Source organism: Cyprinodon tularosa, unplaced genomic scaffold, assembly GCF_016077235.1.
Source record: "Cyprinodon tularosa strain WSP-4 unplaced genomic scaffold, ASM1607723v1 ctg387, whole genome shotgun sequence".
Lineage (NCBI taxonomy): Eukaryota > Metazoa > Chordata > Actinopteri > Cyprinodontiformes > Cyprinodontidae > Cyprinodon > Cyprinodon tularosa.
The window spans coordinates 6,219-150,397 of NW_024039104.1; the positions used below are offsets into that span (position 1 = coordinate 6,219).

The 144,179-nt window shown below is 36.7% G+C and overlaps 4 protein-coding genes and 3 non-coding genes across 8 annotated transcripts; 1 reads left to right on the forward strand and 6 right to left on the reverse strand.

Annotated features, from left to right (window-relative positions):
• Nucleotides 1-3,177: 3,177 nt before the first annotated feature.
• nrsn1 (neurensin 1) lies at nt 3,178-14,143 on the forward strand. The gene is made up of 6 exons (XM_038297421.1): nt 3,178-3,290; nt 7,366-7,477; nt 7,689-7,781; nt 7,918-8,036; nt 10,476-10,663; nt 10,766-14,143. The coding sequence occupies exons 2-6, from the start codon at nt 7,379-7,381 to the stop codon at nt 10,867-10,869; spliced, it is 603 nt and encodes a 200-aa protein (XP_038153349.1). The 5' UTR covers nt 3,178-3,290; nt 7,366-7,378; the 3' UTR covers nt 10,870-14,143.
• Nucleotides 14,144-21,071: 6,928 nt separating this feature from the next.
• Nucleotides 21,072-64,946, reverse strand: LOC119791323 (doublecortin domain-containing protein 2-like). The gene is made up of 9 exons (XM_038297366.1): nt 64,278-64,946; nt 59,421-59,475; nt 53,358-53,428; nt 53,077-53,211; nt 52,666-52,815; nt 52,136-52,190; nt 51,695-51,878; nt 22,781-22,848; nt 21,072-22,561 (listed from the first exon to the last, which is right to left on the reverse strand). Exons 1-9 carry the CDS (start codon nt 64,562-64,564, stop codon nt 21,536-21,538), a joined length of 2,031 nt encoding a protein of 676 aa, XP_038153294.1. The 5' UTR covers nt 64,565-64,946; the 3' UTR covers nt 21,072-21,535.
• On the reverse strand, nt 32,156-32,237 carry trnas-gcu. The gene has a single exon. It is a non-coding gene; the product is annotated as a tRNA-Ser (tRNA).
• On the reverse strand, nt 33,926-34,007 carry trnas-gcu. Its single transcript has one exon. It is a non-coding gene; the product is annotated as a tRNA-Ser (tRNA).
• trnas-gcu lies at nt 35,693-35,776 on the reverse strand. Its single transcript has one exon. It is a non-coding gene; the product is annotated as a tRNA-Ser (tRNA).
• Nucleotides 64,947-70,709: 5,763 nt separating the features above from the next.
• slc6a3 (solute carrier family 6 member 3) lies at nt 70,710-95,669 on the reverse strand. 2 transcript variants are annotated; one of them, XM_038297365.1, is made up of 17 exons: nt 95,591-95,654; nt 95,342-95,445; nt 94,486-94,605; nt 93,863-94,067; nt 92,131-92,262; nt 88,914-89,130; nt 84,340-84,478; nt 83,972-84,106; nt 81,173-81,276; nt 80,466-80,590; nt 79,297-79,409; nt 78,198-78,326; nt 77,866-77,965; nt 74,157-74,257; nt 73,842-74,009; nt 73,672-73,743; nt 73,444-73,513 (listed from the first exon to the last, which is right to left on the reverse strand). In XM_038297365.1, exons 3-17 carry the CDS (start codon nt 94,537-94,539, stop codon nt 73,490-73,492), a joined length of 1,818 nt encoding a protein of 605 aa, XP_038153293.1. In that variant the 5' UTR covers nt 94,540-94,605; nt 95,342-95,445; nt 95,591-95,654; the 3' UTR covers nt 73,444-73,489. The 2 variants fall into 2 exon arrangements, with proteins under 2 accessions (XP_038153291.1, XP_038153293.1); XM_038297363.1 differs by having other exon boundaries at nt 70,710-73,513; nt 95,342-95,669.
• A 9,692-nt stretch (nt 95,670-105,361) lies between these two features.
• On the reverse strand, nt 105,362-131,211 carry LOC119791334 (lysophosphatidylcholine acyltransferase 1). Its single transcript, XM_038297382.1, has 14 exons — nt 130,749-131,211; nt 120,042-120,181; nt 116,871-117,085; nt 113,526-113,638; nt 113,162-113,222; nt 111,959-112,017; nt 111,667-111,701; nt 109,496-109,550; nt 109,297-109,379; nt 108,886-109,011; nt 107,949-108,102; nt 107,763-107,861; nt 106,814-106,955; nt 105,362-106,687 (listed from the first exon to the last, which is right to left on the reverse strand). The coding sequence occupies exons 1-14, from the start codon at nt 130,869-130,871 to the stop codon at nt 106,455-106,457; spliced, it is 1,638 nt and encodes a 545-aa protein (XP_038153310.1). The 5' UTR covers nt 130,872-131,211; the 3' UTR covers nt 105,362-106,454.
• Nucleotides 131,212-144,179: the final 12,968 nt, after the last annotated feature.

Sequence of the window (144,179 nt, forward strand, 5' to 3'; positions counted from 1 at the left end):
TAAGGAAATGTGTGTTTTGTGAGCTACAGTTTGTATGTGTAAGGATGCAGAAGTGAAACATAACCTGTAAACTGCTGTCAATCTATGCATCTATTTGCAAATCTGATTCTGATGACGTCAGTGCCTCACCAGCTATGAACCTCACCGCACGTCACTGGTAAGAACCACTGTGCTAGTGTTGTTCAACATCAATGCAGTATTGGACACTACTCTGTTCTATTACAGACTTTGGAAAACTGGGTTGTCCTTTTTGGTACAGCACATGACTGGTTTAAATGCAACAGTACGTCAAGGACAGGGACTTTTTTTTTCCGCAGTTAGTAACTTTTCATTAGAGACCACAAAATCACATGTCCCAAGAGTTCATCTTGGGGTAACATTCTATCTACTTGCTACCTCTAGTTCAGATTATAACACACAATTAGATAAGTTACTCTAACTATGGAGAGAACACACAGCTTTATATTAAAATGTCAACAGGTCACTGAGAACCCATTCATGCATTTTATAGCTGCACTGAAGAATTTGGCGCATGGTACTGCAAAACTTCCTCCAGCTAAATTAAAAATAAACCTCATGTATTAATTTTTGGATCAAAGAGGAAGAGATTAAGAGTCAGCACACTGCTACACTTACTTAATTAAGAAAGTGCTCATCTGGTCATAAATCTGAATATTCCCATTGACCGAACGAAATTTTCACAAGCACAGACAATAACAATATTAGCTTTCCATCACTTGGAAAACATCTCTCTGGATTAAAGGCCTCATTTTTGAGGAGGATCTCAAAAACCAATTCAGGCATTTATCCTTGGTCCAAGTTATACCTGAAATGGGGGATTTACAGGTCCACCAAGAAAGTTAATTAGACAACTCCAGGTGATCCAGAATGTTGCTTGCCGTATTCTCACTAAAACTATGAATGTAGTTCTATCCTTACAATGGCTGTTTGAATCTTTGAGAAAAGACGTTACCCCTGTTAGTATATAAACCACTGAATGGCTTTGCATATGTTACATGAGTTAAGTTGTTCTTTATAAACCAGCTGCCTAGAGGACTCTGGTGCTGTGGCTTAAGTCTATTCTGTGTATTAAGAACCAGATCCACGACATTGAGAAACAGCATTAGGTTTTTATTATCTACTTATCTGGAACAAACTCTGAAAAGATTATAATATTGCTGAAACCCTAATTTCATTTTAGATCAAGGTTAAAACCCTACAGTTGAATCAAAGGCAACTCCAGTTGACTTAACTGTGACATTTCAAACCAGTGTACATTTCTCTGTGTATTTTTGTTTTCTTAAGTTCTTTTCACATGCAGCACGTTTATTTTTATTTTTTTACAATATGTAGTACACTGAGGAATATAAATAACTGCCAAACATAAGAAAACAAACAAAAGGAGGCCTATAGAGCACACCTCAATGTAAGCCACATGTTTACACCCTTTTTTTTTTTTTTTTTTTTTACTAGAAACACCTGTCCCCTACCAAACCCTATAGGGGGAGTTCTACATATCACCCCTAGAGTAGGTCGAAGAAGATTGTTAGGTCCCGTTAGCTTGTTGACTCGCAGCAGTAAGAACTTAAATTATGGGTCTTCATCAGATCTTTACTTCAGTTCTTCATGTGTTGTTGCCTGCATGGTCGAATTCGTTCTCCATTTGTTCTCCATCATGTCCGCTGCTAGCATGTGCTTGTGCTAAATGAAAATTAGCCCCTTCTTATTTGATTTTCAACTTTGACTTTCACCCCCTGGTGGGTAGGAGAAAATTCACAAAAAGCCTAGTTCTGCTAGATCACTAGCCTGGGTGCCATTCCAAACTTAGTCCCGCCCACAACGTTTCAGGTCGGGAAGTTCAGTCTGGCATTGCTCAGTAGTAGCGCGAGTATGCTCGCACAATATCTGGCGGGCCAATCAAATTGTCAGGGCGGGCTTTATACGATGATGGACAGATGATCAACAGTAACATAATCAATCACGTGACCAAAGCGCGCATTGGTGACAACAGCAATGGCTGCCGCTGGAGAGTTTAGGTGAGTAGATTCTGCTATTAGGTCTGTTCTCGAAGATATTGACAGCAAATTAATTTTAAAAGAGGAACAGAGAAACGCGATCAAGGCTCATCTTCTAATTCTAGGCCTGCACGCTTTGATTTTTGTTGACAACAACTATGCCTCGCTTAACATACGTCACGCACTCCGTTGCTCTTATTGGTTGTAGGTCTATCCAATTAAGTGCAGAGGCATTTTTTTTTCTGGTTCGTTCGAAACACGCCCCATAATCACAGCTCTATGGAGCAGTATCAGACTCATATTCTGACTAGAATTGAGTAGGACTACGTCAGGCTACTAGATCACACCCCTGACCTACTAGATGAGAACTATATGTAAATCATTGTTAAAGCAAAACTGGAAGTAAAAGCAAATATATATATATTTGCTTCTGTGGCAGCTCATAAAATCATATTGATTTAGTATTATTTATTCAGTAGAGGAAACACTGGCCCCTGTTCGCCCTGCAGAGAACCGCTCATGGTGACTTGCTCTCATTAGTGATATCTGCAAAATAAGTTTGCTTTGTCAAAACTCTTTTTAGAGTTTCTGGTGAAGATTCTCAGTCATCCAGGTCATAGTCATTCCGTAAAAGTTTAAAAAACAATCCACTGGACTTGGTTTCCAAGGTTTGAAGACATTTGGCTTCCCGTCTTTTTAGAGTTATCTGGATTGTTACCTAGTCAAAACTGAATCATATATATGTGTGACTGAAATTTTTCCTTGTCAAAATGAGGTTATAGATATTTAAGATGGCAATTCTATCTATCTATCTACCTATCTATCTATCTATCTATCTATCTATCTATCTATCTATCTATCTATCTATCTATCTATCTATCTATCTATCTATCATCTATCTATCATCTATCTATCTATCTATCTATCTATCTATCTATCTATCTATCTATCTATCTATCTATCTATCTATCTATCTATCTATCTATCTATCTATCTATCTATCTATCTATCTATCTATCTATCTATCTATCTATCATCCAGACCTTCATTCACAAAAGCAATTCGTCTCTGCTTGTTCTCCCAATCCTCCCGCCTATTTATAATCAATGATGAATCATTTGTTGTCATGGGGGTCACGCCTGCGCAGAAGACAGCGTGAAAATCTGAATCATCGACGGAAAGTAAGAAGGGAGGGGGTGGGGGTTAACTGTAGAGTGATGGGACACGGCAGAGGAAACAGCAGCCAGCGATCACTCTCCGCGCTGGTAATGAAAGGTAAATAATTGTGTTATTATTTTTTCGTTTGATTTGGTGTGCATGACGCTGAACACGTTGAGTTGTTGTTGTTGTTGTTTTTTTAAGAAGTCAAAAGACGCTCTCTGCTGTGTGCCGAGCAGACATCATAACAAATCGTCACACACATCTGGATGTGGCTTTAGTTGTGTTAAATGCAAAGCAAGTGTTACTTCAGATTTTGTTAAGGCTGTGTTTGATTAACGCGATCTAAAGTTGCAAGGGTTTTCTGGTGTCGGTATAACTAAAACTTAGGTCATGAAGATCTGACAAACGGTACTTAAGTTCCCCCTACACGAGAGGACGTACTTTGATGCAAAGTTCGCCTTTTATTAGTGTAGTTTAAAATAACGTGCTGTGTGTCTGTCTGCCTGCTTCTCCTCTGCGGGAGAGACGCAGGCATGTCTGCTTTCAGCGTCACACATTACGTCTGTATGTTTTCCTGCTGTGCTGAGGGCTGTTCGGTGATAATGGCGTTCAGCACCACAGACAGCTCCAGTTTATGTTGTACACAGCTTGACCAGGGCAGGGCTACAATGACAGCTTGGAACAGGCGCCTCTATGTGCCACATTGCTGCTTTCTTTTTTTGTGTGTTTTCATCGCTTATTATTTTGTTGGTCAGGTTGAACTTGAAAAGATATTCAATCTGGTTTTGCTGTTATCTATTTATCTGTTTATGTATATATCATTAGGGTATTCATCTACAGCTCTTAGTATGTTCTGTGCCTCAACCTCTAGAGAAGGAAACGTTTGAAATAACGAAAACAACTTTCTCTTGACAGTCTTCACAACCCTATAGTTTTGTTTAAAATTTGTAAAGATTAATAAAATAAATTTACTCATAAATGATGCTACATTTCATGGAATCAAGAATTAGGGATCATGAGTGTCATTATAATGTCATAAGGAAATATTGTTGCTTGGAATACAATATGTAGGACACTGAGGAATATAAAAAACTGCTAAACATTTGAACTTTAATGCTGTAGATACCGTTTCTCTCATGTGCTGTTGTTGCTAAATGCTTAGAGATTTTTACAGGGAAAGATTTTCTTGAGGGTCAAGTCATACTTTGGACGGTGGAGACTGATTTTTTTTTTTCATTCACAACAAGACTAAACACATTTTGTTTTTACTTCATATTTTGTGGTTCAAGAGGTACACCATCCAACAATTCAAGACAGCATTTTATTTCCTAATAAAGTTTTAATATTTAAGAATATCATCTTTTGAAAATTACATTTAGAATGTAATGATAGTTATAACACAACCAATACCATGCAGGAAAATATTTTTCTAGTAATATATTTATGCAACAACTCTGTCACCTAAGACAAAATAATAAAACGATTTTAAGGCGCACATCTTTTTTATTTGTTTGCAGTATCAACCTGTAACAAAATTTGGAACACCTTCCCAATGCAAAGGGCATCTGCAACAAATGTCCCAGTCACCTCAACTGACTCCAGTAGATGTGGAGAAGTGGCTCTGATCCTGTCCACGATGACAAAGCTCTTCCCCCATCTCTAAGGGAGTGCCCTGCCACCCTATGTAGAAAGCTAATTTAAGCCACTTTTATTTGAAATCCAAATTTCATGAGCACAGGTATGACCATCGTTGTTGCCAGGAAAATCGTTAGCTTTGCCTTTTCGCTCAGCTCTCTTCATCACAGCAGACTGGTGCAGCATCCGCATTAGAGCTGCAGCCTGAGCTATCCACCCTTCAATCTCTTGCTTCATTCCCATCTTACTCAGGACCCCTAGATACTTAAATTCCTTCATGTTGAGGCAGGCACTTTCTTCCAACCTGAGGGGGGCATCCACCATTTTCAGGTTGAGATCCATGGCTTCAGACTTGAAGGAACTGATTCTCACCCTTGCTGCGTGGCACTGCTTACATCACATGCTATGGGTCTTGCCAGGAGGAAGCTAGCCAAACCACAACAACTGGAAAAAACGGGGATGAAATCCGCTGGTTACCAAAATTTGATTCCTCCGTCTCTATGATACACCTAGAAATCTTGCTAAGACTGGTGATAGAGAGTGGACCTGTCAGAATCCAACATGTACTGGAATAAGTCTGACTTAATGCTGGCAGAGCAAAAAAAAAAAAACTCTTGCTCGGCTTCTTCAGTACCGGGTGGGTCGCAATAAAGGGTCCCTGACGCTGTACTGCTGGAACACCCCCACAGGGCACCACAAGGGACACAGTTAAATACTCTTTCTAGGTCCACCACATACATAGGGACCAGTCGGGCTTGCTCACATGAAATCTTAAGCACATCAAAGAGGGTGTAGAGCTGGTCCAGTGTTCAACAGCAAGGATAAAAACCCCACCTGTAAGTCATGAAGCCAAGATTAAACAAGAAGTCTGACTCTTCTACAGCACCCTGGCATATATATTCTCAAGGAGGGAGATAAGTGTGATCCCTCATGGTTGGAAAACACCCTCATGTCCCCCTTGTTATGCAAGGAAACCGCCATCTCAGTCTGCCAGTGAATAGGGCATTGTCCCTGACCTAGAAATTATGTTGAAGAAGCATGTTGGCCATGACAGCTCAACAGCATCCAGAGACCTAAGGTACTCAAGGTGGAGCAAACCGCCACCATAACATGGTGGAGAGGTTCTAGTGCTACGGTATGTTGTTAGTTGCTTAAATGCCCCTAGTAGGGTCTCCCAAGGCAAATAGGCCATGGGTGACAGGTCAGACAAAAAGACAGTACACAAAGCCTCTTATGCTGTCCATAAAAATTATGGTGGCAGATAACAGACATCACTGAAGCCAGGCCTGGGGTTGGGGTTTGTTGGCAAGCACTTGGTGGTCAGGTTCCAATGCAAGGCCTTTCCTCAGTGGGCCAACCACCTGCATGAGTCAGAGCTGGAAGGCTTGATGACCTAATCCATGGATTTAAACTATTCTTTTTTCTTAATTAGGTTAAAAAGCAACAATTATTGATCTTAAAAAGCACTGAATGCTACTAAACCTTTACATGTATATTTTTAAGTGTTTAATTGTTCTAATTTTTCAATTTTTTTTTTCCATTTTGGCTTTTTTTGGTTAAAATGATGGGTATAGTTGTATAGAATTTTGTACACCATACAAATCACATTAAAATGTCTACATTTGAAGCCTTGAAAAGGGGTCTATTTTCTTTTCACCATTACCATAGTAGCTTTAAATCCAGCAAAAATTGAAGGTATGACATCATAATCCAGACTAAAGCATGTCCCCAAAGAGCTTATTATTATTATTTTTTAATTAAACTCAAGTTAAGTAACAGAATAATTGTGTTGATGAGCTAAATATACTTTTTAGGGATTTATTGAACAAAGGAATGTTGTAATATTTGTCTGCTAATTAATTATCAGAGCCGATAAAGTCAAAACTGGCTCATTTTCAGCACTTTTTTAATAATGATGGGGCAGAACTTTTTTTTTTGCTTCTGTTACGACAGGGTACATAAGAAGAGCAAAATTTTGTACTCATACAGACAAACACATCAGCACACATGTTTTATCCCACTATCTTTACAGGGATTTTCCTTTGACTTCCATTCATTCATTTAAATTGCCCAGACCTTTATCCTTACCCTAACCTTTACCAACTCATTGCCCTAAACCAAACCCCAACCCAAGAAGAAAATATTTCCTGTGGGGACCAGTTGATTGGTACGATAGGAACTCACACATACAGTCCATGTTTTTCAGGCAGGTAAAAATAATAACAGTGTTACATTTTTGTTCTTGAGATTCAATTGAATAATAAGGTTATTCTGTGTGTGCATTTGAAGCATTACTAAATGTTAATGTCAAGATGCCTCTGCTTGTTTTATGATACCACTGCATGCATTGTAAATTGCAGTGTACTGAGGCAAAAATGCCTCCAGTCTGTATTACATAACTTGACAGCATGTATGCTTATGTGTATGTTCATGTATGGCTGAGATCTAGATGATCTGTCTTCACACTGTGGGGGTGTGTGTGCATGTGTGTTGGTTGGGGGGGGTCCAGGAAGCACAGGTTTCATACCATGTCTGTCTATCTACATTCTTGCAGACTAGTGTGAAGGATGACTTCACGCTCTGAGACCTGTGAGTCAGAATACAGGGAACAGGCCCAATCCGGTGGGAGCTACCAACAGTATGGAGTCCGGTCATACCTCCATCAGGTAATAGAACAGAAAATTATGTACATAGAAAACATACACTTAAGAAATTCTAACCTGATATAAACAGTTCTTCTTAACTCAAAGGTGATTCAGAGCAAGAATAATCTATATGTGATATCAGCTTCTGTGTATATTTTTTGACACAGTAGCATGAAAATAATTGAAAAAAGGAAACAGAACTGAAAAATAACATCTCTTTGCTTCCTTACAGTTCTATGAGGAGTGCACAGGTTCTATCTGGGATCGTGATGAAGATTTTCAGATTCAGAGATCGCCAAACAGGTGGAGCTCTTTACTCTGGAAGGTGAGGTTAACTTGTAGCTCTAACAAACATGTTTGAGGTTGTGTAATTTAAATAACTTCAAACTTCAACTGTTCTTGATAAAAGCAAACTTTTTGATAATGTATCACTTACCACTGCCTTTTCTCCCTCCACTCAGGTCTGTCTCACGTTTGGTACATTGATCCTCATTACAGGCCTTGTTGTTGTTCTTGTGGGTTATGCAACACCAACTAAGACTGAAGCATTTGGTGAAGATGATCTCCTCTTTGTTGACAGGTATAAATAAGTGTCTAGCAGCCGAACACTAAGCTTTCAGAAACGTTTTGCTCAGAGATCCAAATCTAATTGATAGATAAACTCCAAAGGGACTGATATTGACAAACTTCATTTAATTAGGCACATACTTCAGAGCAAAAGCAATGCTTATTTCTTTCAGTGTTTACATGCTACCCTAAAAAGCTTTTATTTTGTCCCCCTGAACCTTCCATAGTAAATGCCCAGATCAAGTAACAATAAACAACTTTATGTTTATACTGATGCTATATAAATTAAGCTTCAGGACCAAATACATTTCAAACTTTTTTTAACTCTCTTTTGTTTATTCAATTTTCTTTTCTGTGGTACGTTTTTAGGAGACCTTGTTTTACTTAATCATATAGGCAATGTGCAAAACATTAACAGTAATAACAGTAAACTAAAAAAATAAACAAAAAATTATTTAAAAGGTTTGACTGTTTTTTTACTGGAACCTAAAATTCTAACCCCAACAAAAGTAGTCTATGTATTGATAATTGAAATATGCACAAATTTATTTTTTTTAAACCAAAAAAATACATTCTTAAAACTGTATGCCAGTGCATCAAATGGCCTGCAGTAGTTCTATGAGTATTTTTTACCAGATAGTGATGGTTAGGGTTATTTTCTATGTATTTGTTTTTTATTGATCATTTCTTAAGGACTTTTTCTGCATATACAGCTGTTCAAACTCCTCAGTAAATGTGCATTTTGCTCAATTGTGGATTTTCTGTATAGGGAGAGCTTTGTGAAGGTATTATGCTGAGATTTGTGTTCTTTATTCCTGTTTTTATATGCCTTGGAAAATACATTTGTCTCAAGTGTGTCTCTTTTGGCCTTCAAGTTAGTCTTTTTTTTTAGACCTACACTATATTGCCAAAAATAATTATCTCACCTGCCTTGATTAACAAATGAGCTTGTCAGTGACATCAAATTTCTAATCTAATGGTTTTTATTATGTCGTTGCTCCACCAAATGCTGCTAGAATGCTTCAGCTCTTCTTGTACAGTAAGACTGTCCACAAGCTTTAGGATTGTGTTTATGGGAATTTTTTACTATTCTTTATGAAGACTCTTTGTGAGGTCACACACTGATGTTCGACTAGAAGGCAACGCTCTTAGTCTCCGTTCTAATTCATCCTAAAGGTATTCTATCTGGTTGAGATCAGGGCTCTCTGCAGGCCAGTCAAATTCATACACACCAGACTATGCTGTCCATGTCTTTATGGACCTTGCTTTGTGCACTGGTTCATAGTCATGTTGGGAAAGAAGGAATATGCTCTAAACTGTTTCCACAAATTGGTTGCATGGAATTGTCCTAAATGTCTTGGTATGCTGAAGCATTCAATTCCTTTCACTAGAATTAAGCGGCCAAGCCCAGCCCCTGTAAAACAACACCACACCATAACCCTCTACCAAATGTTACATTTTGCACAATGCAGTCAGACAAGTGCTGTTCTCCTGGCAACAGCCAAACCCATCCAATTTCCATATGTGAAGCGCAATTCGTCACTCCAGAGAATGTATTCTCACTGCTCATCCAGTGGTAGAATGCTTTACACAACTGCATCCAACAGCTTTGCATTGCACTTGTATTGCTTGGATATAGCTGCTTCACAAAATAAGGCCATTCCATGGAGCTCTCTGTGCACAGATATTGAGCTAATCTGAAGGCCACGTGAAGTTTGGAGATGTGTAATATTGTTATCTGCACAAAGTTGCCGACCTCTTCACACTATGCACTTCCGCATCCACTACCCCAGTTTACGTGGCTAACCACTACATGGCTGAGTTGCTGAGTTACATTTTCTTAAGATACAGTTGATTGTGGAATATTAAGGGGAGAGGCAATTTCCCAACTGGATTTGGGGCACAGGTGACATCCTATCACAGTTCCATGCTGGAATTCTCTTAACTACAGAGAGGACCTATTCTTCCAAAAATGTTCGTAACAACACTCTTCATTCCTAGCCGTTTGATTTTATACACCTGTGGCCTTCGGAACACCTAATTGCAAATGTTTGGATGGGTGAGCAAATACTTCTGGCAATATAATGTAGCTAAGAGAGAGACGTCCCTTTTCAATACTGTAAATTTTAATCATAGATATTATGGCAGAATGCTAAATAGAGCTCAGGTCTCTTCTGGTCAGGCAGTTGAGCCCCAGCTTACTTTGCCCTGAAAGTAAAGTGTGAGCTTTGCTCAGATGAACTTGCCATTAGGTTTGGATAGTGTAGATTTTGAAAATCCCCGTCATAACTAAGCTTAATTATTTTTCCATTTAACTGAATAAAGTCTGTTTTGTATTTCTGTTTGGTGTTCAATTTTGATCTTTTTTCTACATTCATTGTTTTAAATGTGCAAAGATTAAGAGAAGTGCATTATAACAGGACATTAACAATACAAATTTGTTTTGGAACAGCCATGCTGTTAGTTTCAACCGTGCACTGGATGTTTGCAAGCTGACTGGTGCGGTGCTGTTCTGTGTGGGTGGCACCTCCATGACTGTGGGTCTTCTGTTGTCTGCCTTCGCAAAAAGCTACTCCAAAGAGGAACTTTACCTGCAGCAAAAGTTTAAGGAGCGATTAGCTGATCTACATGCAACAGTTGGTAAGCTGGCCCATGAAGGGATTGATGAATGTGAATCTTTCAAGGCAAAATTGTCTGTTTCATGGAAAAAATATTAACTAGCAGGGACTGTTATTGTCACAGGTTCATCAATAATGAGAGCACCAACTCCTGGGGAAGGAAAGGTGCCTGTAACACTCTCCAAAGTTCAGAACATACAACCTGCAACCACAAAGGGGAAGACCTGATCAACACCAGAATACAGAAAGAAAAAGCTAATAGACTTAAGACTTATTGGTGTGCAGAATGTGTATGAGTGAGTGCACATGTGTGTAATCATCTTTTCAAGCAAATTATCTTTTGAAATGGTCAGCGTTCATGACTGTGGTTCTTTCTTAATCAGTACTTGCATTTTTTACATTATAGTCAACTATAAATTCAGAATTCTCCCAAAGGTGCACAAGTGTAATAAATAGTCATACAAGCAATTTTATTTAAAACACACAGACATAAACTACTATCCATGCACATTTTGATTGTTTTATACATGCAAATTCAATTCCATGAGCTTTCCAATTTGTCACAAGCATGAGTGCATGCTCCTTCTCTGTGCTTGGGGCTTACTTTCCACACGCCTGTACCCTTTCTCATATTTGCCTGTGGACCTGTTTCTGTGCGCTCATGTCAACTCCTGTTACAATTTACTTTAGAGTGGAACTAACCTAAAATAAATTGCCTGTGATTGGCTACTTTTCAGGGAACTCTCCCTCTTTATACATGACTGTTTTCTTTAGGCTATTATCTATTCTTTTAAAGAGGAAGAAATTAATTAAGTAGTCACCATAGTCACATAGTCACAGCCATGTGACTGCTGTGTTTTGACAGCAGTAGCCATATGCTCTAAAATGATTAATGTTAAACATGGCAATTCATATGAGCTAAGCTAACCTTAGCTTTACTGTTTATAATGAGGAAACTAAGACTCGAATGAACTCTTTTTTTCAGTCATTTCCATTGTTAACAATTTTTCATCTATTGTTTCGCATTTTTTATTTTATAGCCAACATTCTTTTTTTAAATAAAATTTTCAGTTGATGACGGAGATGGCTGATGGATTTGAAGTCTCCTGAAGACAAGAGTTATTAATAAAGATGTTTTGTTAGCATCACTAGCCACAACCAGGAAAAAAAAAATACTGTCTTAAAAGACGTGATTTCCTGAAACATAGCCAATCAGAAGCAGTTTACTTTCACAAGTTGGTTTCACCCTGGAATTGACAAAGTTGACATGATCAAGAACAAAAACAGGTTGTCCTGCGGGTAGAAGAGAATCTACAGGCGCATAAAAAGCAAGATAGCGCAGAAAAGGTGCATTAACTCATGGTTGCGACATATTTTAATCTGATGGTACTGAATTTGCATGCATAAAATATTCAAAATGCATCTAGAGTGTAGTTTACATTCATGTCTTTAAAATAGAAACAGAATCAGAATCAAGTTTATTGCCAAGTAGGATTGCTCTTACAAGGAATTTGTCTTGGTCTTTATGATGCAGACAAATTAGATATATATACAGAATACAGAATCGATAGCTATATACAATATAAAACTTGCAATACGCTATATACAATATATAGTATAGCTATATATTATATACACAATAGACTGTGCTTTAATATTACGCAGGAGGTCTGAAGATACTACGTTGGTGTTGCTTGTTGGTAAAACTGTATGATTATTAATTATGATTATGCATTTTAGGCAAAATTCTGACTTCATGGTCATATTTTGACAGTTATCCCAGCTAAATAAATAAACAGTTACATCAGCTAAGTAAAGTATGTTGTATTATTTAAACTATAGTGACAAATTCTCACAAAGTAATGGCAATGTTACACAGAATATTAAGCACAAAATTATCTTATCAAATCTTCATCCTGTCAAAAGCTGGTTTTTAATCACATTTTATGAAATGGGAGAGGCTGTTTATGAGAAAGGGGGTCTGAAAGAAGCTCGATCAATTCAGTTCAACCAATTCCATTGGCAGTGAAAGGTACATTTTAAATATGGGAATAAGTGTGATATTGTGTTATATCACGAGTGCTTCTTTATGGTGCTCTTTGTCAACAAACCAGAGATTTGACATTTTATACCCTTGAGAAAGAAGCAAAATCTTATTTGGCACAAAGACACACTGGAAGAAAATTCATAGGAAGAACATTGACATTTTCTTCTGGCTTATTACTCCTCTAACCTCGTTTCTTCAATTAACCTTCAGGCAGGATCAATAGACTAAGCTTAGACACAAAGAAATAATCTATATTGCACAAGAGAATATGACAAAAAAAGACTGGCTTGACAAAGAAGAGGAAGAAAAAAAGAACCATATTATCTCATCCATCTACTTCTCTTTTGGTCGTCATTTCAAATGTAACCATAAAGAATCACATGCCCCCATGAAAGTCATAGCTCATTTTATACCATCCTGCATACAAATCTTGCTAGCTGCTGTTTACCATCTGTTCTTGTTTGTAAAAATGAAAACAAAACAAGGGTTTGCTGGAAGAGGAACACAACAGGCAGGTTACATAACAGGCGCATAGTTGATGAGGTAAGCTTGCTAATGAGAAGCAACATTGCATTTGACTGTGATAATGGATGAACTGCTGTGATTCAGATATGCTCAATGATGGCTTTACTTATAAAATTTAAAATTACATTTATACCCAGCCAAACACATGATATGCAATACTACTCAAGTAATTAAACATATAATCAGAAATTCTTTTTTTTGTATGCTATAATTGAGATTCAAAGTTGGGAGAATTTTTGTCTTTATTTGGTTATTTATGTTAATTGTCCATGCTTGTTGCACAGATGGTGCAGACCACATTTTTACATCTAGGTCTTTTGTTAGTGTAAATATGCTGCCAAATTGTTATCCTCCTTCTTTAAGTTGTTTCAATATTTGATGCCTTTACCCTTTTCATTTTGTCTCTAGAGTTATAGAATAAATGACCAATAGGACAAATTTTTGCTCCACGCCTCATCAGAACAATGTTAGAACAACCTGTCATGCTCATTTACTTTAAGGTATTATGGCCGTTAAATGATAAATTGCTTTCCTTGTCTCATCAATATTGTCAAAATATCTATTTTTATGAAACTTAACATGGAGAGGAGAACTTGAGCTGTTAAAAAAATGTATTTATAAACTTTCCCAGTGTGATCTCACTCTCAAGAACTGATCAGTAAATGTACTGATTATGAACTGATTTGCTGTTTTATGTTAATTTAACATTTTAAAACCAGAAGATGTGTTATTATCTTTATTTTTATTCTGAAATGTTATTTCGTTTATTTACCTTTAAATAGAAACATCCATACAAATGTAAGAGTCACTACCCCAGTCAATAATAAAAATGACACCTACTGGATTCAAACAAGGTACATCACTGTTTGTACTGTACAGTATGCTTACATTTCAAAATACACAATAAAATTACATTCTGCCCCTCAAAAAGGTGTGCAATTTGTATCTGCAAGTACATTTATAAATACACTCACCGGCCACTTTATTAGGTACCCCATGCTAGTAACGGGTTGGACCCCCTTTTGCCTTCAGAACTGCCTCAATTTTTCGTGGCATAGATTCAACAAGGTGCTGGAAGCATTCCTCAGGGAGTTTGGTCCATATTGACATGATGGCATCACACACTTGCCGCAGATTTGTCGGCTGCACATCCATGATGCGAATCTCCCGTTCCACCACATCCCAAAGATGCTCTATTGGATTGAGATCTGGTGACTGTGGAGGCCATTTGAGTACAGTGAACTCATTGTCATGTTCAAGAAACCAGTCTGAGATGATTCCAGCTTTATGACATTGCGCATTATCCTGCTGAAAGTAGCCATCAGAAGTTGGGTACATTGTGATCATAAAGGGATGGACATGGTCAGCAACAATACTCAGGTAGGCTGTGGCATTGCAATGATGCTCAATTGGTACCAAGGGGCCCAAAGAGTGCCAAGAAAATATTCCCCACACCATGACACCAGCACCAGCCTGAACCATTGATACAAGGCAGGATGGATCCATGCTTTCATGTTGTAGACGCCAAATTCTGACCCTACCATCCGAATGTCGCAGCAGAAATCAAGACTCATCAGACCAGGCAATGTTTTTCCAATCTTCTATTGTCCAATTTCGATGAGCTTGTGCAAATTGTAGCCTCAGTTTCGTGTTCTTAGCTGAAAGGAGTGGCACCCGGTGTGGTCTTCTGCTGCTGTAGCCCATCTGCCTCAAAGTTCGATGTACTGTGCGTTCAGAGATGCTCTTCTGCCCACCTTGGTTGTAACGGGTGGTTATTTGAGTCACTGTTGCCCTTCTATCAGCTCGAACCAGTCTGGCCATTCTCCTCTGACCTCTGGCATCAACAAGGCATTTCCGCCCACAGAACTGCCGCTCACTGGATGTTTTTTTCTTTTTCGGACCATTCTCTGTAAACCCTAGTGATGGTTGTGCGTGAAAATCCCAGTAGATCAGCAGTTTCTGAAATACTCAGACCAGCCCTTCTGGCACCAACAATCATGCCACGTTCAAAGTCACTCAAATCACCTTTCTTCCCCATACTGATGCTCGGTTTGAACTGCAGGAGATTGTCTTGACCATGTCTACATGCCTAAATGCACTGAGTTGCCGCCATGTGATTGGCTGCTTAGAAATTAAGTGTTAACGAGCAGTTGGACAGGTGTACCTAATAAAGTGGCCGGTGAGTGTATATGTCACTAAATTTAAAAAACTTCAGAAAAGTTGATTTATGTCATGAAGTTCAGTAAAGTATATATGTGAAATAAATTAATTATACACAGGGTGATATCGGTCACATATTTCTTTTAGTTTTTAAGATGTGTACTAGTTTTTGCAAACCTAAAATCCAATTTCTCATGGATATTTGAAGATTACCTAACACCAATAAAAAATAATTAAAACAGAAACCTTTGTGAACACTTTCATATGCAGTAGTGCTGATTTGACTTTATTATTGACTCCCTACAATAGAAGGGTACAGTAAGTCGCAAATATTAGGTACATTCTAATGTTTTTGGACATTGGCAAACAATGTCACACAGATACATCGAGTACATGGTCTATGATTATCACAATCCTGGCTTTTAGCCTCGTTTGACAAAAAAGAAAAAAGACATTTAAAGTGTACTGCTTAGGCAAAGGAGCTTTGAAGCACAGTATTCCACTTCCTTACCTTAAAGCGAAGAGTTTCCACAGCCGGTGATGATTACAAAATTAGTGTAGCTGTTTAACAGAACAGAAAATCTTAGATTGCTTCATATTTTCCATTTTTAGATGTGTCAGTTTTATTTCTTAAGAAGGACTTGGCGGTAGCTGAGACTGTCAAGTGTAACAATACCTGGTTGATGACCATAGCATGTGTTTGCTCGATGACCTGGCCTAAACTACTACCTACCAAATTTGAGAGAAAGATAAAAGAAACCAGATCCCACATTCAGTAAAGCTGAACAGATTAATAATAACAAATTGTGCTTTCTAAGGACCCAGGCAAAGCTACAGCTTGACTGTCTCAATGCCATATTTTAAAGATGTTTGAATTTACAGAAAAAGGAGTTTCAAACAGAGTCCTCAGTACATACACTGTAAAGGGCTGTTTTTCAATGCTATAATCATAAAAAAATTACCAAGATTAACTTAAAAGATATACATATTTTTTGATAATTAATCACTTTAATATCAAGGCAATATCAAGTTCAACTTGGAATTTATTAAATATATATAAGTAAATATATATTTTAACTTCCTTAGATGCATACTGGGTCAGTCACTAGATTTTACCAACGAAAATAAATACAAATTCAGATGCAGTTTTATGACTATCTTTAATGAATTTTTATTCCCTTTATTAGTATTATCATTATGTGAAATACCTGGTGGAGAGAGAAAGAAATAGAATAAATATAATGCATTTATCGGTGAATATGACCCCCAACTAAAGAGACCTAAGAAGAGCAGATATGCCTACCATAGCTTATTGTATGTGTGGGAGGACAAAACTGCATAGGAAACACAAACTCATTAAAGCTGATATTTATTTGGCATCATAAAAAAAGGAAAGCAAGAAAATCACAAATAATGCACAAGTGAAAGTAAAAAGGAGAGAGATGCTGATTGGATCATTTCCTTGTAGCCTCCATTTGAATTTAATTTTTATAAAAAAAATGTACAACCCCTTGCAATCAAGTCCTTAGATGTTTGACAAAGACAGAACACTATGTAAAAAACAACAACAAAAAAACCCGTTAAAACTCATTGAGGCTAAGGTCAAACAATCAAATGATATTGTGTACTGCATTTATCAACTAGTTAATGTTAACAATAACACATTTTATCAGAGCTTAACTAAGTAAATATGATTTTATTCCTTTTAATCCGCAAACCATAAATCCTCTTATAAAAGTGCACTGATTGTTTAAGCTACAGTCAATTATTTCATACTCTTGAATAGAATGTATTCAATGCAATTAAACCAAAGAGAAAACAGAAACACATTCTTATGAAAAAGTGTTGAGTTTAGTTAAGGATTTTGTACTAAATATGAAAGTTTAATGGAAGTAGTTTCTTAACAGGCGGCTTGTTGAGCAGAAAAACTTTTTCTTTTAGTTTTTCGGCTACATAAATAAATAAATATACAGTCTACTGTTTAAACTGCTTCATATTTAATGAACGATGACAACTAAAGAAACTTTGAACTATTTAAACAGTATAAGATCCTGATTTTTACAAGGCATATTTTTGTTTAAACAAAACAAAATTATATTGATTGTTCCTTTGACCTTTAGTACATCTTTCCTTGAACGTACAACACTACTATAAAGGATTAGAACACTAAACATGGAGTTTACATTTAGTATACACTATGTTACCACACACTGACAGAAAGACAGTGTCAGACACTGTGTAGTACAGAAGCCTTAATGTTGCCTTGAAGGCTCAGTACTTTTTGGTCAATGGATGGCAGGGGGTCTGAAAGGATCGCCCCTGCTGAGCATGACCCAATGCTTAACTTTATCAAAAAGAGAGATTGAAAGGGGCATAGTCATGTACCATGGCTATAAAAATCCCAAAATAAAAAGCTAAAGACATACACTGCAAAAACAATCCAGAAATAAGTAAAAAATGGCTTAAATTAAGTATATTTAGCCTTAATTTGAGCAGGTAAATAAGATGATTTGCCAATGGAATGAGTATTTTCACTCTTAAAATAAGATAGTTAGATAATATTTACTTGAAATAAGACGATAAAATAGTTTTTTCTTATTTTAAAAGGAAATTGTCTTGTTCCATTGGCAAAGTGTCTTACTTACCTCCTCAAATCAAGGAAAAACACACTTATTTTAAGAAAAAATAACTTATTGAGATTTCTATTTTTTGCAGTGGAATTCCTCCTCAAATAAAACATTGCCTGTACTGACTTTTTGAACCTTAAAAATTATTTTTTTTTACATTGTTGTGCACCATCTGCCAGCTGTTTGGAAAACTAAATTTTGAAACTTGGTTAATGGGGAAGATTGTACACATAACATGCCATACGTGTTTTTTTTCCATAGGAACAGTATTACTATAGTATTAGTAGATTGTGTACTCACATATCCATCAGCAGCTTTAGCTTGCACCTCAACAAACACAAATATTCATTTGTATTGGTAGTACTACCCATATCTATTCCCTGTTGCAATGTACTTTTCGTGCTTTTCACAGTTGATCTTGGACTCTATTTCTGTCTTCTTTTTTTTTTTTTTTCAGGTTCATTGCTTCTCCGATAAATAAAAACCATCTATTGCTTTTCCGTATTTCCTTATCATACCTCCTGTAACATGGTCTTGTTAGGCTAAATATCTGTAAAAGTGCTTTGTTTATGAAGAATTAAGGCAAAAACAATGTATTCAACAGAAATCAAATATGATTAGTTAACTGGATACCTTAGTTGAATAGGAAGAACTTTGTATACAACTATAGATTGAGATACTAATGTAGTCATTTTTAAGGTCATAGGCAAAAGAAGCAAAGAACCCAAACTTGTCGTGTTTAGGTTTTCAGACTCTGAATAGGAGCAATCACGGAGGCAATGATCTGTTAAAGGTTTTATTGAAGGTTTGTGGTAGTACAGAGAGGAGTCCGGCAGGCAGGGTAGTCAGGATACGGCTGGAAGAGGTTAGGTGACAGGTGAGCAACCGTTCGGTGCTGGTGGAAGAGTGAGGGATGTATGAGACTCACAGAGAGGACGGCTTGGCGTCTGTTTGGGAGGATGGTGTCCAGTGGTCCAGCCTATTGGTGCAGGTCCGGTTGGCGAGATCGGATGGTGGTGTCTGAGGGTGGACTGGCAGGTGCGCTCAGGCAGGAGGGCGTCTTAAGGTTCTGAGACCAGAAGCCTCACAGGTTCCTAGTGGGTGACTGAGTGGTTTCAGGGCTTGGGATCCTGGGTTCTAGGAGAAGGGAGCAGAGAGGACAGGGTTAGATTCTGGCAAAGCTTAGGTTCTAGGCTTGGTTCAGGATCAGTTGTACCAACGCTGAAGCATTAACGAACTGACGCCCTCCTCCTGGTTCCAGCTCCTTAAAAAGGGTGGAAATCAGCTGATGAGGAGCACCTGCCCGTCCAGCCCTGCAGAGAGAGAATAAAGGAAAAACAAAACCCCAGCCTGCACCCAGGACTGGGAGCATGACAGCACTACAATTGCACACAGTGACCCTGTGGGTATGAAATGGACTGAAAAGAGGGCACCTGATGGAAATGGGAGCTTTTTACATATTGACAGCAAGTTAAATGCCTAAAAGGAGCGATGCGTAGCTGGGATTAAAGCTGTATTTTTTACTGCCCGGCATGTAATTACTTTTTAATGAGCGAGGTATATTTGCTTTTAAATGTACTGTTAGTTTGATTAAAATATGCTTCAAGAAATGGAGAAAACTATTATATTAAGAGTCTTCATCTCCCTGAACCCTCCCAACATTCAAGGGTGTTTCTCATAGCTTTCATTACATCTAGCAGAATTAACATCAATCAGGCAGAGTGCTGAACCGAGTCCTATTAACACGCCCACACAGGCATACACAGTCACAGCAACACACAAAAACACGTACACTAACAGTCAGTGGCCTTGGGAAGTGATAAGATTGAATTGATGGTGACTCCAGAAATAGCATTGTGAGCATCATCACCTCCACCAGTTGGGTCTTATAACTCACACCCGCTCCCACCTCCGCCTGCTCAGCTTCTCTGTGTGTCTTTTTCCTTTCCCTGTCCGCTTATTCCTCACCCTCATTTTCACACACAATATCCTCTTGTCTCTTGGGACGGTGACTCAGAGACACACTGACTGCATAAATCTCAATTTGAACAGCTGAAGGAATAAGAGGGCGGCGAGGCTGAGAGAAATCCAATTAGATCATACTTTACATTAGAGTACTTTTTCGAGACATTTTTAAGGGCATGATGTAACTTTCTTTTATGGTAAAAAATGTTGAATGAAATAGGCAGTTGGAGAGTTTTTACTCACATGCCAAGTGACCTGAAACACACCTAATTGGTGATTAATGTCTGTATGTGTCTGTTGAGGTTATGTTGAGGACATGTAGGTTTTTTTTTAAAGAGGTCTTTTAGTTTCAATACAGTTTCCATTTCTTTCAACGGCAGTTTTCCCTCACTTTTTGTTGAAACCATTATTTCTTTGTTACATTAAATAGCCACCTAAAATAGTTTTGTGACGACAAGATATTGTAATGAAGCTACTTAGGAGGCTATTGCTGTTGCTTATTACAAGAAAGGTTAGCAAAGTAATTGAATCAATTTTAACACTAATAGGAGAACAAAGCAAGAATACAAGTTTACATATTTGGACTTGTCTTTTCCTTTTGAACCTTTTCATCAAATAAAAATTTCTTGGGTTCACTTTTAAATATCTGGTGTGCCCTAAGTATGATTTTTAAACCTTTAGTAAAAATTACTTTTAGAGGCACCATAATTTATTCTACTTTTTGTCTAGTCAGTTTGTAGAAGATTATCTTCACACCATCTACACATTTACTAATCTTATATCAAGATAATTTATGTATCAAATAAGATTTAAAAACCAAATCATAGACAAAGATAATAAAAATGAATTAATTCTTTAAAATCCTATTCATTCTTCGCATTAAATTCTTAACAGTTTAAAAACACCAGCCAATGTTTTTAAACTTAAAAATGCAAGAAAACAAAAATAAACTCTAAGAATGCATTAAATGGCTGTTAAAATTCTATGACCTGGCATGAACGAAAATCATTGCCCCAAATCTCACAAAAGAACTTCAATGATCAAGCAGTCAACCTGCTAAAATAAAACCAATCCAGTAATAAAAAAATGGAAATTTGTGTTTTTTATTTATTTATGAAGTTTATTTTTTCTGTAAGTGGAAAGCCATAATAATGAAAAAATACATAAATGAACATATGCATTTCACATTTCACATACAGCCTTAATACAAGATGTCAAACCAGACTGACTGTTTAAATTCATATGAGAGTTAATGAGGTGTAAATTCACTACAATGTTACCATCATCATCCTTATTATCATCATATTCATCAAATCTATATTTTCTACAGATTGGTTAATGAGATATGAAAGCACCTTAAGAGTTAAAAGGGATATTTAATATTAGAATTAATATGACTATAGCTTTTATTGGTTATAAACTTGTGTGTATAACTTAGTCAAAGGCTTTGAAAGACTCCTTAAATTACAAGCTATCTTTTTTTTGGAAAAACTAAGAAAACCTTAAAACATAGTTCTTTAATTTTCAGTCTTGTTGATTTTGAAGGGGCAACAAAAGCTTTTTTTGGTCTTTATTTGTCTTTAGCAGCATCCTCTTCTTTCTCTCTTCTTTTTGTTTCATCTTCAAAACTAGCTGAACTGTTTGTTTCCTGTTTTGCTTGAATTTCCACCTTTTCATTATCTACATTCACCACTTCATTAATCTTTTCTTCTTTTCCTGGTTTGTTGGGAGCCTCATCTTTAGCTTTTATCAGATTGTCCTCCTGGTTACTGTCCCTGCTGCTGCTAGTAATTCCGCTCCCTTCTCTTTTATCCGACTGAGTCTCACCAGGGATGTTCCTGTTTTCTGCCTCTTTTTGTCCCTCCCCAGTGTCTGCATCATTACTGTGGTCATTGGTGCTTTCCTCCCCATTACCACCAGCTTTCTCTTGCTTATCTTCATCTATATTAGTGTCTTGCTCTTTCTCAGCCTCAGAGGATGTAGTTAGACCTTCCTTTTGCTCTTTATTGTCCTGGGTCATATCACCAGCAGCACTACTAGTAGATCCTTGCTCCTCGCTATTAACCTCATTCTTACTCTCTTCGCTGACCTCCTCCTTCGCTTTTTTATTTCCCTCCACCTTCTCCTCATTTACTGTAGAACATTCACTTTCTTTGTCATCATTTGTTTCATTAGATGCCTTCTTTTCATCTACTTTTTCACCATTTTGCTCATCGGTTGCTTTCTCATCTACTTCTTCATTTTGCTCACTAGTTGCCTTATCATTTACCTTTTCACCATTTTGCTCATCAGTTGGTTTATCATCTACTTTTTCACCATTTTTCTCATCAGGTGGTTTCTCATCTAATATTTCAGCATTTTGCTCATCAGATGCCTTATTCTCTTCTACCTTTTCACCCTTTTGCACATCAGCTGCCTTCTCTTCAGTATTTTCATCATTTTGAACAGCTTCCTTCTTCCCCTCTTCTTCTTTTACAGCAGTTGTACTTTGGACCTCCTCCTTTTCATCTTTGCATGTGGACATATCTGTCTCAGAACAAGGATTCTCCTTGGTCTTTTCACTGTCCTCCAGTGAAGTCATCTCACCAACAGAATTCTTTAACACAGCAAAACAAGAATAACAAATGTCATTAGCACTCACAGCAGGAATCACAATATAAAATTACACTTTCAAAGGCATTGAAAGCACACGCATTAAAAATCAATGCTCAATATTTAATTATTTTCTTTTTAATGTAATAAACATAATTAGTCCATTTCTTTGCAAAAAGTGTTGTTGATTAGAATTTTCCCCTACAGCTGTGCAGGTTCATACCTCGTTGGCTCCCTGATCTTGGGAGGTTTTAGCCTCTGTGTTTTCACGGTCAGCCTGTCCTGCGTCATCTGGAGCGAGAGAGACAAAACATGCATGAGGCCAACTGTGCAGAAAGCTGAGTATACCTTGCCAGTACTGGGTTGGACACCTTTCCACCTTTAGAACTCACTCATGTTGTTCAAGTCAAATTGTGAAGGAAACACCACGCTAAGATTTTAGTCCACGTTAACATCAAAAACACACCATCAGTTCAATTCTGTTTATTTATATAGTGCCAATTTACAGCATATGTCATCTCAAGGCACTTTACAGACACAATTCAACCAGATCATACAATCAAATTGATTAGAAGTTGTCTATCTAACCTTTACTTTTTATTCTAAATATATTGGCCTCATATTTTTTAATATATGCATTTTGTTTCATCCCATTGAGAGACTGGTTTATTAGTATTGCATATTTCAACAACAAGACAACTTATGTGCTTTACTTAACAAAAACATGGGAAAATAAAGCAGTAAAAACATGTTTAATGCTTCAGTTAACAGTTTAAATTGAAAAGAACATTAGACAAAAAATGTCTGCAGTCAATAGATTGTAGCCACAAAGGAGGTACTGGTACAGTGCTAGAGGATGGGGAGATATTCTGTGCTATGTAAATCTATTTATCAACATCTATATTTATTTGAAAATAAGAATGGTACTTGAGAGGGGATGGGGGAAAGTGGACAATCCTCTATTTGTCACAACAAGGAATTTTTTCCCTCCCTTTATTTAATAAAACATAACCGGGCACAAAGCATAGTTTTAAGGTCACTCACAAACTGCAGTCCGCTTTTTTGAAAATGCAGCAACCAAACCGGCTTGCATGTCTTTACACCTGCGCAGTAATATTTGTAGATCACCTACTGTACAAGATGCCCCCTTATTTCACGGTCCATAAGAAAATTGCACTTGCAATTTAGTGCTCTTTATTTAGAATAATCTAAATAAAGGGTTTAAGTTTTATGGGGTTCCTTTAAATGGTGCGACTCTTGTTTGATTTTAATACAAAGTATATTTCCTTTTCATTACATTGATTAAAAAAGGTTTTTTCTAGGATTGTTCATATTTTTTGGCCAGTTAAATGCTGTTATGGTGCACAGATATCACGTTATTAAACATCTCGTTTACTTAATTGTTTAATTAGTTTAAACATAATAATCAGAACTGCATAAATACATTGCAATTGAGTCGACTCATCACAAAAAAATACAATAGATTAGATCAAAGTGCTTATGAAATTCTTAATACCTTTCATTAATCAATTAACTCATTATGTAATTCCTTATTTCATATTAAATATTCTATATTTGTACGTTTGCATCTAAAGTTCTGATAACTGGAAAGTCGTGTAATTTCATCAAAACTTTAGATAATAAAAAGTAACTGCATATTATTTTCACCTGGAAACTAGAAGGTTGCTTTGTTGGGAGAAGTAACAAATAACTATAACTAGTTACTTTTTCAAGTAAAAAGCACAACACTGGAGGTGAGCATGAAAACCTCTGGAAGATGTCTTATTGCCTGGTCATAGTGAAGAAGCTATTTAGCTGTGGAAACACAAAGTGGGGGAGTTTAATATTAGGATCAAATCATGTGCTACTACAGGCCCTTTTTCCCCAAAGAAAGCTGATATAAAAAGCAACAAGCAGGATATGGGGCTTAGTTAATGCAAACATTTACTGTAGGCTTTTAAATTATTCTCTGAATTCTGCACCTTAAACTTAGACCTATAAGATCGGGTGATATTTTTTCCTGTCTATAATCATCTAATTAGACTACAGACAGACTACAACACGCCCCCTGCCCCGGTGGATGAAGTTGATGCTGACTTCCTAAACGGACTAAATAACTTCTTTGGGAGGTTTGAGGCACTAAATCGCACTCCAGCAGTGAAGGCTGTCCCACATCAGGAAGAGGAGGTTCTCTGCCTTGACACAGCCGACGTGTGGAAGACTCTGAGGAGGGTCAACCCGCGGAAGGCCCCAGGTCCCGACAACATACCTGGGCGGGTGCTCAAGGAGTGTGCAGGTCAGCTAGCTGGTGTCCTCACGGACATTTTTAACACCTCGCTGGAGCAAGCCACAGTGCCAGCATGCTTCAAGTCTGCCTCCATCATCCCAGTGCCAAAGAAACCTCAAGTCACCTGCTACAACGACTACCGGCCCGTCGCACTGACTCCCATCATGATGAAGTGCTTTGAAAGGCTGGTAAAGGAACACATCGTCTCCAGTCTCCCCCCAACACTCGACCCGTTCCAGTTTGCCTACCGGCGAAACCGCTCCACTGAGGACGCCATCTCCTCTGCTCTTCACCTGAGCCTGGCCCACCTGGAGGAGAAGAACACCCACGTGCGGATGCTGTTCCTGGACTTCAGTTCAGCGTTTAACACCATCATCCCACAGCACCTGGTGGGAAAGCTGGAACATCTGGGCTTCAACACACCCCTTCGAAACTGGCTGCTGGACTTCCTCACCAACAGACCTCAGTCAGTCCGGGTCGGTCAGAACACCTCTGATGTCATCACCCTCAGCACGGGCTCCCCTCAGGGCTGCGTCCTGAGCCCCCTGCTGTTCACCCTGATGACATATGACTGCGTCCCCAGGTTCACCACCAATCACATCGTGAAGTTTGCGGACGACACCACGGTGGTGGGCCTCATCAGGGACGACAACGACCGGGACTACAGAGAGGAGGTGGAGCAGCTGGTGGACTGGTGCAGTGAAAACAGTCTGATCCTGAACGTGGAGAAGACGAAGGAGATCATCGTTGACTTCAGGAAAAACCGCCCCCACCATGCTCCACTGCTCATCAACAGCTCAGCTGTGGAGGTGGTCAGCAGCACAAAGTTCCTGGGGGTGCACATCACGGACAACCTCACCTGGACTGTAAACACTTCATCTCTAGTGAAGAGGGCACAGAAGGCTTGTACTTTCTGCGGAGGATGAGGAGAGCCCGCCTGCCCCCGCCCATCCTCACAACCTTCTACAGAAGCACCATAGAGAGCGTTCTGACCAGCTGTCTCTCTCTGTGGTGTGGAGGCTGCAGAGCTTCTGACTGGAAGAATGTGAGGAGGGTGGTGAGGACAGCGGAAGGAATCATTGGGGCTCCTCTTCCCTCCATTAAGGACATTTCATCACAGCGCTGTGTGTCCCGAGCCCGTAATATCATCAAAGACCCCTCACACCCCCACCATGGACTGTTCTCCCTGCTGCCCTCTGGAAAGAGGTTCCGCAGCATCCGCTGCAGATCCACCAGGTTGTGCAACAGCTTCTTCCCCACTGCCATCAGACTGTTGAACCTTTGATCCACAATCCGAACTCTGCACCTATTGCACATTATCGGGCATCAAATGCTGCTGAACTTTTAACTTTTAGCCCTTTAAATTGTTCATCTCATTGTATTTTTCAATAACGCATTTTTTGCACAAATGCCATTTTGCACTGAACCACTGCAACTTGCACACTGTCTCTTATCCTCTGCACTGTTCACACTTTGACCACTGCTGCACTTTTTGTATTTTTCTATAACTCGTGCCATTTGAAATATCAATGCAACGTTCATAAGCTGTATGTAACGCAATTTCGTTCTGTATGCACCCTGTGCATACAAAATGACAAATAAAGAAGTCTAAGTCTAAGTCTAAGTCTAATATTTTTGAACCCCTATGAAATGTAGCCTCAGTTTCATGTTTTTAGATCAGACAGTCAGGGACCGACAACCATTCTGTTTTAAAGAACAATTTCCCTTTATATTCATTATACTCTGGGCTCAGTTTGAACTTTGGTAAGATTTTTTCACCATATCTAGTTGGCTAATTGCACTGAATGCATTAGGCTGTTGAAATTGTTTTTAATACAAAATGTGTAAGAATAATAATAGAAGAGGTATGCCTAATAGAGCTACTGGTAAATAAGAAAAAAAAAATGTTTTCAACCTACTGAATATACAGCTCATATAATGATTGCTCCACCATAATACAAGATTTTAAAGCCTTTAACTGATCTTTAATAATGTTGCAAACAAAATGATTGGCACCATAAGAGTAAACTGCATAATTGAATTCTCTGAAATAAATAGCTTGTACAAATCAATACCAAGTTTAAACAATATTAAAGCAGTTTAACTAAGCACTCCAGTTGTTTAAAAAACAAGCCTATTATTTTGTTTAATTCTAAACTTGTTATTTTTATGCTCTATGCTTGGTATTTCTAAACCAGAGAAGTACATTTCCCAAGTTTCCAAAATTAATTACTTTCAGGCATCCATAAAATTCGTAAACAAGAGAGCTTTTGTTTACTCTCCAGCGAGATAATTGTAGTTACACTTACCATGCCTTTATTTATCAAATGTGCTTTTGGGCTTGAGTAAACACAGCACTAGGCTGACACCGTGTGGTCAATCAAATAAATGCATTTTGTTGAGTTAAACCAGTGGTTCTCAAACTTTTTCTGTCATTCCCCACTTTGGACAAGGGGGAATTTTCAAGCCCCGCCTGTCCCCATCGCCCCAACACAATGCTAATGAAATATTCAACAATCTTAAAATGTTCCAATTTTATTGAAGTAACAAGTAGTATCTAAATACAAATCTACATCAAATAACAGCAAGCTCAAAAATAAAGAAAATAAAAATGCAGCTGTGTCAAAATTTGTATCAAGCTCAAAGATAGAAAAAATTAAAGTGCCACTCTGCAATCTGTTAATAAAAGAAAAGAAGTGAAATCCATCTGGCAAGACAGGTCTATTTATCCCTGCATTAGTGGCTGCAATGAGCCTGTTTTGCATTGCAGTTTCTCAAAACGGGGTTGCAGGCTTGATACTGCCACTCTCAAGTCATGCTCAATGTTCTGCTGAGATCTGTATTTTGTTTTCATTGAAGCAGCAGCTGAAAAGCCCATCTCACAGAGATATGATGTGGCAAAGGGAAGAAGAATGCACACAGCTCTCTGCCCGATGAGTGGATACTCGCTCTCCACTCCTAACCAGAAACATGAACATGTGGCTGTGTGAATCAAACGCCGTTATTTATTTAAGATAAAATATTTCAAATTCAGTTATTTATGATCAACCTGCGCCGTCAATCCCGGCGCATGTGCGCTTTATTTGCAGTCTGGACGCAAAAGTTAAACATGCTGTGTCTCTGCTCTGACTGCAGCGCTGATAGGGACTCCTGCAATAGCTGGGGAGAACGGGGTTGGGACGGGGGAGGCGCCCCACGGCAGCACCTGCCGCTGGAGGACAAGAAAAGGAACGATACGTGCTTTCACGTAAGAGTCTCCAAAAGGCGCTAGATTTGTTTTTTTGAAAAAGAGTCGCTGGAGGGGTCTGAAATATAGCGACAAAGTCGCTGAGTTGGCAACACTGGGGCGCGAAAGTTTATTCTGTTACAAATAATATGCCGACGTCACGTCAATCATTATTTTGGCACTTCAGTTCCAGGTGAAATGTTTCTCATATCTAATGTTCTTTTAATTAGACTGCATGTAGGCTAGTAATGATTACTTTGTGGGTTTGATTGGTCTAAAAAGCGGCAACATACAGCTATAAGGACAGTTTGCTCTCACACATTCTACATTTATAGTCACACACACACACACACACACACCGGAACTTGGCGCGCCCCACCTGTCACGTCTCAATTCCCCACCAGTGGGTCGCGCCACACACTTTGAGAACCGCGGAGTTAAACTAACTACAAATACACATCCAGTAACCCAGTTAGCAAATATTCAACAAGCTTGTTTAGCAATTGAACTCTAACAGTTGATTAAAACATGGCACGGTATTAAAAACTATGTTGCATTAGGTGTTATGTTTTTGAACTGCAGTAATATAATGTGAGGAGGATGTTTTAAAAAAATAAGGAGAAAAATGTTACAATGTGGACTAAAATCTTTCATTTAAATGAAGAGCTTGTTTAGCTGCTGAACACTCATTTCTATTAAACCAATCAGCCCAGGAAAGTAGGTTTGCTGAAGTGCAAAATTAATATATTGCTTTTTTGCTTGCATGTGATCATGCACATCAAAGGCTTTGGAATTGTTACTGTTGATTATTATAGGACAGACACAACTCTATGCTCTGATAAACAACATAATTTGTGCCCAAACACAGGATGAGATTGAACTTTCCAAACGGAAACGAGCTGGGAAAAAAAGCAGAAGAGAGTAATTAATGCCTTTAATATTAGTTTTCCTTTCTACACAAAGCCGTTAAGGAAGAAAAATGACTCGAGTAGAGATAAGTAGAGTTTATGGAGACATTTAATACATTTAAAATGCAAAACTGATTGAAGTTTAGCCGTGGTGGGAGATGAAACGTTATGGTAATAGTAGTGGATCTCTTTAAGAATATTTTATGTAAATCACTTGCATTTATTAGGAGTGGGGGTCAGAGAACTGAGAATAAAGCTTATAGCAGAGGATGAGTTACTCCAACTCCAAACAATTTAGTGTAATTTGAGGAGGAAGACGCTTAAGCTCATGAAAATGCTGAATCACAATGAAAACAAAATTTAAAAACATCCACTGCTCCTTCTTGATTAAATCTGTGTCTGACTTCAGGTGCTGCAAATATTGGAATCTCGTTTTATGTATGAGTGTGGATGATAATGTATGTGCAACTTTTTGATTATTTCATAGTCATGAAAACATGCATATATTCATTTTCACACAGCTGACACAGAATAGATGACACCCACAATTCAGGTTTATAGTCACTGCATCCATCAGTGTGACATAAAACAAGGGTGCAGCTGTGTGGGTGTAATTACAAGTACAAATGACTCTTACAGTCATTATCCTAGAGGTTAAAACTGTAAATGTGTGGTGCTTTGGAAGAATTGTAACAGACCATAACAAGAAGAACAAGAGACCTGAAGAAAGAAGGACAGTAATTGTTTTAAGACACAAAGATTGCTACTTTTTTACTGCCCGAATATTTTTTTCTATGTATCCATGTGTTCGGAGTTATCGCTCCGGCCACATGGGTGATTCAAGAAAGAAAAGAAACACATAAAAAAATGGCATAAATAAAACTAATTCATACAAAAAGGAAAGAAGAAATCCCGCTCAAAACTAGACCGGCAGGCCAGGTTTGCTCTTTGTAATCTCATATCATACATATGCATCACCATTTCAACCATAGGCTGTATGGAGCTAAAAGTCTCAAAATCAAAAGATATACATGTGATTTACACATGCTAATAACAAGAGCCAAACATGCACAAGACCAGGTGTAGACATGCATTGGAGGATTCACACATGTCCAGGATGATTCAAACATGCAAAATATGTTTACACATGTACAAGACAAGATTCACATATGCACTTCCACTGCATGCATAAATATATCTTGATCAACAATTCAATTAATTTGACTGACTTGACTCAGTATAACTTTTATTTTTTTAAACAGGGAATGATTTGCAACTTGTAACGTTGTCAGGGTGAGTTGACACTAACACTTTTTTTTTTTTAAGGAAGTATAAATGATCTTTAATAATTAAAACAATGATGTTTTGTTTATGTGTAGGAATTTACATAATTGTCCATTATGAGAAACATCTGGTTTACGGAAACTGGGGGGGAGGGGAGATTATTTAAGTGTTGATTTTTGACGGTGTGGGGTATAGGTAATGCTGGCAGCGCGTGTCAGGCCAGGTGGTGAACGGTGCTCCTCCAGATGAGAGAGACAATTGGTGTAAAATGGGGAAAACAGACAGATCATCTCATCCCCGAGATTCTTAGTAAAAAAGTTGAAGTTTGGTTGTGGCTGGTGATGACAGATGAGCCGATTGCCCCGCACTGCCAGGAGGAGGAAAGACGCCGGTGAGACCTATTTTTAATTTGACTGCTGCAGCAGATTTTATAAAGGGCACCAACGATTTTTATTTTGAACTTTTTCTTGTTTTGTGCAGGACACTGACTGAATACGCGGAGCTATGAGAGTTCTTTTTTGGACGCCTTTTTTTAAATATTTTTTTGAGGGGGAGCGCAATTTTTGAGAGACACTTGTTCTTTTCAGGATTTGGACAATACGGGATTAATTTGATCGGGTGGTTTTGGACTTAACACTAGAAATGCCAGTGATACGAGAATTTTCGTCAGCCTCCAGTCCCCCCAACGATACTTCACAACTCATTAATCCCTTAATGATTTCAGCGGAGCCACCAGCGCAGCGATCAGACGATAACTGATCTGTACAATGAAAATAGCTGCATGAGCTGGAACACTTTAGAAAGCAAGAATATTTATACAACAATGAGCATGATCTGCCCTATTTATTACGGGGCAAATACAACTCAGGCGAACTCTCTCTCCTCCACTGAAGCCATGCAGACAGCATCATGAAACTGCAGTAAAGTTGGCAATATATATTCACAGATTCGGCTTTTCCGGATTAATAACTCATTAGAGGATCATTTATTCTACACAACAGACACCTCTCCGCAACCACAGCAAGGCAGACAGTGAGCTACGACCGTAGTTTCCTCAAAATGAGTCTCCTATTGCGCTGGGAGAACTACTTTGGACCCTATGAATAGCTCGCTCCTCCGCAAAGCTTTGGAACCGTCTGCGAGTTAAAAATTAATCAGAGAGAAATATTCAAAAGCATCCCCAGGGAGAGGTGGATTATTATCACATTTATTGGAGGAATTTCCAAATACTTAATGACAAATGGCACCTCTATTCTATTATTAGAATATGTAAAAAATGAGCAATGACTACACTATAGATCACTGTAGTGTCTCCAAACTTGTAGGATACACAGATAACATACACAGATACACAAAGTGAAAGAAATGACGAATCAAGATTTTATATCTACTCTGTAGGTTTCTTGATAATGATATGTGTTTCTCTACACCCAGCTGCCCGTTGATCATTTACTGGATTTGAAGGCTACCCCTGTTACAGGAAGCATTATCTATGCCTGCATTATTTTGATAATGCACGTGTGCATAGCACAATGGATCCAAACACAGGAATGAGTGTTCCAAACCATGTCAGGAGACATAATCTAGAAAGAAATTGGGGGTGTAGTGGTGAATGTGTGTGTTTGAAATAATTAATAGAGAGCACTCTGGCTGTCCTAATTTGAAGTCTATATCTACTGGTAAAAAAGAAATCCGTGTTTGAATGAGCTCAACTACAATCTCGCAAGAAGTCATTGTAAAGAAAGGAGATAATACCGTATTTACTCACATTCTAATAACGTTACATCCTTAGAGGAGAGACCTAAAGCAAGATACAGTTATATGTTGATCAAGTTAGCATTTCTGTGAGAAACAACAGTTTGAGGTCAAACGTAATGAAGCATTGTAGCCTCTCGATGAGGATGGGACTCGAACCCACGCGTGCATAGCACAATGGATTAGCAGTCCATCGCCTTAACCTCTCGGCCACCTCATCTTCAACTGCTGATGAGACTTCAAAGAGATTCGATCGACCGTTTACAGATAACTGGATTTATCTCGCGATGTTCAACGTCTATGACAAGAAATCGTTCTGACAGGACACTCGTGGCTGAAGCATGAGGGGAATTAGCTCAAATGGTAGAGCGCTTGCTTAGCGTGCAAGAGGCAGCGGGATCGACGCCTGCATTCTCCATTCAATGTCTTTTCAAGTCACACAATAATTATAGCGAAGGCTTTCAATGGGTTTCACCTGCAAAGTCAGCACTCTGTCTTTCTTTGTGCTCATTTCCATTATAGAGAGCTCAAAGTGAAAGAAATGACAAATCAAGACTTTATTTCTACTCTGTCAGTGTCTTGATAATGATATGTGTTTCTAACAACATATCTACATCGAGCTGCCCGTTGATCATTTACTGGATACAAAGGCTTCCCCTGTGACAGGAAGCAATATCTATGCCTGCATTATTTTGATAATCACGATCTGTATTATTACAAAAAGCCATATGATGGGTCATCTTGACTGACTATACCAATGACGCTTATTGGTTTCTTCTAACCAAGAATAGATTAAGTGTTTCATAGCTCATACAGAAAACGACGTTAAGTTCTATGTCGGTCGTACACCAACTAATGACTCAGCTGGTCGACTTTAATTATATGAAAGACTTTGTAAGAGCTTTAGGTAATCAAGGACTGGGGTGCCATTAATGTCTCTCTCTCTTTGCATGCATGCTTTTTATTAAGTCATTTTTACCTTTGAAACACAAAATCCACAAAAAAAATGTATCATAAGACAATGCTAATCACGTAAAACAGTACTGTGACAAACCCCAAAGAGCAGTTTCTTTCAAACTGATTAAATACATTGACATGCAATTAGAAAAATGACTATGATGCAACTATATTCTGATTTTTAAATTAAATGGCTGATGGCTCAAGTGCAGTTCACTTTCTAAAAAAAATTGAAAGAAAAAATTAAATCCAGCCCATGTTTTCTCAGTCACCACTCCAATCCAGGTAATTAAATCCATATAAACAACATAGCAAGAAATGCCGCTGAGCCCTTTAACAATTAATCAACAGAGAATAACCCACCAAACTGCACAGGGGCATAACACAACCTGAACTTGGCGTCACACAGAACTCAGTCCAGAGTAAAAAAACTACAGAGGCAAAATGTGATGGGACTCAATGCTGGAGCCCACAAGATACTGGACCTCTACTTTGATCTACGCAGAATGCATCCTACTCAAAAGCCCATGAGCTATCGTAAGAAGATCTTTCTTTCCAATATCAAGCTGAATTGTAACACTTGCTAATGGGGTGTTCCAAACACAGGAATGAGTGTTCCAAACCATGTCAGGAGACATAATCTAGAAAGAAATTGGGGGTGTAGTGGTGAATGTGTGTGTTTGAAATAATTAATAGAGAGCACTCTGGCTGTCCTAATTTGAAGTCTATATCTACTGGTAAAAAAGAAATCCGTGTTTGAATGAGCTCAACTACAATCTCGCAAGAAGTCATTGTAAAGAAAGGAGATAATACCGTATTTACTCACATTCTAATAACGTTACATCCTTAGAGGAGAGACCTAAAGCAAGATACAGTTATATGTTGATCAAGTTAGCATTTCTGTGAGAAACAACAGTTTGAGGTCAAACGTAATGAAGCATTGTAGCCTCTCGATGAGGATGGGACTCGAACCCACGCGTGCATAGCACAATGGATTAGCAGTCCATCGCCTTAACCTCTCGGCCACCTCATCTTCAACTGCTGATGAGACTTCAAAGAGATTCGATCGACCGTTTACAGATAACTGGATTTATCTCGCGATGTTCAACGTCTATGACAAGAAATCGTTCTGACAGGACACTCGTGGCTGAAGCATGAGGGGAATTAGCTCAAATGGTAGAGCGCTTGCTTAGCGTGCAAGAGGCAGCGGGATCGACGCCTGCATTCTCCATTCAATGTCTTTTCAAGTCACACAATAATTATAGCGAAGGCTTTCAATGGGTTTCACCTGCAAAGTCAGCACTCTGTCTTTCTTTGTGCTCATTTCCATTATAGAGAGCTCAAAGTGAAAGAAATGACAAATCAAGACTTTATTTCTACTCTGTCAGTGTCTTGATAATGATATGTGTTTCTAACAACATATCTACATCGAGCTGCCCGTTGATCATTTACTGGATACAAAGGCTTCCCCTGTGACAGGAAGCAATATCTATGCCTGCATTATTTTGATAATCACGATCTGTATTATTACAAAAAGCCATATGATGGGTCATCTTGACTGACTATACCAATGACGCTTATTGGTTTCTTCTAACCAAGAATAGATTAAGTGTTTCATAGCTCATACAGCAAACGACGTTAAGTTCTATGTCGGTCGTACACCAACTAATGACTCAGCTGGTCGACTTTAATTATATGAAAGACTTTGTAAGAGCTTTAGGTAATCAAGGACTGGGGTGCCATTAATGTCTCTCTCTCTTTGCATGCATGCCTTTTTTAAGTCATTTTTACCTTTGAAACACAAAATCCACAAAAAAAATGTATCATAAGACAATGCTAATCACGTAAAACAGTACTGTGACAAACCCCAAAGAGCAGTTTCTTTCAAACTGATTAAATACATTGACATGCAATTAGAAAAATGACTATGATGCAACTATATTCTGATTTTTAAATTAAATGGCTGATGGCTCAAGTGCAGTTCACTTTCTAAAAAAAATTGAAAGAAAAAATTAAATCCAGCCCATGTTTTCTCAGTCACCACTCCAATCCAGGTAATTAAATCCATATAAACAACATAGCAAGAAATGCCGCTGAGCCCTTTAACAATTAATCAACAGAGAATAACCCACCAAACTGCACAGGGGCATAACACAACCTGAACTTGGCGTCACACAGAACTCAGTCCAGAGTAAAAAAACTACAGAGGCAAAATGTGATGGGACTCAATGCTGGAGCCCACAAGATACTGGACCTCTACTTTGATCTACGCAGAATGCATCCTACTCAAAAGCCCATGAGCTATCGTAAGAAGATCTTTCTTTCCAATATCAAGCTGAATTGTAACACTTGCTAATGGGGTGTTCCAAACACAGGAATGAGTGTTCCAAACCATGTCAGGAGACATAATCTAGAAAGAAATTGGGGGTGTAGTGGTGAATGTGTGTGTTTGAAATAATTAATAGAGAGCACTCTGGCTGTCCTAATTTGAAGTCTATATCTACTGGTAAAAAAGAAATCCGTGTTTGAATGAGCTCAACTACAATCTCGCAAGAAGTCATTGTAAAGAAAGGAGATAATACCGTATTTACTCACATTCTAATAACGTTACATCCTTAGAGGAGAGACCTAAAGCAAGATACAGTTACATGTTGATCAAGTTAGCATTTCTGTGAGAAACAACAGTTTGAGGTCAAACGTAATGAAGCATTGTAGCCTCTCGATGAGGATGGGACTCGAACCCACGCGTGCATAGCACAATGGATTAGCAGTCCATCGCCTTAACCTCTCGGCCACCTCGGACTGTGGAGAAATGGCGACATTTTGTAGAAGGTACCAAATTCATTATCTACACAGAACATGCTGCATTGAGATGGGCATTTAACTGTCCTAAAACATCTTCTAGACTGACTCGTTGGGTGCTCCTTCTACAGGAGTTCCAGTTTAAACTAAAGTACAGAAAAGGGCTCCATAACTCTGTTCCAGATGCCCTATGTCGAGCAGTATCTGAAGCTAGCCCAGCAGTTGTGGCTATGGCTGCTTGTAAATTGGGTACAGACTTACCTTTGTCATTGGCTGACATCAGAATAGCCCAGGAGAACGACCCTGAGCTCCTTGATATGGTGCAGGCTGCTACTCCTAATAGACCTATTAGAATGGGGTTCTATAAAATTCAGGTGGTATGGTACAGGAAGCCAATCAATAAGGATGATGACGAGAAGTTCCAGTTAGTTGTACCTAAATCCTTAATTTCCCAATTCCTATGATACTTCCATGATCACGCGCTAAGTAGATATCTGGGAAGGTTGAAAACTTTGTTGAGGGTTTTGGAGTTAGCCTAGTGGCCCACAATCAGGAAGGATGTGTGGTCCTATGTAAAGACTTGTGAGACCTGCCAAGCCTATAAACCTAAAAATCAAAAACCAGATGGATTTAGGCAGCCTACTGCAGTCAAGGAAGCGTGGGAGAAGATTGGGGTTGATGGGACCACTACCACGTAGCAAAAAAAGTAACAAATATCTTCTAATCATGATTATTTCACCAAGTGGGTGGAGATGTTTCCTTTGAAAGATAGCAAAACATTGACAATCACTTACCTCTTGAAAAATGAAATCTTTACAAGATATGGGGTTCCATGAGAGATGGTGTCAGATTGGGGTCCCCAGTTCACCAGTAATGAGATGGCTTCTCTCTGTAGAACTTGGAGAGTAATTAAAAAATGTAACACCAGTTATCACCCTCAAGCCAACCTTACTGAGAGATCTAATAGCATCATGGGTGAGCATCGTATCAATTGGGACCAGTAGATTCAGGAGTACCGGTTTGCCATCAATGCTGCACAGCATGAGACGACAGGAAGATCACCGGCTGAGCTTATGCTTGGACACTATCTTAAAGGCCCCTTAGAGAGAATCATAAGCCATCCACTTATCCCCAGCAGTCTCCCTATAAGCTACTTGAAAGGCACAAAAAAATGGTAGAACAGATTAAACGGAGAGAAGGGATGAACCAGGCCAGAAAAGCAAAGTATTATAATAGCCGCAGAAGTGTACAGCTCCTGCAGGGGCAGGAGAGTCATCATTCCATACTGGCAGGAGACTTGGTCTGGGTCCAAACTCATCCACTTTCTAAAGCTACAGACAGATTTTCTGCTAAGCTTGCGCCCAAATGGTCAGGGCCAGCAGTAGTCATCTGCTCATCTGTCATCTGGTGATGATATGAGCGGATTGGCGGAGGAAAGATGCCCCAATGGTTTTGATTTTTGAACTTTTTCTAGTTTTTGTGCGGGACACTGACTGAACATGGCGAGCTACAAGAGTTATTTTTTTTTGGATGCCTTATTTTTTAAATATTTTTTTTGGGGGGGGGACGCAATTTTTGAGAGACACTTGTTCTTTTCAGGATTTTGACAATACAGGATTAATTTGATCGTGTGGTTTTTAACTTAATAATAATCAGGTGTAAAGACCATGACAGGAGAAGTCATGGAAAACCCACATGAGGAGCAAGGAATGACACAAAACCAGCCATGAGAACCTGCACAAGAGGGGTATAAATGGCAGACTGAACAAAGACTGGGCTAATAAGCTGACTAGGAGCAGGTGTGGATGGAAAAATTAAGAAGATAGCTAGGGGAAGGAGACAGACACAAGTAGGCAATGGAGGGTAAACAAGAAATAAATAAAAACTCAAATACAACCAGAAAACAAAACCAATTGGAAATGAAACCAACGAAAACTCAAAATGAAAAGTTAAACAGAACCAAAATGACACTTGCTGACACTAATTTATTATTGGTGACTGAACATGGCGAGCTACAAGAGTTATTTTTTTTTGGATGCCTTATTTTTTAAATATTTTTTTTGGGGGGGACGCAATTTTTGAGAGACACTTGTTCTTTTCAGGATTTTGACAATACGGGATTAATTTGATCGTGTGGTTTTTAACTTAATAATAATCAGGTGTAAAGACCATGACAGGAAAAGTCATGGAAAACCCACATGAGGAGCAAGGAATGACACAAAACCAGCCATGAGAACCTGCACAAGAGGGGTATAAATGGCAGACTGAACAAAGACTGGGCTAATAAGCTGACTAGGAGCAGGTGTGGATGGAAAAATTAAGAAGATAGCTAGGGGAAGGAGACAGACACAAGTAGGCAATGGAGGGTAAACAAGAAATAAATAAAAACTCAAATACAACCAGAAAACAAAACCAATTGGAAATGAAACCAACAAAAACTCAAAATGAAAAGTTAAACAGAACCAAAATGACACTTGCTGACATTAATTTATTATTGGTGTAGGAGAAATGCAAGAGGATGCAATTTTACTCTGCTTTTGCCCTCACAGGTTACAATTCTGGCAAAGTTAGAGAAAGAGCTCCTTACTTAAAGCTACAGTGTGTAATTTTCAGCGACATCTAACGTCCAGACTGCAGACCGCAGCAACATGAACATCTCCCCCCCACCGCTTCTCCCCCCCAACAGTACGGCGAGCGTTACGGGACAAAATGTCTTCCACGACGTCTGCATCACCTACCTTCTCAAGTGATGAGGTTTGTTTACATAGATAATTTTACAGATAGTATTTCATTAGTCTGTGTAGGGTATAGATTTCATGCAGACTTAAGATAATAAATATACCCGTTATTTTTTTCTACATCGTTGTGACGCTTTGGTGAGCTGCTTCACTAGTTTGATGGCTCTGCACTGCCGTAGCGCAAAGATGTCTGCCTCCATGGCTGCGAGACCCGCTCCTATGTAATTATAAATAACGAATTCTAAGGCAATGCAAATATTAAGGTTAAGAGGCTGAGCTCGTAGATGATGATAAATAACATAGTTATGTATAATATATTACATTTCTGACTGTAGATCCCTGTGATTATTACACACTGTAGCTTTAAAAAAGGGGATTTTGATGATTGTTACACATTCCAGCTGTTTACTGTTGTGTATAGCAAGCTAACAAGAAACTAATGGTGCCGCATGACATCCCCAGCTGGTATGAGATGTTTTTTTTTTAACATTGTGAATATTTTTGTGTTTAGTCTTTTAAAAGGAGTCCCCTCATGTCTGCCCAATGCAAGCTCTGTCATGAAAGGTTACGCATCAGAAAACTAAGGGTTATTGACTTTTGATTAAACAAATAATTTAATAATATATAATTTCACTGAATAATGTTTTATGTACCTCTTGGATGTACAGTTTGATCGGTCTTAACACATTCCAATTGCTTAGTTAGAAAAAAAACAGTTAAAATTGCTGCTGCCTCCCTTTGTAAAGCAGGAAAAAGACTAATACAAAGTGAATCCAGAAGAAATTTTTATTGCCTACCTGGAATGGGTGACAATCGTTGAAAAAACTTTTGGCTCTCAAAATGTTATTAGTGCTTTATTTTTTGGTACTCGCCGATACCAATACCACAATTTGCATGCTGGATCGGGTCCCCGCCCTATACTGGTATCCAGTGTTGTGCATGAAAGTTCATGAACTCGTTCATATTTTGGGCGAACGTGAACTGAACGTACTGTATTACTGCCTGATGAACGTTATTGTGAACTCGTTCATTCTGGTGTCTGTGAACGGCACGCTCTATCAGTTCAACTCCGTTCAATAGGTTGCCAAATTTCTATAAAGCCCTCCAGGCGAAACCCAGGCTAAATCACACCGTAAACAGGCCTTAATATGTAGCAGGAAAAACACCCAATCTGGCAACACCAGCTACCAGCGTCGTAGCCTACAGCCGCGTGCGTCATCAAAACAAAATGCAGCGTGGAAGCCACAGCAGCATGGAGGCGACCGTAGAGGCGACAAAGCAGCAGTATAGTATGATCACTTAAAACAGTTTTATGACCAGGTGGTCGGTGAGGATGATGGCAACAATCTTACATTTCTCTGCAAACTTTGCCCGCCGGCTTTCAGTAAAAAAATCCGCACTTCAGTAACATCCAAAGCAAATCTGAAACGGCATATGTACTGAAATGGAATTTCAAATGGAAAAAATTATAAAAAAAAAAAAAAAAACATTTGCACCTTAAAGGAAAATTCCGGTTTTTAACACTTTTAGCCCATTTTCTGTAGTGTCCAGGATGAAATCGAATGATCGACACCAAAATTTTGACAATTGGTCCTGTCTCTGCTATTTGGCTCATGCAGAATCCCCCCCTGGCTGCTTCAGAATAGCTTCCATAGTGCATGTCCGATAATGTCCTTAAAACAACCTTAAACGTTCTTTTTTTAAAATATGCTACTCACCGGGTCGTCAGCGCTGTTCAATGACATTCCAAAAAAAGTTTCGTAAAGAAAAAACGTTCCTGTAGTGTTTTATTTAGCATTTTGTAAATCCCATTGAGTTCTGTTGGAATAGTCAATATCCCTCCGCCACCAGAAACGGAAATGTGGCCTTTTTACGCTTAGTTGTAGTCTTTTCGCAAGGCCCAAGTGTTTCTGCTTCACTCTGTGTACTCCGACGTCGAGGTGCTAACGTCTCTGTTAAACACTTTAAAAAACTCTGAAAATGGAATAAGAAAGGTGGATTCTTGAGGAGGACATATTGGACTTTGAGTTTGACGGTAGAGGATACCGTCGCCAACTAGTGGTCTGGAGTGTGCAACGCTTCAGATTCGAACGGGAAGCGGAAGTTTATAAGCGGTTGTGATGTATCGGAAAAAATAGTTCTGGGATTTACAAAATGCTAAATAAAACAAGACAGGAACGTTTTTTCTTCACGAAACTTTTTTTGGAACGTCATTGAACAGCGCTGACGACCCAGTGAGTAGCATATTTTAAAAAAAGAACGTTTAAGGTTGTTTTAAGGACATTATCGGACATGCACTATGGAAGCCATTCTGAAGCAGCCAGGGGGGGATTCTGCATGAGCCAAATAGCAGAGACAGGACCAATCGTCAAAATTTTGGTGTCGATCATTCGATTTCATCCTGGACACTACAGAAAATGGGCTAAAAGTGTTAAAAACCGGAATTTTCCTTTAAACACTACTTTCCTGTTTTTCTTTTAATAATTCCTTATAAAAAAGACCATTCAAGCAGCACATTTTTCCTGATGTTTTTATACTGTAGGGGTGAAAGCTGCAGCTGCTAGTGTAAAGTGAATGGACAGCAACAAAGTGTTAAAGCAACAAAGGGGAAATGCTGTCCCCTCAATGCTAATGTAAACCCTGGTTGGATAAGGATTCAAAACTGGATATGAAGATGAAATCTGACGCACAGTTTCAGTGTTACAACTGATAAAATAATTGCTGTCTGTGGTTCTACAGTAGGCTATGGTGTAATTGAGCAATATATGAAAAGAAAACCTCCTTTCAAACTCTTTGAGTCCGGAATAAATTCATTCTGTCTGTCTGTCTGTCTGTCTGTCTGTCTGTCTGTCTGTCTGTCTGTCTGTCTGTCTGTCTGTCTGTCTGTCTCTCTGTCTGTCTGTCTATCTTTGATTTAAACTTTGGTCGAACTGTAAATGATTGCATCATTTTATCAATGATGGTTTTTAACCAATTTTCTTTCCCTCTTCTTTGTTTACATAGTTGCTTAGTTTAATTGAGTTTTAATAGTTTATTAAAACTCACTTAAATAGTTTATTCTACATTTGTGTACACTTTACTGTTTTGAGAATGTTTAACATTTTATTTGTTGTTCTAACACAACAAATTGAGTGTGCATTCACAGAACAATATATGAAAGTCTGATAACTTTTGATTAAATAACATTTTTGTCACCCCCAACTATAGCAATTTATATATATATATATATATATATATATATATATATATATATATATATATATATATATATATATATATATATATATATATATATATATATATATATATATATATATATATATATATATATATATATATATATATATATATATATATATATCAATATTGCACAACAAAAGAGAGCAACAGTTCTGAAGCTTTGATCCTGTAAGGAATGCAGTATATGCATATAAATTATCCTGCTACAAAAAAAAAAATACTATTTAAAGCAGAAGCTATCTACTTTTGAGTGGACAGGAAAACTCTTCTTTGAGATGTAATAAATAAAGAATTCATTATTTTTATCTGCATGAATCTGAATAAATATGTAAATATGCCCTTAGAGGAGCTATTTCTGTTGTTCAGTGTCATATTGATGGTGGGGAGCATGTGTTAAGATGGCTCTGACATTAAATCAAAGCCTAACAATGTTAGAGGTGGACAGGCAAAGTAATATTCATAAAGGTCATGGCAAAGTAAATAAATAATTAATTAAGGGTGTTTTGTCTTTCGTTATCTGATTGTTTTATCACTCATGGTTTTCTAAAAATTGAGTGTCTTTATTAGTCAAAGGCTATCCAGGTTTCTGGATAGTTACATATTGGATAAATTCAAATTGTAATGTGTTTTTTCTGCCCTTAAAAAAACAATAATTACATTTCTTGTTTAGAGCATTTCAACAATCTAAACTGCCAAAATAATCCATAGCTGTATTTCTGTAATATAAGCACAGTTGCATAGATTGTGTGTGCTGACACCAGCTCTATGCATTTTTAATAAGATGTAATTGCCACAACCTGATAGGATCCCACTTTCCATCAGTTTTGATGTTAAATCATGTCCAGAGTGTTTATTTTTTTTACTCTTTTGCAGACCAGAAAATTGCTTTGGCCTCTTTTTTTGTTCCAGACCAGCAGTGGCTGGGATAGCAGATATTTGATATTGGAAATCCAATCCAGTGCACTTTACATGGAAATGTTTTTTTTTTTTTTTGTCTTTCTGCAGCTTATTTATTAATAAAACATAGAGACTATTCGTTACCTTTTTTTTTTTTTTTATCAATGTTTATGTCAAGGTTAAAGCCTTCACTCACATGGCAAGATATTTGGTTCCTTCATTCAACAGTTCAATAGAAGCGGTTGTTAAGTTGTCAAATGACAAAAGGAATTAAAGGCATTAAGGACAGTCAAGGAAGGCTTGGTTATTGTGTGATATGTTAACAGACACTTAAAACACCTGCATGTACAGGTCACTGTTAGTTAGGATTTGAAAACTGTGGAAAAAAGTATTCCTTAAAGCGTCCTCTTCTCTCACGCAACTATACAAAACAGCATACAAAATTTCATCAAAACCAGTTTAAAATAATACATCAACAAAAAAGTAGAGTGGTGCAGAATAGTATTAAATTTGAAGAAAAAATATGTGAAAATAATTTTCTAAAGTTCGATGGTCTAAAATAAATTAATATGTATTTCTGGTTATGATGAAAACAATAATAATAGGTTAAAATCATGTGAGATGGCGCTTGGGCATTGCCAGATTCTAGAAGCTGTAGAGCGGAGGAATGGCTTCCTCTCAGTGTTACATTTCTTAGATTCAAGACAAAAAACAATTAAAAAGGAAAATTAAGGTGAACATTATTCAGCCTTTGAGCGTAGCTGCCAAAGCATGCAGATGTATCAGTTTCCTCCTTAACTGTACATTAAATATTTGGTTTGGTTAGCATTATTGAACCTGGCAAACAGTACAGAAGTAAGGCAGGCGAGCGCAATTGCTCACTTATGTGTCAAAAGAAAGCTTTAAGCAATCACCTTTAATGTATCTATTAGACATTGCCCCACAGCTGGCTCGGGGCCTCCAAGACCTAGTTTGATGGTTACATTATTATAACCAGAGGTGTCAAATAAGGAAGTACAAATACTTGGTTACTGTAGTTAAGTTAACTTTTTAGGTATCTATACTTTACTCCATTACTTATTTTTTTTCCTACTTCTGACTTCTACTGATTACATTTTAACACAAGTATCTCTATTTCTATTCCTTACATTTTTAAAACAAACGTTACTCTTGACTTTGGTTTTATGATTATAAATATGTATTTCCATCCAATGCAGATCATTGGTGCCATCCATATCTAGTGAAAACTAGTGTAACTGGATGAGTAATATAACGCAAACACTCATTGGTTAACTAAAGGAAATCATCAGAAGCAAGCAGGTGTTCTTCAAACTGCAAATGTGAATTGTCTATGCCATGCTACAATTTCGTATTCAGAAAAAGATGTTGAAATGTCTGAAAGGTCGGACACAGGCAGAGCATATTAGGAGACGGAGACCAACAAGACCTCCCTCATCCTTGGTCCTATCTCAAAGAATTTTTCGAAATAGTCGAAAAATTGAGCTTTCAATTCTTATAGTGGCATCTGGCTGTTTTTTTTTAAAGGTTACTTTATACTTTTATACTTTAAGTAGTTTTTGGAGCACATACTTTTTCAGTTTTACTTGAGTAAGGAGGTCAAGTTGATACTTCAACTTTCACCAGTGTTTTTAAACTGCAGTAACTATACTTCTACTTAAGTAACAAATGTGTGTACTTTTGATACCACTGATTATAACGCATAATATAAATATATAGGTTTACATTAATAATTCCCCACTATTTTATAATACCAGAGATAAAAGTTATTTTATTTGCCTTTACTTATCCAACAAACTGCCACAAACTAACATGTAGTAGTTTTAATTTCTCTCTCTTTCATTAAATTTCCAAACAATGTTGAGAATGTTTCAATTTGGGTAATCTGCAGCTGACTTCGGAAAAAAAATATGTTAGTTGAAGACAAAAAAATTGTGGATCCTTGGTGAACTCAACTGCCACACTCAAATGATGGAGCCTAGCACCTGAAAATGAAGCTATAGACTATTGACAATATGAGGTTTTGTGTAAAATGCATGACCTTGAGGTTTCAGTAGAAGCACTTACAGTGGGTTATTTAGGTTATCAGGAGCCTGATGTCTTATATTTGTGAAGTTAATGTCATAGGGAAGCACTGCTACAACTGAACAGTCATCAAAGCTGTCCAACATGAGAGGTGTTATGAATTACAGCCACACTTGGAGGACATCAGAGCTTTTTGAAAACACAATAAATTATTAAACTCCCCTTTTACTTCAGACTGCAAGGAATCAAATGCTCCTCAACCTTATTTTTCATAACTACAAAAGTAGATCATGCTAATTGGTATAAATGTACACCTAGGCTTAAGTTATGAGTCTAATTCACATAACATTTCCATCCCAAACCAGCAAACACAAGCTATCACTGAACTCCCTCCAGCTATTAATAAATCGGGAGTGGAAGCGGTTGTTTTCAAAAAGTTGCAGTTCGCGGTGACGGGAGGTGTTTTGTAGCATCAAGGTGAGAACTATGGATACAATTTGTGTCAACTGTACCATGTTCTTCAACGTGGGAACTATGGATACAATTTGTGTCAACTGTACCATGTTCTTCAATGTGAGAACTATGGATACAATTTGTGTCAACTGTACCATGTTCTTCAATGTGAGAACTATGGATACAATTTGCGTTAACTGTACCATTTTTTATATATATATATATATATTATTATATATATTATATATATATATTATATATATATTATATATATATATATTTATATATATATATAATAAATACAGAACAACTTGGAACAGGTACTTATTTGTTAACACAGTAAATCAAATTTGAACAAATAACTCATCTCACTCTCTTTGGGAATTACCTTGTTAATGCTTGTAAGGTATTTGGGTGGCCTTTTTTTTTATTATTATTTCTTTTAAAAATTACACATCATCACTAGATAACTCTGTTAAACTACAAAGCCTGTGTGTTTCTTTGTACAGGTCGGGCAAAGTGAGCTTTTAAATACTTCTCTTGACAAGTCAGGCACATGAGAAGCAGACTTCCTACCCCCTTGCTGCAGCAGGAAATTCACAGAATTTGGCACCCAAAAGGCACCTAGAAGTTTAATCTGAGCCTAATAGGTAACCACAGGGTAACCTTTCCAGAATTTTTCTGTGATTCATTTTGTGGAGAGAGTCTACAAACAACATCACAAATAACATCACAAGCACGCACACATACACAAACACATACTTATCTTTTAACGACCTTATAAAGACTTAACATTGCGTCATGTGTGGTCATAGCAGATATATATATATATATATATATAGCCTACATATTTAGGCTATTCTGATTGTATATCATTGATATTACTATGATCACTAATATTGCAAGTTGGGTATTCATTTGCGACATGTGATTAATGCTTTGTGCCAGATAGTTCCCTTTTTTGGGGGGGAAACCTTGTCCTCTAGTATTTTATTTTCCTCCAACAATCAGCTAATTTAGTCACATCTACATATACAAAATCTTCTTTCCAGCTAGCATTTTCTTTTAGTCCAGCTTCCTTCTCCTCTGACGCCCAGACACCTTAATACTACCATGAAGTTCTTAGCAGCTATACATAGGGATACAGTTTCATCCATGTCTGAAATCTGATCAGGAAGATCTGGGGTCTCATTTATCAGAGATTGAATGGGATCTATACTAAAAATGTATATACTGTAGACATAGATGTTGAAAATTGGGGTACAAAAAAGTATTTAAGATTAATCAAACCATGTGAAACATAAATAAAATAGCAGATTTCCTTGTTAAATCTTACCTGTACGCATGAGTCAACATTACACCTCATATCTAGCCCTCTACAGTCCAAGATTTAACCATGAATAGTCCAGAATCTAAGATTAAATTCTAATACTGACAGAAATTTGACATTTCAGCTTCTCAAAAAGTATCGCCTTTAGGGGATTAACAATTGCTATTCAACATGGATCACATAATTTGTTTCATCCAGACAATTAATTTCTTTGTGGTTGGACTCTGTACTGCAGCATGTTCTTGTTTGCCACATACCAAAATGCATAGTTTTTCAAGCTAATGCAAAGTTAAATTTGAGACAGTTAAAAAACTAGGAAAGGTAGTTATCATTCAGAATTGTAGAAAAATATTCCTTTAATGGGGTTGTGAAGTATAAGGTTTAAAGCTTTTGTCCTTTTACCTATATTATTGATTGATCGACTTTTTATTTTTATAACGTAAGTTTTGAAACTGGTACTTTTACACTTTTACATGAGTAAAAAACTTAGGTTGATGCTCTAACTTCTACGAAAGTGTTTTTTAACTGCAGGATTTATACTTCTACTTGAGCTATAAACATTAATACTTTGTATTAAACACTAGACATAAATAATAATAAACACTAATACTTTTACTGTTAGTGATCACTCTGCTTGGGCGAGAGGCAAAATATGTTTGCATCTGTTTTATCTGAAAGAAACACCTTAATCTTGAAAGTTGATGGTTTTATATTGAGGGGTTGTGAACTGAATGCTAACCTTATGAAGTCTATGTCTGAATGAACATGTGAATGGATGAGAATGCCATGCATTGGTTTTCTCTTTCCCCATTTTCTCCTGAGAGATAAAGTGATAAGTTTAAATGACTAGCATTGTAAGATAGACTAGGCTGAGTTTACGACCCATTGTTCTAGCAGGCCCCGCCTCCAGCAGGGTCTGCTGGTGTCATCTGAGCTAACCCATTTTTGCTCCAATGCTATCCAGCTATATTTCGATAAATTTCTCAGTCTTTGTTCATTATTCAATGTAAAGCGAATGAAGCTACACCATTTGATTGCGATTAAGATCTCTGCATAATTTGTTCTTCACATTTATCTGCTGCTATTTTAAAGGACTTGAGTTTGTATATAGTTTGCATGGTAATTAAATATACTAATATTGTAATTAGCTAATAAAGGTACACATCTTTTAACTGTGGTTGTCTGTGGTTATTTATGTGCCCAACGATTTATCAGTCAGAACAAGATCCACCCTGTTTGGCTAACACTTGAAGAAAAAAAGACTATGTGCTTACGAATTTATGGGCTGCTTCTTCCAAGAATACGGTCTACCTGGACTGGGTCTTACGAAGTCCGTGAAAACAGGGAGACCGGAAGAGTTTTGGCTGTGAATTTTAACAGGTCTAACCTTCCGCTGCTTTCACCGCCGTACGCACTCTCGCTTAGAAACCGTGATAGATGACACACAAAGCAGGAAAAGAATAAATACCGAACTTTTCAAAACTGTTTCTGTTTAATTTTTTTCCTTTTTTTTTACTGTTAAGTGAACAAAGATGACAACCACCAGGAGCATGAAGAAATAAAAGCTAATGTATGATGCTGTCATTTTGGACCTCTCTGAAGTTGCTGCTATTTTCAATTATCTATTACTTAAAAAAATGTCCATAGCTGTATATAGGTTATTTATTCTCCAGGTGTACAGTTTTTTATATTGTTAAAACATTTTACTGTTCAGTATTTTATTGTTTATCTAACTCTTCCCTATTATGTTATTGTTATACATTTTTCAAAGGTCCACGTTTGTGTGACCATTTTTTTCTATAATCTTTTTGTTGCTGTAAACGCAAGAATTTGCTCATTGTGGGACAATAAAGGGAATTTCTATTCTATTTTATTCTATTCTATAAAAAGGGTATAAAGATATGAGTAAATCTAAACAATGTATGTATAAAAATATATCTGCAAAATCTCTTATATTCAACAAAAAAAATACTTAGTTAAGCAAATAGTTTTTTATAGCAGAGCTCTGTTTGCTTTAACAGTATCATCATTACTGTTGTTCTTTTAAAGAGACTGTGATAAATGTTTCCACATTTATCAACAAGATATGTTACAAGATATGCAAGAGATATGAATAAATAATCACATCTATATTCTAAAAGACAACTTGAGGTTAGTATAGGTCAGAAAGGAAGATATAAAAACAATTATTGGTGTAAGCAGGACAAATTACATCCTGATAACAAATATGTAAATGTGGGGGGGTCAAATTGACTGTACTAATCAAGTCAAAGAAAAATCCCATAAGGGGAAACATTACTCCTCAAATAATTTTTATATAATACTATATTAAATTATTATAGAAATAGATAGAATATATCTGCCATTATGGATCAGACCAATTTTCAGCAACAGGTGTACATGTTCTAGAACGTTCTTTAATATAAGGACCGACATTGAAATTAATATTGGAATGGTTCATCTCTATATGACTAAAGTGTTCAACAGATACTGTGATTGATAGTTGATTAACTTTATTAAAAAGCAAAAAATTATCATTAAAATATTTAGCTCTGAACTTATTACAAATTCTTTAGAAAATGCTACTTCTGGGCTTGAAGTATAAAACAGAAAACACAGAGTGGAACATGCAATTGTCCAACTTTGGTTTTGATTAGCGATTGCATGCATGAAGCATAGCTAAAAAAAAAAAAAAAAAAGAAGCAACATAACAGGGCATTTCTATTTTTTCTTTTTCTTTTGTACTTTCAATCCCTCCTTGCAGACCTGTTTGACCTGTTTGAAGCCTAACACACTTGTTGATTCTCAGAACAGCAATTTGGCCACAGCAAGGGGCACACAAGTAAAATCTCTTTGATGACTCTAAATGGAGAGATTATCCAAATGAAAGGCAATTACCAAAGCCCCACCCATCACCTCAACCTTCAATATCTCTTTATGCCTTTTTTTCCCAACTCAATGTTCACTCTATGAGCTAAGGCTATTCATCATATTTGCTATTTGATTCCATCCATGTTCCTCTTTTTCCTTTCTGCCTCATAATGCCTTTCTGCTTCTATAATCTCATCCTATTAGTCCCTCTGCTTCAACCCTCCCTTTTATCTTCCCCTCTTCACCTTTTCAGATACATCCTTTTTCTTTTTCTTTTCATCTCTCCCTTCTCACTCTTCATCCTCTTACTTCTCCCATCTCAAGGGAGCCATTAACTGAATTGGTCACAGGGGCTCTTATGGAAGAGAACACTGATAAACAATCCTATTTCTATTTTGAGGTCAGAAACAACCACTAATTGCTTCTGTCCATGTTGAGCATGAATGTGTTTTGTAAGAACAAAAAGACAAATACAGTCCAGGTTGGAGCAATAAATAGCCTCATGCTGAAAGGTTTTTACACCTGTGCTGATACACACATTGTGCTTGTTAAGGCTCTTAAGCCAGACATCTTCCTTAGTCATTCCACAACCTTCACCACTTGTGTTTTTGCACCATCTCATCACCCCCTTGTCCTTGCTGTCACTATCTAGTGTGATTATTCTAAGGGAGTAGAAACATTCACAGCCTTTATAACACAGCAAGACTGCTGGAGCTACAGTTCACTTTCCAGCCGCTAATAGACACTGAGTAACGAGAAGGGTACAAACATCCACCTAAACACATGGACATAATGTCACATCAGAACAGTGATGCATCTATAATGATTTTATGTGATCACTTCTTTTCAAATGATGTGCCACGTTTTTTTACATGGTCAAATGTTTTTACCTCAAACGCAGTCAGGGTATTAATCTTACTCTCTGCAGCTGTTAAACTGTTAAACTAATATTAGAATGACATGAACAATTGATAAAAACTGCCTAAACACTGAAAGATGTATTTATTCTTACAGTAAAAAAAAAAAAAATCTAAGCGGACAGTTTTAAATAAAAAAAATTACCATCTCTATGAAGACAAAAATAAACATAAAGACAATTACTAATGCAGCAAAACTAAACAAATACAGGCAAAGCATTGCATTTTGTTAACATGACCCAATTTGTCAGAGAAATAAAAGGTCAGATAGAGGTGAATGAGTGTGTGTGTTTGTAAGAGAAAAAGCAAAATTCTTTCAAATGAGTCAAACATCTGCTCTGATCTTTTTCCTGAGCTGTCCCTTTTTTTTTTTTGGATAAATGTTTTGTTCCGTATCATCCAATGTGACTGTAACCACATACCAATGTGCACAAAGGAAGACAGAGGTTTTTCAAGGTGATATTTTTTTGAGGGAATAGAAAGCATTTATGTGAATGCAGACTGTTTCTGTGTCCTCTCTTGATTCGAAATGCCAACTCCCTTGAACCACAAACACACATTCAACACACTCCTCTGCAGTTCTGCTGTCAACTGACACAACAAAAGAGAGAGAGAGCGAGGGAGAGAAATATCCCAGTTAAAACAAAACGATGTAATGTGTTTCAACCAGTGGGTATTTCAACAGGCTGCCTACATTGGGCAAAACAAAAACAAACAAGCAAAAAACCTGTGATGCATCATATTTTAGCACGTGACAGTAGCTGCCTAGATGTTATTAAAGATTCTTATATTTAAAATTCACCAAGAGCAAAGTTTAAAACAAAAATATTTGTTTTGTTTCTTTTCTCTTACAGTTGTTGAGAACTTTACAGATTGTTGCTCATGAGGCTAGGGGATGATGTAATGCGTTTCTTTTAGTAATGGTCAAAGTCATCATGCCATCTTCACTTTCACTGTTTCAATGTCTTTTCTGTTTTGCAGAACATCAGTGCCACTTAGTGGACATCCAAGCATACTGCAGGTTACATAAGATTAAAAGGCACCACATTACATCATACTGTCTTCATTGTTTCTTACCTCTGCAGCCTTGATTGCATTCATTTACTATTATTATATGAAATCCATAACAAAAATACATAATTAATGCCTTTTATTTATACAAAAATATTTTCATTAAGTACTTTAAAGCATTTGGAGCATCAATCCAAAGAAATATTCCTGTTAACACACCACCACTATTTTCCGTACAATTGTTTGACTGTTTTCTTATATATTAGTAATACAACTGTGTCAGACTAAGTTGATGCTCTTTCCACTTCAAAACCATCATGGTAGCCAGAAGACCACCCGTAGATTAGCAAGTATTAATCAATGAAATACTGTATCTATTTAGATCAGTGTATAATTTTTTGTAGTGGATGTCTGTTACCACTATCAGGCGAGCCGGCACTGATGCTTTGTCCACTCTTCTTCTTCCTGAGGGTGAGGAGCCTGGCCTGGGAGATCTCTCTTACAGCAGAGGCCAGATGTTCTCTGCTATTGCCGCAGGGGTTTGAGGTGGAGGCTTTGGAATCTGCATCCCCATTGTCACTAGAACGACCAGTGGACTTATTCTGAGGCACAAGAAAATACAACTGATTAAAAAACTGGAAAAACTCAAGACTCAAGATAGAGTCCTACAGAGAATGAGCATACAAATGAAGATATAATGCATGTTGTTACAATGCATCTACAGACTATAGGGGCATGAACTGTTTTGGGGTTTTTATTGTTTTGTGTTTTGTTTTGTTTTTTAATTAAAAAAAATCTCTCAAATATGACCTTGTAAAACATGCAATTTAATGATGCAAAAGAATTTATGAGTTCTTACATTTCCATTCTGTTTTGAAAATCGATAGATGGGTGGTAGACATTGGGCCTTCATTCTGTAAAAAAAAAATATAAATATATTTATCTATAAATCACATGAATAATCCATTATAATTTATCTACATACGTTTTAATACGTTGAAAATGAAAACCAAAAGGTTTTTGAAACTGCAATAAAGAGTAGTGTTCAGAGGTAAATTGATCCGTTCTGCAACTGGATACACACAAAATGTACAATTATAATTTAGATAGCATGTCAAAAAAGAAAAATTATGCCATTTTGACAATTAATTCTCCATGTATACACAGCATTAAAAATATGTGTAATAAAAACGATTGCTGCTATTTACAGCCTAGGTGCATTTATGAAGAAATTAAAAACCTTATGTAAAGACACAAAACTGTGTTCAAAGAATACGTTTAAACCAATGCGATTTGGAGAAAAACTGATGTGAGTTGTGTAAGTGAGACTACTCTGTGTGAACTTCTCATCAAGTTATTTCCATGGACTTCTTGCAGCACTGAGCTTACCCTCTGATCCTTCTTGTTCCTTTGGGCCTAGAGAAGAGAAGGTCACTGTATGGAAGCTTCTTAAATCTCTCTCTGCCCACAGCCACATAAAGCTGCCCACACTCCAGCTTATTCCCATCAGTCACCTGCTGGCCTTCATAAGTGTACAGACTAGGGTGAAAAAATGAGGAAAAAACCCTTAAGGTCTGAAAAATGGTAAAAGTTACTGCATCGTTTTTAAATGTTTCCATTCCTACTAAAGGTTTGCTGTGAAAACTGAATGAGTAAAAGGATGTTTCTAAGTTCATCAGGTACATCTGTATGTATAAAGATCTCAAAGACAAAAATATCTATAAAAGATCCATGTATAACGCTTTGATATACAAGACAATGCGTAGAGAGGGGAGGTCTATTTGTGTAACCTGTCATTACCTTCGCACACCTCCCAGGACTCTCAAGCCCATCTTCTCTGTGATCATTTCTAGTATTCTGTCGAACTGTCCCATTATTCTCTGGTGGATCAGCAGTCTCATTGCAGGATTCAACACGTCACCATTTGCTACCACACTATCCAAAATAAATAACAACAATGTATTAGAGACATCTTTGCTTATCAATCTATGGCAAGAATACATTTGTCAGTAATCCCCAGTTGTGGATAAAAAAAAATTCAATATGTGGATTTGAACTGTGTGCAGTAGCACTCTACTTACAATATTGTACAAGGCTCTTTGATTGGTTTTAGAAATCGTGCTGACACGATTATTCGATTGTGTGGTCTGGCCTGAAAATAGAAACAATATTACCATGTTATAATATAAAGTCTGCAGCTACAGATAGAAAAACTGGCATGCTAAACATTAATACTTGAAATATAGGTTTTTTTATGGTATTATGCAACATTGCTGCATCATTAAAGCATTCTAATTCCCACTTGAGCTATACAGTACACTCATTTGAGATTTAAAAAAGAGCCAGAGGCTTAGGCTAATTTCCATATAATAAAAGAGCTAAATAAGCATAGTATTGTCTAGTGGCTTTACTCTCATGTACAGTTTGTTTCAAACTGTAGGAGCATGAAGCAACGCCTAGGAATAGTTTGTGATCAAGGTGGTATATTGCAATTATTTTAAGACAATTGTCAAAAGGTAAAATTATAGTAAACTAATTCTAAAAGGGCCAGAAAAAATGTTAACTTTAGAAATAAAAAAAAAAGAGCAAAAAAGCATCTTCCAGTGATTAATAGAGCGCCAAAAGAGTAGCCCCCTTGTGGTTCTCTGACAATGCAAAGGGTGAATACAGCTAGTCCTGTCCCTTAACACCTGTAACCAACGATGGGTATTAGATGGGGATCCTGCTGTTCTGGGAATGGAACATGGTAACCGAGTTAAGGCCCAGAAGCAGAAAATTAAAACAGATAGGCTTTAGAAGAAAAGAAAAGTCATAGTAAAGACCAGAATTTTTTTTTTCAGAAAACATGCAAATAAAATAAAAAACAAACAATTTTCCGTAAAAAAAAAAAAAAAAAAAAAAAAAAAGTACTAAAGACACAGGGATGACTCATTCAGGGACTAGCCAGGAACAAAGAGACTACACACAAAAAAATCCTAAAAGTACACAAAGTACATACTAACGTAAACTAACTAGTTTTGTTTGGAGTTGCTTTGACCAGATTTGATTGCTATCTGAGAACTCTGTTTAATGGGAGTCTACATTTTAACTAGCCTGATAAACCAGACTAAATGTGAGATTAAATGTGTAATTTAACTCGCACTTACAGGCCAAAATGATTTTGGCCGCTGGTGGGTGGGGCTAGTTTACTATGCCACATTCTAACCAATTATGGAAATGAAAACTGTCCATCATAAACTGCTTTTTGTATCAGCTGTTTTTTTAGTTTTCTTAGCTTTCATGATACCTAGAAATGTTGAACTATTTTTATTTACATGCTTATTCATTCGGTATTTATTGAACTTCTTTTCAAAGTACGCTGATTAAATGCTATGATCTCAGAATTAGTTCTGATTTAAATTAGCATACACCTCATTATTTTGATCTATACATAGCTGTATACATTTTTATCAATGTATAAGTGTGTTTAAGTCATGTTCAAAACAGTGGAAAAGCTAAAAATCAGTTTAATCATTTATCTTTAGAGACAAATGCTCTGGGATCAATGATGCTACAGCAAATTAAAATATTAAGAGAAATGTATCTAATTCAAATTATATATACAGCTTGTGTGTGTTTACATGTACATAAGAAATGATAACTGGGGAAATCTGCTAACCGCTACAACAGATCTTAATGATATTTATATAATCTTTGACTGTATGTTCCAGTCTGTTCTGTTATGCTTCAAGATGTGTTGGAGAATATTCATGAAACTATACCTCTAGATTTTTTTCTCATTTTTGCTACAAAGAAGCAGGGGATTCAACCAAGCCTGGCACAAGGAGGCAGCTTGTCTTTAGAAAACCATACTCCAGCTAGCTGTTTCTTTCTATTTACAAACTTACATAGAACAATGTTTTAAATGCACAAGCTAATTGCATTTGGACAAATCGAAGTCTGTTCTCCAATATCCTCGAATCAGATTTTGCAGTTTACATAATCATTTCAAAACTCAGATAATCAGAGATATCAAAGTGCAATCATATTTCTGTACATGTGTAACCAAGCTCAGCATCAGCCAACAGAAAATATGGAAAATTAAATATTGTAAAATATAAATTTTTTCATTACAAACTTAGTTATTTGCTGTGAAACCTGATAAAATTAGCTTTTATGTAAACTAATAAACTAAAATTTAGGTGTGTATTTACTGTTTCATGTAAACAGGTATTCCACCTAAGGATAATTGGAAAACAACCGGTTGATGTGACCCTCCAATGAATTCACTAGTTAGTCTGGAAGCAAAATGTTGCTTGGGTACTGCTGTATAGAGCGTTGTGATCTAACACCCATTTCAAGGGAATAATATTCAGGTCATGAGCAAAAGCCACCATGCCTGGCACAAAATTAAACATTTTTTAATGGTGCATGACAAATTTTCTCAGAGAGTCACAAATAGGCTCAGACTCTGTGTGGGTCTGGAGGCCTATGTGTGGCAATGATTCTTTAATTCTTTAGTCAATACAATGTTTTACAGTATTTCTATGTTGGCTAGTTAACAAACAAATACCGTAACAATGTCAGGGTCGTTCTTTTGTTCTGAGATCTTTACTGCTCCTAGAACATTGCAAGGACCCGAAGTGGAATAGGGGTTGAAGACACTCAACCAATAATATGAGGGGAGTACTTCTCTAAGTTAGGCCCAAAGCCATAGCAACTCTGAACTGGAAGGAGGATACAGAGCATACGACACAGGAAAATAGTGACACATTAAAAGGCAAAGAGAAGAACAAAAATAGCAGGAAAAGTGCACAGGGAGAGTAGACAAACCACATGATTTTCGAGATTACGTCTGATGTGATAATACAGTATATGTTGCTCTGTAGAATCAAATGATTTTTGTGGATGTGCAAATAAACCATGCTGACAGTATTTAAAAGGCCTACATGATGATTGTGGCATGTACCCACTCCATTTACAAACTGCTCAGGTAAATGCTCTGAGTTGTTACCCTCATGTTCCTTAATCATAGGGAATGTAGTAAGCATGAAGAGTTTTATAATATGGGGTTCCGTTAGTGCCAAAAATATGTTTATGTGTCTTCTGGTGTTACCATGTGTCTTCTGGTGTGTCCATGTGTCTTCTGGTGTGTCCATGTGTCTATGTAAGGTGTGCATGTATCGTGCTTATGTAATGGAAGTTGTATATGTAGTGGTTTAAAGTCTATATGTCAGATTCATATGTTGTGTCTATATGCTGTGAGCATATGCATTATGTCTACATGAGGGATAACGTGTATTGCATTATCCTTCACTTTATGTTGTTTGACCATGTTGTTGAGCCCGTCAGCATGTGATCTCGTTTTGCTGTCGTTTCCTTTGCTGTTACAGCCTGTCGTTCTCCCCTGTCATCTCCCTCTGCTGTTATACCTGTCGTTGTCCCGTCATCTCCCTCTGCTGGTACAACCTGGCGTTACAACCTGTCGTTGTCCCCTGTCGTCTTCTGTGTTGTTACAACCTGTCGTCACCTCTGTCGTCTTCTGTGTCGTTACAACCTGTCGTCACCTCTGTCGTCTTCTGTATCGTTACAACCTGTAGTCACCTCTGTCGTCTGCTGTGTCGTTACAACTTGTCTCCGTTATACTTGTGATTGTCCCCGTTAACGGGGCGTTGCACTGCTTTTACAATGGTGGGTTGCTGCTGCTGTCTTGTGCCGTTACCTGGTTCCATTTGTGAGTGGTTGGCTATTTTATTCATATTGTTTTAATCTTTAATGTCACAACAGTAATAACTCCCTTCAAATCTGACTGTTCACACATATTAGCTCTGGTAAACGCCTTAGTTCTTCACTTACCGACCAATGCGGTCATGATAAAATAACGTACACACTTCCGGTTTAACAGAGATTTCAAAATAAGAGTCAATGACACAAACGCCTCTGCTGTAAAATTGAGCTTCAATGAGCATTACCATGGAAAGGCTGTAACAGCAGAGGAGACGACAGGTTTTAACAACAGAGGAGACAACAGGTATAACAGCAGAGGAGAAGACAGAGGAGAACGACAGGTTTTAACAACAGAGGAGACAACAGGTTGTAACGCCAGGTTGTACCAGCAGAGGGAGATGACGGGACAACGACAGGTATAACAGCAGAGGGAGACGACAGGGGAGAACGACAGGCTGTAACAGCAAAGGAAACAACAGCAAAACGAGATCACATGCTGACAGGTTCAACAACATGGTCAAACAACATAAAGTGAAGAATAATGCAATGCACGTTATCACTCATATAGACACAACATATGAATCTGACATATAGACTTTAAACCACTACATATACAACTTCCATTACATAGGCACGATACATGCACACCTTACATAGACACATGGACACACCAGAAGACACATGGACACACCAGAAGACACATAAACATATTTTTGGCACTAACAGAACCCCATATTATAAAGATAGAACTGGCTACATGTTTATCAGAACTACAGCCTGAAAGGAGATTGTTTTCTCTTTTACCTCAGAACCACATTGGTTTATCTACGGGAGATTACAAGATCTTTTTATATTTATTTTGCCAGCAGCTCGCCTTCAGTTTGTTACCTTTTGACTGTTAATTCTAGACCTTCCTTGATCACCTTGGAACAGATCATTGGTTGAGTTTGCCATTATTGGTAACTTTTCTATTTATTGTAATTGTAGTTTTTTGGCCTCTTGGTTTTGGCTTTTATTCTCTCTAAATTAAATCACTTTTAATAGAAGCATATTATTATCTGCAATCCTTTTTATGTTTCTCCCTCTTCAATAAATATTTAATGGAAATTTGCCACCTCTAAAACAATGTCTGAATCAACCCGATCTACTCAAGATTTTAAAAGAGGAATGCAATGCAACTTTAATCTTTAATACAGGGCCTCGAATTTCTGTCATAGACTGGATGACTTCACGGATTGAACAGGAGCCTGCAAATTTTTTGGACATGCTACTTTCAATGAAAAATATACTTGCTAAGGATGTCCCAGTATAACAGTTTCCTCTCCAACAGATATCAGTTTTGAGTGTTGATCAATAACATTATTGACCCAACAGGATATTGGCATGAATCATGGATACTTTTTAGGTTTATTTTAGAGTAGAATATTAGAAAAAACTTTATTGAAATTCGTCAGAGAGAGAACTAAAGTCAACAAAAAAATAGGTATAAGAAATATGGACCCATTTATTATGAGCCAATTTACCAACCAAGGGAAATCTCTAATACTTACACACAATCAGCCACGCATTTGTTATGACTTTTCAGTCTGCTGATTTTCTAATAGTATACTATATCTACTAGTAAATAATTTGCCACACAGAAAAACACAGTTTTCCAAATACAGTTACTGAAATGATAATGAAGGTGGAATAACATATTGTTTTTAATGGAACTGTTAGGCCATACCAATCAAACGAAACAGAAACTTTCTCAAGTTCCCTGTTGTTTGGGTAGAAGGTCAGCAGTTGAACTTTAAAGCACATGAACCTGAGCACAACTTGACTTTTAGCTGCTCCAGCTTTGGCTGTGACTTTATAGCTGGTGATTAAAGATGCATTAAAAGAAGGGATGATTATGATACATAAATCAATAATGCATGGCCACTGAGACAACAACACAGTATTTTTTTCATGAACAGGAGGGGGGGAATTCTTAACATCACACTTTGACTTAAAAGACTTCATCAAATGCCTAAAAGTTTATCTATATTATATTGAATCATATATTTAAAACAAAGAATAGAAAGGGAATTTATTGCTGCAGAAATGGTTACGCTTTTTCTTTTTGAATGATCTAGATATGCACCTCTAGCACTGAATATACAAAACAAGATCAGTTGATAACGTCTCATTTTTAGAGTCAAATGACCAGATCTGTTTACTTCCTGCTTGAAACATGAGAAAATGATTGGTGTCTCACACCTACATTAGGGTAAACAAAAACACAGATGCACATTTGTTTGAAGAAGCTGTCTCTGCAATGTGTTCAAATACAAAATTCCCATGGAAACATTTTCAATTGATGGATGAGGGGGTTCTTACTGCACTAGAGTTGCAATACTCTGATTAAATTCTCTCTATTTACTAATAACAAAGCACTAGAAACACTTCTGTCTTACCTGTGCAGGCAGAGTCTGCATCATCCTCTTCTTTCTGGTGCCAATATCTAGATAACTGGGAAGACAGCACAAAAGGCAAGAACAGATGAGTCAATCATTGCCCTGCAGTATTGCGTTAGAGGTGCCAATAAAAAAGTAACTTTTAGATATATACCTATATATACCTAGAACATTTATACAAATACTTTTCATGTTATATTTGTATGTATTTGGTACAAAAACAACATCACTACATAGGTGGTAATAAAATTTAGAGTTGCTTGACTATTTTTGCATCCATTACAACTATTTTTGTTGGTACTATATGAATATATATATATATATATATATATATATATATATATATATATATATATATATATATATATATATATATATATATATATATATATATATACACTATATTGCCAAAAGTATTTGCTCACCTGCCTTGACTCACATATGAGCTTAAGTGACATCCCGTTCCTAATCCATAGGGTTCAATATGACGTCGGTCCACCCTTTGCAGCTAGAACAGCTTCAACTCTTCTGGGAAGGCTGTCCACAAGGTTTAGGAGTGTGTTTATGGGAATTTTTGACCATTCTTCCAGAAGCGCATTTGTGAGGTCGCACACTGATGTTGGACGAGAAGGCCTGGCTCTCAGTCTCCGCTCTAATTCATCCCAAAGGTGTTCTATCGGGTTGAGGTCAGGACTCTGTGCAGGCCAGTCAAGTTCATCCACACCAGACTCTGTCATCCATGTCTTTATGGACCTTGCTTTGTGCACTGGTGCACAGTCATGTTGGAAGAGGAAGGGGCCAGCTCCAAACTGTTCCCACAAAGTTGGGAGCATGGAATTGTCCAAAATGTCTTGGTATGCTGAAGCATTCAGAGTTCCTTTCACTGGAACTAAGGGGCCAAGCCCAGCTCCTGAAAAACAACCTCACACCATAATCCCCCCTCCACCAAACTTTACACTTGGCACAATGCAGTCAGACAAGTACCGTTCTCCTGGCAACCGCCAAACCCAGACCCGTCCATCAGATTGCCAGATGGAGAAGCGCGATTCGTCACTCCAGAGAACGCGTCTCCACTGCTCTAGAGTCCAGTGGCGGCGTGCTTTACACCACCGCATCCGACGCTTTGCATTGCACTTGGTGATGTATGGCTTGGATGCAGCTGCTCGACCATGGAAACCCATTCCATGAAGCTCTCTGCGCACTGTTCTTGAGCTAATCTGAAGGCCACATGAAGTTTGGAGGTCTGTAGTGATTGACTCTGCAGAAAGTTGGCGACCTCTTCGCACTATGCGCGTCAGCATCCGCTGACCCCGCTCCGTCAGTTTACGTGGCCTACCTCTTCGTGGCTGAGTTGCTGTCGTTCCCAAACACTTCCATTTTCTTATAATACAGCTGACAGTTGACTGTGGAATATTTAGGAGCGAGGAAATTTCACGACTGGATTTGTTGCACAGGTGGCATCCTATCACAGTTCCACGCTGGAATTCACTGAGCTCCTGAGAGCGACCCATTCTTTCACAAATGTTTGTAAAAACAGTCTGCATGCCTAGGTGCTTGAATTTATACACCTGTGGCCATGGAAGTGATTGGAACACCTGATTCCAATAATTTGGATGGGTGAGCAAATACTTTTGGCAATATAGTGTATATAGATAGATAGATAGATAGATAGATAGATAGATAGATAGATAGATAGATAGATAGATAGATAGATAGATAGATAGATAGATAGATAGATAGATAGATAGATAGATAGATAGATAGATAGATAGATAGATAGATAGATAGATAGATAGATAGATAGATAATACTAGATAATAAAAAGAAATATATGCCGTAAGATATGAAGATATATCATTTGTAAAAGCAGATAACATTCATATATATTTTAAAAAAAACGATACTTTTAATTAGCAGCGCCATGCAAAAAGTAAATTACATACCTCATCTCATTCTTTTTTCAAAAATGGCGTTCACCCGTTTTTGCAAATGAACTCTTCATATGTTATTAGCTCACTTAAACAGATGATCCTGTGATTTCTTTTTCTTAATCCAAGTGGAGATTACTTTAAAGAGCAAGCTCTTCAGTTTGACATTTTGTATAATTTAAAGAAGAGTTACATTCAGATTATAAAATGTAGCAAGGAAAGTAATCCAGTTTAGACCCCTTATATTTATTGACCTGTTTCTCAATGTTACGATTTAAAGACGTATACAAGCTTATATGTGTATGCAAACGTTCAGTTTGTGTTCTCTACCACTGAAGATTCAACTTTTTATAGCATATCGGCTTCATAATGACAATAATCATTCTTAATTTCACGCTATTAGTTGCCTTTGATAAAAAAAAAAAAAGTAGCAATGTGTGCATGAACAGTCTGTTGCAGAGAAAATATGTAAATATGTAAGCCTATATGGTCATATGTTGTAGCTGGCACATTTTACTGTAGTAAAGAAATCAGTCAAATGAGAATATACAGTAGCTATATGCTTCCAATGATTTGAAATAATATTTCTACCAGGTTTCTCTGGTTAAGGGGTTTTAACTGATTTTACAACCATTCAGTTTATCAAAATATAGATTACAAAGCTATAAAACATTTTAGCCTCTGCCCAAATGTATAAAGATATATAATTTTCCTGCCTGAATTTATTTACTTTATTTCTCTTTTGGGATTAATAAAGTATTTTTGAATATGAAAAATAAATAAATAAATATATCAAAATAACATAAATATATACATGCATGCATGCATAAAAAATCCATCCTAAAATGCCCTTGGAATCAGACCTAATACCCTCTTTAATATTGCAACCGTTCTAACAGCTGTCACTATTACACTACATAATAAGAAATATTTATGTGGTGAAATATATTAATATTTTGAAATCACCATAAAAAATACTAATATTAAAAAAATCTATCAGCAATGCAGAACTTTGTGCAAACACAGTTGCAATTCAAATATGTGTATAGGATTTTATTAAATATAATGTGTTGATGATGGCTTGAAGCCTGATATTCAGACCCTAATTCCAAAAAGCAAATAACAAACAGGGTTGTTGTCTCTTTTGATTTCTACATGTACATTCGTTTTTGTTTATTTAGAAAATAAAACATGATGATATAAGAAATGCATGTGAAAATTGCAATGAAAAGTGATACTTTGATATATGAAGGACCAACTCTGCCATATTTAAAAATAAATACAGAAATAAATAAATGCTCAATAAATGTATAAGCATACAATTAATTGCCAACAAAAAAGTGAGACATAAATGTATATAACTGTTAATTAGCTTCTTTATTTATTTGCCTTTGTAATATTTACCTTATTTATTTTTCTGTCCTTTATAATCTTCAACTTTATTTTTTAATTACTTATATTTTTAAGTATTTATTTATGTGCATGTTATAATATTTTTGTCTGTTTTATTCTTCCTTTGTATTTTTTTACCTTAGTTATTTCTTCGCCGCTGTTTATTTCTCTCTGCCCTTTTTACATTTCTCTCTGCCATTTTTACATTTCTCTCTGCCATTTTAACATTTCTGTCTGCCCTTTTTACATTTCTCTATGCATTTCTGTCTCATTATGCAAATGAGGAGGGGGTGTGTCCTAGAGAGTCAGCTTCTGCTCATTGGTTGGCATGGCGGTCCATCTTCTTAACTCTCAGAGCTCAGAGTACTAAGTTAAATGTTCTCTTTTCTGTTGCTGTTGTTCAATAAAAGTACATTTTAAGATCATTTGAGGCGAGAACCTTATACATTTAAGCATCACCATATGGCCCATTCACAGATTTAAAGCGTAATTTAAAAATTTTTTTGACAAACTTGAGAGGACCGTGGCAACCAGCAAAGCTCCGAAGCTGACGGCAGCCAGGTCTAACCACAGCCCATCTGCAGCGGCCCTCTCTCTGCATAGCCGTGTGTGAAGCGTGTTGGTTAGCATTTTACTACATCGGTCGAATCTACAGGAGGAGAGTCTGATGTCGAGTCTGAAGTCATTAGAACTTGAGTAGGGACTTTGCCAAACTTTGCCAAATACAACAAAAAATCGCCATCATAGCCTGGCTATAGACCTGGCTGCCGTCAGCTTCGGAGCTCCGCTGGTTGCCCCGGTTGTCCTCTCAAGTTCGTCACATTTTCTTTTAAATTACGCATTAAATCTGTGAATGGGCCATATGGTGATGCTTAAATGTATAAGGTTCTCGCCTCAAATGATCAGCGGCGAAGAAATAACTAAGGTAAAAAAATACAAAAGAAGAATAAAACAGACAAAAATATTATAACATGCACATAAATAAATACTTAAAAATATAAGTAATTAAAAAATAAAGTTGAAGATTATAAAGGACAGAAAAATAAATAAGGTAAATATTACAAAGGCAAATAAATAAAGAAGCTAATTAAGAGTTATATACATTTATGTCTCACTTTTTTGTTGGCAATTAATTGTATGCTTATACATTTATTGAGCATTTATTTATTTCTGTATTTATTTTTAAATATGGCAGAGTTAGTCCTTCATATTGATATTAAGTTATATAAATACATGAATGTGCAGATCCAATAGTCTTATACATAAGTCGACTTATATTTTAGGTCAATGCTTCTATTCATGACTCAGCTTACCAAGCAGTGACTCAGCACTCAGCTACACTGTTGAGTCACTTTCTACAGTCAGCAGGTCTGAGTGAATGACTGTGAACCCCAGCAATTATAAGCGAAGCTCTAAAGTGCTTATGTTTAAATGTAGACTGGTCATTTAAACTATTGTGGACAGGTTGCCCCAGGTTACTTACTATGCATAAAATCAATAATTTTGTTGGGTAAAACTGAGAAAGGTTCATTCTTACTCGATCTTTTTGAATTTCTCTTTCCCTGCAGCCACGTACTGCTCCCCGTTCTGCAGGCTGTCAAGGCCCTCCACCTTGTGGCCCCCTCTCGGGGTGTAGATGTTCCTCACCGCCCCGAACGGAGCCTGTATCCCACCCGTCACCTCTCGCAACAGCGTCTCAAAGTTGCCCACTCTCTTCTCGTTGATCACTATCCGTCTGGCCTCATAGTAAGGGTCTCCGTTCCGGAACATAAAGATGTTTTTCACCACAGGCTGCGAGAGAAAGTTTGGCTTCTCTGTACCCATCTCTGTGCTGGAAGATAAATAAAAAAGAAGAAAAAACTGACAAAAGAGCGACTGAGAGATACTCGTTAGGATAAAGTCATAACGAGGTTATTCCGGCTATGAATCGCATGGCTCGTGCCATCATAACGTCATCAGAGCTGATCCATCCGTGCCAAACGCAGCGCGCAGGTATCCAGCCAGCGCTTTGAACGGCCAGACAGGAAAACTTCACTTTCTCAAAATAACAAAAAGCGACTCTATTGCTTCAAAGATACAGATATTAAAAGTCCATATATTCAACAGCAGAAGACAATAAGCGATGCAGATGTAAATACTTCCTGCGCTACAGGTGAGTGTAAAGCTGGAGTCCTGCTGGCTTCCTCCGCTCTGTAACCCTGCTGTCTGGGGAACTCATCTGTTGGGACATGACTATGGGAACAGGTTGTTGTCTGTCCCAGATTAGATGGGACTTTCTTATCATCCAGAGGCCAATTATTTAACAGTGGACAAAACATTCATCAATTCACAAAAGTATTATTGCATTACTATAAATAATAAAATAAAATAAAAAGAGATGATGATAGGCTGCAGGCCAGTATGCAAGGCTTCAGGAAGTCCCTTGCAGCACAGTGATAAGTTAATTGGGAGCCAAGGGATTGGAAACCAAAGGGTTTCAATTGACATCCTGAAAAGGGACCAAAAACATGTTTGTTTTGTGAACTTTAATTGTGTTCCGCAACAACAGGGAGAACACTGTGTCCTTTGGCTTATCTTTGACAAAGGGAATAAATATACTTTCAAAAATCTGTGAATGTATACAGGTGCTTTAATGCTGGTTGTTGCGGTTCTTATCCATAAGTCACAATTTTATTAGTCATTTTTATTAGACAGTGGTTCACATCCATTTAATCTAAAAATTACTGTATAGAAACTTTTAGCAGGGTAAAATATGGACCATCCAGCTGGATGTGACTAATTAGAAACAATTACTGGTAGGTATGCTAAAATAAAGAACATGGATTACAAACAAGTAATATTTAAGTTAGAAAAAAAAAACATATTGATGGTGCATTCTCCATCTTCTAACATGCTTTATCCCAAATGGTCACGACGGGTGCCAGTGCCTATCTCCAGCTGTCTACAGGCAGGGTACACCCTGGAAAGGTTGCCAGGCCATCTTAGGGCAACACAGAGACAAACAGCCATTCACGCACACACTCACACCTAAGGAGAATTTAGAGAAGCCAATTAACCTAACAGCCATCTTTTTGGACTTTGGGAGGAAGCCGGGGTACCCGGAGAGGACCCACGCATGTTCAGGGAGAACATGCAAACACCATGCAAAAAGACCCCAGGCTGAGAATGGAACCTGCAACCTTCTTGCTGCAAGGCAGCAGTGCTACCCACTGCCCCACTGCGCTAAAGTCTGATTGTCTGCACTGTTAAAAAACAAAAACAGTGTCCTATGTCAGAGTGCTTACTAGGAAAGTCAGATGTTGCGAAGTTCAATATGACAGCTATGCATATTAAAAGTAGGGAAAGGGGCAGGTATAAAGTTATTATCAGCAATTATTTTTGTGTCTCATTAACTGACAAGTCATGTTATTAGTAAGCACAGAAAAAATTAGTTGAGGTGGATGGATATGGTCAGCTGTGCTTTCCTGTGGCCTCTGATTTCTACCTATTCTAAAGATGAAGAGGAGATAAGAATACTCTTCAAAATGGGTTATTTTACTAAGAGTCCCTAAGGCATAAGAGGATTCTGTGTAGACGATTGTTTCTTCTGCTGCATGAGGAAAAATTCTCTGGAAAGCTGGCAGAGTTTGTGTTGAAGTATGTTTCTTCTCTAGAGCTTATATGAATTGTTGTATCATATTTTAGGTCAGAAATCATTCTTTTTTTTGCAATGAAAAGCATGTCCCTGTCATTATGATGAAGAACACTAAATGGTATTTAGATGGCTATGTTGAAATAATTGAGTTCCTTTACATTATTAAATCCATCCCATAGAAGATGTTAATTAAGTCGGTGAGTCTTTTCAGGTATTTATGTTTACAATGAAGGTCTGTGAGGAACGGCAATGGTCAATGAAAAAAATCCTGCTAAAACCCTCTCAACTCTTCACAGGTTTTTATCTTAATCATCTTTATCAGCTGTTATCAGTCACATCACATGTGTTGAACTTGGTAACTTACAAAAAATAAACTGAAAACAGGAAAGAAACGGACCAACTTGAAGCCTCGCTCTACATTTATAAAGTCTAGGCCCATTTGACCAGTAGAGGGAGTTGTACACTAAGTAAATAATGTAAGAAAGCTGTTTGTGCAGGAAATATTTTTCATTATTTGTTCTTCTTTTTTTGAAGCAATGAACTCAACTAAGCCAAATAAAAAATAAAAAGCAGAGAAGTGATATTAAAAAACAAACAATGGTAAAGCGTGATTGCTTTATTTTCTGTTACGATTAAAGACATATTACAATTTACTGCAAAGAGTTATCTTCCTTAAATCACTAGTTTCAAATACCCAGTAAATATGTGGATAAAACAAAACTATTCCATAGTTACTATTTAATCACTAACACAAACATCCCAGTAAAATAGTGTCTGTTTCTGACAGTCTGTTGTCTTAAATGCATCTCAGAACAAAGACAATATAAGCTACACAGCATCTGCAAACAATAAGTTGCATTTCCTTCTGCCTCTCCTTGTCTGTATATTTTCAGTTTCAACACCAATGACAAGACATGAAATTATACATAATTGCTGTTGTTTATTGGATGTGATAATGGCACCTTTTAAACCATATCCTTGGATGGGCTAAATTGCCTTGCAACTGCTCTGGGCTGACAACATTTGGAAAATTCTCACAGCAAGCATTTGTCACTGTGCCTTTAACATTGTCAACAAACATAGGCAAGGTCAAGTCACATACATTTTATTTAGTCAAGAATATATACTATAGCAGTCAGACAGCATGTTGAAAAGTACTACACTTAATTTCTATCATAGTTTAATGTAGAGGATGCCCTCTTTGAAAGCTTAAACTGGAACCGGTTGACAGTGGATACGTACTATGTAATAAGATGACAGTGAGTGAAATCTATTGTGAGTATTGGATCAAAATAATCCTTTATAAAAAATAAAAAATAAATTTTTTAAAGTATATACATCCTTTCTCTTGCAACACTTATGTAAGTTTTGATTTTGTTAACAACCTTATTAATTTGTAGTTCCCTTTTCACATGCACAAGACTATAGATGGCACAAAAACAACATTAAAGTATAGTATCAGTATAAATTCAAGTAATTTAAATCCTCCACTTGGGACAAGCGTGTAAAGAAAATGGATGGATGGATGGAATATTGACCTATTCACTTATGTAGTAGAGTGGTTTCTTGTGCCAGATACTCTAAAGGGGAAACAGTCAAAGAAAGAATGGCAGGTTTTGCAGGCAGAGAGGAGACAGACTTTTTAAAAATTATTTTTCTACTGACTGGACTGAGTAGTTTTGCATTTGATTTGGGTCAGTCTCACTACTGGAAGCATGAGGTTATATTTGGACAAGAGGTTGCACAGGAAGTCCAATTCCACCAGGGTGGTGCATTTATGTATGACATTACCAGACAATTTGCTGTACTTCAAGACATTCTCAAGAGGATTTCAGAGATTTTAGGAGACAGGCAGCTGATCTAGAAGTGGACGAAGTTATTGGAGAGGATTAACCCATCAGAAGGACATGTTTCTGTCTCTAGGTGCAAAGAGTAAGTTGATGAATCCAACCACATCCCAACAAAGTGTTTGCCAGAGGGCCCCTTGCTTAATGTCTTGGAGCAAACTTTTGGAATTTGGGGCATGGTGGTGGCACAGGGGTTGCGAGTGACCCATGTCTGGGGGCCTTTGTCTCAGACAGAGATGACATGGGTTTGAGTCCCAGCCTGTTGACCTTTGCAGTGTCTTTTCCCCCTCACTCCCATTTCCTTTCGGGCTACCTTTGAAATTAATAATAATAAATGGTACTGTGCAGAATATCTTAAAGAAACATACTTCAAGAGAATGGGGTCAGGGGCATAATAGGCCCTGAAGTGTTGAGCTCAACGAGATCAATTCCTGGCCCAGGTCTTTCTGCATGGAGTTTGTAGGTTCTCCTTGTGCAGGCAGCAGTTCTATCTGGGCACTCCAGCTTCTTCCCTGTCCAGTCAAAAAAACATGACTGGCTTCTCTAAATTCTCCTTTGGTGTGAGTATCTGTGTGAATGATTGTTTGTCCTGTTTCTCTCTGTGTTGCTCTGAGATAGACTGGTGACCTGTCCAGGGTGTACCTCGCCTCTCGCCAACTGACAGTTGGGAGATAAGACCAAGCATCCTTCGCGACCCTAGAAGGGATGAGCGTGACAGAAAAAGGATTTGAGGCATGGGTTGGGTTGGTGTCCTACACCTATTAGATATGTCTGTTTTAACACACCTGAAACAAACAGCTAAAGTATCTCGTCAGAATGCAATCAAGTAGTCCATACAAACACTATAAATCACTAAAGTCTCATAATCCAAAGCTGAAGTGCATCAGCGGTTTCTAAGATAACTGTTGTCCTAATAGTGCTGGAAGTAAGGAAAAGTAGAAAAAGAAAACAGTATATTACCATAATAACAGCCACAGTCCACTCAAAGTTTTAGAAATATGCATTAATTATTCATGTTTACTGTGTGTGACACATACAAACCTTCATATAATTTGGTTTGTATAATGAAAAGATTCAGCCCTTAAATACATTTATCTAACCTGTGTTTTTTGTAGTTCTTTTTCCAAAGGCTATAGTCCCAGGTGGTGGTGCATCTGTGGTTGCCATAATAGGTGCTGTCCGAACATGGCTGGCAGTTTGGAGTGAGCTAAAACCAGAAAGTGCTATCCTTCCAAGCACCAATCCAGTTAGCATAGAGAACTTCGCCACCACAAGGAGCTGTAGGGTTGCCCATAATCCTTTGTTTGACAGAACATATAGGCACAGCCCACCTCACGGAGTTAAACAAAAATACACTATTTTGTGACATGTACTGTGTGTGACACATGAAATTTCCTCACCTTCATTGTTCGAGGTTTTATGAGGGAGAGCTTCATTTGTTTGCTACATTTGTTTTTTTTGTTTTGTTTTTCTGGAAGGTTGTCCAGATTTGACCAGCATTATTTATGTGTTTGTCCATCACGTAATGATATCTGGAAGGCCTGTCAGTCTGGATCTCTTTTCCCACCCTGGAAGAAGTTCTTACTGTTGACCCCCGGAAAAGTGAAGAGACAGGAGCTAGGAACAGGAGGTAGCTGGCCATAATTTGAGGAATTAGTGATGGAGCCCTGGAGGTGGTAAGCATCATCACTGTATGTTTCTGTTGTGTGATGACGTCCATAAGGCCGAGGGCTCTTTGAATTCGACTCTGCAGTCCGGAGTTCCTTCCCTACCCATGATAGCGTTCTTATTGTTGACACAGCAAAATGGAACAAAAGCAGAGCTAGTAGCAAGTGCAAGGAGGAACAGTTTACAGTATTCAATTGGACCAGGAAAAAGGAATTAGTAATCCTGGATTAGAAGTTTCATGTCCATCCATCCATCCATCCATCCATCCATTCTCTGACACACTTTATCCTGAGTGGGGTCACAAGGGGTGCTGGTGCCTATCTCCAGCTGAGGCGGTGAGAGGCGGGGTACACCCTGGACAGGTCGCCAGTCCATTGTAGAAGTTTCATCTCTATCCTCAGTAATTAATACTATTGTATTCAACTGAAGATGTTCAGATTGCAAAACACGTGTGTAAACAGAAACTTCTGAAGGCAGTGAGAGCTATAAACAGTGTTGGTATGGATTGATAATCCCATGTCTGATCACTCCATGTAAGCTGGGTCATTTGATTCTTTTAATGCAATTAGGTTTTATATTTTAATTGTCAACATTATTCAACCTATATACATAAATATCAATACAGCATTTAGGAAACCACTAGAATAGGGGAGTGGCAGCCTAGTGGTTAGGGCATTTTGCTTGGAATCCAGAGATTCTGAGTTCAAGCCCCACTCCAACAGACTGCCACTCTGGGTTCCTGAGCAAAAGAAAAAAAAGAATGTGAGACGTGTACCTCCAATTTAATCTAAGTAGTTAAGGTGAGGAAACAGAGGCTAGGTTTTAAATAACAATTTTATTGTAATACTTCATTGACAGTACAAAACAAAATCATACAGTCAAGAACACCAGCGAGCACAGTACAGCAGCACATGCATACAACTTGGGACAAAAATAACCCTTCAGTGTGTTACATGTACCATAAAGGGGAAACACAAGTCATTGCTGACCAATCAGGGAATAATTTCTCAGGGATCTGAAACAGCTTCAAACGCAAAAAAAAACCCCTATCAACCTAATAACAAATACATTTTAATATATTCCTCTTTAATATCCTAATTCTGAATAAATCTATTCTCTAGATAGATAGATAGATAGATAGATAGATAGATAGATAGATAGATAGATAGATAGATGATAGATAATTTGAATATATATTATTTACAAATAATTTCATTATTACACAATACACAGATTTTTTTATTTGAAGAAAAGCAGCTTTTTAAACAGTCTTAATTTACAGTTTTGAGTAAACTATTAAATTAAAGCATAATGCCGAAACATGACAGTTGATACTTTCATGTAATGCCCTTGGAGGACTGACAGAAATATAGTGGCAGTGATTTAGTAACAGTTTACTTCTTAAGGGAAAAGTTGTGATACAAAATTATCCCATTTATGGAAGTATTTCTGTTCTTTGGCTGATCAGTGATTCATCCTATCTGGTCTAGAGATAGGGCAGAGAGCCTTCAAAAGGTCAAAGTGATTTTAGCCAGTTTGGTAAGAATTTAACTATTTATGTAATTTTCTGTTTCTGTTAATACATTTAAGCTGTTAAAATTAATGTTGCTGACCCATAGCTGTCAGTTTTTTTTTTTGCTTTTTTGTGCAATTCATGTTTGATTCCACTTTGGTCCATCTGCAGTCCTTGGCACAAAGATCTTACCACTGCTATACTAATAAAACTCTGTCAGAATTTTAAACTGCTTTGAGCAAAACTTTGGACCAGGTGTGAATAGCTTTTAGTCTTAGAGCAGTGAAAATGTATACACAGTTACATCCTTCATATAACAACCTGATATAGAAAAAACATTGTTCTATATCTAATTGATTAGCAGTCATTAAATTAACCTCAATTAATAAAAAAAATACATCTAAGCCACCAAATAAAACTAAAAGGCACATTACTTTATTTTCTAAGTTTTCAGTGTCAGTGACTCGTCTTTGAAATACTTCTTTCTGCTTCTCACAACCCTGCTCTTTCCTGTTTTGAAATGATTTCTTAATACAGTTCAGCTAGAAATGTAAAATACTCAAGTAAATGTTTTATAGTTATACATAGAATCCATCCATCTATGGTTTTATGGAAAATAAGGTATAATGTTACAGCTCCTTCACTTTAAAAATAAAACAAAAAACTTTTAATAGGTTTTTTCTATATGAATGCATGTGATTGCAGCAATTTTCATCTGACCAGTTTAAGAAGTGTTTTAATAACCAGGGAAAACCATATTTTTGTTTAGTGTTTTCTTAGTATTTCTAAAGCCCCAATTCCCCAAATGCTCTGCAAAAAGAGTTCAGTTGCTCCCTTTAAGAAATAATGACAGTAACAAAAGCTTTCCTCTGAAATACTTTTGCATTCTCCAAAAAATACCTCATGGTCTGATCTAGAAGGATCACTAAACCCATTAGTGATCTCAGTTGCAATTCAAGACATTATGAATAGACTGATAATATAAAACTAGATGATGCTTAAAAAAAAAAAACATCCCAGTACCTGAGCTACCACCATGAAGGCTGCAGAGACGTCAGTAATAGTAAATACTCACAGTAGTTTTACCACTGATTAAGCTACAGTATGGATACCATTGCACCGGTATTCCTTTACATATCAAAGAATATTAATAATTAACTGATGGTGAACAATTAATAGAATAATTAAAAAGGACCTTTTGGGGGCTCTGAGGTTTCCTTTTTGCAAACCTTTTGTTTAATATCTTAAAATTTATGTTCTAAATTGTGCAACAAAAGGTCAGTTGCTGTTGTTCATATGGGTTATTCTGACACCTAAATAATATTAATAAAATTTAAGAAATAATAAAGTCAGTCTTTCGAAGCAATAAGCAATTTTGATATTTAAATATTTTAAGGCTTTAGCAATCATAACAGTCATTAAGTAAAGAAAAAAACGACATAGTCCTGTCTGAAACTAAGATTCAGTAAGAATATATTTGTTTAATCATTTTAGTGCTAAATAATTATTAGGTATGTAGATACGCAAAAATGTTAAATAAGCTCTCAGTTTTAAATCTATTAGAAAAAATAACATAAAATATTCTATGTAGCACCTCTACAAAATTAGTAATTTAATAATCTGCTATCCCAAATCTTCTCTCTGAGAACTTCAAATAATGTTCACTATATATTTCTCTGACTATTCATTAGCAGAAATGCTTACTGTTATAAAAAGAGCGATTCAACACACTAATATCTAGTAGGCTAAAACCTCCATTTATGTTTTCATGAATGAATGGCATTTATGGAAATAGCAGTATGAACACCAGTTTTACTGAATTAGTCATGTGCCTGTGGAAAAACAGAAGATGTCGGCCAATGCACAGTTTTACACATCCACTATTAAAATGTAACAACACTACAATTTCTGTGGATTTTATTTTTTCTCTTTTTTTTCTTGGCACTTTTAAACTCTGCATCATTTTCCCTGCAATCAGTTGCATGGCTGTCTTCACTCTTAAGCTCTTTAGACTACTTTTTTGCATGCATCCAGCATCTACTCTGACATTCTTTATCTTTCACTCCGTCTGCGTGTCTTTCTGCAGCTCAAACAACCAACCAGTGATGCAGCTGTGGGATAAAAACAGAGCATGACTTAAAACTACAGACTTTAGTTGTAAAATCATGATAGACATGGAGCGCTAAACTGTAAGATCAAGGAAGTGAGAACAACATGTGCACTTGAAAATCTATCTTTTTCAATTACTAAGGATTAAGGTTGTACTCACAGTGAACTGCCGCACCTCCCCATTGTCGACCAGATGATGCTCTGTCTCAGGGGTGATGGCATAGGCTAGCCGCTGTAAGGAAAGTGTGATTATCGCTCATCATAAAACAGTTAAAAAAGATCAAAACACAACATGATGACAGATACATTGTTTTGATCATGGAGACTCACATCACAAAAACTTCCAGGTAGTGTACAGAGTTTGTAGATGGCATACAGTGGCACCATGGTCATTGAGGACATGGCGAGACACCACCCTAGAAGGTTAGCCCATTGAGGAAACATGTAAGAGCCGTAATTTGGAGGGTTGAATGTGGCAAAGCTCACCACAACCATGAACTGTACATAGAAAAAAAAAAAACAACAACAAAGAAAACACATTTCAGACACTCTTTAAACTGGTAGTCTTGAGTAGAACTATTGCTTGGTATCAGCTTTGTGCATGTTTCCATTATAATGTACAAGTCTACTGTGGGTAGGACTCACAAAGAGAAAGCATGGGCTGACAAACTTCCAGCATAGTCTCCAGTATTTCCCTGGTCTGTGGCCGATCATCTCTTTTATGTCATCGCTAAACCGATCCACTCCTAAACACAGAGAAAAAAAAAAAAAATGAGAGTCTGATCCTAAACTCTGATATGTCAAGATGGTTGGTGTCAGTCTACAATTGGGATGTTGGTAATATTGACACGTTTCAGCTTTGATTTTCAAATGTAAGCTGGTTTATTAATCTTTGTTGTTGATGTGACAGTTCTTGGTGTATCATTACAGCTTACCAGTAAAAGCATATACTGTGGTTTTGATCCAATAAAGGTGATCTACAATTAAAGCTTCATGGGAAGTGAAATTGGATGTCTGAGAGAAATTCTGTCGCAACCTGTCATCATTTCACAAACTCACCATGTGTCTCCAGTGACCCCTGCCTCGAAAATGTAAGTACGCTGCACACATGGGCAGAGTTGGCCTCATGGACCGTAAACCTTTTCAAGACAAGTTTTATTGACCACAATATTTAGGTGGAAATTGATGCGCTCAAGTTTCAGGTCCAGCTTTGTCTATTTGTAAGCTTCATTAATGAGATTTGTTCATAAGGTATTACAATTCCAGTTATGAACACTCAGTTAATCCTTAAGTAATAACAAATGAAAGTAATGCAATGAGATAAGCTAATTTTCTTCTATAAAAAGAACACCATAGATCTTTCACAATTCTGTTTCCAAACTACATGCACTATTCAGAATGGGACTGCATCAAAGTTACACACATGTTTTGATCATACAACAGAACATGATGTTTTATGTAACAGCCATTTTTTTTTTACCTTCGGATTAATAAAAGAATTGCTCCTAAATATTCCAACATATATGTGTGGGGAAGTGGCAGCCGAATAGTTAGGGCATAGAGTTTGGAATCCTGAAGTTTTAAGTTCGAGCCCCACTGCTACAGACTGCCACTCTGGCTCCCTGAGCAAAGACCCTTAACCCCACACTGCTCCCTGGGTCCCCACGATGGCAGCCCTCTGCATTTAACCCATCCCTAAGGGGATGGGTTAAATGCTCCAATGTAAGATCAATAAAGTTAAATTATATATAACATTATGGGAGACAGTCTGTTTCTAGATCTGAAAGCTATTCTCTGAGATAACATTGACTTATTGTTAGTAATGATAAATTGTATAATTTTAGAGGTCTAGAAACGCAAGAATCAAGTCATTTCTCAGACATATAAGATGGAGAATATAACACTGCCAACTGCCACAAACAAACTAATAGTTGTACACCCTTGCATGTCTGTAGTTGTGCGCATGCAAAATCTGTATTTTTTAAATTGCTTTTAAAGTGAGAAAAAAATAGCAGGATATAAGAAAACTAACGACCAACAATGTGCTTAGAAAAATACATCACTGAGAGCAGAAGGAGAAAATAAATCATGCTTGCACCTTTCTCATAAGATGTGAGATTTATCTGGAAATTTGAGAAAGTGAACAAAGAGGTTAACTCAAAAGTCTGATTCGTGTTAAATGGGAAGTTAATTTTAATTAGAGATCAGAGTATCATCCTTCTTTTTCTTTGTCTCTCTACTTGTTAAATAAATAGGGGAGAAAAAATAAGAAAGGTATAGTCAAAATTCACATCCTGTAAAGTTCCTGTATGATCACAAATATGAGCAAGATCTGTACTTTGCAAAAGGTAATCCTACAAAGACAGACATTACCTTCACTTATTCCTTTTAATTTTTTATGACTTTCTATCCAGTGCTTTGGTGCCTGGAGGGCATTCCTCAGCGCAGAAAAATATATCCAGACTGACGACCAGGTATTTAGTTCAACAAATAGTCCTAAAGTAGCAGACAGCAGAATCAAAGACCACAGTAGCCAGAGGGTCAAGGGTTTCTGTCAGTAGTTATAAGGGAAAAGACCAATAAAAGCCCATTGAGGCCTCAGGCTTGATTTATTGGGCTTGCCAAGGTCAAGACCAAGCAAAGGGGCAATAAGCTGACCCCTTTGCCTGAGGCCTTGATAATATTCAGACAGTTTTTTTCACCTCTCCAAATTGTAGGTAAGAACTGGGGGGGGTGGGGTGGAGGGGCTTTGTATGGAAGTTAACATCAAATTCTTTCATACCAGATGCTTTTCATTTGTCGCATGTAGGCTACATGCTTTAATACCCACAATCTGTTTTTGTTGTAATTATCATTATTATTATTATTTATGTTGGACTACAGTAAATGTTACAAATGTAACATTTTGTGTGTATGCAGCTTAAGACCCCATCACGAATGAACCCAGTACAAGTACTTTTTAACAGCTCCAGGAACTAGATAAATGGGAGAGAAAAAAAGGCATACCGATAAAAAAAAAACAAAATGAAAAAAGATATCTCATCAAGAAGTTCTACCAGGCATCCTTCCAGCTGTAGGACCAAACTGCTATCCCCTACTCAATCCATTTACTCATCCATCTAGCTTTCCATATTCTTCAGTCCTTAGCTTCCACACAACCCTTACTGAGGGCCCTTAAGGTCATCCAATGACTCCAGTGCTCAACGGGCAGGAGCTTGGGTAAACCCTGAGTAGGTCATAACTACATAACATGGCCAACACAGGTCACCAGGACAGACCACAATGCTTGCACACCGGGGTTATTACAGGTAACTCAATCTAATGAAACAACAAAAACTGATATTTGAACATTTTTAGCCCACCATTGTTGTTGACCGGATTAAATAAAACAGCAATTAAAAGGAAAAACTATAAATAAACTGTATTGTGCTCTTATAAAACTAACTTCATGTAGTGAAAATATTACTTTTTGTCCATATATCTATAAGCCATACAAAGAGAAAAAAGTTATTTTGCATTTTTTTTCACAACAGTAAGTTTCTATCAAATATTATTGAACCATTCTTTGAAAATGGCATCTTGTATTATGTCTTTATATATATATATATAAACATAAACAAAAACAAAAAAAAACTGTGACTAAAGAGCTGAGGATCGTACTACCACTAAAGAAAGCTAAACTAGCCCTAGGATTTATAAAACTGATAAAAAGAAAACTCGCTGAATTATAGAAAAGGGGTTAAAACCAGATTAAATTAAACTATAATGTAAAATCCAACACGTTTTAAGCTTGATGTACACATCTAAATCTAAGGAAAGCTAGAGTGAGAAGCTGATACATTCTGAATCATTTTGCCACAGCTTTGGTCACATGGAGGTACAGTGTAGATGAGAATAAAGATTTATCTTATCTGTTATATTAAGGACTACATATTTTTAAAACAGCAAACAAATAACTAGATTTAATTCAACCAGAAATGCATAAACTGTGGTTGTTTGTCAGATTATGACAAATTGGAAGTATTGAAGCAAGAATTTCCATGGTTTTTGACTCACCATTGCTGAGTGAGCAGAGAGGTAACACAGTCAATGTTCAGACTCTCTCTTTTTTATAAGGATCACACCGAACAGTTTAATAAGAGCCTGTGCATATCTTGCAGGCAGACCTGCAGAGGCCAAAACTATAAGTAAAAATAAACTTTCTTTCATCTAATAAAAGGTATGTTGTTTTTGGACACACACAATACTCAGACCAACCGATTTCTCTTCATGCCCTTAATAAAGCATCAGCTTTGCTGGTCAGGAAAAAAATGAAGTGGTTTCTTTTCTCGTTACTTTTCCTCATCTTTCTCACCATAGAACCAGGCGATGCCGATGGCTTCAATAAGCACTCCAAAGAGAATCGATGTTCCTGCTGCAAAGTGATCCAGCAGAGTAAACACATACATCCCTCCCTGTAGGAAAACAGAAAAACACAATTAAGCTTAATAAGTTTTGTTTGGCAATGTGAAAGATTTTATTACATGGTAGTCATTTTTTGGCAGAGCAATGATTAGTCATTTTTTTCTCTTCTCTTTTTTTAAAAGTCAAGTTTAAATACAGTTTAATTTAACAACATTGCAGAGATGATTATTGACCAAGCAAACAAGTCTGGCCTGCAAAAGTTTTCTGGTTCAGGAAACTCACATTTGTGACACAGAAGAGGGATATGAGAAATGTTGAAACAACGATGAACAGGGTGAACAGCTCTCTGTGTTTGTGAAGGAATTTAAATTCATCTATCACCCCTGTGATCACAGACTCCATACCACCCATCTACGTATAGGAAGAAAAACAGGAGTCAAAAGAAAACACAAAGTTAGAGAGAATCAAACCGTAGACTGTGGTCTGATATTATTTAGACAAGAAAAGAACAAAAAAGAAAAACAGTTAAAATACTTCTTTACCTTTATCTACTATAGGATTTTTTTTTTGTATTTAGCAGTGTTAGAGTAGCTCAGGGAATTTGCTTCCAACCTGAATCAGAGATTATTAAGCTTGATTGATCAGTGTACTATTCCAAAAGAAAACTTTAAAATTAGATCTAATTAAAGAATTATAATGTGCAAGAAGCTAATAAACTGGTAAGGGTGTTTTCTTTCACGTGTCTGCAGTTAACTCCATCTTTTGGAGAGAAACTGAGAGGGCAGATTAGTATGAAGGCCCCCAGGTCTATTGTGGAACATAGTCAGTTCTGAATGAGGGCAGTCGTTTCATTCCAGTTAAGGTCAGGGTCCACATTTTCTATAGTGTACATACAATACAAAGACAACTTTTGGTCTAAGGTTGGTCACACTAATCACAAGTATAAGATAAAACAGCTAGTTTAAACCAATTCTAAAAACTTTGTTTTATTTGTAGAAAAAAACAGCTCCTTCATTAAAATTTTCTTCTAAGAAAAACCTTACAGTCACAAATCTAAACGTGACTCTGCTCCTCATCTGAATAATTGCAACAGTCACAGCAGTAGTTATAATAATAAGTCATAAACAAAAGTCTATCTATAATGTTGTTATGACTTCCTATAATACAGTTATTAATGAGAAATGGTAAAATTTTACATAAACCAAAAATTCAAATTTGGTCACAAAACTTAGATTGTTATGTTTCTACCTTACATGCGAATAAATAACCAACAGATGTTGGAAACATAGCATCACAGTGAATTTCCAAAAGTGTTTGTTCGTAATTGAGGAACGTTTTACTTAGAGTGGTTAAAATAAGATGGGTTTGCAGAACTACTTACTGCACTGTCAAGACCAAGTGTCAGCAGCATAATGAAAAAAATCACTGCCCACACTGATGACCCAGGTAACGTAGCAATGGCCTCTGGATAAATGACAAACACTAACCCAGCACCTAAGGAAGAGAAACATCAAGCAGTGAGCAGTAGATCACATGGAATGATCAGGCCTACTTTTGCAATATTATGAAACAGAATTTTTTTTTTTTTAACCCTTTGCTGGGTGAGTTATAAAAGTAAGAAGTTATTTTGTAACCTCATATTTGAAAAAGATACAGCATCAGGATTTGACGGTGTTTGACAGTGGATAGTGATGGTTAGAACCAATGAAGCAGCTTTAATGGGGTGCTCCGAATCTGCAGCTGGCAGTTAAATCAAAAGTGCAAAAAAAATTTTTTTTTAAACTTTCAAAAGGTTAATTGACACCCAAGTATCATTGAATCATATGGAGAGTGGAGACTGACTGGTATGGTGGTGTCTAACAGACAACCTGTTGTAGCTCAGATGACTACAAAATCTGGTGCTGGTTCTAACACAAATTAGCATCACAATGCTTTCTTTCCCAATGGTCTACATGGTTGCAATGCTTTCAGAAGGTAAATAATATAGGCTCATTAAACTGGTCTATTTTAATAGAACACATTTTCTTGCCAAAAATCAAATAAATTAAATAAAGATTTGGACAGCATAAGGTTCTAAATAATTCAGTGCAATAATACTTTATAAATCCCAAAGGGAAATTAAATTCAGATTGAGCAGATTTCAATAAGATCATGTACTTTTAGGATGTGCTGGACAAAGACTAATCCATGGAATCATAACTTCTCAGTTTTGAATCATTTAAAGTTTCCACAGGCAAAATGGTAGTACTGGATACCACAACACAACCTGAGGTGTGTGCCATCATTCTGGCAGTAAAAAAGTAAACAGCACTTTCTTGGACATGGGCTCAATGTTATATCTGTTAGGTTGATTACATTTGTTTATTCAAAGCTGTATCCAAGACAGAGAGGTCAAAAAATAGCTCATATTACACAACATATACTAGTTTTATTGACATATAAGAAGACAAGAAATAGTTTTTTAGAAATGATAAAACAATAAAGGCAATTGTGTGTTCTACTTGGAATAACATATTAAACTAAGAGGTTGTTGTCATTACAAAAACCTACCATCTCTTGCAACTTTATCTAGAGCCACGTTGTGTTTATGGGACATGTATCCAAGAAAGGAGAAGACAACAAATCCAGAGAAGAAACTTGTCAAAGAGTTGATGGAGCTGGTTATGATGGCATCCCTTGGTGAAACGAAACAGAAGTCAGAATGCGAGTGCACTGTCACAACCAAAAAATGCCAGGGCAGTGTCCAGGCATTTTTTTTTTTTCTATACCTGTGTAAAGCTAGAATGCTAGTTATTTCCTGGTATTAGTGTCAAATTGTTAAGTGGCAAACTATCTACTCTTTTGTTTTGGTAAATTGTAAAAAAAAAAAAAGATTAAGCAAAGAATATGATAGAGAAAATCTTTAAAAGCGGACTAAACAAAATATATTTACAGCTTAACTTGTAGCTACTTGGGGTAATCTAATTCTAAACCTTTTTTCTGTCTTTAATCTCAGTTATCACAAACAATATAGAAGGGAGGCTGAACGCCTCCTTAGGCTTATAATTGTCCAAGAATTTAGTAGTTTGCCTTTTAAAGCTTTTTGTCACCTAGCTTCTTGTCAAACACATTTGTTTTTAAACCTTCAAAGGTTATTTTTATTTTACCTGCTTGTGCAGCATGCATGCTTGAACAACAGAAGTTCTCCACCTCTTTCTGCCTTGATGAACCTCCACCTGCCTATCACTGGATTTGTGTGTGTGTCTGTGTGTTTGTACCTGTAACAGTTGTTGCTGAATTTGTTGTAGCTGGAAAATGCAATTAGCACACCAAACCCCACACCCAGCGAGAAACAGATCTGTGTTGCAGCCTCGATCCAGACCTGGGGAGCGAAAGAACAAGCACACTTGTGTGAAGCGGCAAACAAAAGGCGCAGGAGAGGAAAAAAGCCATTATTAGAGATAATTGCAGGAACTCATTCAACAGCAGTAGATGAAAGACACATGTGAATACGGGGGGTAATTTTGCAAATTGCTGCTCCATGCATCTATTTAGTCTAATTCGCCAATTGCTCACATAAATTTCTCAGTGTCTCTCCATCAAGGTGTCTCAATCTTGGTCTTCCATGTTTGCTTTTAAGCTCCATGACAGCTAAAATTAATGAATAGCAGGTGTGGGACAGTAAAAATAAAGTAACATTTTGTAATCCTGTTAAGGCCTATTACTTGCCTGTATGAGTCAATAAAATGCTTAATTGAATTCTGATCCATGTGCTTAAAAGCATCAGCACTCCAACAACAGGTAGCTCACTTTGTGTCTTCGGGGTCTAAAACTGAATTGAAACAATTTCTGAAAAGTTGAGCAAAAGGTTCCATCTCGTTTAAGGTAGTGTGTGCCTACCACGACCCAGATCACTGAGATTTTCCATTGCCATTTTTAATTCTTACTTCTCACAGCAGGCAAGATCTTCCAGATCTTAGCAAACAGCTAAAACACATTTCCATTTAATTTCAATGAACATATAAAATAAAAGCTAAAATAAATAAGAGAAAAGTGTAATTCATATGTATATATACAGTAGGACTGCTCGCTATTTTCATAGCAGGAGTAAAATCACCATACAGAAACTAATGTTCATTATATATCTTTGATATATTTTTGTGAATCATGGTTGAATGAAAGTTCAGATGCATTCAAAACAACAAACTGTGAAAAAGTTTGTTACGAAGGGATCAAGACAAAGTCTTTTGTTATGGTAACATGACATTATATAGTGCTTTCATATCTGACATAAAGAAAGATGCTAAATAGGCAAATATAGCTGACAAGTGAAAGACTGAAGGGGTAGTTTAAGAGGGGAATGCCCATTGAATGTGACAGGAATTCCAACATCTTACCAACTTCAGTGGCTTCAACAAGCATAAGGATCAGCAGCAACTTAGTTGAGAGCTTGTTAAATTATTTTCTCATTTTGAAATGAGTGGGGCATATTCTGATTTCATACCATCTCCAACTGCAGTCAATGTGGCACTTGGTGACCATAGAAGAAGTCTGAAGTGCTCTCCACATGTGGATTCAAAGAAGGCTGTAGGTGCTGATGGGATTCCAGGAAGAGTCCAGAAAGGAAAGTCCTAACCAGTTTACTGATGGTTTTTTTTCCCTCCCACCTCCAATGTCCCCATGTCCCTCAATATCATGACATTTCTTAAATCTGCAATCATTGTTTCACTCTTTAAAATCAGCTGCAAGCTGCATGAATTACTATAGACCTTTGGCTCCTACATCCGTTGGAGTATTTTGGATGATTAATCTTAAGGCACATCAAAAATATCCACCCTCTGTCCAACATCAGTTTGCATATAAAACCAACAGGTAAACTGCAGATGCAGCAACTACAGCCATACACAGGGTGTTTTCACATCTTGCTGTTCCTAAGCTGTTTTTTGTGAACTTCAGCTTCACACGTCAGTACAGATTAGTATCTAAACTACTCAGCCTTGGCATGAATGGAAGCAAATGCATTTAGAATCTGTTCCTGTCCTTTTATAATTGTTCTTTGCAAAGTGCCATCCTGCCATGGTTGAACAGCTGCAGCACAACTCACAAAAAGGCCAACTCAGAATAAAATTTGATGAATACAAAGCTGTTAGTTTGAGAGGATTATTCAATCAGAGAAAAAACCCATTCAAAGAAATAACTCTTTTGTCTTAATCACTGGTGATCTACTTATTGTATCCCTGCTGCCAACACAGTAGCTCCATTACATTTTAGTCTGGTTTTAGAATATATGGTGGCCTTAAACAAAAATTCCAAGTGTGTTTTAAAGGCTACAGGCTCAGAGCATCACAGATTTTCATTTGTAATTCACAGTGGGCATAAGATGCTTTTCCACCAGTTCATCCTTGTCTAAAACCAAGCCCACATTCAGTGTTTTTGGTCCAAAAGGCTAAATATTAGTCTCATCATAGAAAGCAGAAGGTTACCGTTAAAATCCCAGCAGTTTAAAAAAAATAATGTGCTTCGATTTGTTATGGTAGGACAGAAAAGTTATTTTTAGCTTCGCTCAGATGCGTGAGGTGTGAAAATAGATATTGGTCCTCATCTAACCAAGTGTGAAGGGACTAAAGAAAATTATTTTGTCATGTCATATCCCCCCCCAAAAAAACAAAACAAAAAAAACAATACATCATAAATGATTAAAAACAGTTCTAGGACCTCTGATCATCATAGAAAGTTAAATCTATAAATAGAATTTTTTTTCAGCAACATTTATTTATTAATTTATTAATTGCTAAGACCTTACATATGTAACTGTATCTGTTTGACTTCACCCTATTTACCCACCTATAACAAGAGTTCCAATAGTTATAGCTGACCCTTTGTTTTAGAGAATGCAAGCTGTGGTTTTTAACACATTAGTTTATTAGATTTCAGGTTTCGTAGAAAGTTGTAGGTCTGTGCTTGACAGAGAAATAGACAGACAAAATGTCAAAGTATTCCTTCAGAGAGCTTTCAGCCACCCCTTTCCTCCCCATGTGGCATCCCCTTCTAATCTCCCTTTTATCCTCTGGACTCACCTTGGCATCACAGAGTCTCAGAAAGTCGACAGAAAGGTACGCTTTAATACCATCGATGGCTCCAGGCAGAGTTACTCCACGGAGGAGCAGCACAGTCAGGACCACATAGGGCATGGTTGCTGTGATCCACACAACCTTAAAGAGTCACATGGCACAGAAACACATTATCATAAACTTACAGATAACCCAACCTTTACAACAAGAATAAATTAAAGCTGGCACAAAAACATCTACACAAGTGATAGAGAGAATGTTGAGCAGGGATTTGAGTTCAAGACTTCCTTAATTCTAAACTTAGTATGATGGGAAATAAGCGCAATAGATGTCTATGATTGTTTTACTTTTATAATGTCAGATGCAATTCCTACCTTGCCAGATGTCTTTACTCCTTTCCAGAGACTAAAGTAGAGCAAAATAATCACAACAGCCAAACAGGAAGTTAACTGCCAACGTGGACGTCCAAGGTCATCAATACCATTGCTGTCCTGAATATGGAGGACCGCTCGTCTGGAACACAGAGCATTCAGGATAGAATAGAATAATTGTAATTGTAGCGAGCAAGCTTGAAGTGCAACAGAACTCATACAAGTAGCTCAATAATTTAACAATAATCTAAAAAAAGAGATTATAAAAATGATATAAAGATTATAAAAACATCTGGAACAATTTTACTCAGTAAAAAAAGGAACAATAACCTCTTGCATACAGTATAGATAAGTATAAAAATCCTTGAATAAAACCTTAAAAAAACATTATTTCCCCCATTTCCATGCCGCATACAAGCCTCCTGCAAACACAAGCTCTGACTTGTTGAAGAAATACATATCTGCATACCAATTAAAACCAGTTTCTTTATATGTAAAAATGATAGTGAATATACTTTATTATACTGATGTGAATATCGGATGACTGATATTTAAGACAGCTTAGTATTACAAATTTAAATTCAATTCCATTCAATTCCATTCAAAAACTTTAGTAATTCCAGGATTTAATGGAGACATTAAATGTTACAGTAACTCATAAGTGTTGTTGTTTTTTTGTTTTTTTAACCAGGTGTTGTAGGTGTTGACAGCCATATGTAGGAAGGATCTTCTGTAGCTGTCTGTCTTGCACCAGATCTGGAGAAGCCTCTGACTGAAGGCACCGTTATTTAGAAATCTTCTGAAGAGGATTCTCACTGTTGTTCATACTGTGCTTCAGTTTAGAAGAATTCTTCTTTGTGAAATAATTTCCAGAGTTTCCAAAGGGGTTCCTAGAAAACAGCCGGTCTTCTTTATAAGATTCTTTAAGTCATTTGCTCTGATGTTGTTACCCCAGCTTTTGATGGCAGAAGTGATCACACTCTCCACAAAAGACTTAAAAGACTTAAATATGCAGCATCTTGCAAGAAAGGCCGAAAAAGGCCACAAAGCAATTAACCAGCTTCCTCTAATCAGCTTCTTATCCATCTTTGATGCTAGAGCTTGGAGTTATTCTAACTTGTTTTCTAATGATCTCAGACTGCCTATGATGATTGAAGGAAGAGACAGCTCGAGTATCTATTTCTCTCTCTTATCTTTGCTCCTACTCTGCATCCCCTGTGGCCGCAAAGTTGTTGGTGCGTGTTGCGGCGGCAATCTTCGAAACACCCTGGTGGACACCTGCGGTGAGGGAAGCTGTCAAGCTAAAGAAAGAGTGCTATTTGGTTTTTATTGGGCAGCTGATGTGTACCGGCCATCAAAGCAGCTGTTGGCTCGGTTGGTTGTTGAGGTAAAAGGTCAGACATGGTAAGAGTTTGGAGAGGCCATGGAAAAAGATTTCTGTATGGCTTCAAATAGATTCTGGTCCCATATCTGGTGTCTCAGAAGTGGGAAGCAGAGCAGTACCTGGGCATGGAACACTGAATCAGCTCTACACCCTCAGCAGGATCCTGCAGGGTGCATGGGAGTTTACCCTACAAGTCTACATGTGTTTGTGGATCTGGAAAAGGCATTCATCTGTCCCTTGGGGGTCCTGTGGAAAGTACTGAAGTATGAAGTACCAGGCCCTTTAATAAGGTCTAGGTTAGGTCTCTGTATGATCAGTGTCAGAGTCTGGTCCTCATTACTGACAGTGAGTTGGACTTGTTTCCAGTGAGGGTTGGACTCCGTCAAGCTTGCACTTTGTTGCCGATTCTGTTCAAAACTTTTATGGACAGAGGGTGATCCATTTTGAATCGCGTCTCTGCTATTTGCGGATGACATGGTTCTATTAGCTTCATCCACTCGTGATCTACAGCTCTCAGTGGAGTGGTTTGCAACTAAGTGTGAAGGTTCCAGAATGAGGATCAGTGCCTCAAAATCTGAGACCATAGTCTTGAGTCAGAAAAGGGTAGAGTGCCTTCTTTGGATTGGGGTGAATGTACTGCCCCTAGTGGAGGAGTTTGAGTATCTTGGGGTCTTGTTCATAAATGAGGGGAAGATGGAGTAGTAGACTGACAGGATGATTAGTGCCACATCTGCTGTGAAGTGGACGCTGTACTGGTCCATTGTGGTAAAGAGAGAGATTTGCCAAAAGGCAAAGCTTAGTTTTGTCGGTAGTGTGTCTGTACTCTCTCTTAGAGATAGGGTGAGGAGCTCACTCTTCCGGATAGGACTCAGAGTAGAGCTTCTGCTCGTCCTCGTTGAGAGGAGCCAGTTCAGGTTGCTTTGGTATCTGGTCAGGATGCCTTCCAGATGCCTCCCTGGTGAGGTGTTCCAGGCAAGTCCCACCGGGAGGAGATCCAGGACATGCTGGAGGGACTATATTTTCTCATATTATATTTTTGGGAACGGCTTGGGATTCCCTTGGAGGAACAACATCTGCGCCTCCCTACTGAAGCTGTACCCCCACGACCTGACCCCAGATAAGTGAGAGAGGATGGATGGATGGTAAAAAAAAAAAAAAATAATTCTTAAAGCAGCTATTTGCTGAGGCTGCTTCTTTGACTAATCTTTATGTGGGACCAGGTCAGAATCAGCCTCAAGAGAGACCCTTAAATCAGCTTCTCCCAGATACCTGCCCCAGATTATCTGGGGAAAGCATGAGTGTTCCCAGGCCAGCCAAGAGATATAGTCTCTGAAGAGTGTCGCCTGGGCCTCCACCCAGTGGGATGTTGCTGAAGCACCTCTTGAAGGATGTGTTGGAAAGAATTGCTGGAGCTATCTCAGGTGACTTCTCTCGATGTAAAAGCAGCAGCTCAATTATGAGCCTCTTCCAGATTGCTGATTTCCTCATCCTATCTCTAAGGGAGTGTCCAGCCATCTTGCAGAGGAGGCTTATTTGAGCTTCACTCATGACCAAAACCTGGAATGCTTAAAGTCCTTTAATTGAGGAAGAAACTCCATTCCATCCTCCAACCATACTTACACCAGACCCCTTTGGCCCTTGTTCACCCCTGATAATCCTGTCAATGACAGTTATAAATAGGACTGGTCACAGAGGGTGGCCCTGCCTGTGTTTGTACCAGAAACAGGTCAATGTGGACAAGACTCTTTTTCCACTTATAAAGAGACTATAGGGCCCCTATCAAAGGGCTACTGAATAAAGCACCCCTTTACAGGGGACCACAAGAGACACAGTCGAATGCCTTCTCCAACTCCAGAAAGCACACATGTACTACTTGGGCAATCTCCCATGAACCCACAAGCACCCTGCAGAGAGTGTAGACCTGGTCCAAATTTCTATGGCTGGGTCCTCAATGATGATCAGTGTATTCTACATTCTGATAATATCCTAATTTAAAGTCAGCAGCTGGCCAACCCACTTTATACCCCAATTGTAGTATTTGCAAGCAAAGAGGTCCATATTTCAAAATCACACCCTTCAAGGTATCACTGTTTTCCACATAGGTGTTGAAGTTCCCCGGTAAAAGGATGGAGTCCCCTCAGAGGGTCAGAGATGTGATTCAAAGTGTGTTTGTATAAGGGCCAGGATTTATTTATAACAAACATAAAAATGTCTTTTGTCAAAAGAAATGCTTTACTAATGGACAAATATCCCCAAGTTATCTTCAAATAAACATTTTTTAACAGTTTTGGTTCAACTAGCCAATAACTATTCTTGACAAGAGTTGCTAAAACAAATTAGAATGAGATAATGGCTGCATTTTTATGACAAAAATTGGAATAAACTTATATAAAAAAGCTTTTTCTTCTGCTAATGCTTACCCCTTGAATAACAAGTTGGATCAATTTTGACTACAAGTTAATATAATACATATAAACATCTCAAACATCATATAAAGCAACCTAAATTAGCAGACTGCTTGGTCTCTAGTTTTAAAAATTTTCATTGCAACGGTTTCTACATCCTGCAGATTTCTTCTGTTAGGATGAAAGAGGTATAAGGGCTGACCTATGTACTGATACTGTGTTGCACTTTTTAAAAATAATGTCAAATAGAACGTGAGGTAGTAGAGACTACTAAAAGCTGACATTTTATAAATCATGAACAGTAACAGATGTAATGTGTTATTATGTTAAATGCTGTGTTACACACATTGGCTGAAAGATGGCATGATGACTTAATATTTAAATCACATAATTTTACAATTGTTTTTAATCAAAATGAGCCTTAGAAGAGAATCTACAACTATTTTTTAGCACGTTATTTGCAGGTGGCTCTGCAAAAATCCCCCCCCCCCGAGCACCTCAGATATCAGGGTTGGAGAGCTGCGACTGTCACAACAGAACAACCCCTTTCTTGCTGGAAGAGAAGACACCTGCTCAGCTTTATAAAGAGGACAGTTACATCAGCTAAATAAAACGTAGTACATTGGTAGGATAAGACTTGCAATGTACTTGCAATATACTGAATCTTAATAAACCTTTAAATGAAAGGTGTTTGTAATTATTTTTATTATCTACAATGTAGAGGGCATATGCTTCAATCAAAGAAGAACAAGACATTCTAAGTAATTATCAAATTCAAGCAAACTTACTCAAAGTACTCCTGTGCAGGTGTGGCTTTGTAAATGTCACCAATCGAGCTGTTGTCCGCCCAGTCAGAGCAGTTTGGGCTGTTCCAGGTGTTGTTGCAATGGACCCAGGGTAGCTCATAGGTGAATGAGGAAAATAGGTAAAACAGCGCCCAGGAGATGATGACGTTATAGTAGAAACCAACATAAAGGGAGATGAGAATCACTGTAAACCCAACACCTGCAGTGGACAGAAAGGATATTAGAGACATTACATAGATATTCATAAAGATAATAAATAAAACAAAAAAGCCCTATACCCAAAAATATACCAAACTTAATACAAACTGAACTTTTTACAGATAGTTTTAAAGTATAAAAGGTTTCGTAAGTGTGTTTCTGTATTCAGCCATCTTTACCCTGATACAGCAAAATAACATGGGTCTCACAGTAGCCAAAACCTGCATCAGTCCCTAAATGTCTACAGTATATGAAGTTTTATTTAGACATCCAATTTGTGCTTAGCATCTGTTGATTAATCTATTATAATTATAAATTTTTGTGATGTTTTTCTATCCATTATTTTATAGATTAAACCTTTTTAAGAATATTTACTAAATATTATAGATAAACATATACAAAAACTTTTATAGGTATATTACAAGCTGATTACTTTAGATATAAATCTCTGTCACACCAACTACAGTATATAATATCTATAGACAGAATCCAGAGTTATCCACACAGATGTGAAAATACCTGTATGGGACACCGTCACCATGGTTTCTTCTGTGTGACAGGATGAATGGAAACGTATTCTTAGTAAATACTTTGTCTTTTAATATTCCTTTCCTATTCTACTTATGAGTAAATGCTCCGCTTTATACGGTAAAAAAAACGAACTGTTTGAATTAAAATTTTTTAACCATTCTTAAAGGTAAAGTATGCGCCTTAAAATAAATAAATGTAGTTTTGCCCCTGATACTGTATGGTACTGTATTTACAAGTATAATGTCTTAAGTGCAGCCTCAAAATCAGCATCAACAGATAAACATTTGACATGTAATTTATTTGAGTATCTATTCACTAATTATATATTTTGGCCCTGGTATTTAAGACATTCTATTACAAAACTCCTGCATCTTAAATAACAGCAGGGTGACATCTAGAAAAGACTATTTACTGCAATGAATTTAACAAGTGTTTGGTTTTTGCTCTACATGTTTGGTTTTGTTAGTTCCTCGTCTGTCTTACATACTTCAAAAACGACTTTTCAGTAAAGATAGTTTAACTGCAAGCATATGGTCATCTATAAAATCTGCCTGCAAGCTCACAAAAACAGCAAAAAATGAACCTTTAAAGACAGACACTTTATGCCTTAATTGTCAGCACATCTGCCCTTTTCTTGAATTTAAAGTTGTTTCCAGTCTTCTAAGGATGCAGTTAATTGCTGACCTTTGCTAAGACGCCTGACCACAACTGGTCTTTATTGATATCTTTGTAATGTGGATGTGATATTTGTCCAGTGAGCGATTCCCTCTTATTAGCACAACATGATGTCATGCTATCTCTCAATCACCCGTTTTGCTCCTTTTCTTCAAACGCATTGATCCTGAGAGGAAACCAGCTTGCTGATCAGAATAATTACTATCAATACAGGAATGCGTCCTTGCATTTGAATAATTACTGTTATCCCCCTGCAGCGAGCACAAGAGAAGCGTGTTATTAGAACGTCAATGTACACAGTGTGGTCTCTGACAGGGGGCCCACACCCTCACACGTTACTGTAGATAGAAAGACATGGAAACATTTGCACACTGTAGGAATTATTCCTACCTAAAGGACAGCAAGCAGCACTTTGGCAGCTCAGTGTGAACCAACAAATAATCCACTGGTATTATGGTATATCTCTGGCAGATTTTAGTACAAGGCATAAAGTTATTATATATGGATTTGGGAAAATTTTATAACTCTCTAAGAAATAAATAAGAATACTTGTAAAGGTGGATGAGCAAATTTAAAAGCTGAGAAAATAAATAAATCATTCTATCACTTGTTTCACCTGAGACTTTACTCAAAAACAAAAATGGGTCTTAATGTTTGCGTTTCCATCAGTGTGTGTTTGGACTGGCTTTCTCCTTAAACTGTGCTTCGCTTAACGACGTGTTGGAAAATACTCAGTGGGAGAGTGTCAGCTAGCGTCACCCCGATTGGACAATCAGGGAAAGAGTCTAAAAGCCCAATTTTCATTTGTTTTCCATCTGACTGGCAACAGAACCTTATGTTCTGGGAGGGATAAATAATGCCTGTCGCTGCTCAACGAGGAGACAGGCGGACAAAAGAGAGTGGCATGTGGACAGGCAGTCATGTGGGTAGACACACATAAAGAAAATCATGCAGAAATCGCAGGGCGGGGGGGTTGTCAAGCCGGAATGCAGGCAAAACCCCATCATGAATAGCATTTTTGTTTTGCATGTGCAAACATTCCTTCAACAACAGGTGTGAGAGAAGAATTTAGAATTTGAATTGTTTTCAGTCATATTTGGAAACCACTTTGGACTTTGGAATAGATAATTCAGGCTAATCAGGAACCAGATGTCCTAACCAAGCTGGTTAGGACATCTGGTTACCTTAATCCTTTGGTATTAAACAAATATCTATTGACAGCAGTAATATTTGCTCATGTCAAATAAGGTTGGATTAAATCAAATCTAAACTTCTCTTTTTTATATAAGATTAATCTTTTATTTATTTATTTATTTATTTTTACAATTTTAGGTTTAACATCAGAGTGGGTAACAGGTTGGTTTAACATTTATGAAAGAAACCACAATGTCCTCATCTTCTATTGGCTCCAAGTTGTAATAAAGACAGGCATAAAGCCTAAAAATATGTTACACATGTATTACTAAGTTATGTGTGAATTTAAATTTCTGCTTCCATCTTTTCAGCCCCATAAATAAAAATGAAAAATATGCATATGACTGAAGAAGGTGAATGTATTGTGATCTTCTCAAACAGGGGGATGAAAATTAAAAAGCAACTCAGACAAGGCCTTATGAGGATCCATGTTTACTTAACCACAATGGAGAATGACAGAAAACGATTTAAGGAACAAAAGTCTAAAGTTTACTGTAAGCAAACTATATGTTAGCATATAAATGCAATATTCATTTTAAGGATTTTTACACATCTCTACTTCACTGACCAATAAATTCAGGGGAAGCTATCTCCATCTTACCCTTAAAAATGGGACAAATCTTCCAGACACCTGCTGCTCCCTCTCTGTTGTACTGCCCCAGAGCCAGTTCCATGTAGAAAAGAGGCATCCCTGCTATCACCATGAAGAACAGGTAAGGCACCAGAAAGGCTCCTGTTAAAAAAAAAACTCAGCTTTATCTATATATCATTTATATTAAGAACATTATTATAATGAAAAGATCTTAATATACAACAACTTTTCAGTCAATAAAAAATGTACTCTGATCCAAAATTCTCTCATTTATATCTTTGGTAGCATGCATTATGGCTCCTAAGAAATCTGGTCTCCAAGGACACTTTACAGTTTTAGGCATACAATGTAAACATTGCTGCATTTTAATTGCTTTAAAAGATTGTTGCAATTTTTTAATCATTCAGGTGAATGTATGTTTCACCTAAATTAAACCTAAATTAATTGTAACCATGTTTTCGTTTTTTAATTATACTCTAGGTGCAGTAAACAATTATTAAAGAACTACTCTAATTATCATATAAAGATTATATTACATGTTTAGTGTGCTATTAAAGCAAATATGCAATTTATGCAACTAATAAAAAGTTAACTATAAATAGATAGAAAGTTATTGGCGATTTGATTACATTGTCGCTTTAATTACATTATTATTTAACATATGTAAATCGCGCTTGTGTTACTAACCCCGAGTTTTTGTCTAAATTAATGTTGACAGTAAGTTATCTTAAAATAGGTCACCATAACCACTGATGAAGTCAAACTTTAATACTTAAGTTTTACATTATATTAGTTTAAGAAGTTATAATTACAAGCAGTTAAAGTAGTTGTGTCTTGGCAAACTTATGAGAGCCAAAAAATCTTACGCAATTTATAAAATAATCTATCCATCGTTAGTCCAATATTTTTATTTATTTATTTTTTTTATTCTTTTTTTGAGAAAGCATAAAAGCCAAAAACTAAATTAAATCATCTAAAGTAGTAATGTAATCTTTTGGTATGGTGAAAAAACATACAACTTCACAACTGATTGTTTTTCTGCTGAAACAAAAACAGCCTTCAAATGATCTGTTTATAGACTCTTCACTGATATTCCTTAAACATCGATCTTTTAATGAAAGGGAAATTTTCAAATTAATACCATGACATATAAGAAAATGACATGACAACATACCAAATAATCCATTTCTATATATGTATGTCTAGTACTGAACTCTACAAAAAAAAACGCCATTATTTAAGTTAACTTGATTGTCTTAAGCTTGTTCTTTTGATTTATTTTCCCCCCACAAGTTAATTGAGGAATTCTTATTTAAACTATACACACCTGTTAATAAATTTATGTTATTATATATATTTTAAAATGCAGCAATTTGTTGTTAATTTGGTCTATTTTCTTTAACCATAACTCAATGTGCAGGTTGGTACATGGCTGATGTCGGCCCTTAGCATGGCTAAAATGCCATTTCATTTTTAGCCACAGCACCCTTTGCAGCCTCTAACCATAATGACAGCTCTATGTTAAACAGCCATAATTAGTGACACTGATTGTTAGAGCTAATCTATGCAGAGCAGCTGTGGTGTTTTTCCAGCTAGTTTGATCTCTGCAAACGATTGTGGGAAAGAAAACAAAAACTGCAACCAGTAAGACTTGTGCATGGTAAAAATAAACACTATAACTCAGAATCTGTGTAACTTCTGTCCTCCCACCAAACGATTCCTTCAGCCTTATTGTCCTCACCTCCTCCATTTTTGTAGCAAAGGTAAGGGAATCTCCAGACATTGGCGAGATCAACAGCAAATCCAATCACAGATAGGAGGAAGTCAATTTTCTTCCCCCAGGTCTCTCTCTCTTCCTCCCCACTGGGGTGAGTCTGGGCCGGAGCTACTAAGGTGGTGGAGGTGAACTGGACCCCATTCTGCTCCTTTACAAGGATCAGCTCCACCTGAGGGACGTTTATATTTTACAAAAAAAGCATGAGATGGATTTCTCACATAGTCTGCAAAGAAAAAAAAAACACCTTCCTGTTTTTTACAACTCAAATGTAAGATCTATATTCTATTTTTGTCAACAAGAGTTCACATCATGACATGAAAACTGATCTATTTGATCTGAAATGTATGTGCTTTTGCTGACTCAGACTCCCTGGATTTTCCTGGATGGAGCAGATGGTGACTCCCACCATCAGGGCAAATAAAGGTTTTGTACTTTCAACTGCAACTTATAAACATTTATAAACATGCATAATAATAAATACATGAATTGCTAAAATAGAAAACAACTTTTAATATGTATTAATACTTCAACCAAAAATAAGTTCCTTTTTTTTTTTTCTATTTACATTTTATCAAAGCTGTTCGTACCTCTTTGGGACCCATGTTAGATGAAGATTTTTCTGGTGCTGCAAGAGAGGACATCACTTCAGCTGTGAGGTGCCAGTAGTAGAGGAAGTGGAAATTCAACAATAGGTGTAGTTGATGAGTCTTGAATGCAGAATGACACAGAAAACATAAAAAGAGAGATTAATTGCTTTATATGAAATTGGGTTAATGACACCAACTCTAGTAGCCTCCCCAGGGGCACCGCACACTGCCTCTATCAAGTCACAATTAAATTAAAGAATAAAGTGTTAAATTGGCTTAGACTAATATTATATTTGTATATCATAAATGTATATCATAAAAAGTAAGATGTTCAACAGGTAAAGTTGATTGTGAGCAAAAGAGTTACATAAATTCTATGTATCTTAAGAAAAATGGGATAATGCATGATTTATTTATATTTCATTTAGCTTTAGAGTTATACTATACTAGATATTATCCGGAGGAGCAGATAATGGGGGGAAAAAAACACAACACAGAGTGATTGGGTCTGGACTGAAAGTGACAAGATGAGATATAGGAGGTTTTTTAAAAGGTTATCATTTAATAATAGCCATTTTCTCCATTTAATGTTTACCAGAAATATGCCGACATTATGTTTTATTTCATTTGTATGAACAGTAATAAGTAATGCATGTAGTAGTTGTGTATTCTATATGTTGAGCATGTTTTAGAAAATTAAACAAGCTTCTGTAAGAGCTTGAGATTTAAAAATTCAGATCTATTAAAACTGCCAACTGATGTGCAGGACCCTGTAGCTATTAATTCAAAGCTAAATATTTCCACCAAAAAAACATTTTTAACAGAAAAACATTACTTGTGCAAGTAAAACACTTACCTTTCACTAAATAAATTCCCACTAGTTGCAAAATTTGGATGATTAATTCCGTAGCTTACTCATCACGTTTCAGATTGATTGGATCATCTTTGTGTAGACCTTCCCTGATGAGTTAGGTGAGGATTGGAATTTGAAAATTTAAGCAAAAACAAGAGCCAACAATCACTGAAAAGACTTAGAAAGGAGAAGCGGATTAAGACAGGAAAAAAAGATGACAGGAACAGGCAATCTGATGAGCTGTGGAAATACCTCCCACCCTCCTGATCTCTGGTGGCGGACACAAAGATCAGAGCACCCTGTGGTCTTATATGGAGATCTGTCTGTGGGACCTCTTCTGAAATATGAGGAACAATAAACCTCACTCCCCGTCCCCGTCCCCGTCACTCTCCTCCCTCCCCCCCTACCCTCACATAAGCTTCATTCGTTCCTGTCCCTCTCTCACGCATCTCTGAATTTTCTCACCTGATGAAAGCATTTACTTGACTATTAATGTGCATTATGCACAGCTGCCTTCTAAAAACTATAGAAGAGTTAATATCTCAACAGAGGCGGACACACAAAAACCTTTAAGATATAGATCAGGATACTGGATTATTTACACTTGGCCCATACGAAGAAAAAGTATTCACTTTATGAGCAAACCTCAACAAGTCCATTTTTAATAATTGTAGCTTAATATTGGGTTTAATATATCAACTCATTCATTTTTTATGTATATATTTTAAATGTTTCTGAATAGGTTGTGCAATTTCAGTTTGGAAAAAGGGAGAGAAATTACCCTAATGCATGTATGCATTAATACATCCATTCCCCAGATTTCTTAAGAAAAACAGAACAATACGTATATATTTCATAAACTACCCATTTTTTAAAAAGATGCATGCATTCAAGCAAATGTCAAAACAGTCAACAGAAAAAATAAACTTAAAAAAACATTTGTTTATTATATGCTCAGCAATTCGTAATGCAAGTCCCTGTTTTACAACAGATTTGAACAAAGATGGGATTTATGCCAACTTAGTTAAGGTGCTGGAAATAAATACATTTTACGCAAATCCATCTCAATTAGGAAGAAAACTATTTCAAAATTCGTGAAGAAATACAATTACATAAATAAATTTTCTATTTAAATGATTTTTGACTCACAAATGTACTACTTTTAGTAAGAATCAATCAAAAAAAAAAAAAAAGAATCGATCATTGCTGATAAAAAAATGCAAATCCTGTTGAAAATACTCTCACAAAGCAATACTGTGATAATTGAACCAGATTGCATTGTGTGCATTTACCAAATCCTGTATGTTATAAGAAGAGGCATTGCTGACTGTATGAGTTTTATACTGATGCAAAGTCACAATCTGTAAATCAGGACTCTTCAAGCCAACTCTGGAATTTCAAAATGAAACAATTACTTTGCACCACTGGATGAAAGTTTATGAGGTGCCCCCAGGGACATAAATCAGAATTAACTTGCATATACACATATTAAATTACACTCTTCCATATAATATACTGAAAACCTCACACAAACACTAGTAAAAAGCTCTCACATAAACTAGTGAAAACATTGACCTCTTATATAATCTACTCAAAAGCTCTCATACAAAGTAGTGAGAACTGTTCATATAAACTGGTGAAAAGCTTTACCTTTCATACACACTACTAGAAAGCTTTCATATACACTATTAAAAAGCTCTCATATACACTACTAGAACGCTCTCATATACACTATTAGAAAGCTCTCATATACACTATTAGAAAGCTCTCATATACACTATTAGAACGCTCTCATATACACTATTAGAAAGCTCTCATATACACTATTAGAATGCTCTCATATACACTATTAGAACGCTCTCATAAACACTATTAGAACGCTCTCATAAACACTATTAGAACGCTCTCATAAACACTATTAGAACGCTCTCATATACACTATTAGAACGCTCTCATATACACTATTAGAACGCTCTCATATACACTATTAGAAAGCTCTCATAAACACTATTAGAACGCTCTCATATACACTATTAGAACGCTCTCATAAACACTATTAGAATGCTCTCATAAACACTATTAGAACGCTCTCATATACACTATTAGAAAGCTCTCATACACACTACTGAAAAGCTATTAGCGGATTTCAGTTGAAACGGAAGGTGTTTCAGTTGAAACGGAAGGTGTTTCAGTGAAACAGGAAGGACAGTCATTACACCGGAAGTTGTTTTAAACGGAGGTCATTCTGGCTAGCTCCGTACATTTTGTGCTATCTCCGGCCGAAATTGTATCAAATAAAATTATTGATTCATGCTCAGCTATCCGCTAAACAACTCACAGAAGCATGGGCATTACTCGACTTTATTTTTTATGTTTTTGCTTCAACAGAGATCCTTTTCCGGTGTTGTGCGAAATTCTGTTCTCATGTGAAAATCTGTTCCACCTGTGTCGGGAGCGCGCCGCGCATTGCAGCCACATAAGCGGATCTGATCATTTCCCAGGCCTTTCGGATCATTTCTTGGTTAAATAAAAAGTCGTAAAATTATACAAGGTTGAGACATTTAGTTTAATCAGCCGCTGTTGTTTACAAAATTGTAAAATAAAAAAAATAAATGCGGTTTTCTTATGCTGTTTTGTGTTGTTATTTTAAACGCCAAGACAATCAGTCTCTTTCCAAGTTTTTTCACTTCAGCCTGACAGAAATAAAAGTCAAGTCACCAAATACCAAATTTGTATTTATAATTTTTTATTACTGATATAAGATGATGGGAAGTGCCTGATAGCAGTTCCATAATATAGAAACAAATTAATTTACCTGCAAATCTTAAACTGTGTTTATTCCTCTCTTCATCAACAACAAACCATCTGGATTCGGTGATATTTGAGCAATGTTTGCCTAAATTAAAGGAGGGGGACCATATATTTTAGCTTTCTAATAGTGTGTATGAGAGCGTTCTAATAGTGTATATGAGAGCTTTCTAATAGTGTATATGAGAGCGTTCTAATAGTGTATATGAGAGCGTTCTAATAGTGTATATGAGAGCGTTCTAATAGTGTATATGAGAGCTTTCTAATAGTGTATATGAGAGCGTTCTAATAGTGTATATGAGAGCTTTCTAGTAGTGTGTATGAGAGCGTTCTAATAGTGTATATGAGAGCGTTCTAATAGTGTATATGAGAGCTTTCTAATAGTGTATATGAGAGCATTCTAATAGTGTATATGAGAGCGTTCTAATAGTGTTTATGAGAGCGTTCTAATAGTGTATATGAGAGCGTTCTAATAGTGTTTATGAGAGCGTTCTAATAGTGTATATGAGAGCTTTCTAATAGTGTATATGAGAGCTTTCTAATAGTGTATATGAGAGCTTTCTAATAGTGTTTATGAGAGCGTTCTAATAGTGTATATGAGAGCATTCTAATAGTGTATATGAGAGCGTTCTAATAGTGTTTATGAGAGCGTTCTAATAGTGTATATGAGAGCGTTCTAATAGTGTTTATGAGAGCGTTCTAATAGTGTATATGAGAGCTTTCTAATAGTGTATATGAGAGCTTTCTAATAGTGTATATGAGAGCTTTCTAATAGTGTATATGAGAGCGTTCTAGTAGTGTATATGAGAGCTTTTTAATAGTGTATATGAAAGCTTTCTAGTAGTGTGTATGAAAGGTAAAGCTTTTCACCAGTTTATATGAACAGTTCTCACTACTTTGTATGAGAGCTTTTGAGTAGATTATATAAGAGGTAAATGTTTTCACTAGTTTATGTGAGAGCTTTTTACTAGTGTTTGTGTGAGGTTTTCAGTATATTATATGGAAGAGTGTAATTTAATATGTGTATATGCAAGTTAATTCTGATTTATGTCCCTGGGGGCACCTCATAAAAGTTAGTGTGTTTCTGTTTAGAGCAGGGAAGATGCATAGTACAGCATCTCTGTTTCTGGAGTTACTTAACACCATGGATGGGGTCGTTTTGGTCCATAACCTGAATACATCTGATTTAGCTACAACATATGAATCTTACCAAACACTCTTTAATGAGCTTTGCCTCAATTTTCAAAGGTTGCAATTATCCCTGTTTATTTTGTTTTTTCTTCTATACTTTTACCCCCCTGCATTACTTGGCTTGGAGACACCACTCTGCTAACAGCCTGCTTCTTCAATAATGAGTAATGAGAGTGAGGGTCTGTCTCATGATTTTGGACGAAATTGAATAACTATAAAAGAACTTTTGCGCATTTAAAATGAAATGTATTTTAGTGGTTTTTCTGCAACAGTTAATTTTTTTTAAGAACTACATTTAAAACATAAATCATAATTATCTAAATAAATAAAAATTAATGGCTGAAACATTTCACTTTTTGTAAAAAAATAAATAAAATATCTGAAACTAATAGTGAAGCTATGCATTGTATTTTATTTACATACATTTTAAAATTAGGAAATTACTGAGACAGACCCCTGCAAAAAGTTTTGTGTTAAAGATGCTAATAGTCTCAACACTAACATTAAAAAGGTTTTAAGAAACTGAGTTATCAAACTAAAATGATGAACACATAGCTGTTCACATGATGCCACCTGCTACTAAAACATTTCCTCCGTTTTCCTTTGGTGTCCACCTCCTCCAACCTACCTACCAACCAACATGGTCTGTAAAACCATAAATCCTATTATGTTTAATGTTCAATGGTCTCGCACAATAATTCCCAACACTCAGGCCTCTCCCATTTCAAACTCAACCCAAACAGGATCAGGGTGTCAAATAACACAATCAGCTCTCTCCCCACGGACAGATTTATGACCCCCATGGTGTCCAGAAAGACAGTTTCTTGAATGCAAGCCAATCAGGGTGATCAATTGGCCACTAATCCCCAAATCTGCAGCCTCCACAATGTACACACCTTTAAAGTGCAACCATCAATCAATTCTCAGGTCTCATAGCAGAAATTGTTGGGTCAATGCAAGCCGTGCTGGAAATATGAGATTTTGAATGCAGCTTCGACAAACAACAAGTCGCACATAATCGAGTGTCTTGTTTTCATAAATGCAGCAGCTGAGACCCAGAGAGAAAGGAAGCAAGGGAAGGGAGGGAGGAGGAGAGGGGAAGATGGAGTAGAAAGAGAGGAAGGAAAAATAAATGGGTAAGGAAGCATTGGAAAGGAAGGAAAACAGAAGAAAATACTTTGATCAAAGCATCTGTCATCCACATCCTGGCACTTTTGTCCCCATTCTTCTGTTGGTTCTGCATTAAAAAAAAATCTCTGTGTTTTAACAAGTCTTTACAAAATCCAAAATGAACAAAAGGTAAATGAGAACAATTATGCACTTAGTGATTCTGACTAGAACCACTTATTGGGGACAATTAGAACTTTGCTCATCAAACCCAGGCAAGCATGTCAGCCATTGAAAAACACTAAGTCACGTCATCTTACAGCTCAGTTGAATTCAGTGTATTTGAAAGCCAAAAACTCACATTTATGAACATTTCATATTATTTTATTTGATACTAAATAATTTTAAAATCAGATCAAATGCAGTTATATATATCCCAATGCAGTGAAATTCATTTATAATACAAAAAGCTATTTAAGATACTCAGCTATTGGTACCAAGTTACTGAGGTCATAGCAATCTTTACTTCTGAGTGAGCATGTGGAGATAATAGAAATAATCCTTCACCAGGACTCAGCAGTGTGTGTAGCCATCTGTTGTTACTGAGGGAAGGTTTAGGAGGACACGCTTAAAAGGAAAAATACAAAAGCCATAACTCAAGTCTATGCATGTTAAAGAAAATGTAAATTAAGGGACAAGCACACCATAGAGCCAGAGGAAAACTTATGAAGGCCTCTTATATATGATAGCATTCTGTTAAGGATCTATACATGGAGGGTAGACTGCTACTGACCTCATCAGTATTTGTCTGCTGTTAATGTCAGATTGGTTTGTGATGAGGCATTTCAAGAGCCCCCAGATAAGTGAAACATTTCTCCTTGTAATTAACATTGGATCCGACTCATCTTTGTAGGTTACAAGTCCTTTATTTAGGGATGGGAATCGAAAACCGGTTCCTGTTCAGAACCGGTTCCGTATTTTCCGATTCCATGGCATCGTTTGGCAGCTCACTGAACGATTCTTTTTTCGATTCCCGCAGCACCAGAGCCTAGAGCGTCGGCTCTGGGGAGCACGACTTACGTCACGTTTTTTACGTAAGTTACGTAAGTTACGCAAGTTGGAAGAACTATTCGAGGAGGAAGACAGCGAGCTGCGGTCACTTTGTGAATCAAAGCCCCGTCTTTCCTTAGCCCAGAGGGTAGATCAGGAAATCCAGCTCTATAAAAGCTTGCCCTCCATCCCCTGCAGGGATAGCGCCACACTGTGGTGGTGGAACAAGCAAGATACGCTGCCCTTGCTATCTGGACTGGCTGAAAACTACCTCTGTGTGCAGGCTTCCTCCACCCCATCTGAGAGGGTGTTCTCCACGGCTGGAGACACCATAAGCCCTGAAAGATCCCGTATCCTTCCAGAAAAAGCAGATATGCTAATCTTTCTGCAAAAGAACTGTTAATTTTCCCTACTACTGTTTTATAATTAGTATTTTTTGTTATTTAAAATAGGTTATTATCCCATCATTTGTTATTAGACATTGTTGGTTATTAAGTTTGTTCTTGTATTCATTTTTCATTTAAACACAGATGTTACTCCAGTTTCACATTTCCTGTGGACAACTTGATCTTGTTGAGTTTGTAAGATTGTGCAATAGTTAAGTAAACAAAGTTGATGCTGATAATCAAACTGTTTGTTCTCATTTTTCCCCCAAATTGGAATCGAAAAAAGAATCATTAAAGAATCGAATCGTTTCATAGAATCGAAAAGGGAATCGGAATCGTGAAAATCTTTTCAATTCCCAACCCTACCTTTATTATATCAAACATCAGCCCCAAATATTTGAATGTTAATAAAGCTTTTTACCAAAAAATGTGAGGTTAAAAAATGAAAAAAATGTGGTACCTAAATCTTTGTTTAAACCTGTTTTAATCAGCAATAAGGGCTGAGGGTCTTTTAAGAAATAAAAGCTGATTAATTCATTAAAACAACATATAAATTAGCAAGACTCTGTGCCAAAATCTAACTACTTATCACATTTCTGCTAAATCAGAATTACTGAAGTGCATGAAAACTCCCTATAAAAAAGGGACAAAATACTATAAATGAACAGAAACTCTACAAAACTGGACTGCACTTCGTCCTGTTCCCACAAGAGGGAGACAATATAGAAACTAACAGGAGAAGGATGTTTTTGTTTTCCAGAAATTACATCATTTTAACTTAGTTATTTTTGATACAATAAAACCTTTCTCATGATATCTTCCAATTTAGACAGCACATAGATATAACCCTGTATTTATCTTAGCAAAAAAAATTCTTAATGAAAACAGACGAGTTTGCATATTAACACTTTTTCTTTAATTTCATCCAAGAGTCACATAAACACGTTACATAAGAGCCATTATGAACAGATTCAAAATAGCTTTTTTGTAATGACTCTTTAGCATCAAAATGCAGTAACAAAATAAAACTTGTTTAATATAGAAAAAGACAGGAAGAAAAACTAGACAAACAAAAAAACATTTTTAGGTGTTTCACTCACAAAAAGCCATCAGAAAGACAACATCACTCTGTAAGAGCACATAGTTCTTTCGTCTTAGGCTCACTGCAGAACAAACTGTGACTAACAGGCAGCAATAGCATAATTAAGCATGTCTCTTGCAGGTTTACATTTTCCTGGCATGAAATTTTCATGTTTGTAAAAAAAGAAAAGAAATCTCTAGAGGTATATAACAAAGAAAATTAAACTGGAAATAAATCCATCCAAAGTCAACCCTTATACATTAAGTTTTAAATCCCAAAAAAGTATAGATTTGAATTTATGTGTAATCAGATATTCTGATTACCTAAAAAAAGAATTTCTTCTGGGATGTTTGTTCAACTTTTCATGTATTTCATAGATTGACACAAATTTGGTAAGATATACCTAAAATACAACAAACTACATTAATGGACTTCTCTAAAATTAAATTACTTAAGGTAACGTTTAACACTTCATTTAATTATGTAAACATCATCATGGCTGCTAAGTCCAATGAGTTTACATATCTATTTTAAGAGTTCTAATTTTCCTAATTCTGACAAGTAGGACGAGCTTTGTTAAAGCACAAGACAGCTTTTGTGTCTGATCTTCAATTCTGTCTGTGCTCCTTCATAAAGTAATAAAAGTAGATTTAAATACTGTGGCCTATAAACCTAACATGTCTCAGAGCATTCCGACTTTATCTTTACAAAAATAAAGACACTCTAAAGTGCAAGCACAAATGCATACAATTCAGAAGGAAAAAGCAACAGTAAGGACAATACTTTAAGATTGTCATAAAACAGGAAATGACAGTGTATGTGTGTGCAGTCTGGAGTGTTTGCGTGACACGGCCCGTCATGCAGTGGTATTTCACCTCAAGGCGCTTTGCACTCTATACACTCGCACTTAGTTCAACCTGCACATCTTAAACTTAAAAAGAAATAACAAAAGACTTTTAAACTTAAAAAGCACATTTTGGAAAACCATGTGGTCTTAGGAAAATGTTCACTAGAGATCAGGGCTTTTGAGGGCTTCTGATTGTGACAAGATTGTCTGTACATTCTCTTTTTAGCATAAAAGTTTTGTAGAGGCTATCAAGGCTATAGGTTTCCATATGAAATCTGCATTTTGTTCTTAAGCGGTCGACTCAGCGACAACAGCAATAATATAGCAATAAAACTTTACACTGTTTAGGAGCAATAAAGCACAAAATAACTAAAGTTGTAAAAAAGGAGAACAAAAATAAATGTGGCTCATTTGTCTTGATCTATACAAACTGCAAAGCAGAGAAGATCACAGATCTTTGTCATGGCAGTGAAAAGAATAATAATCATTCATATACGTATATCAAAAATTCACAAAATGTCCCGCATCCGGAATATTCAAAATACATAATAGAACTTCTAAAAAGCATTCATTAGGAGAAGGCTTAAAATAGGAGGAATATTGCTTCACTGAAAGTCAAAAACAGAGGATATATAAAGGATACCAAAAACAAGATGAGAACATGACAAATCGAGAGTTTTGGAAATTAAGTTTAGTTTCCCTTTTCACTTTTGTTTTTATGGAAAAATTAAAGAATCTAAAGAAAAGCTTGAGAAATAGAAACACAAGTCATTGCAGGAGAATAAAAAAAAATATTTGTAGTAAGAAAATGTTTTAAAATAAGCATCTACATAAATGGAGATGAACAACAGATTTTGTTCTAATTTGGGTGGCAGCTGTTCGAATCTCACATTTCCTTCATTAAAGATCAGCATTTCAGACATCTGGAAGGTTACTAAGATAATTAACATTTCGGAAAGAAACTAAGTGATCATCTCACCAGTTGATTTAAAACTCAATGAAGAATATTTCCTAAATGTTCCTTCTTTTTTTAGCTGTTATTTCAAAAGCAGCTTCCTTTACATCTGGTTAATTCCAGTATTTAACACAAAAATAACCGTCATACATTGCAAGTTTGCTCAACGTTTAGAATGAGGAATAAATCCTGCCAGAGATGGGCCTTTCTTTACCGTTTTCTTATGCAAAAGTACCTGGGTTCAGGTTCTCAGTGACAAAAGAGATTTCCTTAATAAACAGAAATAAGGTCCAAACATGTAACAGGTGCACATTCTGTTATGCTAAATCTATCAATAATTAAAGTAACAAAAAATAAAGTTCAAGAAGAGAGCAATAATATGCATCCGTATTACTAAGTGGCTAAAATAAGGTTGAGAGGAATGTACCTAAAAGTCAGGTAAGTTATTTACTTTCAGTGGTCACAAACTATAATTGATCCCTTTTGACTACCTCCAACACCACTACGCATGCGCCGGTTAATAACATTAAGGTTTAAAATATTACGGTTTTATGATCAGGGGAAAAAGATCTAAATAAAATGACTAGAACTTGTTTTAATGAGATGCCAGATAAAGTGACATAGTGTCCTCCAGACGTGTGAGGTATAAAGCAATTTTATCACATCCTTTTAAATAAAAGCTATTAGATGGCGTTGAATATCTCGTCAATATGGTGATACTGGGAAAACATGGTCATTTTGTTACCTTTTAGAAATCTCATACCGGCCCATGCCTACATGAAAGGCAAACAAAGACATAAAAGGGCGCATAATCAAATCACCCAATGTATTTTGGTCCAAGTTCTGTGATATCAAAAGAAATTGGAAAGTCAATCTGTATGAAACTATGAAGTGAAACGACAGGAGATCATCTGCGCAAAGAACAGCTTACATGCACATTACCTACAAATAGTCAAAAACCATGACATCATTGTTAATTTTTCCATTTTTATCACTGAACCCTGAGCTAAATAATATATCTGTGTTTACAGACACACATTCACACACACACATACACACACTCGTAGCAATTTTAACCATTGACGTGCAGAGACCCGAGATAACCTCAAATATGGCTGCTGAAGCTAAGTGCTTCCAGCCATTCTTCACTGGTTCCCACAGGTCTTTTTTTCACAGGGATAACTGCTCAATATAACATGAGTCTATTAATTCTGCATTTTCATGTAAAAGTTCAAAAGGCAGCTACTATTAAAAAGAGGAAATGGACAAAACATTAAGAAAAAAAGGTATAAAAAAAAAAAAAAGTCTCTACAATCCAGAGATTGTTTGCGTCTTGGTGTAAAAAACATGCATGGGAGAGAAAATAAAACTAAAATAAAAATGCCCCAAGAAATCTTAAGTGCTTGCCCTTCAAGTATTTAGGCATTGTATCCCAAAAAGCAATTATTTGGCATTGTGACAATTCTTTCTATGAGAAAAAAAAATTGTGTACCAAACTATGTCCAGGGTGAAATCTGAATCTTTATGGATACAATACCAATAAGAAAGGGTAAACTTCTTTTTCTAAAAATGAAATGTAGTCCTTTACTGTGTCTACAAGTTACTAATAAGTAACCATCATTGCCTCTTACAGAATCCCCTCTCACCAGGAGAGGTGCTTTTTTCTTCCTCTAATTTCCTTTAAACCTCTTTTAGTTGTGTTTCTTCATGAGTGCATCTATGGTGCCATCGTGATATTTAGGGCTGAAGTCAGGACAGATACCATTGGCTGTTTTGGTATTGGCAGTGCCATGCAGGTTTAGAGAAGACGGGTTGTTTTGGGTATGTTGATCATGGCAAGGTCCAGTCTGAGGACCGATGCTTTCAGTGTGAAGATACTCATCGGCAAAGTCTGGGTTCTCCTCCACAAACCCTCTGAATTTATCTGAAAAGACCACAAGAGGGAGCCAGAGACAAAGACATTACAAACATGCTGGTGTTTTTAACATTTCCTGGTTGCTTATACCGTATAAAGAAAATGAACCAAAATTAGGAATGATTCTTGTCTTACCAAATGTAAGCTTGCCCGTGTCATCTATGTCAATGGCTGTAAACAGACGGGACACCTTGAGGTGAGTCACTCCCAAAGCCGTCTTCAGTATAACTGCCAGCTCCCTCTCTGTGATGGCACTGTCTTCCTCTGCCTCAAACATCTACAGAAGAGAAAAAGGATACATTACAAGGGTTAATGCATGTATAACAGTTCCTCTATAAAGATTTGCTGGCTAGTTTACTGATGGGGTTAAGTAACCCCCTAATGCACATTATATTGTGTTCAGCAAGATACCCTGGTCAGGTCACTGTATGTCGTCTTCTTATGTTTAATTTGTAACAAAATAAGTGTTAAGATGTTTTCAAATGAGAAGGAGTACACTTCAAAATTTCACATATGTAGTCAGTTTTCCAGGAATTAGCCAGTGTTAGAGCTGAGGAGGACTCTAACCCTAATGCTGATCGGATAAGGAAACAAAGTGTATGTGCAGTAGCTGCTGCCAGCCACTCTCTTACACTGGGAGTGTTTTCATAGCGGAGGACTCTAAGCAGGTGGACTCACAATTATTACAATTAGGATTGCATTATTATGCTATATCTGTTGATCAAATCTTTTCTAAAATAAAAAAAAATATATATTAATAGTGGAAATAAAAATGTATCAGGAATATCAAATCCAACTATGCACAACATTCAGACACTTAAGGTGGTAAAATCTAAGTTGTACTTTTTGTGAAGGTTAAGCAGTAATTTGAATCATCATCATCATCGTCGTCATCAATTAAACAGGATTCCCTTACCCAGGTAAATCCTGGGGCTATGGTGGAAGAGGGACTAATGGTTCATTCTATCTGATGGTAAAATAGGTCAAATTCTTGGCTTTATTTGTCTTCTATCTATTTTATTCAACTTAACAATAAACAACCAAGCCCAATGAAGGAAAAACCTACCTTGAAGGAAAAACCTACCTTGAAGGCCAATTTCATTGTGTCCAGAGTTTTGGCAGGTCTGCATACAACTGATAAGGCTATCACATACTCTCTAATATCCATGCTTCCATCTTCATGCTGGAAAAGAATTATGAAAATAACGCTTATTAATAACCCTTATTACAAAAGGACTCCTGTTTTTTGTGTGTGTGTTTGTTTTTTCACCTCATCAAAAAGGGCAAACATGTCACGCAGCATGTCTGAAACTGGCACATCGAGGAACTGAGCAAAGCCTTCCAAGTCAAGTTTCTGCCCTTCCATCTTCCTGGCTCGGTTCCCGTAGTCCTGCAACACTTTTTCAGCATTCTGGGGTTTCAACCTGTGGCACAGCAGGGGAGGGGACTCTCATTTATAATCTGTTGAATATTATGCATCATGTAAACAACAAATAAAAAGATGACTGCAAAAACAATTGAGGCGACTTTGAAAGTGGGCAGGATTGAATGATTTGGTCAAAAATTAAAAGTGCAATTCTGATTTTATTTTTCTCGCACTAACCAAAAAGATTTAGAGGGTTCACTCCAGGGTTTCATTGTTTTCATGACTATCATCTATTGTGGCAGGACTGCCTACTTCTACTCTGATTCATGGATTATATTCCAGCTGCATCAGGGCTGGAGCGTGAGGATAAGTATCTTACTGCTGTTAAAATAGGGTTGGAGAATAATATCAATATATGTTTATAGTATATTACATTTCTTAAATTTGAATATACATTATAGTCTATAATATTATAATAAAATAGTTTGTCACTAATTGATATTCTAGGTTTTATGTGTTGTGTAAAGCAAATATGTCTAAAATTTTATACTGGAGAATAAAATAATTGTTGTATGTTTTTACATGAATTCGTTGGGGGCATTGTTGGCAGTTTTTCTGAGGCTTTTATTTTGTTTATATCAATAGTGAGAGCATATCCAATCGACCAAAATGAAGAATCAGTCCTTAAAAAGTACCACACATTTTGATAAGTATGTGCAATCCTTCTGCTAATCGGGTCACAAATCATACCAAAATCAGATCTCTGTTGAGTTCCTGTTATTTTTTCATTGTTCTTTCATCCCCCTTTGAAGAGTGCTATAAATTGGAAACCTTTACTAACCCCAGTCTCCTGACGAGCTTGGCAAACTCCAGCAGACAGGTGTCGACCGGCAGTCTCAGCTGGCCCTCTGCCATTGCCAGCTGGCAGTCTTCAAATGAATAATCTGTGATGGGTACCCCCAGGGCTCTGGAAACACCACAGATGACAGGATAATGACAGGACTAATCAATCCTTCACTTAAGTTATGTTCTCCCTTTAAAAAAAGATTTATCCTTTCATCACTATAATATAAATCATTTTGTGGTCAAAGATTAACTCCTGATTGGATTCTGGCCATTAACAAAATCTGTGTCCTTCTGAGTATCCTTCCTGTAACTTGCGTCATGCATAAAACCAAATACAGAACAGTACAATTAAGTCTGCGGAAAAAAAAAGTAACTACAAAAAAGGACATAAATAAATTTCACTTACTTAGCCATGATTCGTCTCACGTTGACAGCAAAGAGAGCAGGATTCCTTTTCTCCTCTTCTGAGGGGGTGTAAATGGGAAGAAACTGCACAGAACAAAATAGAAATGTGATCTTTTATCATTTAAACTGTCGCATGAAAGTAAAACTTATAATTTTTTAAAAAGGTGTGAGGTATAGGTATCCTTGACTTTTACACTTACCTCTATGACAAATTCATTGTGTATCTGACATAGAGTAAGCCACAGGATTTTAAATCTGGAATGGAGAAAGAAAAAAAAAAAGAAATAAGAATCGTAGAAGATTTCTGAGACTGACCAGCAAAAAACAAAACTCAGGTTTTCTTGTTTCCCCCTTTTCACTCAGTTTTAAACATGGATTGCTATTCATTACACACAGGGTTAGCTATTAGCTGCACTAACACGCTGCACAAGCCAACAATAAGACTGATATTTCAGAGTAATTTAAAAAGCAAGTAAAGCTCCTCCATCATCAAGGACCATACAGACAATAAAAGTTACAACTATTTAACAATATTAGCTTCACAGAAACAGTAAATGATGAAGTTCTGATAGTCTGTGTTCCTATTAAAATATGCTTACTAGGCGTTATTCTGAACCAAAGCGCAATTCTACAGCTATACAAATTATCACAGAAAAATCCTAATCAGCTGACGGCTGAGTTGGCCAACCAGAGACGGCCTCTAAAGACTATTCCATCGACAACTCCAGCCGAACTCTGCTTCTTCTGCCTCCACATGTAGCACGTTTCCATTAACCCAGGGGTGGACAATTCCAGTTCCTGAGGGCCGGTATCCCGCAACTTTTAGATGTGCCTTTGGTTCAACACACCTGAATCAAATAATTATGTAATTAAGACAACTCTGGAGGAACTGACAGCATACTGAAGAGGTCACTCAGCCATTCCAACAGTACAGGAGAAGGAAAAGGCTGCCCATAAATTTACAACCTGGATTGGGTCAAACTGCTGGAAGAACTTGCTGAATCCCTGAAATAACGCCCAACATAGCTCTTAGTTTTTAACTTTTGTCTCAACACAGCTCTCTAAATTTCAAAGTAAATGGGCGAGTTGACTGAACTTCAGAAAATACAGAGGCCCAACCTGAGCAGATAACATGGTATTCCTAATCACTAGCGTTTGAAACTTCTCAATCAGCAAAGTGAATTCTACAACACTACACTTCCTCCAGACTGTGGAGCCTTAATTTCTAAATCAAGCGCAAACTTAATTTTCATTTTAAAAAAGGGATGTTTGGATATCGAGCAACTGTACAATTCTTTCTCTACGACAATACATTTATTATGTCTCTAGTTCAGATGATGCTAGAGACTAGGAAACATTCAGAGCCTATGGGTACGATTCATACACAGCTTTTAATGGCTTGACTACAGCTTTAGTCCACTCCTTGTGAAACTCCTCCAAACTGAACAGATAATTCTTGGGGCACTGAACTGTCTATGAATATACTTGGATTAAAAAATAAAAATAAAATAAGGGGTGTTAGCCGTCTGGACAGCTGTCAAAAAGCAGTCATCTCCGCAATGGTGTAGTGCAGGTACTATGTTGATCAGATGACATTTAAACACAAAATAATATTTCTTTCCTTCTAAATCATTACTTTGGGAGTTATGTAATTAGGAGTTATGTATTATAGCATTAATTTGGTGTTTCCATTGTCTGCAAGTCTTGCAATGCTCTGCAAATTATCAAATTACCTTTTTTACATTATTCTTGTCTTGCCTCTAAGTCGTACCTATAAGTTTGATGACTCCATATGTAGTAAGATATCCAAACCTTAGAAAAGATCTAGTTGCTTTTTTTAGTGATCCAAAATGGTCGATCACACCATATTTGTACTAAAATTAAAGGGATGACTGAATATAATTTTATTACTGAAATGGCAAGCTATATTATGAATGACTTAAGAGTAAACATTCCAGGAAAGTAGAAGCATTTTCAGAGCCAAGACATTTTCTGCATTTTAGGGGGTCACCAGCCTGTTCATACCTATGTTTGGCATCAAACTGATATGCTTGCAGATACCAATACAAGCCGAAAAGACAAACTTTGGCCAGATGATGTATCGCTCCATCTCTAGTTTAAAAGGTTACAAAATAGAACCATGTCTAAAGCAATAAAAAGGTAAATGTCTTGGTAATAGGCCGTATCAAAAGTAGATTGTATGAATTTGGCCTAAGACACCGATTAAGGCTTGGTTACACACTTGTTTGATTCATGACCATTCCTCAAAAAAATACAAATCTCTTTCTAAGAAAAATGAAAGCAATCCTTAGACAACATATAATAAAATCACTAATAAGTACAGGAAGATGAAAAGGGTGTAGCCACTTACGCTCCTGGTCCCTGCCACGTCCATGTTATTGTGTCCTGTTTGAAATATATAAAATAAAATATTAAAGATCCCACATTATTCAAAATTCACTTAATAATAATTTATTGACATAGGTCCTGAAGCCTGTGTATGTGGTTTACAAATTAAATATCCCTTTTCCCATCGTCACTTTTTTTGCACCTCTCAGTTAATGGGTGCTCAAAATCCTTAAAACAGAATTTTGTTTTTGTGCCATTTATTTATGAAATTGTATTACATTTCCAGAAAAAAAGAAAGGTTTGAGCAATCTTACCAATTTATTGGGATAGCGAATCACAACAGGCTGCACTGGTACAGCTGGAATAAAGGCCCCTAAAAAAGAAATATGTTTTTGAACGATTAAAAGAAAACTTATAACTTGTAAACAAACAGAAATTTACTCGGTAATTAAATCTGACAGCTAAAGCCAAACATTACACTGTGTAGTACTTTAAGTGCATAACTCTTGCTTAAGGCTCAAATAGCATTGCTTACATTGTCATGTAAAAAATAAACAAAAAAACGATATCAATTTTTTCGTCTCGTATGAATTACCCATTGATTTCTCAGTTTTCTGTGGTTAGAAAAACAGCATATTAAAAAAATTCTAATTATCTTAAACACAGCATTAACCCGTAGGCAGGTGTTCGTTTTTTTTATTTCGTAAAAGCTTCATTCTTTTAGATACTTAATGTTTAAGAGATAAAACCATATCCTGACAGAATAGAGAAAAAGAACCAGAATAAAGACATCAGACATAAAGGTTTACAGGCATCCTGACCGCAGAGCCAGCGACACTTTTCACTTTCTTGCTATAGTTGTCTGCTCTATCAGACGTCCTTTGTTTCCTTTGCATCAATAAACCTTGGTCACACATCAGGGTCTTTGAAACATAGCCAGTACTGGTAATGGCTTGTGTTATTCACTTTACATATCAGTGTTCATGAAGGTAGAGGATTTGAGGCAGCCCAATATAAATGTAGGTGGATAATAGAGGCTGGAACACATTCAGCAGGGAGCGACATACTGCTGGGTTAAAAGCAAGCTCTCACTTAGATGTAGTTTAGTGAACATGAGAGTTTGGAGCAGCATGTCTGAAAGCAAATAGCTCTGATATTATCATTTATTACAGGACATATTTTCCTTTCATTCACAGTGTGTAAAGTGAGCAGATCTGTGAACCCAGTGCACACAACACATTTGACATGTTGCCACAAACGGATCCCTAAAAAAGCAAGAGGATGAAATTAAATACCGTTTTAGCCTGCATACTTTAGCCAACTACAAGACTGAGGTTTCCCACAAACAATTTTAAAAGGTTCTGCTTTAGCCCGTGAGAAAGAGGGGAGAAAAAACAGCATCAGACCAATGATATTGTCAATCGACTGAGGTCAATTTTAAATAACAGCAGTGGTTACAGAAATAAAATAAAACTAGCAATGGTCTATATCTAATGGAATCCTCAAAAAGACGTTACCTGGCTTAAAGGTGATGAGGCAGGATCTATTGGTGCATGTCCCCTCAGGAAAAATCATGATCTAAAAGGTAATGCAAGGAAATTAATTAGCGTAAAGAGTGTTTTCTCTCATTATTCATGATATTTGGAACATTAAGAGGTAGTGAGTAACCCATAAAATAATGCTAAGTTATTAAAGAAATATTAATGTGAATAAATGTAAGTCTATTTTTGTTTTTTGCTGAAACAGAATGAAAAAAAAAAGAGAACAAACTGTCATACTTAGAAGACCATCAAGAAGTTTGGAAATTAGGTAAAATTAAAAGTTATTCTTTATGACCATTACTAATCAATTATACAATCAAAGCTTTTTAAATCCACTAACTTGAGGCCAATCTCCCCCATAATGAGCTCTCCGCTTGATCTCCTCTACAGTCTTCTTTCTTGAGTTCTGGTCTGATCGGGACACGAACACTGGCCGAATGTATTTAATTAAAGCTGAAAGAAGTGCAAAGGACAAATTAATTACAAGAAAACACTTTGGTTATAAAAAAAGCTAAACTAAGATGGAAATACATGTACATCTCAAAGGTAACAATTTGAGCAAGAAAAACAGACTTAAGGCACTTCAGTGTATCACTGTACTCCCAATTAGTGTTTTAACACATAAAAATCCCTCCTCACAATACACTAAAGCCATAAGGGTTGAAGAAATGTTTTTATCAACATGCTTTATAGTAGACATTTTAGCAGTCTGTAGTACAATAGAAAATAAGCAGAATCTTGGGAAAGTATGACTTTCATCACAGAAACTTAAACAGTGTTAAAAAGAAACCCATTATTGTCATGTAAGGGCCAAAGTCACTAAAACTGAACAGGCTATTTTTAAACAAACAGTTGTGAGTGTTAGTAATGCATGTTCTTCAAATATGGTCACGAGTCAGACGAGGCTGAACACACATACAAAAAAAGTTCTCACTTCCTTTTTTAATCACAGGTAGTAAAGCTATGATACAGATGATCATTTGACCTAATCTTGGTTTAACCAAGAGCTCCACAACGTGGTCCCCACCTATGAAAGCAAACTAATATATTATTCTTGTTAGCATATACATTGCTTTATCTACAAACGTATGTAACAGAAGTATATAAGGGCCATTTTGAAATACCTCCCTTATTTATGGCTGCTCCTATCAAAGCAATGCCAGAATTTAGTCAGAATTACATGTTCAAACAAAGTTTTAGGAGCATTTTATAAGGATTGTTCAAATTAGTTCAATCTGATGCAGTGTCAGCCTTTGCAGAAACTATACTAAGTAAAAAAAAAAAGTTGAGTAAAATTTACTGAATAGAATATTATTTCATTTTAAATCACACAGTTTTATTTGTAATCTTGGCTGGTGCTGAAAGGATTTTTTTTACCCTAGTAATATGGCGTACATTGATGAGATGAATGGGCAAGCGCTCATTTCTGTCCTCGTCTCTATAACTCCTCCTTCTGTTTTTGATGTAAACATATTTCCAATCAAATCAACACTTATAACTGCAAAAAAACATCACTGCTATATAACTTGGGCAGGATTACTACACTAAAGGTTATTTGTATTGACAAGCTCCCATAATTTATCATTCTGCAAGATTTAAAGCATTGTAGACGTATGTCATTTAATGCATGTTGCCCCAATGTAACTTTCAAGACGTAGCTTAGGTAAAGGCACATTCACTGAAAATAAATATCCGAGGCAAAGCAACGTACAGACAAAAGATTACAAAACGTAACACTGTAGCTATCGGTTTTACTTATGGGTTCAAACTACCTTTAAACTCTTAAACTAATAGGAGCAATCAAATAAATCGAATCAAAAAGTAAACATTAGCTATAGTCACCAACAAAAGAAAACAAAGAACAAAGGTTTAAGAAAGAGTATTACAGAGTTGTTGATATTTTTGGACTTTCAAGTTTAACCAAGAAAAAAAATGCTAATCAAATGGTCTATTCATGTTTGAGACACATTTCATAAAAAGAAAATAGCAAGAGGAAAGAAATAAGAATAGTATGGAAGTTGGAAGAAAATTGTAGAGCTAGAGAAAGAAAAAACTGCTTGCAACTGAATTTCTTGCTGAATAGCAGGGATTAATGCTAACTCCTCCCAAAAGACATTCTGCACATGTCACTGCAGCTGATCATGCCTTAATGCTCATTATGGGGTTCACATGCCTGACAGGCATTGCTTCCTGGCTCCCTTTAACTAAGACAAAAATGGAATCATATTTATGATTGATAAGCCCTTCTATTTTTTATTCTAAGAACTATTTCTGAGAAAAAATAAAGTTGCACAAAAGCTAAAAAAGGAATTAATCTAAACTGGCATACAGTTCTACTGAAGAGTAAAATCCTCAATCTATGTGTGCTTTGTACTTTGTTGACTCTGACGCACACTGGCAGAATATAATAGGCAGAATATAATGGAGGATATAATGCACCAATTGTGAGCTGTTTCAGTCTTGCAATGCAAGCATGCAACAGTGCTCAAACTTGGCTTAGCGCCACTGAGCCTGGAGCTAACAACATAGCAAATTGCTGACTTAGTTGACAGGGCAGGAGGAGGTGAAAGGAAGACTAAAATAAGACAAACCTCGACTGCGTGTCCTGCTTGCAGGCATGCATGATCCGATGTCTGCATCAGTAGCTAAAGGGGTAACTTCACGTGCAAGCCTCTTAATAGGATATGTTGTCAAAGTGGCTTGACTACAGTCTGCAGCTAAATAAGGCCTACCTGACGTCTGCATGGGGCTCTGGATTGTACACAGACAAGTTCCATTGAAATCTATATATATTTGCATGGGTATTAATTAATAAGAGCAGAAGAAAAGAAAAAAATATATATAATCTGACTTGAAATAAAGCGGGAGTTTTTCAAAAGAGCCCTATCCATAAACTTTTTAACATGTGCAATTTTAAATGAAAGTTTAAAAACATCAGTCTTTTCTTTTTTATTATTGTTAGTAAATGCTTACAAGCGCAATTCAATTTTCTCAAGCCTTTATTACCTAAGGACATTTCCTTGTTGTTTTAATAACTCAATACATTTATGAAAACAAAATTTACCTGGTTCTATGCATCTATAGTCATAGCTGACAATTAAAGGCTTTAAAGGAAATTATTACCTTTGAGAAAAAGCTACATAGATTTTTGAAAATCATACAGATCAAAAATGTACTGCTATAATCAAGTTGTCATACACACTTTCAAAACATTGTTAATAGAGTAAATATAAGGTTTTACAGTAAAACAAAAATCCCAAATATATTCTATGAAATGGGTCTCATGTAAACATGTAATGTGTGTCTTTCATAATCAGTGGTCTAAGATAGTTAAGGTTATTGTTGGCCAGGTTTGATTGTCATTTACAGCTTTATTGACTTTCTAGTCGCAGTTCTTATCGTTCCTGTCAATATTTGCTTTGATACTACTGTGCAGCATGAAGTCCACTATCTTATCAGCAAAGTGTGGTCACCGATAGCCCAGCAGTCTAATCAGCTCATTTAAAGTACTGATAAACAAGACTGTTGACTTTTTAGAATTTAAAGCAATACCTCTTATTATTTTACATACCACAAATCTGCATACTTTAACGTAAATCTCTTTGGTCATTGTCTTTTTGGTAAATAGAATGACTGCTGCTTTTAATGGAAACCATGACATGATTTGTGTGCAGATTTTACTTACTTCCCCAAACAGGTATGTCCTTGCTTTCAGCCTTCATGACTATCGAGGACATTGTCATTGTAACGGGAATGGCATCAAAGTAAGAGGAGTGGGGTGCCAGGGTGAGGATGGGAGCTTCTGCAGGCAGAGCTCTTTGCCCTTTTACAGTTATCCAGTGAAAACCTCCCGCAAACCACATGATCCGCATGATCACTCTCAGGATGATGTCCACAAGTCTGTAAACAAAATTTAGCATGACTCTAGCATTTTCATTTAACCGTAGATTACAAATACTCTAAATGGTGCATTCTATGTAGAACTACTTGGAATACTACAGATTTTACAATAGTTTCATACAAGGCCAGGATGATTTAGAAGTGGAAAAAGAGACAATTGTTTTAAAAATTTCTTTTAAATCATCTGTAATGGAATTGGTAATTATACCTCTCTAAAACCAAAATTCTAGCTGGAAATCTTCCAGGGTATGTCTCTAAAATGTTAGCACAACTACAGACTTATACAGTTTTGCCCAAATACCAAAAATACCACGAGCCGAGTCACACTTCATGCAGAGCATCTTGCCAAAGAATCTCAATTGGATTCAGCTCTGTACTTTGACAGGGCAACACTTCACAATTCCTTGTTCTAAATAATTTTATAACAATTTAAGCTGCATTTTAGGGTCAGTGTTCTGCAGGAAGTTAGCCTTTCACCAATGTTTCCTCTAAGCTGCGAGCTTGAACAATTGCGTACTGCTCGCCCATTTTCAGTTCACACACAAAAAAAAAATCTATGCAGTGCAATATAATGAAACTTTTCTGTATCATTTTTACTATGTGCATCATTTGATTTACAACTCAAAACCAAAAATGAAAAATATGAGAAAACAACTAAGTTCAAACTGAACTGTCACCCCCTGCTTTTCAAGAATTTATTACAATTTATTACATAATATGGAGAAAGAGAGAACATACCACACATGATTTCCACATTAAATATACTAATAATAAAAATGAACAGGGATTGCATCCATCTTTGCATTTGCATTCATGTTTTATTTCATCAGGGCTCTTATAGCATTTCATCCAGCTTGATGTGCAAACTTGCTTTATTGAATAAACACATTTTAGTGGTTTTGGTGCATAATCCAACTACTCTTCAATGCCCGTTGTATTACTATAACATCCCTTTAATAATAAAAGTAATACATTTTAAGAAGTGTAGTTGGATGGCTGTGTTTAATAAAATGTAAGTGCCCTAAAATGTCCTTATTTAGCGCATCAAAAACCACTACAGGTGCATAAATAAATACACCATGAGGTAGAAGAACATGTGGCGGCCAAAATTATTTAACAGTCTAGGCTTCCACAACAATGAAACTCACTGAATTGTAAAAGCCCTGCAATCCAACAAGCAATCAGTTTAACACACTCGTTCTCTGCATAGCACAATGGTTTTTTTGGTGCTAAATTTAAGTATATAATGAAGCAAAAACGTAAACGGGGGTCAATCAGCAACTTCTCGGATATGGTGGCTGCAGCACTTGGATGTGAGGAGTTAGAGGAGATCTCACAGCTTGTGGATATTTGCGCAAAATTTTAAGCGTCCAGTGCAGAAAGACTATTTAGCTGAATGAATAATAAACAGCATCCAGAAAGCTCTTAAAGTGGCATATTTGGAAAACAATGGGAGAAATGAGGACGGACGTGAAAAAGATCAAAATTAAATCAGATTTTTTTCATATTCTAATCACATGAAGGTTTTTTAATATATATATTTAATATATATATTATATATCATAATTATATATATATAATTATGAAATGCTTATACAATAAAAAAAAATGTATTTTGGTAGAAATCCAAAAAACCAAAACTGTGTAATTAAAGAGTTTGAGGGATAGAAAAAAATTTATAGGAACTTACACTGTATCAAAAGCTTCAGCACATTTCTTTGTGCAAAATGTGAATGTTTTAATATGAACAAAAAGTAATGTTGGAAAACTATAACATCTAATTTCTTCCAGAGCAGTAACCTCAATAAATAATAATTTTATATAAAAACAAATAAACTTTGGACTCAGCATGCACATCTGATGTTCCTCACAGTGGTCCTCTGTGTACTAGGGGACTTGTATGCCAGGAACCTTGCCTTTCACTCTCCTAAAGTCCTCTAGAGCAGGAATGTCAAACTGGTTGCAGAAAGGGCCATGTGGTTGCAGGTTTTATTTTCAACCAAGCAATAGCATACCAGACTCCAGTCATCTCATCAAGTGAGTCCAGTCTTAACATGATGACTTGATGAGATGAATGGAGTCTGGTGTATTGCTTGGTTGGAGGGAAAACCTGCAGCCGCACGGCCCTTTGTGAACCAGTTTGACATCCCTGCTCTAGAGCCGCCAAAAGCTGTCCTCGGGGATTGCCTCATATTTAGCTCCAATTTAGCTCCATATTTAGCCTCAACCATCACTGTATTGTCAGAAAATGTTTCCACCAATTTTCAAATATACACCATGCTTCACTATGGGGTTGCATATTAAAGTGGGTCTCCTGTCTGTAGAAATGGAGTATCTTACTACTTTACACCAAAGCCTTTCTATCCCTCTTCTATAAAGGGCTGAATAGTGAAGTATATCCCTGCGGTTCTCTGCAGCTCCTCCAGAGCTAATTCCCAGTCTGCTTCCCTTTTCACTTTAGTTGAATGGCTAAGCTTTAGAACGCTGTAGTTGTGTAATTTGACTTTTTTCGTTTTTTGTTCCATTTCTCATCATAATGTCTAATGAGCTTTTTATTCTTAATCATGTCAGTTGCGGGAATTTTTTTTCTGATATACTGTAAGAGACCTTTAAAAAGCATTTCTCAATTCTTAGCATTGTTTACTCCACGAATAAACAATGCTAAGAATAACTTACGTATTGCATGGCCATTTAGTACTTGGGTGACTTTCAGAGCCTGGAGTCATACTGCATTTTAATTAGAGATAAAAGTTTTTTAGATTAATTATTTTTTTTGTGCGACTATGTCACACCACATTTTACTTTAGCCTGTTATTGGGAAAGTATAGTGTCTTAATTTATGGCAGGCAAGAAAGCACAAAAACTAAAATAAAAATAAAAACCTGGATCTCTACAATTAAATGGCTTTTATAATAACTGCTTTTAAAGAGACATTTTTCAAAAGCTAAGTACCTACCTTCTCCAGAGGCACTGGGGTTCAACAACTGTCTCGGAGCGCCCCACTGAGGCAAGGAAGGCAAAAGGCCAAGCCAGTAACATCATGAATGCTGCTATGAGCAGACGGATGGGGAATAGAGTCACCGTCATTAATGCAATCTGTTAAAGAGGGGAGAAAAAAAAAGTGTTAAAATGTTTCTAAGTGAGAGAGTTATAGTTATGCAGCCAAGTATTGTTTTCAATGTTAAGATCTGCTGCTGTGTGTTCACTATCAGCAGTTTGCTGTACTTCTTGTAATAAAAGTATTTTTCTTAGTCTAAAACCACTGAGCAAAGCTCTGAAGTGCAATAACCTTGTTCTATCCTCAGCCTCCAAGCTGTCTCCTTCACTTGCTCTGCGTGTGGCTGATGCTGCAGTCAGTTAGCAAGATTTACAAATTAGAATAGCTTGGTTACATTTTTTTTTTTTAAGCCAAGCTTCTGTCCATTCCCTTAATAGACAGAAACAGTAACAACTACCAACTATACAAACATGAAAACTAAAAGAACCAACCAAAAATATTGAAAACTGGACATTCTGAATATTTAATACTGCCATTGGTGAATAAAAAGCTTGCATAGGTCGACCTATAGTTACATTGACACCGCACTGTTACAAACCTTATTCTGTAAAACACACATGAATACAAATATAATCTAACAAACTACAACAGAGCAGCAGTAATTACAGTTATTTTCTCATCTCAATCACATGGAGTTAAAAAAATATACATGTCTATGATTTTGTTGCTTATTAAATTATTAAAACTGTAATATAAATACATTTAAACATTCCTTTATTGCCTCTTCTTGGCATCACTCTTTATATCAACTATATCAATCAAAATTCATAAAATATGATTTTGAAATTTAACTGGCTTAGTTCTTTCTGTAGGTATGTGGATGCCTGGCTATGCATGAATATGTAGCTGATGTGCCTTGATGAGACCTTATTAATATGTGTGTATGTTTAACTAGGCATGTATATCTGCATTTATCTGCACATCTTGTCTTGACTTATTTCATCATGTCTGTAAATTCCTAAAATTCATCACAGGAGAAACAGTTTGAAACTGAGGGTATTAAATTGGAAATATGTGTTTATGCGTTTGTTTTTCAAACAGTGAACAGTAGGGCTGAAGGATTTTGACAAAATCTATATTGCAATTATTTTTACGAAAATTGCAATAGCGATTTTACTTCAATTTTCCTTTGCATTAACCCCAAGGTTGTAGATGTTTCACCCACGCTTTGTTTTTGAAGGCATGCTTGCCCAGGGTCAACTGTTTCGGGACTTTACTGTAACTTTTGCATGAAAAATTTTTTACTTCTACTTGCATGTATGGATGTGCATGCTAGCTGCCACTCTCTCTCCACCGTTCTTTATCGCAAGGTAACCCACTTCTAGTGTTTTACCACCACCGAAAGGGCTGGAGTAAGAAAACTAGTGCCTTAATGTGGTCAAATATAGCATAATAAAAAATATGTGCCTCTGCAATTTGAAATTGCTTTTAATTGAATTGCGATTATATTACAAATGCAATTTACTACCCAGCCATTTTGAGCAGTTGCTGTATTTTGTCCCAGTTTTAGCTTAAATCATTTACTGGTACCTCTGTGTATACTTTGCAGGAATCTAAATGTAAAGTGCAATATTTTCTTTCCGGTAAAACTCTTCTCTGTGAGCAAAAAAAAAAAAAAAAAAAAAAAAAGTAAAAGGAGAAGCAGTTATAAAAGAAGAAGAACCAAGTTGAAGGTCTAAACTGTGTATTCTCTTAAAGGCTTCAAAACAATGTCATAAAAAGCCTCTATTTCACTGGTTGAACTGAATAAAGACAGTAGTAGAATATTCATAGAACTCTTATTTTTCAATGTTGCTGAACATTGAAAAATTTAAAATAAACTACAAATTATTACTGTACATCTAATTGTAATGAAATGTGGTTAAAAGGCCTGTACTTTGTAGCACCTTTTTTTTTTTTTTTTTTTAAGTCAGGGGACTCCAAAACTATTTACACCAAATTACTTCATTCATACATAAGATATGTAAACGGAGTGCATCGGATTACCTATTTGACTTCTTAGATTGAATATCTGGTATAGGGTTATTTTTTAGGGTCATGTATTCACACTCTACATATCTATAATTTATTTGGCGAGTCGAGTGGGTTGAGATTGACTTAATGCTCACACAAGGTAGATTTCCTCAGTAGTCCAACGGCTAATGCTTGGAGAGGCTTGGGGACCTTAAAGCTAATGGAAACAAACTTCCTTTAGAAGATGACTAGTTTTCTACCACAATTAAAGATTTTCCAGAACATCTGCAGTGCTATAATGCAGGACAAACGGCTTAAGATTTTGAAGAAAAAAAATTGCATCCCTTATACCTGGCTTATAAAATCAACATTACTTCATGAGTGCAGTGTTATCAGTGAAGTTGGAAACATCACTTTTATTAATAATTTCAGCCCTGATAAAATCTATTTCTGAAAACGTTTACACACAATACAGTACAATTTTTGAAACAATCTCAAACAAATTGGTTTTGGGACGGTTCCAAATTGATTACAAAAAGAAAACTAAATTCACATTTACGTAGGTACTCATAGCTTTTGCTTATTCTTTTGTTGATCGACCTTTGGCAGCAATTACAACCTGGGGTCTTTTGTAATACAATGCTACAAGCTTAGCAAATCTCTCTTAAGGCAGTTTTACTCCTTTGCAGGAAATCTAAAGCTCCATCAGGTTGAATGGGAGATGCCTGTGCAGCCATTCTTAGGTATCTCCAGAGATGTTCAATCAGATTTAAGTCTGAACTGTAGCTTGGCTACTCAAGGACAATTAGTGCGGCTCTGAAGCCTCTCAGAGATACTGGCTGTGTGATTTGGGTCCCTTTTCTGCTGAAAAATGACTGTCCTCTTTCCTGTCTAGTCTTCCAGATTGTGCTCCTGAAAAACATCTCTATAGCATGATGCCACCACCACCCCAACATATTCTCACTCCCAACTTGTCACATATTGAAGCTTGGTCAAAGTGTGCGTCACATACTGACACGCAGCGGGTAACCCGCATATCAAAATTTGATGTGCACGGCAGATGTTTTTTAGATAAGTACTGCTCTATTGCTGTTCTATGCGGTTACAGGGCATGTGAAGAATAGGTGCGGGGTTATTTCAGGTTCAATATTGCAGAAGGAACTATCTGGATTTATTTCAAGATATTTAGTTATTTCATTATTTGTAGGATTCATGACTGTATGGTGAATATTTGTTGTGCAGTTAGAGACATGTTGAAAACAAGATGGTTTACAATTCTCCTTTAGCTCATTAGTTCAGTGGTCTTTAGTTTGCCCTTTACACATAAGAGCCTTATGGTCAAAGACTAAGTACAAATTAAGACTAATCACATTATTTCAGCTCTGAAGCTATTCCTCTAATCAGAGACTGATGGGCCCTATAATTGGCTCATTTCTGAAACTAGAACCAAACTGATGAAACATCTGCTAATGTAGAGCGTGAACATATTTCTTGCACCAAAACATATGTCACATCAGTTAACTGGGTGGTTCACTTGTTAAAAAGGAGAAGTACTTGTTTTTAAATTTGGCAGTCTTAAGTGAAATGGTAGGACTAGAACACCATTTAGACTAGCAAACCGACTACCTTAGCTAGGGGCACGGTCAGTAACTTAAATTTACAACCAACTAAAAACATGCAAAAATGCAGTTATCAAAGCTATTTCTGTTCAATACAATTTGCACATCTATTATTAGACAAATAGTAAATCTGCCTCCATAAGGTTGAGCGAAAAAAGTTTAAGTTGGAGAAAATAAGCTACTTTCTGTCGTCTATAATTGCTCCAAGAACCAGCTCTTAACAAATGCTGCAGATATCAATCCTTCTAAGGATTTTCCTTGCATATTCTGATATGGAAAAAAGAGGCTCCTATATCCCACCCAGGGCTGGCAATTGTAATGTGTAATAAGATATTCCCCTTATACCTGCAATGGAATAGCAACCTGATTCACAGAAATATGATTTAAAATGGGCTGAACCCTCACACTTTAGTGTTGTGTAATCCAAGACTCATAGAACTAAACTGTTCAGTATAGGAATCATATTAACACTCTGGAGAGTACTTTAATTTTCTCAGCCTCATTTGTTTACAGGCACTTGTGCAGTGAGAAGTTTTAAACGACAAGCTGGATTCTCAATCACAGTCTTAAACAGAAACCTGTGACTCACGTAGATGACCACACTTCTCTGTTTAGTTTGAATGAGAGATCATGTGAATTCAACCAGATAGGATTCATGTGTGCTTCTAATAGGAGTTTTTCCCATGATGGGAAAATCGTGTGAATTTCTGCATAGACCTTCCTCCTTCAAGTCCCCAATAATCAGGACAATTATCCTGCAATGTAGGAAGTGTTAGAAGTGATCTGGTTTGTTAAGAAGAACTTCGGAAACCAATCCGACTGCAAATCAGGAAAATAAACAAGTTGGATTGTCTTGCCCCAATATCCTACAGAGTGTATTTTAGTGCCCGTCCCCCCCCGTGGATTCTCTTCATTAACAGCAGCCCTGCTTTTTTAATCTGCACCAGAGCGCTGCAAAGTCCGCTTTCTTAAACCCAAATCCATCCATGTAGCTCAGACGCAGCCCATGATCACAATGTAGTAAATCAATCAAAATAATAATCTTCAGAAGAAACTGTTTGATTTAACATTGAATTAAAGAAAGACATCATAAGAATACATTCACAACCTAAGAGTGCGTGGCATGACTAATTCAGACGCATTTAACTCAGGCTAAAAAAAATAAATACCTCAGAGCACAAATTAACTTATTCTGATATCAGCGTGTATTTGATCAACTATGTTGTTTACACACTGATGTTAAGGCCTTGCTCTTTAGCTCGCTGTGCAGAAAACGAATATCATCCATGATCACTGGATGCGTTAAGTTTCGATCTCTTTTCCTGAATCATAAACTCAGCAGATGAAAAGTCTTTCACTATCTGCTCTTGATGCCGGGATGGCAAGCCGATCTTCCCACCAATGCACAACATCCAAAGCATCCTCCTATGATGTCTTCAACTCAATGTAGGCTTCCTCGTTGTCAGTTTCATAAAAAAATTACTATTATCCAGTCATGGTGAAATAAGGAATAGTACCTGGCTCTGCCTCACCTAGCTGCGGATCGGCTTACATTAATGAGTTTTGCTTAGGTGCGGGGTGTCTCTGATCTATCTAGCGTAAGACGACAGAGAACAGGCAGTGGTTCCTAGGGTTGGGTTGATGGTAAGAAAGAAAAAACACCCGACCAATGACATCCTATGTGTTAACAAATCAAAATATGTTTGACTTTGATTTGAATAATTATTTTAATAAAGGCTATCATAAAAGAAGCTGTGAGCTATTCCATTAGTGTGCAGAATAAATTGATTTGAAATTAATTCACACTGTTCTCTACTGTCATAAGACACAGCCATTTTGGGTGTGTTCAGAGAACAACATACAACTTTCCCAGTTATTTGATAAAGTACTAAATAACGTAAATACACATAAATGCACAAGTCATTTAATGTTACCTTTTCCTTACGAACCATTAATGCACTGTTCTTTTATGAAGAAAAAATAATTATGTTATTTAAATGACTTTTACAATACGTAGTTTTTGCGTCTGCATGGTTTTACATCGACAATTTTGTGCTCTCTATATTAAACACAGCAAGCTTTCACAGCACTGCATAGGCAGGAAACATCCGCCTGTAGGTGAACACGCAGTCCCACCACTAGATACTGTCTGCACTCGAAAAATATGTTGCAATCACCTGCTCAACAAGTTGAATTGTTTACATTTTTGAAACACTCCCAGAATTGTGAGTACAGTGGTACTCACTGTACTGCAAGTAGCTGTCATAACTCCTCTGCTTCATAGGGCATTAGAAAATACCAAAAGTATTGCCGGTCCCAGCCCTTATATTGAACATATGTATATATATATATATATATATATTAAAAAAAAATCCTCTGGGGGGAGATTTTGACCCAGTTTGGGTGATTTCTATCATAACAATGATCTGTTCAGTTTTCTGGGATATTTGGTCAACAAGTCATCCAGGTCACTGGATGACCTGGATGACTGAAAACCTTCATCAGCACTTTGGTCGACAAGCAGTTAGACCTCAGATCAACCTGAAAAGAACTTTTGTTCCCATGTAAATTTTGCCAATGCTCATGAAGAATCGGCCGCCAGAGTTCCCACCAAGATTTTTTATCAGCATTTTGTGGTAAAGTGAAACAATTTTTTTCCCTTTCCTTAATACCCTAGTTCTTTTTTTGGCGTGTAAAGAAATCATATTTAACATTTAACTACACAGACCGCTCCTGGAAGGCTCCCATAGAAACTGTTTGCGGTACCTGTTGGGTACCTGTCTCCAATGTTGAGTTTTTAGTAGGGTTGTCACGATACTAAACTTTTCAACTCGATACCGATACTAAGGAAAATATTCGATACTCGATACCATTTTCGATACCACAAGGATAAAAACAAAGACTCCAAAATTCAACAGAAATATTTTCATTAATAAATAAAATACAATAAATAAACACAATAAAGGTTGTATGCTGTGCATAATATTATGCAAGCTTGATAAAAAACTTATAAAATTCAAATTAAGTGTTCCTTCCTTGGCTATGCTTTGCACACATAACAATGACACTAGCCAAACCAGTTAAGAAACAAAAATAAGTCTTAGCAGCTGCACCTCTTACAAAAAAAAGTCTGAAACCGAAAAGAGCACAGAATTATTCAATCACACAGTGGTCAGAAAGTGCATTGTCCTCTATTCTGCACATTAGATGAATGACTGCTTAGGTGCCACTGGTGACGGCACTGTATCGATACTTTTAAAAACGAGTATTGTATCCGGATACAACATTTCAGTATCGATACTTTTTTGAGTTTCAATACTTTTGACAACCCTAGTTTTTAGCCAATGACAGCCGCAGTAGCACCTGAGACATTTCACATTCTTGATTTGTTTCATGGAGTAAACTGATATATCTAACGCCTACAAAATCTGGTCAGGGAGATGGTGCCATGATCTTACCATCCACTAAGGCAAAATTCACGTCCTTTTGGTCATTTTTTTTTTTTTAATTAAGGGTTTTCCAGTTGAAACTGGCGCAGTCATTTTTGTTTTGCTTTAGCTTTCTGCATCTGGTTGCATTTCATTGGCCTAAAACATTTCTGGCCAAACGCATCTGGCGTCTGGTAAGATGTATTTCCTGAGTTTTTACAAATCTCTCGACAATTTATCTTGCTTGCAAGACAGGGAACTCCACCCCAGCCTTCAAAGGTTAGTCTCTCTGTCTGCTGGTTAGGCGTGAGAGCATTTGCTCTACTGCCAGCAAGCGCAGGAACTCATGGTTAGTCTGAGATTATGACAAAGTATGAAGCAGGGTGGGCAGGTGATCCATGTTTTCATAGCGTTGACTAAAGGTCTAGAAACAGGTTTCTCACATATGTGTGCAAAAGTAAGGAGGTAAATGTATTTTAAAACAGTTACTGCAGCCTAATTTCAGCATAACTGTGATAACTTTCAGCATAATGGCACATTACTGAGCCCTTCTAAGGAACAAGTGGTTTCTGCAACACTCAAGAATAAAAAGATTATTCTTTTCATCAGCCGTTTTGAGATAAATGGAGGTTAAGCTCTCAGTTATAAAAAGTATGCCAAAATTAGGCTTACTTTTAACAAGTGCAACAGCAGGGGAATTTGTGTTTTTGAACACATTTACCTGTTAACTGAACATACATGCAAGACATCCATGTGTTTGAGGACCTCAGATCAATGCAATGAATACATGCTATTTTCACAGTTAAAATTGTTTAGCTGTGCATGTCTACATTCAGTGTCTCACCTACCATTATTCGAGGGGTGCGGCACAACAACACAGACAGCCCTCCCTACAGCCTTTATACTTCAAACTCACGCCGAGTCACATGATCTCATCTGTAGTTGAACATATGCACTCCCACCAGCATACAGAGAATCTTTGAAGGCAGAGGTTGAGTGGCCATAGGAAGGTTTAGAAGAATTCCCAAACAGCTTTTTGGATGAACCAAACTAGCCAGAGTACTGAACTAATTTTTCCTTTTGTAATTACAACCAAATTAGCCTACTCCTAAATCCCTAAAACCACCAAGGCTGCTCTAAACACCACAGAATAATTATTAGCTAAAAAGAAAACCAATATAATTTCAACAATGATATTCCCAACACAGCTGAGGTTCATTAGACTAATAACTGTTTGCAGAAAAATACTCAATACTGGAAAATAACATTCAAATCAAAGCACCTGGTTTAAGAAACTAAAGGAAAAATCTCCCTTGTGCCGTCGTTCACATAAGTCTAATGGAAACCAAATAAAGTCAATAGTCTGATTTAATAAAGATTCACCCTTAAACAGAGTATGGAGGCTGTTTATATAACACAAAGATCCTAAACAGAATATAGAGACACATTAACCAAAGACCTCTGACAGCCATAGGCACTAAGAAACAAATTAAATGTCTTCACATATAGGAAGTTAATAGAACATAATTAAAAGATCAACCAATCGAACCATGTTGGATCAGTGTGCAGAGTCTATGGCCCTGCCAAACTCCCGCCCTAACCCCTAAACTCTAGATTACAGCAGACTTCATAGTGCACTCAGTTAATTGACTTTTTTCTCCCCCTATGTCTTGTGACTCCGACTCAGAGCATGGTGCCTACGTCATCTTTGTTATTCACCTCCGCTAGAACAAATCCCATAATGCTTTCTGAGGTGCTCTTGCAAAGCACTCTGGGAAATATCTGCCTTTCTAGTGACCATCTGTGATGACTACTTTTCAATGTGCACTGTGGGAAATTTTGTCCAATACCTTTTCATTGACTCAACATTTGGACCATTTAAAATGGTATAAGCACTATATAGCGTTTCTATAGTGATTAGGGAGGAGGTTCGGACACAGTCTGAGATATATCTGCTTGACAGGTGACCATTGTTGCACACTAATTTTAAAGGTGCATTGTGGGAAATTTGAATCTTTTTGACTGCATGAGTAAAATTTTTACTTTGAATATGCAGGCTTTGTAACAAAGATTTCCATAAACTAAATTTGGAATAAAAGGCAATCTGCAGGTAAAAAGGAGATATGAAACTTTGAAAACCCGCAACAGACTTTCCATGCCCTTAAATAACACACACAGCACATTTCTACACTTATTACAGGAAAACATTTAACAACATACTTTTCTTTTATAACAAAGTAATTGTTTATATGCTGGCTTGGACCACTCACTTTTACACCGTCGGCAGTTTGTACAAAATGCAGCTGCCCTTCTCCTTACTGGCACACATAAACGTGACCCCATATCAACCTTTCCAGCCTCATTGCACTGGCCCCCGGTTGTTTATAGAATCTATTTTAAAATTTTATTGTCAGTTTTTAAAGCTCTTAATGGTCGAGCCCCCCAGTATTTCACTGAGCTTCTCCAAATCCATGCCCCAGCCAGAACGCTGAGATCCTCTAATCAGTTGCTACTGATCATGCCCAATACCAGACTTAAAACCAAAGGTGATCGTGCCTTTATGGCAGCGGCATCGAGACTCTGGAATAACTTGCCTTGGCATATTCGATCGGCAGGCTCCTTTGAGGTTTTTAAATCCTCTCTAAAAGCACACTTCTTCTCCCTGGCTTTTAATCAAGTCTAAGTGGACATTTGGTAAAATTTTATTTTAAAAATGTATTTTAATTTGAAACATTTATCCTATTATATTTTAACTCCTTTCAATTTTTATTTTTGTATTGTTTTATGTATTTCAGCAACACAGGTTGTTTGAAAAGTGCTTTATAAATAAAGTTTGAGTTGAGTTGAATAAGTATATTGTAACAAATAAGTATATTGCATAGAATGTCTCTGAATGAAAAAAGGCATAAGCTAAATTAAGTTTCAGTCTCAATTCAATCCTAATCATTTCCTACAGGGGTGCAAAATTACAGACATCTTTTAAGAGCCCACTCTCAAAGTTAACTCATACAGGTAAAAAGTAAATGCAATGAAACCCTGAACAATTATGATATTTAAGAAAAAGCAACTACTATGGAAAAAAAAAGGCATCCGTCTTCTTTCTGTCCCCTTCACTGCTTTTAAAATGTTGATTCCTGCTGAAAAACCAAGAATGCATCTGGAAATTCTTGGACAATCTGCGAAATTTTAATCTTGTTGCTCAGGTTTTAAAATTTTAATTTTAAAATCAGAGCAACAAGCTAGGCCCGTCCTGGATAGGCGGCCATGCTTCAGCTGCTTATTCTTTATTAAAGGTTTCATGAGAGAGAAACTCTGATTTTATAAAAACGCCTAATTATTAAATTTCACAGGGCGCTGATCATTCTGTTCACAGTTATTTATTATCATCTAATTACTTAAAACATATAAAGGGTGAAAGCTGAGCAATGCCATGGAAAAGTGTCAAGTACTCAGTTTCTATTAGCCGGTTAGCTAGCAGTGCTGGTTAGTATCAAACAGGAAAAACTGCCTGGATGGTGGCAACACAATCAGTGTCGCACTTTATGCTTTCATGTTCAAGAGGCAAAACGGTGCACCGTGTTAGTTTGTAGGCAAATCATTCATACCTTTGCTTTTTCCAGTGGAGTGAATTTCAAGACGTGCACAAAAGGGTTTCTAAACGGAGGAGGTTGGTCCATCTTCTTTCCATCTCCTTCAGTCGCACAATGTCTGCTACTCGGCAACCTCATTCTTAAAAAACACCGTTAGCCGACGGGTAGTACTTTTAATGTCTTAAATGAAAACTACAGAAAATAAGAAGCTCCTCCAAGCAACACGCAGTCGCCCCCTTTAACTGTATTGACTGTGGCTAATTAGGTGGAGGCAGTGCCAGGCTATTAACGTTATCTTCCCTTCCTGGTCAGCATGGGGGGATAATGGTTAGCTGAAGGATTAACCGGGGATATCTGAAGCCACCAATATCTGTCTGGCTACGCAAGTCTCCTTTCTCTACAGCCTCTTCCCCAACCAGACCTGCCCGCTAGCTCTCGTGCTAACGGAAACGCGATGGCTTTCCTGCTTGCACAGCGCATGCGCGGGACTATAGCGGCACTAAACAGGCACGACCAAGTGCTGCCTTCAAAACCACTTAAAATGTGGTAATTTGTAAAACTTCAGCTAAAATTATATCGACGATAAGAAATTATGTTGAGCTAATTAGAATAACACACAACAATATTGACTAAATTTGGTTAAAAATCATATAAATAGGAATCAGAAGTATCATTAAATAATATAACAATTACAATAGTGATTTTCTGTTCCTATTTTTGCACGACTGATGCACCCAGAAGTTGAAGTGGATTCGCTAAGCGAATGCGATGTAACAAAATGTCACTGTAAAAAGTACACAAAACCAGCCCAACTAGGTTTATGGCACAAAGTACTTGACTTCAGTTTCACACGCTCACAGCATACAAACTATTGATAGAAATAGTAACAAAAGGTACTTGTAGGCCATGTTCATTCAGAACATATTTTAGGTTCTTTAAAGTAGCCTACAATCTCTGGCCTTATATTGTTATAGACCTTTTGCCGAAATAACTGGGCTATTTTTTATTTTATGTTATTATTATTTTTTTTTTTTTGCAAATTTGATGCTAAAACAAATAAATAAAATAAAAATAAAAAAGTGCATTTAAACTGGAGTTTTTTTTTTCTGGCAAACAATTGATGGTGAAAAATAAGAATAGTCTGTGAGATTAGATGAAAAGAGTATGATATAGAAACATGAGAGGCCTGCCACTGAAAGTCCAACAGCTCAAGAATTGAGTGAAGATGAGTCTACTGGAAACCTACAAACACAGACTAATACCAGCATTTTTACTCACATCAACCATTGGAACATAAACTTTCTGTTATCAGAACTCTGAGTTACCGGGCTGACAAGATTCAATCAATTACAGGAGTGAAGAAGACTATCTTGTTTAAAATAGAAACACCATCACTGAGCAAAGCGGAAGGATTGCTGTTACAGCTTTACAGCATTTACAGTTCAGGTATGGAACTTATTCCAAAGAAATGACATTAGCACATCCCCATGTGCTTATAGGAGGAATGACCTCCATGCTGCTTAGATACATTGATGCTCCAATTGCATTTTGCTCTGGTGTTGGCAGACAGAACTGACAAAGACTCCTGGACAGGTGTTGAAACTTCTTCGGAAAAAAAAAAAAAACAGAGCAAAAGTTTGGTTGCCTTCCAGTTGGACACTGTTTTGTGGTTACCACGACCCAGATGAGTGAAAATCAAAACAGACATAAGTGAAGATAAGGCTAAGATGTTACAATAATGGTTAAGGATCGAAAGATTTTACAGTCAAAGAGAAAGAAAGAAGACGATGCAGGGAAAGCTGATGACAGAGAACAGGAAGGTGAAGAGTACAAGAATACAGCCTAACTGGACCATCTTATATGTATTTTCTCTCGTTCTCTTTGTGAGATTTTTTGCTGGCCAACAAAACAACACCTTAAGCTCTCCTAAATGTGACGACTGAAATCAGTCCCATATGGTTATTTCAGTTCTTTTTCTGAAATTTTCTTCTGTATTTATTTGTTTGATCATTTTTCTTAGCTATTTTGTACCTAAAGGTTACTTTTTGTTTCTTAGATTCAAAAAATTTTTTTTTTCCCCCACCTTTGCCATCCCATGTAAAATCTTAAAAATCTGCTGGCGGAATAGAGCCTAACACTTCATCAAAACATAGAAGAAAGAAGGTTATGATAAATCACAGTTTAGCAGTTGATAGATGTATGAAATAACCTTAAACTAAAAAAAAAAATAAATAAATAAAAATTCAGAGACATGTCTACCTCTAATCAGGCAATTAGTATAAAGATGTGATCCATGTGTCTCTGCAGCGTTAAACTAAATTTGAACAAGTACAATAGGTAAGTTCAAAGGAAGGAAATATACAGAATCATCTATGGTGTTCAAAATATCCCTGATAGTAGAATTATATTTAAATATTACAACATATATTATAAAGTATTTGCTGTGACTTTTCTCCTCCTTTATCACAGACATGTGCTATTATTTAGCAGTGTTGGCTGCGGATGGACTTCAGTGCTGTAAAAGTGATTTTATGCTGCCCTCTTGTGGCGAAAGCTTGATAATTGTCTCAGAAGTACGTAAAAAAAACCCGTCATTAGGCCTTTTTATTGTAAAAAGCTTAAGGTGTGCAAATGCCTGTAGACTCAAAGGGTATTGCTTTCTATGTTACAGTATTTCATAGTTAGATAAAATAAAATAAGAGGGCCAAAAATCTTCTCTATCACTGCTGTTTTGTTTCCACATGTGAAACATATTGATCTTACACTGCTAAAGTATTACTTTAGTGTTTTCACATGATGTCATATTACAATTAAAATATGCTTTTCCTGGGTTTCACATAATAAATTGACACTGTTGAAGAACCATGAAAGGAAGAGCAAATGTGCTTTTCAAAAAAGTACAATAAAAAAGTACTACAATAATGGCAGTTTGAAATGCATTTATACATTATGTGGGATTATGGTTCTAAAACAGAAAAAAAAAAAACATCTGTAAAGCTCAAAGGTTGCAAATATTATAAAAAGAAATTGTGGTGAAATGTTTTGGAGGATAGTATAAAATGCTAGTTTGTTGAAAATTTTAATATGACTTTGACCTTGGTTTGAACAAACAATTATCAATAATCCCTTCCAGGCATTTAAACACAATGTGGAAAAAATAGGATTTATATAGGAGTAAATATGTCTAGTTTAAAACATAAGCCTGATGTTCTGAAAAAGCTATTTTCATTTCACTATCAGTGTCTTCTGATCATATAAGAATACAAAGGAAAGTCTTTGGATTTTTTTTTTTTTTTATTACAAATCATCTTGCAAGTGAAGGGTAATGCACTGTAAATTAACAAAATGCAAAGTTTTTTTTATTATAAGTAGAGTTCTGAACTCTTTTGCTGTTAAGCTGAATGTTATTTGCACAGCAGTTTTGAACTTTCTTGCCTATTGAGAAAAAAGCATGTTTGTTCATGTAGGCCTATGTGCTCAGGCAGGAAAAATCAGGCAGCATGTTGTTTGCCAACATTTTATTTGTGACACTCGATCTCTCCTTGTTCTTTTGCGCAATCATGTTTCTGCTTATTCTTTTTCTAAGAATGTCAAGGACAGCCAGTCAAAGACACATCTGAGAAAGCATGCACACCCATTTGTGGGCACAGACACACAAAGAAGGACCACACAACTTTGTATTTTAATTCCGATATGCACAAATATGTAGCCAATGTGCCCTGTGGGCTGACCGTATCAGGTCGTGACATTTGCATTTGACAGCAATGACATCAGACAGGGTTAATGCTGGAGAAAATGAAGAGATAGAGAGAGGGAAAAAAGGGAAAAGGTCCCCCTCCTCATTCCTTTCACACTCCTTTTGCGCTCCCTTTCCCTCCTTCAGTCCCATAGCTGAGGTGCTTAAATTAAAAAGGAAGAAATGCAATTTAAAGACATGGGGTAAACAATCACAAAACACTTGTTTCTAGAGGAGAGACAATTTCCTGGTGCCTTGTCCAATTTCTTATAGCCTGGAGGGCTGCCGCATGGGTTTAACACCTGGTTCTACACCACTGATTAAAATTGTAATGCTGCTGTTGAATCAATCCATATGACATTTTGGAAAATACACAACTATCGGGACATTTTATATATATATGTAGCATTTTTTTTCCTGGTGTTTTCATTTGGAAATCAAAATGTGCAAGATGGTGACTTGCTCTCTGTGCCACTACTATGCCTTCCAACTATTTGAAGAGGTAAAATAAAGCTTAACCATCTCATAAAAACTGTAAATATGTCACAGTTATTGCATGTTGTGTTTACTCCTAAGCGAGAGGTTATGAAATGAAGATTAAAAATAATTCCAGCTCAAACAGGAAAACTCTAATGACTATATACAATTAGGCAATTAGAGGTATTACACTCTTGATCAATTTCTTCAGTCAAGGAGAAAAGTTGCAGGATTTTTTAATTTGCTTCGCTGGAATGTTCGCAGGTTGTACATCAAGCTCGAAAAAGTGAAAAATGTCAATAATGAGTGGCTCTACAGCTGCTGTTGATCACTTTAATTGTTGTTTAGGTGTTTGAGTGTTTCCAGTTGGCTGGTGGGAACATTACTCCATGTGCTTTATAAAGGGCATCCACTGTCTGGAACTGAAGTACATTTCCTATTCATTCTATATTTTTCTTTGGTATTTGGACATAAATTAGCTCAAAATAAGTAGTATTTTATTATTACGTTGAAGCAATCCCTTGTCAGGTGAGTGTTTTAAACCCCAACAATGTTCCTTTAAAAGACTATTTTGATACATATATGAACACCTTCATTCAAGCGTTTGTCCACTAAAACCTATCCACATAGCCAGCAACAGTTTGATAACCCTTTATGACGCGTAGAATCATGTTCTATTGAAGGAAAAACTTTTGCTATCAAGATGGAGCTTCTTTTGTTTCGTCATATAGAGAAACATCATATGGATAGGGTTTCAAGACTTTACGACTCTACAGGTTAAATATTTAAATGATGTTATCTTCCATCTCTCAGTGCACCATTCATGATACTCCTTTTTATAAGTTCATACAGATAGTGGTATAGGTGGGGATATGGACATTAAGAAAAAAATACTGTTTAAGTTCTTCTCTTGCAGATATTGTTTTAATGTTACTGAGCTGCAGCCAGTATCAAATCGCAGCTGTTTGAGCTGAGGACTGCTCTTCATTTGCAGACAGCCCAGAGGATCTTTTTAGAGTTGGAGAAATTATTTGGAGTGTCATACTTTGAGGTAACGTAACTGTTTCCATCAACACCAGGGGGTCATTTAATTGAAAATGCTTGTCATAAAACAGCATCTGAGCTGGATTTCTACTAAGATTTAGAGTTTTTGAGGAAGTGGTCATAAAAACCAACCTAATGTTCCTAATGTACAGTCATATAAAAAATAATAGATCATCTGTTTTTTATTCAATTTTTGGTTATAAAAGTAAATTACCTGAATATAATAATGAAAAAAAAGAAAAAGAGGCTAATCTGATCATTGCTTTGTTTTGCACTCTAAAACTTTATGTAAAATGCCCCAATCATGTTAAATTTGAATAATTGTAACTTGTTTTCCAGTTTAATTACCCTGATCTTCAAAATAGCTCAACATTTAATTTCTAACCGTTCTTTTTCTCATAAGTATTTTTAATGAAGTCTAGGTAACATTCCTGATTGAATTTTATCTTTATGTTGGCAACAGAGAGGCACATAGTAAGACCCTTTCTATACCTGGTGCTGCACATTGTTGGTTAGCTGACCTAAAGAAAGATATCACACAAAAAGTCAAATTTACCTGTCTAAAAGCATTTCAACATAAGAGCACCAATAATTGTTCTCATTAAAGCATTGCCATATTTAAATCTAATTGACAATCAATAAGTGGCATAACAGCTATAAGCTCACTATTGGCTCTACCTGTCCAACTTATCACCCAGTTGGAACCAGCTTTGTAAAGTATATAATTGTTATGTTGTTTCTCTAGATTGAGACCAAAATATCAAAAGGACAAGTCAATATGACAATTTTAGTTTTAAAGTACTACACAAGGAAATTCCATATATCTTTGTACATGTGACCACATCCTTGGGGCAGCAGTCTCATCTCAGACTTTCCTCTCCCCAAATACCTCCTCCAGTTCTGCAGGGGTGGGGGGGATTTGGCACTTTCCAATGCCAGGAAGGAGAAACAGTCCCTCCAGTGTGTCCTGGTTCGTCCACTGGGCCTCCTCCTGGTTGGAGGTGCCTGGAAAACCTCCATCCAGGGGACATTCGAAAACGTTGTCCAAGCCACCTCAGCTGACTCCTCTCGACGTGGAGGAGAAGCAACTCTACTCTGAGCCTCTGCTAGATGTCCGAGCTCTTCAAGCTATCATTAAGGCGGTGCCTAAGAGATTCCAAATTCTAGATGTTTTAGAGGTTTTCTTTATAGGGTTATAGGAGAGTTGGTGGCTATCTCTGGCAAAAGGTGGGATACATCCTGTCCATCACAGGAAAACAAAATAATACAGGATTAATAAACCTTAATGTTAAATACATACCTATGAGAACTTAGAGTGATTGATTAATCACACAGTCATGTTTTTGGACTTGGAGTAGAATACTGAGGACCCACAGAGAGCCTATAGAAAGAGCCAGGCCTATATTTGCACCTATAACCTTTGTGCTTGCTTGTGAAAAAAAAGCATGTGTCTGTATCTCGATTTGACAATAAATCATTTGTTGTGCTAATGTTTATGAAATGTTATAGGTTCTATTTTGCTCTCAACATTTTTATGACTGTTGGAATTCATGTCACAATGACCTTCAGGCTCTTGCTGAGCCCTGATCACTAACCTTGTATTTCTAGCAGGAAAAATAGAGATTTTCTCTCTGAATTAGGTTGTAATATGTGACTAATCCATCCATTCCTCTTGCAGACATTGACTCACTGTCTGATGGACTGTAGTTATGTGCTGAAACAGAAGTGTACCTCAAGGTGCCGAGGGTAAAGGTAAAGTTGCAGTGCTCCATAATCTGACCAAGTGGGACATATAGATGTTGGATAAAAGGGGTCCATAAGGGAAGCATTGAGGTAATGTTTTACGGACAAAGAAACAAAGTTCTAACCATCTCGCCTTTTTTCTTTTAAATGAAATCTGTTAGATCATGTAACAGGTTTTTGCTTTCACATTTCTCTTTGTACTCTGGTAAAAAGCGGTACTTTTAAACCCCAGATTATACTGGCTTCTGCCAACCTCTAATCACACAGATGAAGGACTGCTGGCGTTTTGGTTGCAACTGTCCTCCAATTGTAGTTGGAAATGCTTCATCTTTTGGCTGACAAAAATTATACACATCTGAAACTAAACAAGATTAAAGCAGAACAAATTGAGAAGACAAATCAAAGCTTGTTGCCAGTTTAGGAGTATAAAAACACAAATGGAATTTTCTTTAACCGGAGGGATTGTTTCAAAGTAGCTGGAGTGAATGAAAGGGAAGGGATGATGGAGAAGGAGAACACGACGAGGAAATGTTCTGATTTTTGCACCACTATAATATCAGCACAACCCCTCAGGCCAAACATCTGAACCAGAGTGACAGACGAACCGTTGTTTGCTTCACACCACAGAAATGTTTTACTAGCCCTTGCGCCCATGTCAATCAATGGTCAGCATGTTCCAAAACATATTCAACACACAAAGAGAACAGTTTGGCTTCAGGAAATGGCTTTTGCCTGTGATTGACAGGGGACTCTCTGGATATGTCAGTCAGAAAAAGGGGCCTCTTTGTTTTACTCCTGTGTCAGAAAACCTCTCTCTTTGTGTTATTCAGACCCATTTTTCTCATCCTTTGGCACTATAAAAGATGGGGATAATATATAAAACATCAACAAAGGTTTTAACAAATGCCTACGGGTAAAAGAAATTCACCACAGTAATTTTTGTGCAAAGCACTAATCTTCTCATTTCATGATGTGCTGACGACAAGCCCAGGATGAAAGGGGCAAGGATGGGATGGGAAAGAGATCGGAAACATTTGAAAGTGCAATTTCACAGAATGGACATTTGAAATCTGAGAGAGCTGTAGATCCGCTCTCTGGCATGGGATCTAAGAAGCTGCTCTCTCTTTTCTTCTCTCCTCATCTCTTTCCTCTTGTCCGTTGTCTTTTCTTCCTGTCAGGCCTCTCCAGGTGTCGCGTTATCTCATAGCTAACGCAGGAATCCACGAGCCATGTACATCCACAGGCCTTTGAAAATGGAAGCCACTTTTCGGCTCATCTCGGAAAGCACCTTCCATCGTCATCTTTGCTACTCGCAGAGATGAAGGGGCTCCGGCTGAAGGAGCTGGTTTTGTGTAACCAAAGCCACTTGTTGGGCAGGGCAGTGAGTTGTAAGACAAGCAAGATCTTTGTGGTGAACACAAGTGCTTGGCTGTCCTCTTGCATGCCTGTCTTTCAGTATTATTCTGGTGGTAAGACACCTGTAAAACTGTAATTTCACAAAGACAGAGACAAAAGAGGGGTAGAGGTTATAGGAGGGATTATACAGGAAATGTTTAAGAAGGATTTCTTTACAAAAAAAGACAAAAAAAAACAAACAAAACAAATCCTGGACGTTATGAAATGTCCGTTTCCCTCCTTAAAAGATATGTGAACATGGTGAGCTTTAGGCAGATTAAAGGGGATATTTTTGAAAACTCATTTCACAAGGAGAGGCTGGTTTAAGGTGCTGCTTATTTATCCCCATAATTATTTGTTAATTTTGAGGCATTTTATTTTTACAATACAGGTAGGAAAAGTTACAACCTTTTGAAGGAAATTTCATATTAAACTTGCGTCTGCTTCAGATTGGGTTACATTTTATAACATGACTACACCACTGATCTTAATTGTTTCTATATTCTTCTCATAATGCAGCAAAATGAAACGTGGTGAGGTCACTAATCATTTTCAGCAAGAAGCTGTAGTTTTTAATTCATTGATTATTCTTATACTCAAATTTTATGAGAGCCCATTGGTGCAAACATGGATTAGAAATAACTTAAATTAAAACACAAAAAATATAATATCTTCAAAAATAATTACAGAGATAGATTGAACCATATTCTTACTGGCCTATATTTGCTCCAGCAACTTTGGCTCAATAGGAAGCTTCGTAGTTGTCCTGTAAATGGATAACATGGCCTTGCCCCTTACCCTGCAGATATCCCCTTGGGCAAGGCACTTAACTTCAAGTTTTCTGCTGTGTATCAGTTATTTTTTTTTTACTTTGAGTGTTTGCAAAGCAGTCTGAGGTTGCACTGGCTAGAAAAGCTATATATAAGATCAAGTGATTTTACATTTCCAGCTTTTCAGCAGGCTCGCTGACATGAGGAAGACACCTTAAGAAAGTATAAACTGAGCATTAGAGTATTGAAATGTTGATGTTATAGAAAATGAGATTTAAGAGTCTTTAAATTTTGCATGGTAGCAGTAAACCTCAAAGGACCAGAATATTGCTGTGGGTGCCATTCATATTAGGTGAGAACAGGAAACTAAGGCTACAATTGAAAAGGGCTTACCCAAATTTGACAAGAAAATGTTGGTAAAAAAAAAACTCTACTTGACTGATGAGTCTTTTTGTCAACTGCTAGACGAGCATCAAAACATAGATCCATCTCTTGTATCAATTATTCATGCTGTTACTGGTGGTGCAATACTGTGGGGAAATTCTTTGATGCAATTTGGGTTCCTTAGTATCATTTTTTACAAGAATTCTTTGAAGGAGGATTTTTATTTCAGTCAGTTTAGTCTCCCTGTTACTGAACAATGTTATCGAAAGAATTTCATTTTTTATTTCAGGTTCATTTCAGAAGAGCTTCTCCTGTTTGGAGCAGTTCACTTAAATCATAATAAAACAGTGAAACAAACTTAAGATGGCTTTTAACAGTAATTCAGGAGCGATCATTTTCAGCTTGATTCTTGAATTATTAATAGGTTAACTCTCTTACAAAAGTAATCTTCAGGGAGTTTCAAAAATGTTAAAATTTTTTTCAACAGATTTTTAGTTATTTTTTTTCTTATTCCGCAAACTGCTAACATAAAGGCAGATTTAAAAAGTACATTTTATTTTCCGAGATGTGAGAACAAAAAAACAAAAACAAAAGCTGAGGAGATGTTCAAGAAAGTTTGTTCATATTTTGCTGTATAATATACTGAATTAAAAACCAATAACAACAGTTTTACACTTCAGAGAAATGTGGATTGAAGTATGTTTGAAGCCAAAGTTGTTTTTTGCCTTCTTGTTTTTATATTCATGCGAGGTTTTCAGTACATTTTGGTTAAAAACAAGACGGCTTCTGATTCATGCAATTACACTACAAACATGTTGTGGCAGGTGTTATGCTCCATAATTTAGCAGCTGCAATTCATTATTTATATGATTTGGACATGCACATCGATTTAGTTGGCAGGAAAAAGGACAGATTTTCTTTAAAGTGAATGATTTCAATTTCCCGTCTTTACTAAATTTTTCTCCCATGCCTGTATCATTTATTTTGTAACATCCTGGATGAATTTTCCATGCATCTTGGAATAATGTTTGGCGGCCAAACACTAAACTTTCACATTTAGATTGGAAATCAATATTTTGTTTTTGAGGCATATTTTAGGCTGCATTATGTTGTCAGTTATGCCTATAACTGACTTTTTTAATGGACATGAAGCATAGACTTAACGCTTAGAAAATAAATGCACAATAAACATGGAGAATGACACACATTGATGAATACATGTTCTACCAATACTTATCAAACCACAAAAATATACAAACAATCTGATTTTACTCAACAGGCATATATAAATAAGTACCTGTGTGACACATGTAGAAACATTTGCCATGCAGAATATAGATTCTGTCTTGCTGCAGTACCAGCTGTAAGCAAATGGTGGAGCTCTTGTGATGTTCCTTTGACCACTTGGAAAATGGATGCATGGGATCATGTCTTAATCTGTAGCCATTTACATCTGCAAGTCCATATTCATTCCTGGCACATGTTGTGTACATGTCCTTTGGTTTTTATGGGGCCATATGTGCAGCATCTTTTATATGGAGATTTGATAAATTAGTACATGTCTTTGTGGAAAATTTAATTCAGTTGGTTTTGGTTACTTTTCTTTCTACCTATCACAGGTCAAATCACAATAGAAGTATATTGTTGAGATTAGCGTTTTGTTCAGAGGCATAAGGTTTATCTCTCCATTGAATTTTTCTTGTCTTGTAGAAACAATTAGACAATAATTATGTTTTTGTCTGTCATCCATCAAAAATCATTTATTGAATAATTGAAAGATTTTTGTTTAATGTTTAGCTAGAAACAAAACAAGCAACAACTTAAAAAAAACATTAACTGTAAACAATTTCAGTTTTTTTTTTTACTTTTTAAGTACTGGCAAAAAAAAAATAATATAAAAAAAAAAAGATTCATTAAGTGAAAGAATGTAAGAATCACAATAGATAGAGCTTTACTGGAGTTTCCTATAGGACTCTTTTTTATAATATAAGCTATTGTTTGTTGTAATAGTTTTTAAAGGAATATAGAAAAAATAAAAAATGTTATTTTAGTCTCTGTGATTAAGTCACATTTAATTGCATATTTCCTTGAAATTGGGCTGAACAGCAGTCATCTCTTTTTAATAATAAAACCCTTACCAGTAGGCTGGTTATCTATGACAGGAAACATAAAAATGGCCATTAACATTAAAAAAGTAAGATTTAAATTAATGTTTTTTTATTTTTTTGTTTTAAACCTGCTTTTTTGTAAATGACATTTTTATGTGTACAGACACATATATATAGTCATACTTCAACTATGTTATATTTTTATCAGTGCTATTATGAACTGAGTGACTTCTTTTCTTCAAATAATGTTTTTGTAGATTAAAGTTTGGACCAACACTAACTCTTGTCCAATATTAATTTCCTTGCTTTTGCTTTCCTTTTGTCTTTGAGACTCCCCTCCCTTTCTAAGCACTTACTTTTGAATATTCAGTCCATGGTAAATTGATGGATTAAGTTATCCCTGGCTCCAAATCAATCGCAGCATTTTTTTTTCTCTTGTTTCGTTACACTGGACTGGGACGCCAGAGAAAAGGAAAGAATACACTGAGCCACTGATAAGACTCTCACCCATTATGTGTCATTTTAAACAAAGAGGCAAGGCAGCCTGTGGAGACTCCCTATCAGCTATTAAACAGAGACGTTGCATGCAGCCTGAGATTAATGATTAGCATTTTCTCCTGGTAGAATAAAGATGCTGGCTTGGACTGGCGATAACAAGCTGGAGTATAGGAAAAAAAACAACCTTCTAGTCCTACTATTTCCTCTCAATTCTATTTGTATTCTCTTCTCTCTAGATGTTCTTGACCTCATAAATATCTATGTTCAGACATAATAATTTCTTTACATTTTAATTCCTTCTTTTTTGTCACTCTTTCATTTTTCTTCTGTCATCAATTTTCATTCTCACTCCCTACACAGAGACAAATAAATGCACTGGCTGCGTTGCTGTCCCTTTGTCTTGCATCCTTGTGTAATCTGTTAGGAGTGGACAACTTGGAATCCCTTATGTCACAGTCGGAGACTTGTAAGTCCCAGCCAGATACAAGGCACAACGACACAGAATGAAAGGGGGGGGTTTAAGTAAGGGTTTGATAGGAGCATGTAGGGCCATTGTTTTCTTTGCTGCAAGACCAATGTCAGCCATTGTGCTGAGACAGTTTCAACTACATGTAAAGGTTTGGAAAGTGGCTGCAGTGCAAATGTGCCAAAAGGATATAGGCTGCTTGGTTTTTGCTGTTTAGTAGTACTGCTCTGAATATTAGACTTATAAAAATGCTGCATGCTCAATTGCCCTTCCATAGAAATATATTTCAATAAGTACCTTGCATTAAATGAAGTAAAGTAGGATTGCCCTCCTTCCTTCATGGGTGCATTTTCCTAATTATTATCAGACATATTCTGTTTGAGCTCTAATTCACAATGAATACACCTTTATCATAGAACAACTATGATATTAACTACACAGAAGAGATGCTTTAACTTAAAAAAAAAAAAAAAAAAAAAAAAAAAACGGTTAAAGGAAAAAAAATGCTCAATGTTTGGTTTCAGGGTTGGATATGGGAGGCCATTAAAACTGTGTAGTTAATGGATTTCACTTTTGACAGTGTCTGTAGCCAGCTAGTGAAATTATTCATTTACTGGTGGCAGTTTTTTTTCCATATAAATTAGGGCTCTATTGGTAGCTAATATCACACAAACATCAAGATTCTGGACATTTTTGGTAAGCTTCGATACAGGAAAATAAATATCAGAACATGACTGGGGAGTTGGATTTTTACACTAGAAAATAGTCTAAGCAGGCATAGAAAAAAAAACTTTTATACAAAAACATAAACTTAAAAATGCTTGA

Coding starts and splice junctions, on each gene's coding strand:
- nrsn1 (XM_038297421.1), top strand. CDS start 7,379: ATGACTTCACGCTCTGAGACCTGTGAGTCAGAATACAGGGAACAGGCC. Junction 7,478..7,688: donor TCCGGTCATACCTCCATCAG/GTAATAGAACAG, acceptor GCTTCCTTACAG/TTCTATGAGGAGTGCACAGG. Junction 10,664..10,765: donor TGATCTACATGCAACAGTTG/GTAAGCTGGCCC, acceptor TTATTGTCACAG/GTTCATCAATAATGAGAGCA.
- LOC119791323 (XM_038297366.1), bottom strand. CDS start 64,564: ATGGGTACAGAGAAGCCAAACTTTCTCTCGCAGCCTGTGGTGAAAAAC. Junction 53,212..53,357: donor AAAGAGCCTTGTACAATATT/GTAAGTAGAGTG, acceptor TATTTTGGATAG/TGTGGTAGCAAATGGTGACG. Junction 51,879..52,135: donor TTTCAAAACAGAATGGAAAT/GTAAGAACTCAT, acceptor CTTGTGCCTCAG/AATAAGTCCACTGGTCGTTC.
- slc6a3 (XM_038297363.1), bottom strand. CDS start 94,539: ATGTCCTCTCTTGCAGCACCAGAAAAATCTTCATCTAACATGGGTCCC. Junction 84,107..84,339: donor GAGTAAAGACATCTGGCAAG/GTAGGAATTGCA, acceptor TGACTCTTTAAG/GTTGTGTGGATCACAGCAAC. Junction 73,514..73,671: donor GGGAGGTGCGGCAGTTCACT/GTGAGTACAACC, acceptor TTTATCCCACAG/CTGCATCACTGGTTGGTTGT.
- LOC119791334 (XM_038297382.1), bottom strand. CDS start 130,871: ATGAGGTTGCCGAGTAGCAGACATTGTGCGACTGAAGGAGATGGAAAG. Junction 113,639..116,870: donor GGACATACCTGTTTGGGGAA/GTAAGTAAAATC, acceptor CACTTCTTTCAG/CTTTAATTAAATACATTCGG. Junction 109,012..109,296: donor GTGAGACGAATCATGGCTAA/GTAAGTGAAATT, acceptor TGGTGTTTCCAG/AGCCCTGGGGGTACCCATCA.